At 39.8% G+C, this 106,580-nt stretch overlaps 2 long non-coding RNA genes across 3 annotated transcripts; both read right to left on the bottom strand.

The window, feature by feature from the left end:
• Positions 1–6,980: 6,980 nt before the first annotated feature.
• LOC136150803 (uncharacterized) lies at positions 6,981–49,091 on the bottom strand. 2 transcript variants are annotated; one of them, XR_010659936.1, is made up of 3 exons: positions 48,977–49,091; positions 43,660–43,761; positions 6,981–7,957 (listed from the first exon to the last, which is right to left on the bottom strand). It is a non-coding gene; the product is annotated as an uncharacterized lncRNA (long non-coding RNA). The 2 variants fall into 2 exon arrangements; XR_010659937.1 differs by lacking the exon at positions 6,981–7,957 and adding an exon at positions 29,810–30,275.
• A 4,041-nt stretch (positions 49,092–53,132) lies between these two features.
• LOC136150858 (uncharacterized) lies at positions 53,133–89,403 on the bottom strand. Its single transcript, XR_010659947.1, has 3 exons — positions 89,297–89,403; positions 81,492–81,597; positions 53,133–53,265 (listed from the first exon to the last, which is right to left on the bottom strand). It is a non-coding gene; the product is annotated as an uncharacterized lncRNA (long non-coding RNA).
• Between the last annotated feature and the right edge of the window lie 17,177 nt (positions 89,404–106,580).

A 106,580-nucleotide genomic window follows, 5' to 3' on the forward strand; every position in this document is an offset into this window, starting at 1 on the left:
GGACGTCACTGACATGGACACTACTCCCCCGGCTCATGCTGTAACCTTTCAGTCTCCCCCAGGTATTGGGGTGGAGCAGACACGCACTGCAGGGAGACCAGACACCACCAGCGCCATTTGTGCCGACGGTCTCCTGCCCTGCTTCAATCTTTAACTATGCCTTTCACTCCCAAACCAAACCTCACCCTACATTTGCAGCCACTGATGGGCAGCAGAGAGCCTCTGTTTTTCCCAAGCCCCCATCTGGGGCTCCGGCTGCTGTCTTCCCCGGGCCCCCACCTGGGGGTCAGGCTGTCGTCTTCCGCGGGCCCCCACCCGGAGGTCAGGCTGCCGCCATTCCCGAGCCCTCATCTGGGGCTCCGGCTGCCGCCTTCCCTGGGCCCCCACATGGTTATCAGGCTGCCGCCTTTCCCGGGCCCCCATCTGGGGCTCCGGCTGCCGTCTTCCCCGGGCCCCCACCTGGGGGTCAGGCTGTCGTCTTCCGCGGGCCCCCACCCGGAGGTCAGGCTGCCGCCATTCCCGAGCCCTCATCTGGGGCTCCGGCTGCCGCCTTCCCTGGGCCCCCACATGGTTATCAGGCTGCCGCCTTTCCCAGGCCCTCATCTGGGGCTCCGGCTGCCGTCTTCCCCGGGCCATCACCTGGATATCAGGCTGCCGCCTTTCCCGGGCCCTCATCTGGGTCTCCGACTGCCATCTTCCCCGGGCCCCCACCTGGGGGTCAGGCTGTCATCTTCCGCGGGCCCACACCCGCAGGTCAGGCTGCCGCCTTTCCCGGGCCCCCACCTGGGGCTAAGGCTGCCGCCTTTCCCGGGCCCCCATCTGGGGCTCCGGCTGCCGCCTTCCCCGGGCCCCCACCTGGGTATCAGGCTACTGCCTTTCCCAGGCCCTCATCTGGGGCTCCGGCTGCCGCCTTCCCCGGGCCCCCACCTGGGGTCAGGCTGTCGTCTTCCTCGGGCCCCCACTCGGAGTCAGGCTGCCGCCTTTCCCGGGCCCCCACCTGGGGCTCCGGCTGCCGCTTCCCCGGGCCCCCACCTGGGTATCAGGCTGCTGCCTTTCCCAGGCCCTCATCTGGGGTTCCGGCTGCCGCCTTCCCCGGGCCCCCACCTGGGGGTCAGGCTGCTGCCTTTCCCGGGCCCTCATCTGGGGCTCCGGCTGGCGCCTTCCCCGGGCCCCCACTCGGAGTCAGGCTGCCGCCTTTCCCGGGCCCCCACCTGGGGCTCCGGCTGCCGCCTTCCCCGGGCCACCACCTGGGTATCAGGCTGCTGCCTTTCCCGGGCCCCCACCTGGGGATCAGGCTCTCGTCTTCCCCGGGCCCCCACCTGGGGGTCAGGCTGCTACCTTTCCCGGGCCCTCATCTGGGGCTCCGGCTGGCGCCTTCCCCGGGCCCCCACCTGGGACTCTGGTTAATGTCTCCCTTGGAACCCCATCTACGGCCTTGGGTCCTGTCTTCCCCGGCCCCACTGTGTAGGACTCCAGCCAGTGTCTTCCCCATCCCTCCATCTAGGGTTCTGCCCACTCTCTCCCCTAGCCCCCCATCTACAGCTTTTGGTCCTGTCTTCCCTGGCCCCCTCTCTAGGGCTTTGGCTCTTTCCCTCAGTCCCCAAATTATGGCTTTAGGTCCTGCCTCCCCCAGCCCCCCATCTATTGCTTCAGCTCCTGTTTTCCCCAAACCCCCATCTATGGCTTCGGCTCCTGCCTCCCCCAGACCCCCACCTATGGCTTCGGCAGTTATCTATGCTTCAGCAGTCAGCATCTCTACAGATGTCAAACCAGTCTTTGACATCAAAGCTATGGATGCACCTCCTCCTCAGACTTTACTTTCTAGTCTACCTCTGACTCCAAGGACAACCACTACTCATACCACATGGCTCTTCCTGGTTCTGAGAACACAGCACCCAGTGGCAGCGATGCCTGGACCCGAGCCTCGACTTATTTACCTGTGGACGTGGTCAACAGAGGTACCCATGTTTCAAGTGAAGCTTGAAACCCAGAACTCACCATTGAACCCACATCTGGGGCCAACAATAGGAAGAAGCCTAACAAGTCTATTCCACTGGGAAACCCATTAGCCCTAGCACAAGATGAAAAGCTAACCTCTTCTGCAGTCCAGCCACCCAGAGGAAGGATAATGGATTCGGGTTTACCAGATCCCCTGTCTTCCACCACCACCATCAACATGCAGCCGCCCTCTGTCTACAGCTCAGGTATTTTCCCCAGGGATGTATCTGCTACTTCTGGATTTGGAATGGATACCACAGTGCCCAGTCCTGGAGACAGTAGCTTGTTGTCTTGCTAGTACCACATGAGGCCCACTGTTGATGGGGCTGCAGCCTCTATGGCTGGTGGGAGTTTTGGGTTGGTGTGAATGCCCTAGGCCTCACTTATTCAGAAGCATCTGGCCCACCTCACTTTTGCACAGAACTGTGTGGGACACCCAGCACCACCTGTGTTCCTACTGTGGCCAGATCACCTTGGGCTCATCTCATTGCAGCTGGCTGCTGCAGTAGGAACAGCAAGCCCCCATCCCAGCATCCGGGCACATATCTGGTTCCAACTTGAATCCAAACGCCTGGGGTCTCCTTCAGCCAAGTCCAGGTGGTAGAGTCACGGCAGGGGAAACCACCATCCTTATGGTTAGAGGTCGGGGTGTTACCACTTCCCATCACTGCACCCAGGACCCACATGAGTGTAGACAATCTACAGTTACAAATCCCATCACCATGAAGAAGAAATTTGTGTCAAGGGACAAGTCAATTTCAACTTTTCACTAGAACAACACTGCATCCATTGGATTTGTAACTGTGAGACCCACCCCTGGCTTGAAACCCACTAGAAGTTCCACCTGACTTCCAAACACAAGGGGTCCACCTGTCCAAGATCCAAGTGGTGGTGGTATAGGAGGGAACGTCATCATTCCCAGGAATGGAGGACCTGGTAGCCACACTTCCCATCAGTACAACTGGGACCCACCTGGCCAATACACCATGGGTGAACACATGGAAGGAGCCACATCTCATCTCGGATGGGAGGCCCCAGTGTCAGCACCTGCCACTGGGCTCGGAACTCATATATGCAAAGCACAGAGCGGGTGACGGGGGCCAGCACCTCACCCGCTGTGACTGGGTACACTTCTGCTGTCCCATTCACACAAAGCACCCAGGCCTCCCCAGCCCAAACCCACGTAGTACGATGGGGGATAGCACCATATATATTTAGAGAGGAATGTCTGCACTCAGAACTCCTGGGACCCCAACTCAGGGCACCCCTCTGACTTTGGAGGAGCACGATGTTGCCTTTAGCAGCAATGAGCCAAAGGACCACACGCACAGCGATATGCACGAGTAGGTGTGTGTTGTATGTGCATGGGTGAGGAAGGTGGGTGTGTGTGTCGTGCAGGCTGAGAAGTATCTGAGCCCAGTTCAGAACTACATACCAGAATTGAGAAGTTCCATGTGGAGGATGGAAAGTAATCTGCATGTATCATCCACTATGCCATCCCTGGTTTGACTGTAAACTTGGCCGACCCAAACTTCTGGATATTTTCCCTACACTTGGAACTGGCAAGTTCTACAGCTGTCTTTAGCTGCTTCCTCTCCCCCTACCCATTTGCCTCAATGGACACTTATCTTTCCCAGCTTTATGGACAAATATGTATATAGGTAATTTATATATAAGTAAAAACTTATTCCTGTTAATCTACTACTGTTTGTGTGTCTTTACCCATTGATATATATGAGTCATGATGTGTTGAGGCAGACTTAAGGTTGCAAAATTTTCTGGGTCCCAGTGGCTGGGTTGTGGAGCTAGGCATACATTATGACCATGTGTGCTGACTTCTGAAATCTGCTTTGAGTGTAAGGAGTGACAGTCCAGGAAGAACTAAGGTCCAGAGGAGGGAGAGACAGGGCAGCTCATCCTTACTTCTCTATGTCTCTCTCTCTCCCCCTGCACCACTCGAACCACACCAGAGGCCAGACAATCCCTGATGTGTGAAGAGGAAACACACTTGATGGTTTTCGTTTTTGAAAACGTTTAAATGTCTCTTTTGTGCATCTTTTGATCCAATTGAAACTTAGGCCAGTCATCTCTGTATGTTCCCACTTCACCCAGAGAGGATGGACTTTGTATCCAGGTTCATGTGTCTGGAGAAACAAAGGAAGAGTCCATGCCTGCTCTGTAATTGTTGAAAATTTAAGTTTACTTCAAGTTGATCATACTGCTTAAAGTATCAGAAAAGATTCTCTTCAATAACTGGCTTGGCTCTGAGATAGGCTGCTAAAATACCAAACATAAGAGGTATAACTGTGTCCAGTTCTAGCAGACCCTAGAGTTTTGCTGGGCCTCCAGGAGGTTCAATAAAGGCAAAACTCCTGACTCTCTGTAGCCTATCCTGTAGTCAGAGGGGAGAACAGAAATCAGTGTAAATTATCTGACAAGCTGGTGGTGTGGTTTAGTTGCTAAGTTGTGTCAGACTCTTTGCAACCCCACGGACTGTAGCCCACCTGTAGGCTCCTCTGTCCACAGGATTTTCCAGGCAAGGATACTGGAGTGGGTTGCCATTTCCTTCTCCAGGGGGTCTTCCTGACCCAGAGATCGGGCCAGGTCTCCTGCATTACAGGTGGATTCTTTACTGACTGAGCCTCCAGGGAAGCCTAGTAACAAACGCAACAGAGATTGAGCAGTGTATGGGCAGAGAAACAAGGTGTTCCAGTTAAACAGTAGAACAGGATAAGTCTTACTGGGAAGGTGGAGTTTGAACAGTGTAGCGGGAGGGAACTGAGTCAGATACCTGAGGAAAAAGCATTCCAGATAATGGGAATAACCTCTGCAAGGCCCAGAAGAAGGACATCAATGTCCTAAGGGAAAAGCTAGTAAATGATGCGGCTGGAAGAAAGTCAGAAAGTGGGAAGGGAGAAGAGAAGAGGAAAGGAGGGTGGAGAAGATGTGGATTGAATTGTGGCATCATCATTTATTGATTGTGTGATCACAAAGTTAATCCAACCTTCAAACGTTTCAGTGAAATCAGTGATTTTCCTATGGCCAATTTACCTCACACGAGTTTTGGAAGGATAAAATAACACAGGGAAATGAATTATAAGCCACTGTTATTATTCTACACATAAAGACAGATAGACAGACAGATATAGAGAGTTAAGACAATTTTTTTGTCCCCCTCCACAGATTCATATATTGAAGCCCTATCCCCTTATGTGTGATGGAATTAGGAGATGGAGTTTTTAGGAGGTAACTAGGTTTAGAAGAGGCCATGAGGGTAGAGCTGTCATGATAGGATTAGCTCTTATAAGAAACAGAAAAAACACGAAAGCTTTCTCTCTCCACCATGTGAGGAGGACACAGCAAGGAGATGGCCATCTACAAGCCAAAAATGGAGGACTCACCTGGAAGTGTTTCTGCCTTGCTCTTAAGACTTCCCAGAAGTGTGAAATGTCTCTTGTTTAAGCCACTTAGTCTATGCTATTCTGTTATAGCAGCCTGAGCAGACTAATACAGGCAGGTGAGTAGGGAAAGGATAACTGATAGCTACATAGATGGAGATAGAGCATGCATATGTATGCTTAATGAATTACTTCAAATGTCCTCACCAGGCAATTCAAATAGGAGATTCCCATTTTAAAGGGAGCATAAAAGTGCTTGCTTTCATGAAGTATACAGATGGAAAAATACTGCAGCCTAAAAATGCACAGCACTGAGCCTAATGCAACATTTCTGAGATTAGTCCTGCAAAACAAAGAACACCATCACAGAGAGGCCGACAGCCTCCTCCCGGCACCCTGCCGCCTGATTCATTTACTCCAAGTTGTTCCTTCCGACTCCAGAGGATCAAAGCTCCTGTTGCCTGACTTCAGACACTCTCCTTCCCTACCAGAAGCAGGGCTGAAATACAGTTTGCTTCTAATAGTTCCACACCTTCTCTCGGCCATGCAGGACAACATCACCAGGGACAATTTTTAACTTTTAAAATTTATAATGCTTTTCATTAAAAAACAAAAATCCTTCAAAGCTGAAAACAACAATTCTGATAAGGCAAGCACTTAGCAAATGTATGAGATATAAAGATGATTTTGAATTTCATGTTTTAATGCATTTACACAGTTGAAGCTACATCTAAATAAATGGAAATATTGTTATGAAAATACTATGTGGACATGATAGCATCTCAAATACAGAAATTCAACTTTTCTAACCCCAGTTCCCCTCTCCAGAGACAGTTTTTGGCCACAGGAATGTTGCCCCCATAATTCTAGACATTATGTTTATCTGCTGTATCCATTGTAGATCCATTTTAGCACCCTAGCATGAGGCAGGAAGATAAACTCCTACCCCCACTACTTCTCATCCCTCTTCCCTCCAATACATCATATTCATTTCATCACTTCTGCTGCCTCTCTTCTGTAATGCCATGCAATTTTTGCTGGCTTTTATTGAAGGGAGAAGTAGTAGTCTAGTGGCTAAAAGCCTTGGTTCTGGAGATGGACCACTTGGCTTGGAAGCTTTGTTCTTCAGTATATTATTAGCTCTGCAATCCTGAGCAATTTACTCAACCTTCCTGGGCCTCTGTTTCCTCACCTGTATGATGAGGAACTGGATGATAACCACCACTGCGTGGAGTTGCTCGTGATGATGCAAATAATAACACATCTGCAGCCTTCAATGTCCAACACACGGAAGCTCTCAAGAAATATTAGCTATAGGACATAGCTACAGTACTCACTTTCACTCTAATCTCATCATTTTCTTTATGCCTGAGACTGCTTGTGCCCCCAGGTCTGTCTTTCCCCTTGTACAGCTCACCTTTGGGCAATAGCATGTTTGCTTTACCTGTGATGATAATATTTATAATTTGTTATGCAAACACAACAAAGTGTCCTGTGTTTTATTTACAGGTTGATGCTATGGGTTGAAAACTAGTAAGTTAAATTAACTAAGTTCTGCTCGGTCCTGGGGACAACAGAATGGTAGAACTGTATTTCCCTCTCTGTAGGCATGATGCTCCTACTTCTGTCTCTATCATCAACTGTTTAAACTCATGCTGTATTTCAGTTTGCTTTTTCCTTCAACTGCTATTTTCTCACAAAATGTCATCACTTCTCCTAAAATCTGACCCACCTTCTTTTGTTCTCTTGAACCATTTCCCCAGAATAAACTATTTTTAAAATGTTCAAAGGCAACACTGTTTCCTTGCCTGGATCCCCTCCTCTTTCAGAACCCTTGCCCCTCCCCCTCCTCAGTTTGAAGCTCTAAGACCAAAGGAAGCATAAGACCCTGAAAGAAAAGAGACCAAATTGCTTTCAGGTTAGACTGGAAATAACCACTAGTTACTGATCATGAAAACGGCATAATTCTGGCCCCATCACTCCTAATTTCCTTGCCTTGTGGGAGAGTTAACAATCTGGATTTCAACCAGTACTTCAGGTCATTATGAGCCAGGTAGTCCTTATTCCATACTGTGCCCAATACTGGTCTAGGCCACGAGTGAGATCTCACCTAGGGCCTCTTACATTTCTTAAGATTAGAAATTTTGTGTGGAACTTCAGGCTAAAACTCTCGTTATTATCAAGCAGGGCATTTTCCCCACATATACCTCTCAAGAATTAGCAGGCGGCTTGTGGAAGATTTGAGAATCCCAGACTCATGAATGCATGTCTTTCTTGTCGCCGATATTTTCTTCTCAGAGATCCAGAAACACCCTTGCCTATGCTGAGCCCACCCAGGCCCTCCCTGGACCGGGCGCTGCCGTCACCCAGGGTGACGAGAGGCGAGGGGCTGCCTGAGCAGCAGCTGACGCCTCACGTGAGACGGAGCCGGGCGCGGTCCCTCAGCAGCCCCGGGACAGGGGTGCCGCCCTCAGACGCTCCTCTCAGGCCTGGAGAACGCCGCGGGTGCTAAGTGTTGGAGCCACAATGTGGACCTCCCGTATTTGCCCAAGGTGGAAAGGCTAGGAGAGACAGAAAAACAGAACAACCTTGAGAAACAGAACCAGGCTTGAAAAGTTCTCTCTCTGAGACAAGTGGCACTTTTGTCTTAAATTCACGCTAAGTTGGAGATCACACACCTTTGGTTTTTAAACTGGCAGATACTTGTTTTACAATGTTGTGTTGGTTTATGCCATACAACAAAGCAAATCAGTCATAATTATATATACATATATAATATATACATTATATATAATATAAACATATAATTATCTATATCTGTATCTCCCCTTCCTCTTGAGCCTACCTCAGCCCTCCCCTCACTCCCCTCCAGGCCATCACAGAGTACCAGGCTGGGCTCTCCGGGTTATCCGGCAGCTTCCCACTAGTAGCTATTTCACACGTGATAGTGTCTATATGCCAATGCTACTTTGTGGCGACATGGATGAACCGAGACACTTTCTTAGAAGTAGGTTTTCAGAACATGGAGGAAAAATGAAAGCTTATGTCCAAAGAGATGGGGATGTGTGTGGGGGAGGCGGGGGGACAGTGAGATAAAGGGTGCAAAACATAAGCTCTGTCCATTTTTAATTTGCTGCTGGACTAGCCCAGGCTGTTGTACAGAAATCTGAAAACACTAAATGTGGTGAAATAGCCACATGGACAATTGCTCAAAAATACTTTTCTGTTCCCCTTGAAACAGAATGATTTTACTGATTTCATCAAATACATACCTCAAAGTGATGACAGAAAGTTGAGTAAGTTATGTGCTGGGAATTGCACTTATGATTATTAGCAAGCACAATTACAGTGCTTACACTACAACAAGTACTATTTTAAGTGCTTAGCAAGTGCTTAAGCCCATTTAATCCTCACAATTGCAATCTTAGGTAGGTATTATTTATAATACTGACTTATTTTTTTGAAACTGAGGCCCAGAGAGGTTAAAGAGCCTGTCCAATGTCGCACAGTAAGTAGATGGCAAAAACCCAGGATTAAAACAAACCATCTATACTTTCATCACTTTGCTATGTCACCTTATTACAAGTTATGTTTAGGGAAGGGACAAAAATGACAAGACTCAACTAAAAGGAAAAGGGAGAAATGAGAAAATGACTGATCCTAGAAGCTAGGCAGGGTTTAGGCTCAGGAATTTCTGGTGATGAGGTCTAGAAATAAGAATAAGAACTTTTGGGGAATATTAATTTGGGGTAGTATCTGAATCCATTGAGAAATGACTTTGTTTTCTTTAAAATTTATAAAGACCAGTTGGATGAAGAGTCATAAAGGAGAGGAAAAGAAGATGGTGGCTTAAGTAACGTCTTACTTAAGTAACCTCTTCCCTCTCGTTAGGACTTCCTGGGTAGCTCAGTTGGGAAACAGTCTGCCTGCAATGCAGGAGACCCCAGTTCGATTCCCGGGTCAGGAAGATCCCCTGAAGAAGGGAAACTGCCCACTCCAGTACTCTTGGGCTTCCCTCGTGGCTCAGTTGGCAAATAATCCGCCTGCAATGCAGGAGACCTGGGTTCGATCCCTTGGTTGGGAAGATCCCCTGGAGCAAGGTATGGCAACCCACTCCAGTATTCTTGCCTGGAGCCTCCCCATGGACAGAGGAGCCTGGGGGGCTATGGGGTCTCCAAAGAGTTGGACATGACCGAGCAACTTTTACTTTCCTTCTAATTAATAGAGGTGAGAGGACCTGTGGAGAAGGACAGAGCTCTCTCTACTAGCTGTCCAGACATGTTACCAGGATGAACAAGGAGAAAAACGGCAACCACTGTACTGGATCTGATGATCCCGCAAAGCCAAGGATTCAGGTTTTTAAGAATGGCTTATGATGGCAAACCTGCTGCATGCCGCTATTCCACTAAGTGTGCTTCCAGGCACACATCTTAACTGGGGTAATAGTTCCTAAGAGGTGCACATTTGTTCGGTACGGTTGCTGTAATATTACTACAAACTTGGTGGCTTAAAACGAAACACATTTTCTTACGGTTCTGGAAGACAGAGGTCCAAAACCAGTTTCACTGGACTGAAATCAGGAGTTGGTAGGACCATTCATGCCCCCTCTAGAGGCTCTAAGACAGAATCTGTTTTCTTGTCAGCATTCCTTGGTTTCTGGCTGCATCAATCCAAACCTAGCTTCATCATCACTTTCTCTTTGGAGTCAAATCTCCCTCTACCTCTCTCTCGTGAGGACACCAGTGATGACTGAGTGCCCATCCAGGTAACCCAGGAGAATCTTCCTATCAATAACCTTAATTTAATCCCATTGGCAAAATCCCTTCTGTCATTTAATGTGACATTCACAGGTTCTGGGCATTAGAATATGGATATTTAGGGACAAGGGTGTTATTCAGTACACAACAAGGAAGATACAGTTATGTTTCTCGGTTGCAGGAAATGAAGTTTAGGAGAGCAATTTTTCCCAGGTTTTACAATCTCCAGAGTTGAGGTTTAAATCCTGGCAGTCAGAGTTTAGGACACACTCTAAACAATTTCAATCTGTGTCCTTAACTACTGCATACTACTTGGTTAAGAGTCACACACAGGTATCAAGACCCAATTGAATAAAACATGATGTACTGTCTCATCTTTCACTTGTGTATTTCTGAATCTGGCCCAGCGCAGAAGAGTCCAGAAAATTGTTAAGCAGGGTTACTAAGAGAAAGCATTTCCTGTTTGATTTGCACTGAGTAATGAAAGGTTGCTATTTTTTTTTAATTGAATATGCCACCAAGTAGTGTTATCACCATTTTATATACTCAAACAACCAAACAACAACAAAAAGCTATGGATGCAAAGGTGTCAGGGTCATGTCTAAAGGCATCCTGCTGGAAAAAGAGCTGGGTACCAGATGCCGAGACCCGGATTCAGCCCATCCGTCCTGACTAAGCACCTATTCAGAGATTGTGACTCACCACCCAGCACCTGAGTCTTTATATCCCAGCTTCAAGATGGAAATTAGTTGAGGGATCACAGACACTTGTACTAATCACCAATTCATAATCTGCTAACCCCTTCCTTTGTGGGAGAGAACCTGACATTTCTAAAATCCTTTTCTGCCTGAGAGCGAGCAGAGCTGCCCTTGCTCCTCTGGCCATGACCTACTGTGCTTTGAAAAGCAGATTTGGCAAGTGCAGCTGCAAACACATCTCCAATATCACACATCTATGGAAAATTCCAACCAGGTTTTAGGCCCAGTCACATTACATTTTTCTGAGGATCAGTAATGATTTGCTGCCGGGGTCCAGCCTCGGCAGGATCCAGGGGATACCCTCAGGATGAACGGCGTCGGCGAGAGAGAGAGAGAGAGAGAGAGAGACGAGAGACTAGCATTGATAGGGCCAAGTCTGCGAGAGAGAGAGAGAGAGAGAGAGAGAGAGAGAGAGAGAGAGAGAGAGAGAATGACCAGACGCGGGTGCAGAGAGTCTGGAAGAGTCTGGCAATGCTTTATTTTTTACCATAGCTTTTATACCCTAAGTTTGTACATTTCTAAGGGGAAGATAGTTTAACATTACGTCAGCTTGTCCTTCACGAAACCAGGGTGTTTTCTGCATACTTCTTTGTTTATGAGGGTCTTGTACATTATCTTCTGGCCTTGGGGCCTATTGACATTTTATGACCTAGGTGAATGCAAAGCTGTTTTCCGTAATCTATTCTTTAATGAACACAAAGGTCAATCCTTTTGCAGAAGTTATCAGTTAAATTTATCTAAAAGGTTTACCACACAAAGACTCTGCAGCTCCTGTGAGGCAGCCCCTGTTTAGCATTCCTGGTTAAAATTAACAAATTTAAACTCTTATTTTTCTAAATCTTTAACTATAACCACTTTTAGAATAATATTTTTATGTTCTCTCATAGGGCTTCCTCACCCCCGAAGGGCTCTGTGCCTACTAAAGACTTTAGGTGATCAGGTTCTTTATGCTGTTTTATGATTAGGATATTATAAGCAATCATGCATATTAGTACCAAGGACCTAAACGCATTTGCCAAACAAACTAAAATACCAGCAAAGGAGTTTAAATTAAAACACTCCTTTCACCCTAAATAATCTCATAAAATACCACCACCTGGGAAACTTATTGATTAAAATTCTAAATTGATTCTTATTTGGGAAGAGATCGGGGAAGGCCTTCCTGCCTGTGTCAGAGAAATTAGGGAGTAGTCCATTGAGGCAGGCATCAGAAAGACAGATATCATCTTTAAGGTGAGAGCCGGGGGCAGCTTTCCAAAACCCCTGAAAACCTGATTCGCCTTGCCCGTCAGGTTTTCTCCCCTATGGCCTCTTTAGGGGTAGGGTCTCGTGTGTTGGCTCCCGGCAATTTGCTGAGGATCAGTAATGCTCTCCGTATGCTAGCTGACAAGGGCATGATCTCTGTGCTTATTATATTCCATTTGTCAGTTCCTCTCTGACACAGTTGTCCGCAGGATTCCTTAGGAATATTTGAGTTATTTAGGCACTATTTCAGGAGTTGCTCCTGCCTGTATCCTCTCATTTCTTAATCAACAATTCCCAATAAGTAATTCAGCTGAGGTAGGTTATGAGAGGCATTCTTCCCTACTCCATGTGAATCTACACCCTGGACATCTGAATCTTCATGCCCTGTAAGTTTCAGATATGTGACATCTCATCCTCCCCATCATCACTATTTTCAGGAGTCAGGACCACAACGGTGACTGGCAAGTTCATCAACCTTTCCATTTCTTTCCCTCTTGATTGTTTCAGAGTGATTGGCGAGAGACTGTGCGTTTCGATTTTTTGAAAAGCTCAGTGGTCCAGAGACAATACTAGAATTCGGCCCTGGAGAAACACACATTCTGCTCATTGTTCTCTCTCTCTTATAGAACAGAAAAGAGACTCACCCATCACACAGTTACGCAAGGTTTACCTGCGTGCACTGCTAAGGATTTGGATAAGACTGCTAATACTCCGTGTTTCCTACAGGAAGATACTTTGCATTCCATAAAATTAAATCCACACCATATGAGAAATTTAGTCTAACCTCTTATCTATTGATTCATGAGGTTTGGCTCACTGAGATTTCCCCCTCATTCTACGGTGAAAAAAGGGAATTGCTGGCCAAAGACATCATCAAATGTTTATGTTTCCAAGTTTGCCAGTTATCTTTAACTCTATTTGGGTTGCCTTTTGCTATGCAGAATTCTTTCATTTTTCTGAAGTCAAAGCAACTCTCTTTTTCCTTTATATCTCAATTTCACACTCCGCTTAGAGAAAGACTTCCTCATAACAAGATACAAATTCTCATCCTACAGGCCTCTAGGTATTTGTTTCTTACCATGGGACATTACTCAACATATGCTATACAGGCAGTTCTCACTCTGAACAGTTTGCTCATGCATGAATTTCAGTTCAGTTCAGTTCAGTTCAGTCGCTCAGTCATGTCCGATTCTTTGCAATCCCATGGACTGCAGCACGCCAGGCCTCCCTGTCCATCACCAACTCCCAGAGTCCACCCCAACCCATGTCCATCGAGTTGGTGATGCCATCCAACCATCTCATCCTCTGTCGTCCCCTTCTCCTCCTGCCCTCAGTCTTTCCCAGCATCAGGGTCTTTTCAAATGAGTCAGCTCTTCGCATGAGGTGGCCAAAGTATTGGCGTTTCAGCTTCAACATCAGTCCTTCCAAAGGACACCCAGGACTGATCTCCTTTAGGATGGACTGGTTGGATCTCCTTGCAGTCCAAGGGACTCTCAAGAGTCTTCTCCAACACCACAGTTCAAAAGCATCAGTTCTTCTGCACTCAACTTTCTTTACAGTCCAACTCTCACATCCATACATTACAGTTATTTAATTAAATAATGCCTATCCCACAACAGAACAAACAAATTTCAGATACCGGCATGTATTAACTGTGAGGAAGTGCCAAACTTCACAGCTGTTATCAAGTTCACAAACCACCACGGTGATGATAGATGTATATCACAATTAGAGAACAGTCAGGCCCCATCTTTCAAAGTCTCTGGGCTAATTTGGCCTTGGAGTACAGAATGAAACAGGGCAAAGGCTAACAGAGCTTTGCCAAGAGAACACACTGGTCAGAGCAAACACCCTCTTCAAACAACACAAGAGAAGCCTCTACCCATGGACTTCACCAGATGGTCAATACCAAAATCAGACTGATTATATTCTTCACAGCCAAAGATGGAGAAGCTCTATACAGTCAGCAAAAACAAGACCAGCAGCTGACTCTGGCACAGATCATGAACTCCTTATTGCCAAGTTCAGACTGAAATTGGACAAAGTAGGAAAAACCACTAGACCATCCAGGTGTGACCTAAATAAAATCCCTTAGAATTATATAGTGGAAGTGACAAATAGATTCAAGGGATTCGATCTGATAGTGGCTGTAGAACTATGGATAGAGGTCTGTGACATTGCAGGGAAGGCAGTGATCAAGAACATCAACAAGAAAAAAACGCAAAAGGCAAAATGGCTGTCTAGGAAGGCCTTACAAACAGCTATGAAAAGAAGTGAAAGACAAAGGAGAAAAGGAAAGATATCCCCATTTGAATACAGAATTCCAAAGAATAGCAAGGAGAGATAAGAAAACCTTCCTCAGTGATCAATGCAAATAAATAGAGGAAAACAATAGAATGGGAAAGACTAGAGATCTCTTCAAGAAAATTAGAGATATCAAGGGAACTTTTCATGCAAAGATGTTATAAACAGTGACACATCCCAGAAAAGTCAAGTCAGAAGCACTTCTAGAATAGTGATGTGAGGAACTCTGTGGATCCTCTTCCCAATAAAAAACAAATGATCAAAGTATGGAAAACAATTTAAATATGTCTGGAAGCCATCCTAAGGTCATATAACAAATGGAGAAATACTTATTCAAGAAAACCTGCTAACTTTTAGAAGAACAGAGTCAGTGCCATCTGAACCATGCCTTGCCCCCTTCCTTTCCCAGGTATAGTGACAGGAGGTCTAATCTAGGCTTGGGAAGTTAAGAAGATGGAGTAAGTCTTTCATGACAGTCCAAGCCTAGGGTTATGGTATCTGCCAAGAGGAGCAGACCACCTATTTCTCATCCCTTCCTCTCCCAGCTTCATGTGGCTAAAGCTCTATTTCAGGCAAAAATGACTGAGAAGGTAGAGGCTCTCTTCCTCTACCTGGGCCTTGTTGTAGGACAAAAGTTCCACAGCAGCCATGACAGGCTGAGAATACTAGACCTTAAGCATCCTCGTCTTAGTACACGAGTATAGCTGAGGTTCCATGTTAGGAGGAGAAAGCCAAGACGACCATACAGTATCTTTGCCTAGAACTCTGCTCATAGAACATGGGTGTCTCTGCAAGAGAAACAGGGTGCTGTCCTCACCTTAAACTCTGAAGCAGTAGCAGGTACATTCTGCCCGGGAAGAAGAGGAAGCCTAAAAGCACAGAGCACTCCATACTTCTCCTTAAGAGGACTCATCTTATATTGAATGGAGTGTGGAGAAGTTCAAGCCTAAGGACACTGGAATCACCAGTGGTGATTTTGGTGATAAGTAAATTAGTTGGGGCTTATAGCTCTGTAACAGCAATACGAGAAAAGGCAGAACAGCTAGAAGGTTAGTAGAAATAACTGAGGAAAGAAGTAGCAGGGTCCTCCTGGGGGTGGCGGAAGCCTTAAAATGTGACCTCAAAGACAACTCCTACAGAAGTTGTAGAAGCACTGGAATCAGATTGTTTCTGTTCAAGCAGAATCAGATCAGACTTCAGAGTAATTTATTTACCAGGGTGTTGTCAAAACAATAGAGCAATCAGCTAGAAATTAGCATAGGCTAACTGTGGCATCTGATACCAATGCAGATATGCCATCTGCAACTAAAGCAGTATCCTCAAAGGGAGTTCACTGAAAGAGATAATCAAAGAGGACAGAGATAAAACCATTTTAACCCAGTGGGGTAGGAGGAGTCATACTCAAGCCTGCACTCTCTAAGCTCAACATTAAGGGTTGCACATTTGGGGAAAAACTAATTTCACTCAGCTAAAACAAGCAACTAACTAGAAAATAAATGCCAACAAACAAGTAGACTAGTTAACAATGATAGCCCTAGAAATAGGGAGTTAGTATCAGAACTGCTACAATGTATTATCAAATATCCAGTTTGGAACTAAAAAAGTACCAACTATGAGAAAGGCAAATAAACAAGAAAGCATAGTTTCAGGATTTAAAAGAACAGGCAAAGGAAACTGCATTTTAGAGAGCCCAAATGTACTTTGAGGAGAGAAACTCTAAAGTAGCTATTACAAATACCTTCAAAGAACTAAAGAAAGTCACACTTACAGAATTAAAGGAAGATATGATGATAATGTCTCATCTATTAGAAAAGATCAATGAAAAATAGAAATGATAAGTTGAACCAAAAGGAAATTCTGGAGTTCAAAAAGCCCAATAACCAAACAAAAATTCTGCTTCAGGGGTCAACAGGAAATGGGAGTTAGGAGAAGAATAAACCAGTAAACACGAAGACAGGCTGATAGAGATCACAGAATCTGAGAGCAGAAAAAAAATAAGAATGAGGAACAATGAAGAGAGCCTTGGAGAAATGTAGGACACTATTGAGCATACTAACGTACGGATCCATTCTTCATGGATTCTGCATTTGCAAATTTGACGACTTGCAAAATGTGTTTGTAACCCCCCAAACGGACACTCAGCGCAAGTTCACAGTCATTTACAAACTTATATAAAAAGTAATGAATCATCTGAGTCACCCAAAACATGTTCTAACTGAGGTCAAATCAGGCAACACACTGCCCTGTCATTTCAGCTCTCACACGGAACAAGTTTCTTTTCTGACGTATACTTAGTGTCAAGTTTTTCATGTTCTCGTGCTTTTTTTTGTGATTTTGCTATTTTAAATGGCCTCAAGTGTAGTGAAGTGCTGTCTACAAGCACAAGACGGCTGTGATGTGCTTCTTAGGAAAAAATGTGTGTTAGATAAGCTTCATTCAAGCATGACTTATAGTGCTGCTCACTATGAGTTCAATGTAACAAATCAACAATACTTTACGTTCAGGAAAAAGAAGAGGGGATTTGTTTTGTATGTGACACTGCTCCATAAAGTGCTAAGGTAATATCCATAGTATGTGATGAAGCTACGGAAAGGTAGAGTTTTACAGATAAACTTTTCAGATAACTTGTAGATTTGTGAGTTGATGAACAATTTTTTAAAAATGCAGTGTACAGATTGCTTTGAGGCTGAATTCCAAAGAATTTTATGGTCAAACAGTTAATGAAAACACGACCAATTCCTTACACAGTCTTCTAAAAAACAGAAGAGGACAGAATACTTCTCAACTCATTCTATTATTTCAATTTACCCTGATGCCAAAACTGGACAAACACAAGAAATACCCATACATAATTTGAGATAATGTGGGTGTGGGATTTGATCTATTCTCAAGAATGAGGACTATTTCTGGCTTAGAAGTGAACCACAGTTCTGATGATAATAATTCATATTAGTATGTGTCTGTGTTGTAGTGCTCAATTGTTTAATCTTCAGTCTTAAATATTGTTTCATGGCTGCAATTCCATCAAACAATATGTATATAATAAATTACCTGCCCCCCAATAGAGAAGAAAATCTTAAACAGCTGCAGTGATTATTATCAGAAACTTTATATGCAGCCATAACATCAAACAGTGCTGCTGGTGTTTAGTCGTTCAATCATGTCCTACTCTTTGTGCCCTGAAGGACCGCAGAATGCTTCCCTGCTCTTCACTATCGCCCAGAGTCTGCTCAGACTCCTTGAACTGGTGACGCCGTTCAACTGTCTCATCCTCTCTGGTCTCCTACTCCTCCGGTACTCAGTCCTTCTCAGCATCAGGGTCTTTCCCAAAGAGCTGGATAGCTCAAACAGTGATACATATATAATTTATCATGTGATCAGATGATAATAGTCTTCTTCAGCCAAAGCTGATAAATCACAAAAACGAAGGACTGAAACCTGATGCCAAAATAATTTTCTCTTCCTGTGTTAAACAATACAGAGACTGAGCAAACTTCCTCTGACTATGTTAAACAATACTGAGAATAAGCAAAGTAAAATTAGGTTTTTGCTCCAGGGAATACTCCCTCCTAGAAGAGAAGGCTGAGCAAATAAGAGCAGTTGACTTGTGGAGACGAGACTTACTTGTCACACCGCACTTCAAAACCCTCACTTCCCTGTACGTGCCAACCCAAAGCAGTTACAGCATAAACTCTGCCCGGTCCCAGCTGGTTCCCTCTCTTGCAAGATTCACCTGAAAATTACTCTCTAAAATTCTAAAACCATGCAACTATTCCCCACCTCCCCGGTTTTCCCCTTCAGAGATGTTACCAAGAGTGTGACAGCTATAGTGTATTTTCCCTTATTGCAATATGTCAAATAAATTTAGCTTTACTGGATTCAGGATTTTCTGTTGATCTTTAGGGGCTGTTGGCACACCCCTTAAGATTTTTATATTCTATTGGACAGTGAGTTTTTAAAGACAGGCTCTTATACTCTACTCTCCAAGTATATGTCAGAAAGTACCTCCCAAAAGAATGACTGCATTCACCAGGCAGTTAAGAGAAACCTATGAAACTGAAACACTGCCTTTTATTTTAAAAATAACTATAGTGGAAGAACAAATGCACTACAGTCTCATGCTTTAGAGACTAAAAATAATAGTATGTTTTTCATTGCTTTCTAATTAGTGTAGAAATTATCTAAAATGGAAAAATGAAACTCAGAGGATCATATCAGCCTAGAGAAGCAGTAAAATTTGCCACATTTTATAAAGACAGCATTTTAAAGAGAAAAACAGAGGAACATGTAGAAGGGCTTTGAACTAAATCATTCATAATATGATAAGTAATCTACTCCTAAAAGAGGTTTAAAGGTATTTGACAGTATGGGAATGTACTTATTTATTCAATAAATATGTTTAAAAAAAATTTTTTTTTAATAAATATGTTTTAATAACTACTATAGGTTGAGTCAAGTTTTTGGAACTGGTGCATAATGGTTAACAAAGCGAATGTTCTCTAAATACATGGGACTTGTATTCTAGTTGTAAGAAGGCAAATCTTTCAGAAGTTAATGCATACATAAATATAGAATTAACCACTTGCGGGAGGAAATACAAAAGTGAAATTTCAAGTATCTTACATAATGGAAATAATAGATGACAGGAATGAGATATGTTTCATCGATCTTAAATAAAACAACACACTCGATCTGAGGAGGAAGGACTGAGACCATGTGAAACTCAGCGCTCCACGGGGCCACAGAGAGCTGGACAAAACTGAGCCCACGACGCACAGGAGACACAGCTCAGCGCCCGAAGCTCTTGTTTCCACACGGCGTCTCCAGAAGCGTCAGACAGAGTGACTCTGAGAGAAGCTGCAGCTGGGACTGGTTATGGAACCCTAACAGAGACCAGCTACTGCAGGAGACAGCATTCTAACTCACTGACTGCACTGGGCATTTTCAGTAAACACACATCACAATGCTTACCTAGAATGTACAGGACATAACCTGGTCTGCATTAATACATTTAGGTATCTAAACTCCAAAAGAACACACAAGTGGGATAAAAATCACTTAAGCATGAAACATACACACTTACCCAATCATAATTCAGTACTAAATAAAGAGTTTGAGTTGTCTCAAGGCCCTCTGTGCTGAACTAATTCTTAGAAAAGCACATTTTCCCAAGTCTGAGTCAGGAAGAAATACAAAATAGGAACAGGCCAATTGCCAGTAATGAAACAGAACAGATAATTTAAAAACTGCACCCAAAACAAAATGCCAAGACTAGATAGCTTTTACAGGTGAATTCTACCAAACAGAGAAAAGTTGTCATCTATACTTTTCAAGTAGACTCAAACACTGTTAGCCCACAGGCCATACTTTGAGCAACAAGTGTGTAGGGACTATAGCGATAGCTATGTGTAAGCCAGTGTCAGTCTCCAAGGAATTTCAATAGCAATCAGCAGGAAATGATTGAGCAGGTCTGCAAATCATTTTCGACTCTTCCTGCAGAGGTCTTAATCTTCACTGGGAACATGCAGGTACCCAGAGTCTCTGTCCTGGTCTAAGTAAGGCAGACCAGAGGAAACAGGCTTTACGTAGCGCAAGCTCAACCACCATAAACGCTGCGGATGAGGTCGGCAAGAGTCGGCTTTTTCTGTTTGTTTTCGTTTTATTCATCTATATATGCACAGTCTCTGAAACAGAACCTTCCTTTAATAAGAGTTCAATAAGTGTTTGTTGAATTAGATTGGAAGTAAATGAAATCTTTCTGGTCTTATTTTCTAGTTCACCTTAAATATTAAGACGTCTAGTGACATATGGGCTGATTCTCAAAGAGTGTATTTGCTGGAATTATGCTTTCAGATTCTTGCTGTTCATACAGATAAGAAATGGCTCAATATCTTTACTAACTTGAATTCAGCAGCTTACTCTTACTGGGTTTCTGACATCAGAAATACCTAACTTGACTACTTTTCAAAATCATAACATGGATAAATCTAAAGAGCTTTTCTATTTAGTATATCATGATCATAAAATTCTTGTTGGAAAGATTATTTATTAACAATCCAGCAGCACTCGGTAACCACATTAACACTTCTTAATAAAAAGTATAATTAAATAAGATTTTAATGATGCTAGTATCTCCTTAGAATTTTTAATGTGATAGAAAACTCAGTGCCCTGAGTTTATCATGGAAGCCTAGATTAAAAGCCTAGCTGTCTCATTCTTCAGCAGTGTAGACCCTCTGTAAAATAAGAAACAAACATTATATATATGCATATATATTGGTCAGGGCCCCAGTGTCTGACACAGATCTCTTGGACTTGTAGAGAGAGATACTATCATTACTCTTTGACCCAAGTTCCTGACACAAAGCTCTTGAGACTTTCGTTAATTTACTGAGTGATGGGACCATCTGACACAGAGCTCCTAAGTCCTCTGTGATTTCCTAGGTGATAGGAATATCTTTCTGTTCTCTTGGATGGAGGATGGTCACCAGAAAGAGCAAGCTGGGAGCAGAACTTTGGGACTTTTGGTCCCATCTCCTATTCTCCAGGAGGGGAAAAGGTTGGAAGTGCAGTTTGTGATCATGCTAACATTAGGAATCCTCCATAAAAACCCTAAAAGTACTGGGTTCAGAGTATTTCCCCGTTAGTGAACACACCTACGTGCGTGGAGGACAGCGCATTTCAATTATAAAAGGTAGACTCTTGCACTCAAGACCTTTCCAGACCTCATCCTACGTATGTCTTCATCCAGCTTTTCATTTGTAACCTTTATAAAATATAAAATCAGTGAACTGTTTTCCTGAGCTCTATGAGCTGCTCGATCAAATTACTGAATCCAGGGAGGGTACTGTGGGAACCTCCAATTTGCAGCCAAGTTGGTCAGAAATTTTAGGCAACCCGAGGATCTACTACTAGTGATTAGTATCTGAAGTTAGGGGTTGGGGGAGGGGCAGTCTCACAACCCTTAACCAGCAGCCTCTATGCTACCGCTGGTTAGTGTCAGAACTGAATAAAGGATATCAAGCTGGTGTTGGAGATTCAGCGTGGGAAAAATCCCAGACATCTGGTGTCAGAAATCTTATGAACGAGTTGGCCTCTGCTGCTGTTGTTGCTATTTAGTCGCTAAGTCATGTTGAACTGTTTAGAGATACCACCAGGTTCCTCTGCCCATGGGATTTTTCAGGCAAGTACACTGGATTGTGCTGTCATTTCCTTCTCCAGGAGATCTTCCCGACCCAGGGACTGAACCTTCAGCTCCTGCCGTGTCTCCTGCATTATCAGTGGGTTCTTCACTGCTGGGCCACCAAGGAAGCGCTCAACACCCACATATCAAGTGGAAATCACAGCTCACTTGAGACTCTCATGTCAAGCAAAAATAATCACAAAAGTCATTCTAAAAGTCAACAGATGTAAAGAGTATACCAAACTCAGGGGGGTGGCACAGGAGTCAAAGCTTTTTTTTTTTTTTTTTTTTAGCTTGCAAAGCACTTTAACATTCGTTATCCTGTTTGAATTACCCTAAGAGCATTTTCTAGTGGCAGTGTAAGGGAAGGAACAATATGAACAACCCTCTTTATTTGTAAATATACACATACAAGCATACCTCATTTGACTGTGCTTAGTTTATCAAGCTTCACATACATTGTGGTTTTCACATATTGAAGGTTTGTGGCAAGACTGCGTTGTCAAATGATGGTTAGCATTTTTTAGCAATAAAGTATTTTCAACTGAGGTATGTACTTTTTTAGACATAATACTGTTGCACACTAGACTACAGTATAGTGTAAGCATAACTTTTTTGTGCACTCAAGAGACCAAAAAAATTCATGTGACTCACTTTATCATATTTGCTTTACTGCAGTGGTCTGGAACTGAACCTACAGAATCTCTGAGGTATGCCTATATATAAATACACTGAAGCCCTAAAATCCTAAGGCTAAGGGCAGAGGACTTCTCTTTGAGAATTATAGCATTTTGGTGTTTTGAAACATGTGAGCAATGCCTTGTAATTAATTTTCCCACCATCATTATTTTATGTTTAAAAGCTTTAATGTGTGCCCAGATTTCTAAGGTCAATAAACAAATAATATATTCTAAAAAGAAATGGCCCTGAGACAAAAACTGCTTGCCAGTTTGTTTTCTATCATTGATATCTATTGACAAATATGCCAATGGTTGTGCTAATCAATGTCATTTCAAATTTGTATCCTTCCATTCTCAAACACAGACTTGAGTAGACGTTTTATTCATATAAATGGAATCTTTTCAAGTACTTTTAAACTTGAAATCATAGGACTTATAATAGTGAGAAATCTACAGTTTAAGTAATTACAACACAATTCATTGAAAACTTTTTTTGAGAAACTCAATTTTTTGAAATGTTAGTGTGAGAATCATATAAATCAAGCTCCCCTCTCCTGTAGAATTTTGGCCTGGAGTTTTTAATAATTATTTCAGGAAATATGATAAGTGAGAGAAAGTATAAACACATTTCACAGAACTTCTTATATATATGACATTATAGTATATCAAACTAAGAAAACGATTCTGCAACAATAAGCAATAGTCTTATGACTTGAGATATGCTTACAGATCATTTCCGATCAAGTATGTAATATTTAGTATTTTGATAACAAGAATGGTATAAGACCATCTCTGTTCCTCTCTTAAAATGGAAAATAAAATATTATACATGTCTCCTTCTTATTTCTGTATAATGCTTCCCCCGCATGCATTGCGGAGCCAAAACCTGACATGAAAGTTTATGACAGAGTGAGATTGTAAAAATGTATTTTTTATCTGAGACGATTTTGCAATAAAAGCACATTTCAGTCCTTTAAAATAACAGTCGACAAGATTTACTGTATCAAATGTAAGTGTCACACCTCAGTCAGTGGTTAAGATTTCAAACAAACCCCAGCCGCTAAGCTGAAATTGGCTTTTAAAATCTTTAAGTTAGTTTGTTCCCAGATGAACATTTTTTTTTAAACATGAAAAACCACACTTATCATACAGCTTGCAAATTCTCTGGTTTCCATTTACCCATTTTATTATCTTTTTATTACTGACAGAGACAGGAGCCAAGTCAGAGCTACATTAATCCAGAAACCAAAAGTAAGTAGACGACAATATTGTGAATATTAATGCAAGGTGGCAGCTCTTATTTTTCACCATCCCATCGTATTTTTCCTTGGAACCAATTTGTACAAAATGTATTTAAAAATCAGAAAGTTAAAGACAACCAATTTTCAACTCATTGACCTACAAATTTGTCTGATTGCAGGGGACTTCTGTTGTAGCAGGGAGATTAGGAGTGGGTGCTTGAAACTTCAGGTCCCTTGGGGAGGGTGTAATCACTGCTGACAATGCACCCGAGCTGTTTTATGTCTGGGGTAGAAATTGGAGGACATCTAGCCAGTTTATGAGTCCCAAGAGAGGGGGCAACGGATATCCATAACCGTAACACCTCACTCTGTGGGGAGCCTGTCTAGTTTGTGGCAAGAATTTTAAGCTTCATTTTTCCTGGATAGCGTTCCCTTCTCTCTTTTTCTTTCACTCTCTTGTCTAAGTAAATAAAAGTAGACCTAAAAGTACATTCATACACACACACACACACACACACACACACACACACACACACAGAAAAGAAAATTAAATGAAGAAAATCTCAACAAATTCGACCTTAGATTTGTTTCAGCTATTATGAACACTCAGACTTAGCACCCACTTTCTTTGCAAGTTTATCCCTAATAATGACCAATATTTGTGTACTCCCCTTAGGATTACCAAAGGCATTCACAAATGTAACATCTGCACAATTAAAAGTTTCTGCAGCAGGAATATAGCTCCATCACGCAGATTGCAAATTTTAGTCTTGAAGATGGTTTTTTTGAAACAAAGTCCCTGAGATAGAAATTAAATCTACTTTTCCAGAATTCAAAGTCCAATGATCTTTTCTGTATACTAAATTGATATTTTCAACTTTGAAATGTTTATTAATTGTTTTAATATTGTATATAAAGAATAAATTAAAATTAGACTTCCTACATTCAGCATACTCAAAAAGGTAAACCTATACAGAGTATCCAAGGAGTAAAAATACCAAAACACACAGTGTAAAATCAGATAGAAGGTGGATGCCAAGGGTCCTCTGGTTCCCTTTCCTTTAAGAGTCCGACCAGCGAAACGTGAAGGGCTGGGACGCAGGGGAGGCGGCAAGCAGGAGACACTGCGCCCTCTGGTCCTGTCACTTGTGTGCTCCCTTGGGAAAATGTGGGACTCACTGAGTATGATTATTTCCAATAAACCCAAAGTGAAGACTACCCAAGTGCCCGTGAGTAGAAGGATGGATTAACAGATTGTGATTTACACAAACAAGAAGAAAACACAAGCAATGAAAAAGAATCATCTTCACTTCACCCAACAGTGAGGCTTTCTTAAATACGCTAATCAGCCAAAAAAAAAAACAAAACAAAAAAACAAGAGCCAGACACCAAAGAATACACACTATATTACCAAATTTATATAAAATGCAATGCAGTCAAACTAGTCTCTAGGTTAAAGGAGGCGAGGAGCTGCTGAAAGGAACTAGTGCAGGGGGTATGGAGGGCTCCGCCTTCATCTGCATGATGGGTGCACAGTTGTGCTTTATTTGTCACAGTCTTTGAAATGAAACATTCATGATATTTGTACTTTCCTCTACATAGAATACACCTCAATAAAACTTGCAAAGGAAGGACATAGTTGGACCTTAAGACTGCATCTGTACCACCATGGATCTCTTGGATTAACTAACTTGTAGGCTTTTTCAGGCTGAAGAACTTTGGAAAAGTGTGGGCTTTGGATCCATTTGCCTGAGTTACAAATCTCCACTGCACTGTGACACTCACTGGCAATGTGTTCTAAGGAAGTCCCCTAAACCCTCGGTTTCTCCAGTAAAGTTTTTATGGATTTGTGCCCCTCAACTCCCCAGTAGGGACAAACAGCATAAACAGGACAAAAACATAAACGTAAACCATATAAACTGAGAGACTGCAAACAAACTGATGGTATCATTCTTCCTCAGCCCTTAAATATCTTTGAGTTAGTGCTATCACTAGAAAAAAAAAAAAGAAAAGAAAAGAAAAAAAATCAAATTCTGTATTAGGAAGGTCTGGTAATAATTCAGTACGGCCAGCAACTCTCCACAGTTTAGTGCCTTCACACAACAGATGTTATTTCTGACACTTGAATGGCCAGGTGGGGTTTCCTCATTTAACGGCCTTCAGAAATCCTGTCCTCGGCTCAGTCTTTGGGATCCTCTCACTGTGTATTTGGAGAAAAGAGACCTTAGGAAAGGTGCATCTGTCCTTAACTGCTTTGGCCCTGAAGATGTGTGTGTTGCTCTCATTTACATTCATTTTAGGGGGAAGCAGCCACAGGGCCCCATCTCTCTGCAAACAAGCTCAGGAAAGTATGACTTTTCATTATCAGTCCATTAGCCACATCTGCCACATTGTCCTTATGTTCTCCTACACAAACTACAGGTAATTTCTGAGGCTCTATCAGTTAGGCATTTCACAACAAAGTCACAGAAATCCCAGGATCATTTGATCTACAAACGCATGTAACTTTGTGAAATATATATTCCAACTGGTTGACTTTAAACTCAATCTAAATACCAACGGATCTACTCACATTTCTGAGAGACAGCTTACATTCATTAACAAATGTTAGTTAGCCTGAGTCTCAACACCAAGGTGTCAGATCAGATCAATCTGAATTGAACACACTTTACTTTTTTGATCTTCAAGGTGAGAGATATCTTGGTGTTGTAGAAAGTACCCAGCACTGGTAACTGGGGTCATGATCCACCTTCTAAATTTATAATCAAATGTCAATATAATCAAATCTAGAGGGAATTCTTATATAGGACTTTTAAAAAATCTTCATAAACTTAAACCCACTGTAAATATTGTTCTCTAAAACTTTGGAAATGGAAGTTTTACTTTTACAATAGAAGGCTTATATAAGATACAGGACTTATTCCAAATCACAAACTTGGAACCAAAACTTGAGGCTCTATATTACCAGTCTAATATATATTTTCTTTCTTAGCAAAGCAGGAAAATGTCAAAAGGAAAAATGTAATAATGGTTGCATGTAGGAGACACTAATGATCAAGTTTAAGAAAAAATTTGATAAATCTGATAAGACTGTTTTACTGCCGAAATTCTCCCTGCTCCTTGATAGTTGACCCAAGTAGTACCAGGAACTGCAATTATATCAATAATCATCATAAACTGTATCTATTTCTCACTCTTCAATCTTTTTTTTGTACTTGCAGGCTTAGGATTGCAAAACATAAGGCAAAAGGTATCACTTTGAAGAGTTTTCATCATTATAACCTTTTGGTCCCAGGAAGTGGTTATTTCATTTTAATAGTCCTCTTTCTATATATATAGGTGTCTTATGCCTGAAATGAATTTTCAAGACTGTCTTTATGTGAAGTATTTGGCAATCCAAAAACTACTGTTTCTGAAAATATGTATAGACCAGGAATGAAGTGTTCCATTTTTACAATGAGATGCAGATTTCCCATTAAAAAGTAAAGCTTTCATCTCCAATGCTATCAAGGACAGTATTTGAGTTTTGGTGAATTAATTTAAGAGGCTATAGAAGTCCTATAAAAGAATTTTTGCTAGTCTATTTATTACTTACTGTTGATTATAAATTTGAGCATTACTATTAGTGTCCAGCTTGTGACTTTGAATAGTAGCAGATAAATATTGCTAACTGGTATTTAATCATTTTCAGTAACACTCTTTTCAATTAAACTTAATCTCATACACGTTTATACAATTTTACAATTTAATTATACAATTATCTCATACTATTTGTACAATTTGAGGGATCAATTATCAAAATGCATTGATACTATTTTTTTACTTGTCTCTATCTCAATCACCCTGTTTACTGTTTTAAGTGCCCTTTCTTCCTTAAAGCAAAACAGGACAAAAAAAAAGAAAGAAAGAAAGATAGATACAGGAGAAAATGTGGAGGTTATTTCAGGGCTGAAGTAAGATATGAAGAATTGTTCTAATCTTTCCTCCAGCTTTTAACAGTGTTTCAAACTCTATCAAGTAAGAATAGATGACTGTTATGCGATGTAGGGCATTGTGGGCCTGGGGTCTTCAATATTTCTCTAAGTTTGTAGATTTCATGGTCACAAGTAAGCACAAGTAGTTAATAAGTTCTATGCACCATCTTCGCTAACCCTACATACCTATGAACCGGCACAATGCCTAGTACATAATACTTGATTAAAAATTAATGAAGTATGGTTGGCAGCAGTTCCTCTATCTCTTGGCCAATCCTGACTTGTACATTCTTCTCTCAATATTATAGGTAAGCCAAATAAACAATCACCCTGAAAGCTCTTCAAATGGCTAAGAAAACTTCTGTCCCAAACTATACTGTCATCTGAAATTCCACTTTTGAGTTTCATTCATTTAGCTAAAAATGTCGGTCTTGTTAAAATGCAAAACAAATGCAGCAACACAGAGTCAATCACACTTGAATCCCTTTTAAATTATTTAAACTCATGACAGATGAATATCAGATTTGTTTTTCCCTAGTGCAGTCTGGCCAGAGGAGGGAGTCATTCTGTGGTCATAGAAGTAGGATGAGAAAAACCCAAGTCAGTAAGATGAGTTTAGATGAGTCAGAACAAAGAAACTTATCTCACACTGTTGCCTATAGATGAAATAATACTAAGAGCATACATATTATCTGATTATTACCAGTACTCATACATAATGAAAGTGAGATCCACTGCTGTGAACTAGTTAAAAGCTAATCATTGTCAGAGTCAAGGTTAGTTTCTAAGAGACTTGACTTTTAGTTTTGTGCTCCTTCTTTCAACTTTGATTACTTCTTTATAAATGCGAATCCTACTTCAAAGTAACCTAAACCTTATAAAATATTTTGGAAATTCAAAAGAACCTTAAAAGGAGTATCAACAAATTTCCTGCCTCTGTAATTTTCTATAGTATACATAAATAACTACTTAGGCTCCTTAAGAGTGATTTAATTTTCCAAACATGTAAACTATGATTAATTAAGTGTGAAGGTTTATGATTATGTAATTGGAATTTGGTTTAAAAATATTCTCCATCATTTTCATCAATACTAAATCAGCTAATTGAAATAATCATTGGGATCTACATCTATAGCAAAAAAAGAAAAATCTGTATTGCTGCAAAAAAGAAAATATCTTTCCTCCTACTTCAAAAATGTATTCAATAAGGTAATTACTGCTAAATAAAAATTATACCATGTTCCATAATAGAGTGCTGAGGTCAACAGAGTCAAAATTAAGAATATCAGGCAATGCATTAGAGTTCTCGAGAGAAATGGGACCAATAGGGCATAAATATGTATATATGTGTGTTTATAACAATATATGTATATATTTATACACAAACACATTCATTACAGGGAATTAGCTCCCATGATTAGAGAGATGCAGAAGTCTCAGTATTTGCAGGGTGGTAAGTCAGAGCTGAAGACTCAAGCCTAAGTCCACAATTCTGAGAATCAGGAAAGCCAATGATGATGTTCCATTCTAAAAACTAGCAGGCTTGAGATCAGGAAGAGCTAATGTTTTAGTTTGAGTCTAAAGGCAGGAGCAAAGTCACTGTCCCAGTTCAAAGGACACAAGTTGGCAGAATTCCCTCTTCACAGGGGAAGGTCAGCTTTTCTGTTCTATTTAGGCATTCAGATGATTAAATGAGGCCCACTCACATTAGGGGGGGCAATCTGGTTTACTCGATATGCCGATTTAAATTTTAATCTCATCCAAAAACACTCTTAGCAAATACTTGGTGTCTTAATCCACTTGGGCTGCTGTAACAAAACACTATAAATTGGACAATTTATAAATAACAGAACTTTCTCAGAGTTCTGAAAGTTGTACATCAAAAGATCGGAGTGATAACATGGTTGGCTGCTGACTTTTTCTGGGTTGTAGACTTCTTATTGCATCCTCACATAGCAGGAAAAACAAGGGATCTCTGTGGGGCCTCTTTTATAAGAAAACTCATCTCATTCATAAGGGTTCACCTCTTGACTCTTAAGTCACTTCCTTACACCCTTAACTCTTGATACTATCATTCTTGTGGGTTGCCATTTCCTCCTTAGGGGAGCTTCCTGACCCAGGGATCAAACCTGTCCATCTTATGTCTCCTGCTCTGACAGGCGGGTTCTTTACCACTAGTGCCAGCTGGGGAGCCCCCTACGGTGCCTGGCATCTACATTAGTCAGGGAGCACTCTAAGGGAGCCCTCTGTGACATCCTAGTAGGGTGACTGAGTCAAAATTTTACGTAGTGAAATAGTCTACTGATAAATCCATTTTCATTTTGTGTTTTACTGCTCTGTACTCACAAAAGCATATAAAAATGAGCTTCCCTACAGTCTCCAACCCTAACTCCCTTCTCTCCAGAAGCACAGTCAGCCCCACAGTTCTAGTTCTTAACTCTCCATGTGACAAGGTGCATAGTAGACAGGATCCTCTTCACACCTCTTTAAAGAAATCAGACCCAGGACCATGGACCATGACGCTGTCAGTTCTTACAACGGCTCTTTCTGTGTGGAGACTGGGGACACTCCAGGTCTTCCCTGGTAGCTCAGAGGGTAAAGCATCTGCCTGCAGTGCAAGAGACTGAGCTCCATCCCTGGGTCCGGAAGACCCCCTGGAGAAGGGAACGGCAACCCACTCCAGTGTTACTGCCTGGAGAATTCCATGGCGGGAGGAGCCTGGCAGGCTCCAAGAGAGTCTAAGGAGAGAAAGACAAATGGTAGTGTACTACAGAGAGCTCATATTCTCTTGCTTATCTTTTTCAGGAATTTTGTGTTGTCAAATACAGTCATCATTAAAATTTAAATGATATAAACTTACTGTGAAACTAATTTTATTAACAACAATACTAACGGATATTCAAAACTCATCACTTCCTAATTATTATACTGCATTTTATTATAATCTGTGCTCTTTCTTGAGGTTATTTACATGTCTTAAATTTGTATGGTGGAAATAATAAAAAAAATCTGTTCCCAACTCTGCCTTCACTGACATCATGTTGGTAACATGAAACTGACCACCATGGGAGCAGTCCCACTACAGAAATTGGCAAACACTACACTGTGGCTTCAGTTTCACAGTGAGTCCATTACGAAGCTGGCATATCACTTGGCTGACAGAGTGAGTGCCAAGGTCTAACAAGGATGATCTGACCCTAGCTATTGTGAGGTCACTGAGGATGAAGCAGAGGACAGTGGTTACAAATTGAACATGGCACCCATGTATGGAAGGATTTCTAAACGTGCTGTGTCTATGGAGTGGATTCTAAATCATGATATTCTGGAATCCCCTCCACCTTCAAAGGGATCATTCCTGGTCTGATCAAAAAGTATTGGCAGGCATGACCTTTGCAAATGAGGACCAAGTCTCTCTTCACTTTTTCTGGTATAGAAGAAGCCTCCGATCTCGTCTACAAAATAATGGAAGGGTTTCCCACTATTAGATGACACTGTACATTTGCCCAACTAGGTGGTTTGTGTCTGGATCCAAAATAAATGGTATTTATATGAAAAATCTGACATTACTTGTACCCCTACGATTGTGTAATGATTCATGTTTGTTATTGCATGGGGAAATGCCTTGTTAGTAAAAATTAAATGTGGCAGTAGGCATATCTCATAGGGACACTGATTATAAATTGCATTTATTACTAAGTTTCATATAGGCCAAATATTTGAAATATTCATATTGTCTTAGAAAAAACAGGTGTGATTAATGTTTTAAATGTTTGCATCTGATTCCAGAAACTATGTTGCAGAGTTATAATTCCCCCTCTATCCCTCAGATTTTGTGAGACTAAGAAATGATTATACATGTGACATTGGAAGGAGAATTGATGAAGTTGGTAGAAAGGTCCTACAACCTTTCTCAAGACCCCCCAAATCATGCTACCTTAAAGATACTCTAAGGATGGCTCAGATATTACAGTTAGTCAAATGCAGCTAATGAGTTAGTAAAATTAGGATATTAATGTTACTGGGAATTGGTTGATCCTCACTGATTAGTGAGTTAGTCATGAGAAAAACTGCCCTATCCATTGTATCCCAGGGGCTAGCCAAGGAAAGAAAACCATTTTACAAGCAAGATTAAAGGGAATTAAGTACAGAGAATTGGTTATACCAGTCATGGAAGAGCCATGAGACCAAATAAGGGATGTGTGCAATCCACAGATTATCACCAACAGAAGACTACTATTCTCTTAGGCTGGAGGTCAAAGGAAACAGGTGATATCACCAAGAGTCAAGACAGCATCTATGGTCACCTGGCTGACAGGCTTTTTAGGACCTGGAGTCAAAGAGTTGAAGACATTCCTGCCAGAGATGCCAGCAAGATCAAGATAGAGAAAAAGACTCTGGTTTCTCCCTTCCTCCTGCTCCTCAACTACATATCAAGGATTCTCATTAAATCTAATCATGTGAACAGTATGTGGCTTCTAGGGGTCAGCAGAGCAAGAAAGGGAGAGGGAATACATCTGAGGGGAAACAGGTACAGGAATAATAAATCTAGCAAATCCAAAATATGTATCTATATCTAGATGGATAGACAGATAAACACAGACTCCCCCCAACATCCATTAATGCTATGACAAGGTAAAGAAAAATAGGGTTTTTTTCCCCTTACCCAGGTATATTATCTAAAGGAGCACTTAATTAGTTACTGAATTAGAAGTTGGTACATTCTACTGCTATTTAGCGTCCTAAATGAGCACAAGATTGGCCAACTATCATGAGAGTCTATTACTGATCCAAGAGACTCTTTTTTTCCCATTATTCCGAAGCTCTCTATCTGTTCTCAAACTGGGAGAGGTACTATAAAACAGAAAATGAGACTGATCTGACAGTTAACCCACTCTTTTCACCTTGCCTTCTTTTAAATATGCTGAGAAAAGTAAAATGGTCAAAAGGAAAGGAGGAGGAGAGGCACAAGTATGCTCACAAACTAGGTGATGGATGGCTGAGAGCTGACTCTTTCTCAAGTGCTTTTATTGTCCCACGTGCTTACCCCTGCATCCCAGGAGACAGCTTGATGTAACACGCCAGTATTAGTGTCACTTCCTTGCCATATCCTCTTTTCACCATCACAAAGATAAGAGTCCATCAGAAAATACATGTTTCCTAGGGTTACTTCTGTTTTACGCAGATCCTCTTTATGAAGCTATTCTTAGAGTCCTCTTCAGTATCATAAGCTTCAACTAAGAAAACTACCTTTCCTTCCTTTCTGAACATTGTTTCATGAGGAATGAGTCCTGTTACTTACAAAGATAGGCAGAGGTCTCTCAAAGCAGAAAAGTCATCTCTTTTGCTTGCTTTCCACGTGCCATCTAGGTACTACAGTTAAGAACTTCAAGCACACAAATTTGTTCTAGAGAACTGGCAACTCAAAAATACAAATAATCTTTATAGTATTCAAGTAACCCTTAAACTTTTTGAAAAATAACCTTGCTTTAAAAGTCAGAGTGCAAAAAAACTCAAAAGAGTTGGCACGTCCCTCCAAAAGATTCTCTAACGTTTAGCAAAACTGAATTCACACTAAATCTGTTTATGAGTAAAAGACAAGTCAACTTTAAAACCAATCATAGATGACAATGTTTCTTTTCAATGTGTCTGCTTTGGAGCCATATTTCTGCTAAACACTCAAAAATTTCTTCTTGAGTATTTAGTGATATATTAGAACCAGAAATAAGGGATGTTAGTGCTAGAAGGCAGTCAACGGTCTGTAATTTAATTCACATATTCCTTCTGCACCAGACTCTGTAAGATCACTGAGTCAGCTTAAGAACTTTGAAGCTGTAGAGTCCAGGGCAGGCCATTACAGTATGCCGATATCACTGTCCTCCTGCTCTGACGTTCTCCACTGAGTGACAGGGGAAGGAGAAGGAAGCGCAGTCACCATCAACTGAGAGTGATGAGACTGGAATATTAAAATTCAGGCTTATCTGAGCTGACTGAATTGGCTGGCAGAATGTTCTCCAGTTAAAGGTGGGGAAAGGTTAATTCTGCACATGACACCGCTACTGCATTTATACAAGTCTCCTAGGACAACTGTTTGCCTTGAATTGTTTTCTTCCTTTATTTCAGTCAGACAGTTGTGTTGACTGATTTTTCTTTTTGATGTATGAAATGACTGTTTGACTGAATTTACCGTTTGATTTCTACTAACGCACTGTAAAAACAATAGTCAACTTAGACTGGCAGGTATGAAAAATTCTACCGCAGAACCAGACAGAAATATTGCGTTCTATAGGTACATATGTCATATGCCCTGGGTTTTGGAAAATTGTTCCAATTTCAACTATTTTGCCCCATGTTTCAAAAGAGTGGGGCCACTGATTTAATAGTAAAAATAAGATTTGTGAAGTTCATATAAAAATAATTTTGTGTGAACCTGAGAATCACATAATGGGATCAGAAAAGAACTATTATGAGAAATTTTACTGTTTCTTACTTATCAAGAGGTGTTTCTATGTCAAACTTTTCAGTCTTCTTCTAGAAGATGTTTAGGAACAAAAGGTTTGAATATATTCATAGCAAATCCTTATTTATAGTTTTGTTTTCCCAATAATTATAGTTACTAAGATAGGACATGGAAAATGGCCTATCTCATGATTCTAAGCTCCTATTGAACATGTGGGAATTGGTAACATGAGTAGAAAAGTGAAGCAACTTTTGAGATTGTTACTGAGTAATGCTGATTTTATAATGAGTGCTTCCTTACATATCTGACTAATTTATCACGGTGCAGATGGCTGATTCCCATGCTTAGAAATGACAAAGGTCTTAAGAAATTCTCCATATTCCATTCATCAATCTGTGTTCTTCTTCAAAGCAAAATTAATCCCTTGACTATTAACATATTAGCTTAATTATAATTTTTAATTTTAAAATTAACTGTGAGAATCGGAATTTCTGGTAGGAAAAAGTGATGGAAGATGGGACAAAATAAAATAAATCAAAGAATTCATAGAAAGCTAAAACAGAATTTTTCAATAGTAGGTAAGGACTTCTGCTTCCAACTATATCAGTTTACCTTAGGAAACCATACTAGAAAGGTCAGATAAATCATAAGCAACATTTGACTGTGAGCATTATAAAGCTAATGAGGTAGCCATGACATAGAAAAATAAAATAGAAAAGAAACTCATAGAAGTAAGAACAGTATTCTGCACATGCTTTATCTAATCCAGTCATTTAGAAACTATTGATGAAAATCAAAAGCATGAGAAGCCAAATATGGCTCCTAAGAGGCAGAAAAGCCAGTAGATCTTAGGACAATATTGGAGGACTGAGGAGAGAGCAGGGTTGGACTTTAGAAATAACAAGGCAGCTAGAATTTTAAGGATCAAAATCCCAGAGATGGGAAAGATTCAGAGACTCGAGCTCAATTCAGCAACAGTGGTCCCTTGACGTTATCACATTTTCCACGTAGGTAGACAAGGCAAGATGTTAAGAAGTCAAACAAAAGCTAACTGAAGTCAAAACAAAGACTCAGGAGTCTTGTAATGCTGAGGAGATAAAACTGAGGTTCAGAACCCACCAAAGAATAGTGGCCCGGTGGAAAGCTAATGATATGAATTAGGACACTGGAGGTTTCTATATGTATCTGTGTCCACGTGAATGTGTGTTAGGAAGGTTGATGAAACAGCTACCTTGATGGAAACATCTATAAAGAAGGAAAATGAGTATGAAGCTTGTGCAATGACTGAAGATCAATAAGCTGATCTTTCCTTCTGCTCCTTACCTGGGAATAGGAAATTCTCTCTTGAAAAAAGGACAGTTGACCGTTCAACAATACAAGACTTAGAGACACCGACTCCCTATGCAGTCAAAAATTCACATATCACTTGATAGGCGGCCCTTCCTATCTATGGTTCTGCATCTGAGGATTCAACCAACCACGGATCATGCAGTGCTGCAGTTGTTGGGAAAAAATCCATATATAAGTGGATCTGTGCAATCTAAATCCAGGTTGTTCAAAGGTCAACTGGAATGTCATTATGATTCTCTACAACTTGTCATATCCCAAGTCTGGTGTTCATCAAAGAACCACCAAGACTCCCAAGAAAAGGAGAATTAGAATAAAAAACAGAATCAGAATCATGGATGACCTAGATATTAAAGTTCAAATATATTTTGATAAATATTACCAAGTTCAGGAAAATAGATGACAAGGTAGAGAATTTAACTAGACAACTAGAAACTGATTAAAGTTGAACTGACAGAATTCAAAATTAAACTCAGTAGTGGGCCGAACACAGGTGAAGAAAGATAAATGAACTGGAAGACAGAGTAGCAGTAAAAATAGGAAGACTAAACGTGGAAAACAAAAAGGATAAAAAAGTACAGAAAAGAGCATTTGAAACATATGGGCCACAGTAAACATTTTCATCATATGTTTACATTGGAGTCCAAAGGGAAAAGAAGAGAGAGATTCGGGCGAGAACAATATTTAGAAATAATAGCTGAGAGTTCTCAAAAACTAAAAAGAATATATCAAGCCATAAATTCAACAAGCACTAAAAAACGCAACAAGAGTAAATATAAAGAAACCATATCTAACACCACCAGAGTACAATTTACAAATAGCAAAGAAAAACAGAACACCTTAGAAGTAACCAGAGGAAAAACAACAGTTGACCTTTCAACAACGCATGAGATTAAGATTACTGCTTACTTCTCAACAAAAATGATTAATACTAGAAAATAATGGAAAGTGCTAAAGAAAATAACTGCTCACTGAGAATTCTAGAGGCAGAGAAAATGTTGTTTGGAAGATGAAATAAGGAAATCTGCAAACAAACAAAATTTAGAGAATATGTTCTCATCAGAACCAACTGAAAGGGAGACCCGCAGGCAGAAGGAAAATTATCATAGAGGAAAATAAGGACTTGACAAAGGAATTAAATAGAACAGAAAGGAAGCGTAAGTGAATAAATCTGAATAAAATCTAACTGCACATAAGAGTAATAATGAAATATATAAAAATTAGAATGCATTAAAACAAGAGGAAGAGGAAAAAGTAATAAAATAAATTTAAGGTCTCAGCACTGCTTGAGAAGCAGTAAAGGAGCTAATAAGTCACGGTGCATGTGTAACTGCTACCTATATAAGCATTGTGAGCTAATAAAGGGAAAATGGAGTTTGATGAATTTAAAAGGAAGAGCCAGAGGAACATAAAAAGGAAGGACAAGCAGAAAACAAGGAGTAAAAGGTCTATAATAAGATACGTTAACTGTAAATAGTCACATTAAAGGGCAGAGATTTTTTGAAACAAACAAAAATCTTAATTCTATGCCCCTTACAAGACACCATAGTCAGACTGCAAGTTAAAGGATGCAAAACTTATGTCATAAAAACAATAAGCAAAACTGAAAAAAAAATAATGGGAGATTTGAAAGCAAAAAGTATCACTGGAGATAAGACAGGATAATAAAACCAACCATTACTTTACAAGGAACATGTCATAAAACTAAACTTCGAGGCAATATATGAAGGGAAATTCTGAAAACTAACTAGAAATAAAATCTAAATTACCTAGATCAATAATTCAGAACAACAACAAATCAGTAAACTACAGAAGATCTGAATACCATTGTTAAAGTCTTTGGCCTATACACCCCGAGGAAACCAGAATTGAAAGAGACATATGTACCCCAACATTCACTGCAGCACTATTTACAAAGCTAGACAAGGAAGCAACCTAGATGTCCACCAGCAGATGAATGGATAGGAAAGTTGTGCTATATGCACACAATGAAATATTACTCAGCTATAAAAAGGAATGCATCTGAGTCAGTTCTAATGAGGTGGATGAACCTGGAGCCTATTATACAGAGTGAAGTAAGCCAGAAATAGAAAGACAAATACTCTATATTAATGCATATAGAGAGAACTTAGAAAGATGGTACCAACAATCCTACATGCATGGCAGCAAAGATGACACAGATGTAAAGAACAGACTTTTGGACTCAGGGGGAAAAGATGAGAGTGGGATGATTTGAGAGAAGAGCATTGAAACATGTACATTACCATATGTAAAATAGATGACCTGTGCAAATTTGATGCATGAACCAGGGCACCTAAAGTCGGTGCTCTGAGAAAACCCAGAGGAATACAGTGGGGTGGGAAATGGGAGAGGAGGTTCAGAATTGGGGGGGACACATGTATACCTGTGGCCATTTCATGTTGACCTATGGCAAAAACCATCACAATATCCTTAATGTAACTATATCCAATTAAAATAAATTAATTGAAAAACTCTTTGGCCTACATTTGCATAAAACACTGCATTAACAAGAATGAAATGCACATTTACATACAAATTTTGAGGTGTACATGGCACATTTTTAAGTTGACTGAATGCTGGGTATAAAACAAGACTCAGAATAATCAAGAAATTTAAAAATGTATAACCAATATTTTATCAAATATTTGGACATTAAAAACACACTTCTGGATTTCCATGGTGGTCCAGTGACTAAGACTCCATACTCCCAATGCAGGGAGCCTGAATTCCATCTCGAGTCAGGGAACTGGTTCCCACAAACAAACAGTTTTCATGCCACAACTAAACGACCTTGCATGCTACAATGAAGACTGAAGATCCTGAAAGCCACAACTAAGACCAGGTGCAGCTGAATAAACAAATTAAATTAAAAAAAAAAAAACCAAAACATACTTCTGATAAATATGGATGTCAAAGATAAAGTCATAATAGGAATTAGAATTTCATTAATTGAATGATAATGAAACACTGACCTAGAGCCAGACATCCTGGAATATGAAATCAGGTGGGCCTTAGTAAGCATCACTACGAACAAGGCTAGTGGAGGTGATGGAATTCAAGTTGAGCTATTTCAAATCCTGAAAGATGATGCTGTAAAAGTGCTGCACTCAATATGTCAGCAAATTTGGAAAACTCAGCAGTGGCCACAGGACTGGAAAAGGTCAGTTTTCATTCCAATCCCAAAGAATGCTCAAACTACCGCACAATTGCACTCATCTCACACACTAGTAAAGTAATGCTCAAAGTTCTCCAAACCAGGCTTCAGCAATACCTGATCCGTGAACTTCCAGATGCTCAAGCTGGTTTGAGAAAAGGCAGAGGAGCCAGAGATCAAATTGCCAACATCCGCTGGATCATCGAAAAAGCAAGAGAGGTCCAGAAAAGCATCTATTTCTGCTTTATTGACTATGCCAAAGCCTTTGACTGTGTGGATCACAATAAACTGTGGAAAATTCTGAAGGAGATAGGAATACCAGACTACCTGACCTGCCTCTTGAGAAACCTGTATGCAGGTCAGGAAGCAACAGTTAGAATTGAACATGGAACAACAGACTGGTTCCAGAATTAGGAAAAGGAGTACGTCAAGGTTGTCTATTGTCACCCTGCTCATTTAACTTACATGCAGTGTACATCATGAGAAACGCTGGGCTGGAGAAAGCACAAGCTGGAATCAAGACGGCCTGGAGAAATATCAATAACCTCAGATATGCAGATGACACCACCCTTATGGCAGAAAGTGAAGAAGAACTAAAGAGCCTCTGGATAAAAGTGAAAGAGGAGAGTGAAAAAGTTGGCTTAAAGCTCAACATTCAGAAAACGAAGATCATGGCATCTGGTCCCATCACTTCATGGCAAATAGATGGGGAAACAGTGGAAACAGTGGCTGACTTTACTTTTCTGGGCTCCAAAATCACTGCAGGTGGTGACTGCAGCCATGAAATTAAAAGACACTTACTCCTTGGAAGGAAAGTTATGGCCAACCCAGGCAGCGTATTAAAAAGTAGAGACATTACTTTGGCCACAAAGGTCCGTCTAGTCAAGGTTATGGTTTTTCCAGTGGTCATGTATGGAAGTGAGAGTTGGACTATAAAGTTGAGCACCAAAGAATTGATGCTTTTGAACTGTGGTGTTGGAGAGGACTCTTGAGAGTCCCTTGGACTGCAAGGAGCTCCAACCAGTCCATCCTAAACGACACCAGTCCTGGGTGTTCATTGGAAGGACTGATGTTGAAGCTGAAACTCCAATACTTTGGCCACCTGATGTGAAGAACTGACTCATTTGAAAAGACCCTGATGCTGGGAAAGATTGAGGGCAGGAGGAGAAGGGGACGATGGAGGATGAGACAGTTGGATGGCATCACCAACACAACAGATATGGGTTGGGGTGGACTCTGGGACTTGGTGATGGACAGGGAGGCCTTGCATGCTGCAGTTCATGGGGTCGCAAAGAGTCAGATATGACTGAGCATCTGAACTGAACTGAATGAAAATATACTGTAGCAAAACCTGTGGGCTGCAGATAAAGCTGTGGTCACATAGACGCTTAAGTATTAGAATTATATAATATATGTAATCATATATGTGTGTGTGTGTTGTGTAAATGGAAAAAGAATAAAGCTTCCAAAAGATACCCTATTACCTTGAGGTAGACAACTACTGAACTATACCTAATAGTGGAGGCAGGGCAGACTTCAGAACTTCAGGAGACCAGCAGAAGGCAGCATTTGGAAACAGGAGTAGCTTCCAAATTAGGCAGTTTGAGAGCACAGTGAACGCCAATGTCAGAAGCAGTCTCCAGGAAAAAGCATTTAATGTATAAAGTGGTGGAGAAACTAAAATATATTTAAGATTTGACACTCTAATTCCTTTTAAGGATGATTTATGTTTCTAGGGAAAAAATAAGAAGTACTTGATGTAGAAGGTGAATAACTTTATAATTTCCAGGAGAATCTTGGTACCAGGATGACACAATGAAGAACTTGGGAGTCCCCTGACTAATCTAGCAGCGAGAAAATGAAAACAGAGATGAGAGAGAGAAATAGAAAGACATATTTGTGCAATTGGGCACTGCTGCACTTTAAAGTCTAGGTATGCACTCCAAATCATAAACAAATGCCACCATGTTCAGAGCTAACCCTGAGACAGTGATTAGTGTCTAAGAGATTAATTAGGGACAACTCTTGGCATCAACAACGTATGGAAGAAAAGGACATCAGATTGGGCAAAGGTAGAAGTAAAGTTGTGTTGCAGCCTCAGGAAACCTCAGGTGACCCTTTGGGGGAGAGTTCTTAAAATGAGATGACCCCTTCAGGGGGATGTCCCAATTCAGGAGGATGTCTTAACTTTTATATTCTTACACCTGTCATTGGATGAAGGGCATTGTACGAAGGGGTGATGTGACCCTGGGCTAAGTGGCTCCCTTTAGCTGAGATTGGCTGTCTGCAGCATTTCCAGGGCTGGGGCAAAAGCTCTAGAATCTGAAAATTGTTCAACTTTCCTTGTCTGGGTTGCCAAAGTAAAAAATACAGGCAGGGTATATTACAAATAGTTCTTTAGCCTGGAGAAGAGGTCTTGAAGCTGTGAGCCACTCACTGGGAAGCAGCAGGACATGAAGGATTCTTGAACAGATCGGAAGCTACTGGAAGGCCTTTCAGGAGTTCAATCCCATAATAAATACTGTACCTTCAGTGTAACTTTGCCCTCTCTGCCAGTCTTCCTCAGTTCCCATGTGGGCCCTTTTGGACTTGAACTTGGTGTTCCCAGAACTTGAGCTGGAGACTTCCATGAAGTCTGCTTTCCATCTACTGGCTCAGCTTTCTTGCTCTCTCTGCTCCAGGCTAGTCTCTTCAAACTGCCTTTTCCATTTCTGGCAATAATACCCCTCTCTAGACCTAACTAATGCTTTTCTGGGGCAAAAGGAAGAGAATTAATAAGGGTAACTTTTATTTCTAGGAGGGAAGTTACCATATTCCTTCAGAGTATTCATCTCCTTGATTATTTAACTTTTACTCTAGATTACTCATGGGTATTTCTGCTCCCCTACCTTCAACCCAAGGAGGTTTTAGAACATTGTCCTCTCTCAGCATCAAGTCTCTCTCCATCCTCCCTCTCTCTCTCTAAGACCCACCTTTATCCACACACTCACAGGCTTTCTGGACCTCCGAGGAAGATAAGCACTTCACAGAATCTCTGCTACAGGACCAAACATACTGAAATGACTTTTTATGAAGATATTGAAGCAACAGAAAAAGAATACATGAGGATTGTTTCTCCTGAGGGTTCAATTATTTAGAGGGCCTTTATCACACTTCGATTGATAAATCTAACCTTTCCTTTCTTGACTACAGTTGATCACACTGTGATGAAAACAAGGTAGAAAATGGAAAAATAATACTTGGATTTTAATGAAATAATAAAAATGCAGGGCCTATCTTTGACTTTTGCCAAGAGAGAAAAGAGTTCACATTTCGACTATGTGGTGGCAGGAGTCCCTTTTAAAACAGGGCCAGTCTGCATGATGCATTGAAAAATCAACCTTTTCAAATATAGCCATAACCCCTCAAGATTGTTTCATTTCTTGGGGCCAGGCAAACCAAACTTCGGGTTTGGTTTGAGTGGTGCCCTGTATACTAAAGTGATAAACATAATCTGGAAGCACAGCACAGGCTAAAAATATGGAGCTGGCAGCCTTTGATTGAAATTGAAATATTTTTCTGCTTTTAATTCACTGCATAAAATTTTAACTGTCCAAATTCAATCAGGTAGGTCGTCCTAATGATCATGAGCTTCAACCCTGCTAACAACTAAGCCTGCACTGTTAAACTCTACTTTATCTGTTCCAGAAACCTCCTGGGTTTCTTTAATGCCTCTGTTATTACTTGCTTTGCATCATTCTGCGTTTCTTTAAAAACACAGCTCTGGAAGTTTTATTACTTCCTTGAGACTTGGTTGCCTCCTCTATGAATATCTGGGTATATATTTAGTATTGCTCAATAGAATTTTTTATGATAATGAAAATGTTTTGTATCTGTACTAGCCAATGCAGTATTCACTAGCCACATGTAGCTAATAAACATCTTTAAAATATGGCAAATCCAACTGAGAAACTGCAGTTTTAATTTTAAAATTTGTTTAAATACAAATAACCTCATGTAGGTAGCATCTACTGACAGTATAAATCTATGTAATATTTTAAGGATATTCTCCACTCTAAAACTCTACCATTCATTAGCTCAACCTAAATATTTCTGCCCTTTGACAAGCAGAAAATAATTTATGCCGCCCTTGAAATTATTTTTCAAGACCTTTGTCAGTTTGGGGACATCATATTCTTAAAAGTGACTTTGCTTTGTGAAACTTTAATAACGTTGACGTTTCCTGCCCTTGGAAGCACCTCTGTTATTATGGGAAATGTTGTGGACGAACAAGGACCATTTCAAGAGATGTGGGAAAACTCCTTCTGGACTTAATTTCATGATGAGGATGCTCAGAATGTCAAAATGCTAAATTGCTTATAGTAAGAACCATACCTCTTTCACACTATTTTCTGCATGTAGCTGGAAAATGTTTAAAATATTTTAAAATAACTGCACATCTATTTCTGAAGCTGATTTGGCTGTTCAAGGCTTACTAGAACTTTATCCATCTCACTATTTCACTCAGTAAACAAATGCAGTTGTTACATATGTGTCTGTGTTCCCTTCTAGATTATGTGTTTATGAAGTTAGAAACTAGATTTATGTCACAGCCCTTATGTATAGCACAATATTCATTGCTAATTCAGATCGTATTTTAAGATGAGACAAAAGTTAACATTTTTAATGTAGTCACAAATATCTAGCAAACCAATCAGAAAAAAAAAAACAATTTTTTTAATTGGTCAAGAACAAAAAGAGAAATACTTCATGCAAAATCATATCTCTAATAACTACCACTGGAATTAGAACACACACATGCTAAAATTATTTTAAAATATCTTATCAAAGACTTTAAGGCTGTACCTAAAAAGATTATATCAGAAGTGAACATAATCACGTTGTGTGACCAGCGTGAATCACGCAAGGCATATTATATATAAAATAAACAATAAGAACCCACTGTATCGCACAGAGAACTTACTCAATACCTTGTAATAAACGGTAATGGAAAAGAATACACACACACACACACACACACACACACACACACACACACACAACTGAATTACTTACCTGTACAGCTGACATACAACACTGTAAATCAACGACACTTCAATTTTTTTAAATAAGTGTAAAAGGTCGTATAGCTTCATAAACTCACCTCTGGTACCCAAGGGACTACCTGAAACAACAGCAGCTACAACTTTCCTGGAGACAGGACATGGCCAGCAAACTGGGCTGTTACACTCGGTAATAGTCATACCTGTAAAAAATATACAGGCTCATTAACACATAGGAATTCCTCATTTTTCTGGCAGTATTAGGCAATGAGGTATGCATATGAGAATTTTTTAAATGACAAATTTAAGAAGAGTATTTTAACCTTCACTCATTAATTTTTTCTAAAATTAAGAAATGTATTCATCAGTGTATTTAATGTTTCCTTGATGACTTGGGGTCATCAGTTCAATCAACGTTTGCATGAATAATACAAATGGAAGCAAGACAAGCACTCACACTGAAACTGAAGATGACATAATGTTCTATCAACTGGAATAACTGATGAAGGAGTAAGAAAAAAAAGACAAAAATGAAAACAAACCATGATCAAGAAACAGTCACGTTCTGACTTCTTCTATTTAGTTTCAAAAAGTGAATTGAAAGTGCTCCGTTGTGTCCGACTCTTTGTGACCCCATGGACTGTAGCCCACCAGGCTCCTCTGTCCATGGAATTCTCCAGGCCAGAATATTGGAGTGGGTAGTCGTTCCCTTCTCCAGGGGATCTTTCCAACCCAGGGATCGAACCCAGGACTTCTGCATTGCAGGTGGATTCTTTCCTGTCTCAACCACCAGGGAAGCCATTTCAAAAAGAGACCACAAATCCCAGTGGTATCTCCAACATTATTAGCTGTCTTTATCCCTTGTTTCCATTTTCCTTTCCTTTTTCTTCTACCCTAGAGGGGTTCCAGGAAATGTTTATAGCTGCTCTCAAGACAAATTCTAATACCTGCTTCTTCTCAAAATTTCACAATGTGTCCAGGAGATAAACAGTGTGGAGGTCAAATACAATTCACCACAGGGAGATCTGTGGTGAAAATAACATCAGAAACTAGCTCCTAAACATGCAAAGAGCAGAGTATGGTGTCAGGCACTAATTTCCTTCCAAATACCTCTCCATTTCTAAACGATGTCTTTATTTATTTACCAAGATCCCTTTTTATTGGTTCCCTCTTCCAGACTGCTTCACTTCACCTGTCCTCACATTAAATACATTCACACTCTTTTTGATTCCAGTTATTTGCTCATTAAGTAATCATAGAACACACACATGCTAAAATTATTTTAAAATATCTTATCAAAGACTTTAAGGCTGTACCTAAAAAGATTATATCAGAAGTGAACATAATCATGTAGTCTGACCAGCGTGAATCACGCAAGGCATATTATATATAAAATAAACAATAAGAACCCACTGTATCGCACAGAGAACTTTGGAATTAAATACTGAGTAAAATTAAAATACTGGAATCACTTGGAGGGTTTAAGCACTTCCACCAATGAATACTGGGTGTGGAATTCAAGAGGCTGCACTTGACTTGGCCTTGTCCAAGTTCTTTCTTAAGAAGTATGTAAGATAAACCTAAACTCAGAGTTATTCAGATTGGACTGCTTTCTCAGGTGGACTAGAATTCACTGCTCATTCCACCCACTCTGAGGTCAGTGGCACTTTTCGGAGATGGGGTGGCCTCCTCTGCCCACTGCGGAGGCTCAGTTCCCCCTGGGCCCACTCTCTGTCTCAAATCCCACACTGAGGCCAGATGCCAGCCTTCCCAGAACATTAGTGGTCTCCTTTCAGTGTTTGAACTGCTCAGACTGAGTCCCCGTGGACTCTTTCTCAGCTTGAAACCTGATCTTCAACCCCTTTACCTGACCTGGATGGTCACCTTCCTACTCTAGGCTTCAGCTGCTTTAGCTGTAAAATGATATATCTCTTCTTAGTTCCATGGAGTCGCAAAGAGACCGACACAACTTAGCAACTGAACAATGACGACATGATATTCTTTATGATACCCTGTATCGCAGGACCTGTTTCTACGGCTCCTGATGCCAGCTTCTTTCACAATCATATCTTGTTCATCTCTGAAAGTGGAATCCAAATCAATCATTTCCAGGCAGCTTTCAAATCTAGAATCATTCCCTGAACTTTCAAAGCAGGTTCTCTTAATCCCTTTCTCCTAGGATGGCAGGCACTTCATACTCTGTCTTCTCTCCTGAGGATTCACAACTCCTCCAAGATCAAGATGCTGCTCAACCAATTCTCAGGTCACACTCTGCACAGCGCTTGGTGTATGGCAAACAGCCAATAAAGATTTGAAAACGAATTAAATCGAAATGAATGACTGACATTCATAAAGTTGCTGACAACTTTAATTGTTCTCCCTTCCTGGGGAGAACAGTTGGAAGAATCCCCAGTCTCTCTTGTGGCCACAGAAATGGACTGTGGCCAAAACAGCAGCAGAGAAACTGACCTGGATCCTTCCAGAGCTGGCTCATCAGAAACTTCCATATGCATTTCTCCATATTCTTGACCCCTTCTGCTGATGGATGCAGATGGGGATGAGGTCTAAGGGAAGGGAGACGGTATAGGATGGGAGGAGTCTGGGTTCCTGAATGACCATCTGAAGGAGTGCAGTCTCCCCAAAGTGAATACCCACCCAGGGCTGTGATGTGGGAACCATAGTGCTGTGCTGCTGAAATTTGGGGAGTTGTGTGGTAATTTAGCATAAACCATTATACGCACAATTATGCTAATTATACGATCCACTTAAATGGCCCTCAATCTAGTACATTTAAAATGACAGACATCAATTTGTGTTATTGACACTTTTACCCTCCAATTTAACCCTGCTCTTCTGAATCAGTCATTTGACCTCAGAGAATATCAATTCCTCAACAGATTTTACTCTGAGATTCATACACACTGCAATCAGAATTACAATATTTGAAAAATAATGTTGAGAAAGTACTTTCCAGAGAAAACTTCAGTAACTTTTAATTCCTTGATCCTGCTTTGAAAACACAGCATAGTAAACTACTTGCAGTTTATCCATATTTATTGCTAATTAACAAAGTATTTTAGTTGGGATTAATTTTTAACAAATAAATAGCAGGTTTCTTGTCCACATCACAGCTGAATGACTAAATTCTCTCTCTGGAAGATTTCTTGACTGACCTTTATTTGTACTCAGTCAACTGATCTGGGTCAAATACCAGATATTAAAAATCTTCAGCATGTTCTTTTTCTTTCATTACTTTTCATCCAATAAGCATTTGACCACGTGGATTTTTCTCTGGTCTGGAGTATTTTTACTAACAAGCTACATGATGTTGCAAAAGACCTTAAGGCCCAAATGCTGGTATCTAATGAGTCTGTTCCTTTGAAGAGACTGATTTACTTTTGCTCCAACTTTTGGAAAACTTGCCCCAAAAAGCTCCACCACCCTCCTATTCTGCCCACTTCATCCATTAGAGAAGACGATTTTCTCAGTGTTACTTCCAAGGTACAGGCAGATGAACGCTTATACAACGGATTCAGTTACCTGCCTGGGAACTGAAAGGACCTTTCCCATTCAAATATCCTGGTTAGGAACCACGTTTTTTAATTTCTCTGGGAATTAAGAAACAGCAAGGAACGAGGGTACGTGGTTGATAAATGAACGTCAGTTCTTCTGAAAATCACTCTGTCTCCTCCCATTCCTCTTGGTGTTCAAGGTAGGGAAAGAACCCTGGTCATCACCATGTGGTTATCGCTCTCCTTCTCTTCGAAGAGACAAGCCGTTTCATTGAGGACACTAATTCACCAAACTCAAGGCTCGAATTCCTTTTATGTACCCGATGCCTATCTTTATAGTATATGCCATTATCTTCAACAGTGAAATGATATGCTTTATTCCTCATTACAGAGACCAAAGTGCTATAGCAAAAGTCACTCCTGAGAGTTTTACGTGGAAATTTACTGACTCAAGAACAAATTTCTGTAGAAAAAGACAACCCATCTCTGTGTTACAAAGCATTGTTCCTTGCATCAACCACCAGTGTTAACTACAATCTATTATGATTTGAAGCATGCTAAATAAGCAGATTGTACTAAAAAAGAAAAGCACATAAAAAACCCACAGAACAAAACCCAAACTATTCTCAATAAAAATATCCATTTGCTGGAGCCAATCTGAGATTTAACCAGGATTAGATACTTTAAACTGCAACACTGCATACCAGAACACCATGAAATAAACATTTCTCCTGATTTGGATACCATCTCCTCCTGATGCAAACTCTACCCCGACCCAAAGAAATCCAAAAATCCCCAAACCAGCCAACCAACAACAAAAAATAACCAAAGACCCAAAACCAAACAAAAAACCAAAGAAACCACGCCCATTACTATAACTAAAATTCTCAAATATTTGAGCGTCTATGGTAACTGCTCAAAGAAGTATTTTTTAAATGCTCATTTAACTTAGGAGCTTCCCTAGTAGCTCAGTTGCTAAAGAATCTGCCTACAATGCCAGAGACTCGGCTTCGATTCCTGGGTTGGGAAGATCTCCTGGAGAAGCAAATGGCAACGCACTCAAGTATTCCTGCCTGGAGAATTCCACGGACAGAGGAGCCTGAAGGGCTACAGTCAGTCCACGGTGTCCCAAGAGTTGGGACATGACTTAGCGACAATACTGTCACCATTTAAGAGCAGTGCAGCTCCGCCAAAAGTCGCCAAAAGTCGTTAGGCTTGAAAAGCCTAACGGAATCAAGAAAAACTCTTCACCATACCCCAAAACATACAAAGGCGGGAATAGTTTTATTTCAAACTTTGCTTAGATGTTAGTATGTCACAAACTGCCCTCCAAGACGCGCTCTTAGAGTCAGTGACCGTCAATAAAGCCTGAAAACGCTGAAAGTGAACGTTAATAACCTTTTGTAGCCTATCCTCCAGAAGGCTTTAGCAAAGAGCACGGAGTCCCACCTGAACACCCGCTGTTGGCGGCCAGCGAACAGGATCCCGAGCTGGGCGCCCCCATCACCGGCGCGCATCCGGGAGCAGAGACCTCTTCACACCCGCGGACCCAACGCGCCCGACGCGCACCCCGCGGCCCCGACTTCGGGCTCCTCGGAGGCACCTCCCCTTCCCGAACCCGCGAGCCCGCGGCGACCGGGTCCAGGCGGCGCCCACAGACCCAGAGGCCGCCCCCCGCAGTCGAGGGGCGCCGAGTTAGGGAGGGCTGCGAGCGCGCGGGGCGCCCACAGTTCCACGACCGTCTTGGGCCCCGGCCCGGGGTCCTCACCCTGCGGCCGGTGGCGGCGACCCCGGACCCGAGGACCCAGCGAGGCTCGCGCTCCCCGAGGCTGGAGGAGTCGGGGGCCGCTGGCCGTTGGGCAGGCGGGGGCGCGCGGTGAGGGGCTGCGGATAGAGCTGCACTTACTCGTGTCTGCGCTGCTCCCCGGTCCGGGGCCTTTCGCAGTGGGGACCGACCCAGTCTCCACCTTCCCTCCCCTCAGGAGCGGTCCGGGAGCTCTGGCGTCCCTGTGCCTCCGCCCACTCGCCTGTGGCCGCTCGCGCCTGCGCACTCGCACCTGCAGCCTCTCGCGCCTGCGCACTCGCTCCAGGCCCAGTGGGGGCGGGGAGGGGCGTTTGTCAGCCCCAGGACTCCTGGCTGGAAAATCCTGACTTTACATTTCCTTAGAGTGTTGGACTTGATATCAGTTGTTTAAAAAAATAAATGTCAAGTTTTCTTATCCTAATCATCATTTCATGACTATAGATTCTGTCTTTGTAAGATTTAAGAATAATAATTTCTACTTGGTCAACTGAGTCAGATAATAGGTACCAAACTTATCTATTGCTTCTATAAATTTTCAGTCAATACGTTTTAGCCTGTGAAGTTTTATTTAGTGTGTGTGTGTGTGTGTGTGTGTGTGTGTGTGTGTGTGTGTTACTACTAATCAGCCTCGGCAGGGGCAGAGTCTTGAGATGAAGGGAGAGTTAGGATCTCCTAGGCTAGCGCTGTCTCCCTGCCACGTAGTTTGCTGTGGGAACTAGAGGTCCTGAGACCCCAGGATATTTTGGCAATGTGGAGCAGATTCTCTGCGTGTGCACACAAGTACACACTGACATACGTCAGAGGAAGGGAGCATAGGCAGTGGGGTCAGGGGAGGGGTGGACCTTGGGGTGGCAACGGTGACAGAAACATGCGTCATTTCTCCTGGACTGAGGCAAAGACCACCTTGTTGGACCTCGTATGGAATCAAGGTCAGGACATCTGCACTGGCTGTGGTGAGGAGTCCTGAGAAGCGAATGAGACACCCCCCGGCTGAAGTGGACAAGAGGAGGCTGAGGGTCCTCTTCAAGGTCCCTCTCAAAGCCCCTGCTTCCTGTGGATCCTCTCACATTCCCTCCTGGGGCCCACGGAATGCTGGTGTCCTGAAGTCTCTCAGAGGTAGGGTCTGTGCTGTGCTTTCCCTGCTGGGTGTGCAGTATGAGAGGTTCCCATCAAAGGGGTCATGTGTCCAGTGCGGGGGCGAGGAGAGTGGCCCTTGCACTCCTACACATTCCCCTGCCCCTGACCTGGCCTATACCTCCTCCTACTAGCATCCGAGCTTCTCAGTGGAGGAATGGAGCCTCTGATCTATTCACTTACCAGCTGTGCCCTGAGCATTCAGTGGGGGCTGTGATGAAAAGAAGCACCAGGGTCACAGGCTGGAGGGGGAAGTGGAGAAACACAGGCCCTCGTCTATCAGATCTAGTCCGTTAAATCTATTTCTCACTTCCACTGTATAATCATTAGGGATTTGATTTAGGTCATACTTGAATGGTCTAGTCGTTTTCTGTACTTTATTCAATTTCAGCCTGAATTTGGCAATAAGGAGTTCATCATCTGAGCCACAGTCAGCTCCCGGTCTTGTTCTTGCTGACTGTATAGAGCTTCTCTATCTTTGGCTGCAAAGAATATAATCAGTCTGATTTCAATGTTGACCACCTGGTGATGTCCATTTGTAAAGTCTTCTCTTATGTTTTTGGAAGAGGGTGTTTTCTATGACCAGTGCATTCTCTTGGCAGAACTCTATTAGCCTTTGCCCTGCTTCATTCTGTACTCCAAGGCCAAGTTTGTCTGTTATTCCAGGTGTTTCTTGACTTGCTGCTTTTGCATTCCAGTCCCCTATAATGAAAAGGACATCCTTCTGGGTGTTAGTCCTGGAAGGTCTTGTAGGTCTTCATAGAAGCGTTCAAGTTTCTTCTGTTCTTCTGCTGAAGAAACTCTTCAAGTTCAGTTTCTTCAGCATTACGGTTTGGGGCATAGACTTGGATTACCGTGATAGTGAATGGTTTGCCTTGGAAACAAACAGAGGCCATTCTGTTGTTTTATGAGATTGCATCCAAGTACTGCATTTCAGACTCTTTTGTTGACTATGATGGCTACTACATTTCTTCTAAGGGATCCTTGCTCACAGTAGCAGTTATAATGATCATCTGAGTGACATTCACCCATTCCAGTCCATTTTAATTTGCTGATTCCTCAAATGTCGACGTTCACTCTTGCCATCTCCTGCTTGGCCACTTCCAATTTTTCTTGATTCGTGGACCTAACATTCCAGGTTCCTATGCAATATTGCTCTTACAGCACCAGACCTTTCTTTCATCACCAGTCACATCCACAACTGGCTATTGTTTTTGCTTTGGCTCTGTCTCTTCATTCTTTCTGGAGTTATTTCTCCACTGATCTCCAGTAGCATATCGGACACCTACCGAATGGGGAGTTCGTCTTTCAGCGCCATATTTTTTGCCTTTTCATTCTGTTCATGGGGTTCTCAAGACAAGAATACTGATGTGGTTTGCCATTCTCTTCTCCAGTGGACCACATTCTGTCAGACCTCTTCACCATGACTCGTCCATCTTGGGTGATCCTACTTGGCACAGTCTATAGTTTCATTAAGTTAGACAAGAGTGTGGTCCACGTGGTTAGAGGAACCATGTGATTAGACCTGGTTCATGTGGTTAGATGCACCAGTCTTACTGGGGTAAGCTTATAATCCATGTTTATAATTCTAAATTAGGTGAAGGATACTGGTTGTTGTTTTTTTTCCCTCACAACATTGATTATACCTATCATATAATTGTTACTATTCCTAGGTGAAGGAGGCCATAATTTTTCCTCATGATGTTGATCATATCTATCATTTTTCCTCATGACATTGATTATACCTATCATTCCTCATGACATTGATTATACCTGTTATAGACTTCTTATATCTATGCCTACCTAAATTAAGTGTTACCATTTGTTTAATACCTGTTTCTCTTACTTGTTAAAGATATGGTCATGTCCATTTCATCTTTACATTTTCTAAAACATTTCCAGACATTATATTAATGTCTATCAATGGGGAAATCAATACATATTTCTTGACTATTACATTGATATATCTTGTTTGTCAAACATTTTAGGCAAAATTCATAGTACCAAGAGTAAATTTTTCTTCCTTAAAATTATTTTACAAAGATCATTTACTTATGTAGATCAAATTCACATTTCTCAACCGTGTACCCTGCCTACATAATCTTAACATGCTATTAAAATGTGTACTATCCACGAGATTTTTCTAGTGTTCCTTGGTCCTTTTAAGATGGTGCTCTTGATGTGCAGGGGAAAGTATGTAAGTGACTCATTTGAAATGGAGCCCTTTTCAAAGAGCCAGGATTCATTGGATATATCTTATAAAAGCTCCACCCTTACCGGGGTCTAACAGCTTTTGTAAGCCTGTTTCTGATGCTCCTGCTTAAACATTTTCAGCATTCAAAATGCTTTAAACTGTCATCATTTTTTTTACACATTGACACTTATTTTACTGTGCGACTTTTAACTTCTTGGCTTTTACCTCCCTTCTATCAACTTTGTTTGAACTGTCCACTGACATGGCATAGAGGGACTCCTCATAGAATTTAACTTAACCCTGACCTAACCTCACTCCAAAAGTTGTTTCAAGTGACATCATCCACCTTTAATTAAGTCCCTTCATTCTTCTCCCATGAATTGGCTCCTGTGACACTGCAGGCAGGCATGGTTAGCATCCCTCCATTCTGCCTGGGCATTGGATTGGCCGCATGCGATGTTAGCTTTAGTTCAGACGCCTTTTAAACTTCATTTTGCAACATGGGGAGTCGCTTTAATTTTTTTACACCCCTTAATGTATGTTCCCAGTGTAGTTCAGTGAGAATGATTTCTTGATTTCTCCCCCTTTTTCAAAAAGAGAGTGCAATTCCACCTTAAATTTAAAACATGTTAAAGTATAATAAGTATAATAAATATAAAAATGTTCACAAGTGGGGCTTGATCAAGACAGGGAATTTTTCTTTTCCTGTGGTTTTTCCACAATTATAAGAACAATGTTGTTTTATGAGCTCAAATTCTTGAGAGCATAAAGACCGAGGATGAAGTAGTAATTGCCAACTAGGAAGTGCCAGATTAAAAGGATCTGAGAGGTTCCAAAGTGCCTCAGTGTATAAAATAACAATGAACTCTGGGATTAGAGGAAAAGAGGAAGCTGCTGAAATTATGTTCCTTTAATTCTGCCTTCGAAACAGCTATCATGTTGAATCAGTAATATTATGTTTCTTTTTCAGTCTTTAGAGGAATATGACATTTTTTTCCCTAATACCCTTCAGATGGTATACCAGAGAGGTTCATCCAACAGAAATGATCGATGAGCTTTTAATCTGAAAAAAAAAAAAAAAAAAAAAAACCAACAAAAAAAGTCATGATCCTTGGTGGTGAAGAAATTCATCAAAAGCTCCACAGTTCTGTAAAAGTACAAGTCTTTCTACAAAGAGTGAAGCCAGAAGGGAGCCCCGCAGAGGGTGGGAAAATCATATTGATAAGTGTGTTCATGTTTATTTCTTCCTTACTGAACTTCTAGACCAATTTTGGAAGGTCCTAGATCTACTTTAGCTAAGGAATTCCTTTTGAATGTCAGGGCAAGCCTAAAGTTGGGCTTCTGGCAATTCTGCCAACAGTGACCACTAGTTCTTTGTACTAAAGTTTATATCAGAGCTATAATTTAAAATAACTGCTATTTCACCCATAGCCTATTCTTATGACAATCAATAATGTCTCCAAGATTATCAGATGTCCTTTGGGGAACAAAATTGCCTAATGAAAATGTGTAATGTCAACCTTTTTTCTTGTCGATATCCTTATGTCTGTTTACCCATTGTCCATCTGTCACAGACACCCTGAGACACACCAATCCTGAACACTCAACATTTTATCTTCTTTATTCCCATTGCTGGGTTTCTGAGTGATGCTTAAAAAAACAATCACACAATGGTTTCAACATTTATCGCTGCCTAGCCAAGTGTCCTTGTTTCTTTACTCTTCACTCTTCAATTCTCTATAGCATCTGTTGAAATAGTTACCCACTCTTATTATGATTCCATTTCGTCCCTCATCACCCACCTTCTAATTCACGGAGAAAAGCAAAGCATCAGAAGATAAGTCTCTCAAATTTCTGTCCTGGAACCTAAGAACATATCTGCCTGACATTTCCTCTTTTTATATTATTAAAGAAGGACTCTTCTGCCTGTCCATTGATAGCTTCTGTCTATGCCATCTCCAGCCCTTCTCAGGACCCTTACTCTATGAATTATATAGTTAACAACATTTATGAAGTTTCAAACATGTCAACATAACACAGTTTCTTTTTCCAGTTATTTATTTACTCTTTCCTGTCTCTTAATAGCTTATATACTTTCAAAAATTAAATTTGTATCACCCCTTCAGTGCCATCCAATCATTGCTCACAGAGTCTGAACACATTTTGTGTTCCTACGAACATCTTTAGCCAATATCTTCTTATTTATTATACTTCGTAACAATATTTTTCCTCTGTTAAATTGCTTAAAATAATATTTGACATTCCTGCTCATCTTAAAGTTTTCTCCTTTTTGTAACACTACAGATTCCTTTGATTAGATTCTAGTCCTATGGATATTCTCTCTTGGGATCCTTGCAATGGTCTTCCTCTCGTACAAGTTCATGTTCCTCAGGACTGTCTTCACAGTGCCTCAGCTCATTACTTTCATCTTTTGTATTATTTTAGCTGCCTTCTCATTTTTAATCCCACAGGTCTACCTTGATTCACGCAGTTTTGAATGAGTTCTGTAGGTTGTCTAGCTCAGACTAACATTTTTGTTAGTTCCTAGAATTTGATTACTTGTTGTAACCCTCCCCCACCCTTTTTATTGTATTCTGCCATCTTTTTACCTCAGCTTTTTCTTTCTCTTTCTTTGCCAACAAGTAAATATTTTCATCTTTCTGCAAGGTTAGGGCCCTCTACGCAAGGAATAAATGGAACAAAAGTTAATAAACAAGCCATGGAAGTTAAAGATGTGTGAAAATACATAGTTTTGATTACCACCTCCTATATAGTCTTATAAACCTGTCCATAGTTCTTTCAGGCATTCTAGTGAGAAATCTAGAAAGCTTTTGTTGTTCATCAATGAGTTGTGTCCGATGCTTTGTGACCTCTCAGACAGTAACAAGCCAGCCTTCCCTGTCCTTCACCATCTCCCAGAACTTGCTCAAACTCATGTCCATTGAGTCAGTGATGTCATCCAACCGTCTCATCCTCTGTTGTCACCTGCTCCTCCTGCCTTCAGCTTTCCCAGCATCAGGGTCTTTTCCAGTGAGTCAGCTCTTCACATCAGGTGGTCAAAGTACTGTAGCTTCAGCTTCAGTATCAGATCTTCCAATGAATATTCAGGACTGATTTCCTTTAGGACTGATTGGTTGGATATCCTTGCTGTCCAAATGACTCTCAAGAGTCTTCTCGAACACCAAAGTTCAAAAGCATCACATCTTTGACACTCAGCCTTCTTTATTGTCCAACTCTCACATCCAAACATGACTACTGGAAAAATCACAGCTTTGACGAGACAGACTTTCGTCCGCAAAGTAATGTTTCTGCATTTTAATAGACCATCTAGGTTGGTCATGGCTTTTCTTCCAAGGAGCAAGCGTCTTTTAATTTCATGGCTGCAGTACCATCTGCAGTGATTTGGGGGCCCAAGAAAAGAAAGTCTGTCACTGTTTCCATTGTTTCCCCATCTACTTGCCATGAAGTGATAGGACTGGATGCTATGATCTTCATTTTTTTGAATGTTGAGGTTTTTTTTTTTTTAATCCATTTATTTTAAATGTTGAGTTTTAAGCCAGTTTTTTCACTTTCCTCTTTCACCTTCGTCAAGAGGCTCTTTAGCTCCTCTTTGCTTTCTGCCATAATGGTAGTGTCATCAGCATATCTGAGGTTATTGATATTTCTCCTGGCAATCTTGATTCCAGCTTGTACTTCATCCAGCCGCCTGACATTTCACATGATGTACTGTGCATATAAGTTAAATAAGCAGGGTGACATTATACAGTCTTGATGTACTCCTTTCTAAATTTGGAACCAGTCCATTGTTCCATGTCTGGTTGTATCTTGCTTCTTGACCTGCATACAGATTTCTCAGGAGGCAGGTAAGGTGGTTTGGTATTCATATCTCTTAAAACATTTTCCAGTTTGTTGTGATCCACAACTGAAAGGATTTGCATAGTCACTGAAGCAGAAGTAGATGGTTATCTGGAATTCTCTTGCTTTGTCTAAGATTAAGTGGATGTTGGCATTTTGATGTCTGTTTCCTCTGCCTTTTCTAAATACAGCTAAAATATCTGGAAGTTTTGGATTCATGTATTGTTGAAGCCTAGCTTGGAGAATTTTGAACATTATCTTGCTGGCATGTGAAATAAGTGCAATTGTGTGGTAGTTTGAACACCTTGGGGATTGCTTTTCTTTGGGATGGAATGAAAATTGACATTTTCCAGTCCTGTGGCCACTGCTGAGTTTTCCAAATTTGCTGGCATATTGAGTTGAGCACTTGAACAGCCTCATCTTTTAGGATTTGAAATAGATCAGCTGGAATTCCATCACCTCCAGTAGCCTGGTTTGTAGTGATTCTTCCTCAGGCCCACTTGACTTCACACTCCAGGATGTCTGGCTCTAGGTGAGTGATCACACAATTGTGATTATCTGGGTCATTAAGATCTCTTTTGTGTAGTTCTTCTGTATATTCTTGCCATCTACTCTTAATATCTTCTGCTTCTGTTACATCCATACCATTTCTATCCTTTTTTGTTCTCCTCTTTGCATGAAATATTCCCTTGGTATCTCTAATTTTCATGAAGAGATCCATAGTCTTTCCCATTCAATGGTTTTCCTCTATTTCTTTGCACTGAACACTGAGGAAGGCTTTCTTATTTCTCCTTGCTACTCTGTGGAAATCTGCATTCACCTGGGGATATCTTTCCTTTTCTCCTTTGCCTTTCACTTCTCTTCTTTTCTCAGCTATTTGTAAGGCCACCCCAGACAACCATTTTGTCTTTTTGCATTTCTTTTCTTGGGTATGGTTCCATCTCCTATATAGTCTTACAAACTTCTGTTCATAGTTCTTCAGGCACTCTCTCTCTCTCAGATCTAATCCCTTAAATTTATTTGTCGCTTCTACTGTATAATCGTAAGGGATTTGACTGAGGTCATACCTGAATGCTCTAGTGGTTTTCCTACTTTCTTCAATTTCAGTCTGAATTTGGCAATAAGGAGTTCATGGTCTGAGCCACAGTCAGCTCCTGGTCTTATTTTTGCTGACTGTATAGAGCTTCTCCATCTTTGGATGGAAAGAATATAATCAATTGGATTTCGGTATTGACCATCTGGTGACCTCCACATATAGATTCATCTCTTGTGTGGTTGGAAGAGGGTGTTTGTTATGACCAGTACATTCTCTTGACAAAACTTTGTTAGCCTGGTTCATTTTGTACTCTAAGCCAAACTTGCCTGTTACTCCAGGTATCTCTTGACTTCCTACTTTTGTATTTCAGTTCCCTGTGATGAAAAGGATATCTTTTTTTTTTTTTTTTTTTGGTGTTAGTTCTAGAAAGTCTTGTAGGTCTTCATAGAACTGTTCAACTTCAGCTTCTTTGGCATTAGTGGTTGGGGCACAGACTTGGATTACTGTGATATTGAATGGTTTGCATTGGAAACAAAGAGGGGTCATTCTGTCATTTTTTAGATCACCTCCAAGACCTGCATATTGGACTCTTTTGTTGACTGTGAGGGCTACTCCGTTTCTACTAAGGGAGTCTTGCCCACAGTACTAGATACAATGGTCATCTGAGTTAATTTCACCCATTCCAGGCCATTTTCGTTTACTGAATCCTAAAATTTCACTGTTCTCTCTTGCCATCTCCTGTTTGACCACTTCCAATTTACCTGGATGTGTGGACCTAACATTCCAGGTTTCTGTTGCAATATTGTTCTTTACAGCATCAGAATTTACTTTCACCACCAGACACATCCACACCTGGCTGTTTCCACTTTGGCTCATCCTCTTTATTCCTTCTGGGGCTATTACTCCGCTCTTCTCCAGTAGCATATTGGGCGCCGAGCAAAATGGGGAGTTCATCTTTCAGTGTCATAGTTTTGGCTTTTCATGTTGTTCATGCGGTTCTCAACGCAACAATCTTCAGTGGCTTTCCGTTCCTTCAGTGGACCACGTTTTGTCAGAACTCTTCACCATGACCCGTCCATCTTGGGTGCCCTACACTGCATGGCTAATAGTTTCATTGATTTAGACAAGGCTGTGATTCATGTAATCAGTTTGGTTAGTTTTCTGTGATTGTGCTTTCCATAAAGAGAACTTTACCTCCCCAAACTATATATTTACATTCCAAAAGGGAAGGAAACCTGGAACCTTGGGTGTATACCAGGATATATAAACCTGGAGACACTTGACTTACAGTTCATCTAGAGACCACTACTTACTTCCCACAAGGGAATTTCCCTTTCTCTACCCTAGGAGAATTTGTTTGCATAAGGGAGAATCATTTCTCTTCTCAGGAAGGAAGGATGTTAACTGGACAGCATGTGTATTGAATCCCTGATTCTTAATTTCATGGCTTCTCTCCTGTTATGTGACACCCAAACACACCAGCTTGTCCATATAGCATCACCCCAGAAGAAGGTAGAAACTGTTGTGTAGTGAACTGATACAAGTATTACTGTCAGTAATAACAATCTGTCTTGATCCAGAAACCTCATGTTTGAATTGATGGTAACATAAACAAATATAGACATTAAAAACTTAATTGTCTTTTCCTTCTTTTTCATGAAAATCATGCCATTTTATTTACTACAGGGATAGTGAATAATTTTATTATCATTTCTTTTGTTTTTTTCTGGTATCGTTCTTCAAACACATAGAAAAGGGACATTTGAATCAGGGCAAACTTGAGTGCTCATGGGTTCCAGCTATATGACAGGTTCCCCCTGGTTACTCTGAGAGCTGAAAAGAATACATTTCTGCCACTTGTAGTCTGCGTGCCACATCTAGATGAGTGCCAGCACACTGGCTGTAATCTTGGCTATAGAAACTCATCTCGAATCGTATTTATTTTCCCTTGTCTTATGGAAATTTCATAGCTCACGTCTTTGTTGTTATTGTCATTTTTCTTTGTGACACCAGATTCTTGAAGCAATCCATCCAGACCAAATGCTTTCCCATGGACAGAGTTATGTGTGTTCTCAGTCTGCTGTCTCCTGCCACAACTACAGTGCAGCCCTTGTTGATACATCCCTCAAAATGTATTGTACCAGTAGTGGCCACCGCTTTCCCCTTGAGTTTCTTCCTTTCTCCCTTCAGTCATTTCTACTTTGTTTCTTGTGTGTGTGTCCATGTCCATCTGTCTCTCTTTCTTGGGCAGAAAGTCAGAGCATCAAAGATCAGAGGAGAAGCATTAAACTTTAAGACAGGCATAGACAGCATTCTTCCCCCCTCAAGAAACTGACCATCACATGAAAGGATGACTTTCCTGTATTTTAGGAGAAATAGACTGAATGGTTCTAAACGAGGAAGAGAAAGTGAAGAGGAACATGGTAACTTTCCTGCTTTGATTAGTTTTTAAACATTAGTAGACAAAAAACACAGAGAAGGGATGGGTATGTAACTCTTCAAACATTCTTTTATCCCAGTAAAATTATTCAATGAGTAGTTCCCTTATTTATTCTCTTCAAAACTACTTGACTGGAAGAATTCACATGGACCACCGTCCCACCAATGTGGACCTCCAGGTTCTTAACATCTCAGTGTTTCAAATAATCTAAATGTGGGATATATTTTGGCATGTTGTCTTTCCAACTACTTTGAAGCATAAATATTTCTAGTTGACATTCTACTATGCCTAAAATTAAATGTTAACTGATTTTATGCTCTGTAGGAAGGGTCTTGGAGGGTCTTAAAGAATTTTAATTTGTCACAATTTGTTTTGAATGAATCCAAAATTGCACTTGAGTTATATCCTAATATTCCATGTATTGAATGAAGTGTTTTAAAATCAAAATGCAGTCTTATTATTTTTAAATGTCATCATCAAATTAATAATAGAGAATTTAATGATTCTGCTTAGTGTTGATGGGGAATACGTGTAACTCTATGGCTGATTCATATCAATGTATGACAAAACCCACTGAAATGTTGTGAAGTAATTAGCCTCCAACTAATACAAAAAAACATTTAATTTTTTTGAATGTCTCAAATATTAGAATTGGGGAGGACAATCTGTTAACAAAGAAAAAGAAGTTGTAATTATTATATAGTGAGCATTTTTTCAGGTATATTTATTAAATTACTACTCTGAGAAAGGCAGTATGCTAGCTCTTCTGGTATATCAAAATGAATATCTAAGTCAAAAGAGAAATATGGGCTTCTCAGATGACTCAGTGGTAAAAAATCTGCCTGCCAATGCAGGAGATTCAGGAGATGCAGGTTCGATGCTTGGGTCAGGAATATCCCCTGGAGAAGGGAATGACTATTCCCTTGAGTATTCTTATCTGGAAAATTCCGTAGACAGTGGAGACTGGTGAGATACAGTCCACGGGGTCACAAAGAGTCGGACTACACTGAGCACACATGTATGCAAAAGAGAAATATAATCTCAAAATGTTTATTGAAAAAATACTTTGTGTGTGTGTTACTTAATCTTAAGTTTATTTGAAGAAACTAAATATACACAAACAATTCATATCCATTTAAAGTCACATAGGGGATTCCATGGCAGGATTTTGGCTGCTTTAAAATCAGGTCATGGTGGAGAATTCTGACAAAACGTGGTCCACTGGAGAAGAGAATAGCAAACCACTTCAGTATTCTTGCCTTGAGAACCCCATGAACAGTATGAAAAGGCAAAAAGATAGGACACTGAAAGATGAACTCCCCAAGTTGGTAGACGCCCAGTATGCTACTGGAGATCAGTGGAGAAGTAACTCCAGAAGAATGAAGAGATGGAGCCACAGCAAAAACAACACCCAGTTGCGAATGTGACTCATGATGGAAGTCAAGTCCGATGCTGTGAAGGGTAATAGTGCATAGGAACCTGGAATGTTAGGTCCACGAATCAAGGCAAATTGGAAGTGGTCAAACAGGAGATGGCAAGAGTGAACACTGACATTTTAGGAATCAGTGAACTAAAACAGACTGGAATGGGGTAATTTAACTCAGATGACAATTCTACCTACTACTGTGGGCAAGAATCCCTTAGAAGAAACGGAGTAGCCATCAAAGTCAACAAGAAAGTCCAAAATGCAGGACTTGGATGTAATCTCAAAAACAACAAAATGATTTTGTTCCTTTCCAAGGCAAACCATTCAGTATCATGGTAATCCAAGTCTACGCCCTGACCAGTAATGCTGAAGAAGCTGAAGTTAAACAATTCTATGAAAACCTACAAGACTTTCAGGAACTAATACCCAAAAAAGATGTCCTTTTAATTATAGGGGACTGGAGTGCAAAAGTAGGAAGTCAAGAGATATCTAGAGTAACAGACAAGTTCGGCTTGGGTGTACAAAATGAAGCAGGCTAGTGGAGTTTTGTCAAGCGAACACACTGGTCATAACAAACACCCTCTTCCAACAAGACAAGAGGAGAGTCTACACATGGACATCACCAGGTGGTCAAAACTGAAATCAGATTGATTACATTCTTTGCAGCCAGAGATGGAGAAGCTCTTGTTAGCAAAAACAAGACCCGGAGCTTACTGTGGCTCAGATCATGAACTACTTATTTCCAAATTCAGACTTAAATTAAAGAAAGTAGGGAAAACCTCTAGAACATTCAGGTATGACCTAAATCAAATCCCTTAAAATTATACATTGGAAGTGAGAAATAGATGCAAGGAATTAGATCTGATAGACAAGAGTACCTGAAGAACTATGGATGGAGGTTCTTGACATTGTACAGGAGGCAGGGATCAAGTACTTCCCCAAGGAAAAGAAATGCAAAAAGCAAAATGGTTGTCTGAGGAGGCCTTACAAATAGCTGTGAAAAGAAGAGATGCAAAAGGCAAAGGAGAAAAGGAAAGATATCCCCATTTGAATGCAGAGTTCCAAAGAATAGCAAGGAGAGATAAGAAAGCCTTCTTCAGTGATCAGTGCAAAGAAATAGAGGAAAACAATTGAATGGGAAAGACTATAGGTCTCTTCAAGAAAATGAGAGCTACCAAGGGAGTGTTTTGTGCAAAGATGGACAAAATAAAGGACAAAAATTCCATGGACCTGCAGACACAGAAGATATTAATAAGAGGTGTCAACAATAGCCAGAAGGGCTATACAAAAACAGCTCCATGACCCAGATAATCAGAATGGTGTGATCACTCACCTAGGGCCAGACATCCTGGGGTGTGATGTGAAGTGGGCCTTAGGAAGCGTCATTATGAACAAAGCTAGTGGAGGTGATGGAATTCCAGTTGAGCTATTTCAAATCCTAAAAGATGATGCTGTGAAAGTGCTGCACTCAGTATGCCAACAAATTTGGAAAACTCAGCAGTGGCCACAGGACTGGAAAAGGTTAGTTTTCATTCCAATCCCACAAAATGCTGACAACCACACAACTGCACTCAGCTCCTATGCTAGCAAAGAAATGTTCAAAATTCTCCAAGCCAGGCTTTAACAGTACATGAACCTTGAACTTCCAGATGTTCCATCTGGATTTATAAAAGGAACAGGAACCAGGGATCAAATTGCCAATATCTGCTGAATCATTGAAAAAACAAGAGTTCCAGAAAAACATCTATTTCTGCTTTACTGACTGCACCAAAGCCTTTGACTATTTGGATCACAACAAACTGTGGAAAACTCTTAAAGAGATGGGAATACCAGACCACCTGACCTGCCTCCTGAGATGTCTCTATGCAGCTCAGGGAGCAACAGTTAGACCTGGACATGGAACAAAAGACTGGCTCCAAATTGGGAAAGGAGTACATCGAGGCTGTATATAGTCACTCTATTTATTGAACTTATATGCAGAGTACATCATGAGAAACACTGAGCTGGATGAAGCACAAGCTGGAATCAAGATTGCTGGGAGAAATATCAATAACCTCAGATATGCAGACGACACCACACTTATTGCAGAAATTGAAGAAGAACTAAAGAGCCTCTTGATGAAAGTGTAAGAGGAGAGTGAAAATGTTGGTGTAAAACTCAACATTCAGAAAACTAAGATCATGGCATCTGGTCCCATCACTTCATGGCAAATAGTTGGGGAAACAATGGATACAGTGAGAGACTTTATTTTGGGGGGCTCCAAATTCACTGCAGATGGTGACTGCAGCCATGAAATTAAAAGATGCTTACTCCTTGGAAGAAAAGCTATGACCAACCTAATAAGCATATTAAAAAGCAGAGACATTACTTTGCCAACAAAGGTTCGTCTAGTCAAATGTATGGTTTTTCCCAACAGTTCAGTTCAGTTTAATCACTCGGTTATGTCTGACCGACTCTGTGACCCCACGAACCGCAGCACGCCAGGCCTCCCTGTCCATCACCAACTCCCAAGGTCCACCCAAACTCAAGTCCATTGAGTCGATGATGCCATTCAGCCAGCTCATACTCTGTCGTGCCCTTCACCTCCTGCCCTCCATCTTTCCCAACTTCGGGGTCTTCAAATGAGTCAGCTCTTCACATCAGGTGGCCAAAGTACTGGAGTTTCAGCTTCAACATCAGTCCTTCCAATGAAGACTCAGGACTGATTTCCTTTAGGATGGACCTATTGGATCACCTTGCAGTCCAAGGGACTCTCAAGAGCTTTATCTAACACCACAGCTCAAAAGCAGCAATTCTTCTGCTCTCAGCTTTCTTTATAGTCCAACTCTCACATCCATACATGACTACTGGAAAAACCATAGCCTTGACGAGACAGACCTTTGTTGGCAATGTAATGTCTCTGCTTTTTAAATGCTTTCTAGTTTGGTCATAACTTTCTTTCCAAGGAGTAAGCGTCTTTTAATTTCATGGCTGCAGTCACTATCTGCAGTGATTTTGAAGCCCCAAAAATAAAGTCTGACACTGTTTCCACTGTTTCCCCATCTATTTCCCATGAAGTGATGAAACCAGATGCCATGATCTTCATTTTCTGAATGTTGAGCTTTAAGCCAACTTTTTCACTCTCCTCTTTCACTTTCATCAAGAGGCTCTTTAGTTCTTCTTCACTTTCTGCCATAAGGGTGGTGTTATCTGCATATCTGACGTTATTGATATTTCTCCCGGCAATCTTGATTCCAGCTTGTGCATCATCCAGCCTAGAGTTTCTCATGATGTACTCTGCATATAAGCTGAATGAGCAGAGTGACAATATACAGCCTTGACGTACTCTTTTTCCTATTTGGAACCAGTCTGTTGTTCCATGTCCAGTTCTAGCTGTTGCTTCTTGACCTGCATACAGGTTTCTCAAGAGGCAGGTCAGGTGGTCTGGTATGCCCAACTCCTTCAGAATTTTCCAGTTTATTGTGATCTACACAGTCAAATGTTTGGCATAGTCAATAAATCAGAAATAGGTGTTTTTCTGGAACTCTCTTGCCAGTGGATATTGGCAATTTGATCTCTGGTTCCTCTGCCTTTTCTAAAACCAGCTTGAATATCTGGAAGTTCACAGTTCATGTATTGCTGAAGCCTGGCTTGGAGAATTTTAAACATTACTTTACTAGCATTTGAGATGAGTGCAATTGTGTGGTAGTCTGAGCATTCTTTGGGATTGCCTTTTTTAGGGATTGGAATGAAAACTGACATTTCCAGTCCTGTGGCCACTGCTGAGTTTTCCAAATCTGCTGGCATATCGAGTGCAGCACTTTCACAGCATCATCTTTCAGGATTTGAAATAGCTCAACTGGAATTCCATCACATCCACTAGCTTTTTTCTTAGAGATGCTTCCTAAGGCCCACTTGACTTCTCATTCCAGGATGTCTGGCTCTAGGTGAGTGATCACACCATCATGATTATCTCCATCATGAAGATCTTTTTCGTATAGTTTTTCTGTGTATTCTTGCAACCTCTTCTTAATATCTTCTGCTTCTGTTAGACATATACCATTTCTGTCCTTTACTGTACCCATCTTTGCATGAAAATTTCCCTTGGTATCTCTAATTTTCTTGAAGAGATCTCTAGTCTTTCCCATTCTCTTGTTTTCCTCTATTTCTTTGCACTGATCACTGAAGAACGCTTTCTTATCTCTCCTTGCTTTTCTTGGAACTCTGCATTCACATGGGGATATCTTTCCTTTTCTCCTTCGCTTTTCACTTCTCTTCTTTTCACAGCTATTTGCAAGGCTTCCTCAGACACCCATTTTGCTTTTTTGCATTTCTTTTTCTTGGTGATGGTCTTGATCTCTGTCTCCTGTATAATGTCATGAACCTCTGTCCATAGTTCATCAGGCACTCTGTCTATCAGATCTAGCCCCTTAAATATATTTCTCACTTCCACTGTATAATTGTAAGGGATTTGATTTAGGTCCTACCTGAATGGTCTAGTGGTTTTCCCTACTTTCTTCAATTTAAGTCTGAATTGGGCAATAAGGAGTTCTTCAGTCCTGTCCAACTCTTTGTGACCCCATGGACTGTAACTCCCCAGGCTCCTCTGTCCATGGAATTCTCAAGGCAAAATACTGGAGTGGGTTGCCATTTCCTTCTCAAGGAGATCTTTCTGACCCAGGGATTGAACCCTGGTCTCGCGCATTGCAGGCAGATTCTTTACCATCTGAGCCACCAAGGAAGACCCCTCGAGAAAGAGTGGAGAAAAGGGAGCCCTCCTATACTGTTGATGGGAATGTACATTGGTGCAGACACTGTAGAAAGTAGTAAAAATAAAAATAGTAGTAAAAATAAAATTACCATATGATCCAGCAATCCCACTTCTGGGCATTTACCCAGACAAAACAGTAATTTGAAAAGATCCATGTTCCCCTATGTCCATAGCGGCACTGTTTACAATAGTCAAATCATGGAAAGAACCTAAATGTCTATCAACAGATGAATGGATAAAGAAAGTATGGCAAATACATACAATGGAGTATTTACTTAGCCATCCAAAATGAAATAATGCCATTTGTAGCAACATGGATGAGCCCAGAGATCATCACACTAAGTAAAATAAGTCAGAAAGAGAAAGACAAATACATATGACAACACTTAGATGTGGAATCTGAACTACGACACAAATGAACTTACCTACAAAACGGAAAAGACACACAGATATAGAGAACAAACTGTTGGCCAAGGGAGGGTCAAACTCCCAAAGACTGAGAGTTAATTGGAATTAGTGGGTGCAAGCTAGTATATATAGGATGGATAAACAGTGTCCTACTATATAGCACATGGAACTATATCCAATACCCTGTAATAAGCTATAATGGAAAAAATATGAAAAAGAATATATTGGATAATTGAGCCACTTTCCTATATAGAAGAGAAATTAACATAACATAATAAATCAACTATTCAATATTTTTTAAAAAATCATAACTTTCTAAATTTAAGTTGGCTTCAAAACTTGGCTTGCATGAATATCTTTTTTTTTTTTAATTAAAGCTAATAATTTTTAGAGTTCTTCATTTTTTCTCTCTTGGAACAATCTGAAAGTTCTGTAATTCACTTTAAACTACAGATGATTTTACCTGCTTGTAGCATGTAAACCAATAGTAATAATTCTAATATTCTCTGGTTCATGTGCATAGTTTTCTATTGCTGCTATAACAAATCCCTACAAACTTAGTGGCCTAATGCAAAATTAATATCTTATAATTCTTAAGGTCAGGAGTCAAAAGTCCCTTATGAGATTAAACAGAAGTGTCCAAAAGACTACATTTTTTTTCTGGACTCTATAGAGGGTAATCCATTCCCTTGCCTTTTCCAGATTTTAGAGACTGCCCACATTCCTTGGCACATGGCCCCTTTCTACATCTTTAAATGAGCAAAAGAAAATTGAGCCCTTCTTAAACCACATCATTATGCTCAAAATTCTCCAAGCCAGGCTTCAGCAGTACATGAACCGTGAACTTCCAGATGTTCAAGCTGATTTTAGAAAAGGCAGAGGAACCAGAGATCAAATTGCCAACATCTGCTGGATCACTGAAAAAGCAAGAGAGTTCCAGAAAAACATCTATTTCTGCTTTATTGACTATGCCAAAGCCTTTGACTGTGTGGATCACAATAAACTGTGGAAAATTCTGAAAGAGATGGAAATACCAGACCACCTGACCTGCCTCTTGAGAAACCTATATGCATGTCAGGAAGCAACAGTTAGAACTGGACATGGAACAACAGACTGGTTCCAAATAGGAAAAGGAGTATCTCAAGGCTGTATATTGTCACCCTGCTTATTTAACTTATATGCAGAGTACATCACGAGAAACGCTGGGCTGGAAGAAGCACAAGCTGGAATCAACGTTGCCGGGAGAAATACCAATAACGTCAGATATGCAGATAACACCACCCTTATGGCAGAAAGTGAAGAACTAAAGAGCCTCTTGATGAAAGTGAAAGAGGAGAGTGAAAAAGTTGGCTTAAAGCTCAACATTCAGAAAACTGAGATCATGGCATCTGGTCGCAGCACTTCGTGGGAAATAGATGGGGAAACAGTGGAAACAGTGACAGACTTTATTTTTGGGGGCTCCAAATTCACTGCAGATGGTGATTGCAGCCATGAAATTGAAAGACACTTACTCCTTGGAAGGAAAGTTATGACCAACCTAGACAGCATATTAAAAAGCAGAGATATTACTTTGCCAACAAAGGTCCGTCTAGTCAAGGCTATGTTTTTTCCAGTAGTCATGTATGGAGGTGAGAGTTGGACTATAAGAAAGCTGAGAGCAGAAGAATTGCTGCTTTTGAGCTGTGGTGTTGGAGAAGACTCTTGAGAGTCCCTTGGACTGCAAGGAAATCCAACCAGTCCATCCTAAAGGAGAGCAGTCCTGGGTGCTCATTGGAAGGATTGATGCTGAAGCTGAAAGTCCAATACTTTGGCCACCTCATGCGAAGAGTTGACTCACTGGCAAAGACCCTGATGCTGGGAGGGATTGGGGGCAGGGGGAGAAGGGGACGACAGAAGATGAAATGGCTGGATGGAGTCATCGACTCGATGGACATGAGTTTGTGTAAACTCCAGGAGTTGATGATGGACAGGGAGGCTCGGTGTGCTGCGATTCATGCGGTCGCAGATTCGGACACGACTGAGCGACTGAACTGATTGACTGACTACACCACATCACTTCAAGCTTTCCTCCACAGTCATCCTTCCCTCTGACTCTCTTCTGATTCCTTCCATTTGTAAGGACACTTGTGAGTATACTGACTCTCCCTGGATAATCTATGATAATCTCCTCATCTAAATGTCCTTGACCTAACTGAATCTGCAAAATCCCGTTTCCATGCATGTAAACATAATCAGAGGTTCCAGGGATTATAATCTGGGCTCCACTCATTGGAGATATTTCTTGGGAGATGCTCATCAAATTCAACATCTGATGGGTGCACATCATACAGACAGGACACTTGAACATTTCATTATATTCTTAACATCTTTAAAGCTACCTTTGAAACCAACAATAAAGTTAACAAGATAATTAATTTTCAGAAATTTCCAATTTTTTACATGAAGTTATCTTTCATTTCAGTCTCTCAGTTGTGTCTGACTCTGTGTGACCCCATGAACCACAGCACACCAGGCCGCCCTGTCCATCACCATCTCCCGGAGATTACCCAAACTCATGTCCATTGAGTCAGTGATGCCATCCAACCATCTCATCCTCTGTCGTCCCCTTCTCCTCCTGCCCTCAATCTTTCCCAGGACCAGGGTCTTTTCCAATGAGTCAGTTCTTCGCATCAGGTGGCCAAAGTATTGGAGTTTCAGCTTCAACATCAGTCCTTGCAATGAACACCCAGAACTGATCTCCTTCAGGATGGACTGGTTGGATCTCCTTGCAGTCCAAGGGACTCTCAAGAGTCTTCTCCAACACCATAGTTCAAAAACATCAATTCTTCTGTACTCAGCTTTCTTTGTAGTCCAACTCTCACATCCATATATGACTACTGGGAAAACCATAGCCTTGACTAGACGGACCTTTGTTGACAAAGTAATGTCTCTGCTTTTTAATATGCTGTCTAGGTTGGTTATAACTTTCCTTCCAAGGAGTAAATATATAACCACTTAACTCACTGCTACCAAACTACTTTATTATCTCTGCTGATATGAAGCAGAAGACAAAATTTAAAAATTATCTAGGGTATTTATCATTTTCAAAATGTATTTTTATTCTCTTCATTCACAAGATGCCTCTTCTAGACCCTATAAAAATATAAATAAGCAGTATTTATTAAATGGTTGAATCATATATTAATCACATATTAATAAGCACAGGGACTCCTGGAGTAAGCAGATTTTCAATAACTGGTGAAGATTTAAATAAATGTATCCATGTAAATTATTTAATATAATAAAATTTTATAATAATATAATCAAATTTTAGGATTCCCCCCCGAAAACGAAAATTAAAGCATGGTTATCTCCTTTATTCAAAATCCGATCATCCTGCTACTTAATGAGACGACACCATAAGATAATAATTAACAGGAAATAAGAGTCAGTTGTCAATAACATGTGCCCAATATAGCTAACACCCACTACCACTAAGTCTCATCCCATCCAACGATGTGAGGATCTCTGCACAGCACACAACACACATTTCCTTCTCTAACTTCCAAGTCAGTGCTGAGGGATGCAGAGGAAGAGAAATAAGACCCCTGGTAACAGAGATTCAAGGGACTCGGTTTCTGTTCAAAGTCAGAAGAGGACACTGCCCTGGCAGGAATGCTTCAGCAAAGGAAAAACACACAGGCTGTTTTGTTTCTTTGTTTGTTTGTTTTAGAATTATGTTTTATTTGAAGGAATTTCTGAGGATGTAAACCCAGAAGACAGCCTCTCAGCTCTGAGGGACTGCTTGTAAGAGGTAAGGGAGGGTCCAGGGTAAATAGGAATTTTGCAAAAAATATTCGCAACAAAAACCAGGTCCCTAGACTATTTGCCTTAAGTATTCCCCCTTGCAGTTAGGTATAATGGCTACTGACAAGTACATTTTCTGATGCCTGGGAGGTATTTAGCAGATAGGATGTAGCTTAGGCTTTTTGTTTGCTTGTTTTTCCCCAAAATCTACTCTCAGAGCCAAAATATGTGTCCTCAGAAAACTTGATTCTCTGCTCAGCCACCAGTATAACGCAGAATCAATTAAGTTCTCTAATAGAGCAACAAGGAGGTTTTGACCAAGTACTCTGTGGTATCCATGCTCAGCAATAACCAACGGATAGACAAGCACCAGGAGTACAGAGAGAGCAAGCTGGTTTGCAGACACTGGACATCTTCTTTTACAGAAATATAAATCAAATATTTTAAATATGCAAGGCCTCCTTGCTTCCAGGCATTTCTAGTAACAGATTCAACACGAAAAGCTATTGTATCATCTCAAAGAGATTTTCTACACTTAGTTAAATTTACCTTGAATATCAAATTGTTTCCTATGCCTGATTTAAGTCAGCAACTCAGAATTACTTTTTTAATATTATCAGCTAACTAATATAACCTACCAAAATTAATAACATGGTGAAATTAAAAAAAAAAAATGACAGTCTGGGTGTGGTAGGCATAATCATGGCCCCCTAAAGAAGTATATGGACTAAGTCCTGGCCCTGAGACTATGATACCTTCATGGCAGGAGAAACTTTGCAGATGTCACTGAGATGGGAAGATTATCCAGGTGGCCTCTGGTGTAATTCCAAAGGTCCTTATAAGTGAAACAGGCATAAGGGGAAGAGAACAGGAGGAGAAGAAAATATGACAACCAAAGCCAAGGTCAGAATGATGAGATTGCTGACTTTGAAATTAGAAAGAGACCTTGAGCCGAGGAAGCCTCTGAAAACTGGAAAAGGCAAGGAACTAAACACTTCCCTAGAGTCTTCAGAAAGGCCTGTAGAGACTTTGGTTTTAACCACACAAGACTATTTCAGATGTCTGAACTTTAGAACTGTAAGGTAATACAGTGGTTGTTTTAAGACACTAAGATTGTAGTAATTTGTTCCAGCAACAATAGAGCTAATACAATGGGCAAACTATCCTTTTAGTAAATTATATTTTAACACAGCTCTAAGATTTCCCCACTGATTATATGCCACAAGATCTATCTTTCTATTTCTCAGTGTTAAGTACTGTCTCATCTTTTCTAGTAGGACATCAGTTTGGCTGCTCACTGGGACCATGGGTGTGATCCATTTGGAAATCCTTAGGATCAGGTATTGCACTGGATCTTTTTTTTTTTAATCTATTTTTTTTATTAGTTGGAGGGTAATTACTTCACAACATTTCAGTGGGTTTTGTCATACGTTGACACGAATCAGCCATAGAGTTACACGTATTCCCCATCCCGATACCCCCTCCCACCTCCCTCTCCACCCGACTCCTCTGGGTCCTCCCAGTGCACCAGGCCCGAGCACTTGACTCATGCATCCCACCTGGGCTGGTGATCTGTTTCACCATAGATAATATACATGCTGTTCTTTCGAAACATCCCACCCTCACCTTCTCCCACAGAGTTCAAAAGTCTGTTTTGTACTTCTGTGTCTCTTTTTCTGTTTTGCATATAGGGCCATCGTTACCATCTTTCTAAATTCCGTATATATGTGTTAGTATACTGTAATGTTCTTTATCTTCCTGGCTTACTTCACTCTGTATAATGGGCTCCAGTTTCATCCATCTCATTAGAACTGATTCAAATGAATTCTTTTTAATGGCTGAGTAATATTCCATGGTGTATATGTACCACAGCTTCCTTATCCATTCATCTGCTGATGGGCATCTAGGCTGCTTCCATGTCCTGGCTATTATAAACAGTGCTGCGATGAACATTGGGGTGCACGTGTCTCTTTCAGATCTGGTTTCTTCAGTGTGTAAGCCCAGAAGTGGGATTGCTGGGTCATATGACAGTTCTATTTCCAGTTTTTTAAGAAATCCCCACACTGTTTTCCATAGTGGCTGTACTAGTTTGCATTCCCACCAACAGTGTAAGAGGGTTCCCTTTTCTCCACACCCTCTCCAGCATTTATTGCTTGTAGACTTTTGGATAGCAGCCATCCTGACTGGCGTGTAATGGTACCTCATTGTGGTTTTGATTTGCATTTCTCTGATAATGAGTGATGTTGAGCATCTTTTCATGTGTTTGTTAGCCATCTGTATGTCTTCTTTGGAAAAATGTCTGTTTAGTTCTTTGGCCCATTTTATGATTGGGTCATTTATTTTTCTGGAATTGAGCTTCAGGAGTTGCTTGTATATTTTTGAGATTAATCCTTTATCTGTTTCTTCATTTGCTATTATTTTCTCCCAATCTGAGGGCTGTCTTTTCACCTTACTTATAGTTTCCTTTGTAGTGCAGAAGGTTTTAAGTTTCATTAGGTGCCATTTGTTTAGTTTTGCTTTTATTTCCAATATTCGGGGAGGTGGGTCATAGAGGATCTTGCTGAGATTTATGTTGGAGAGGGTTTTGCCTATGTTCTCCTCTAGGAGTTTTATAGTTTCTGGTCTTATATTTAGATCTTTAATCCATTTTGAGTTTATTTTTGTGTATGGTGTTAGAAAGTGTTTTAGTTTCATTCTTTTACAAGTGGTTGACCAGTTTTCCCAGCACCACTTGTTAAAGAGGTTGTCTTTTTTCCATTGTATATCCTTGCCTTCTTTGTCAAAGATAAGGTGTCCATAGGATCGTGGATTTATCTCTGGGCTTTCTATTCTGTTCCATTGATCTATATTTCTGTCTTTGTGCCAGTACCATACTGTCTTGATGACTGTAGCTTTGTAGTAGAGTCTGAAGTCAGGCAGGTTGATTCCTCCAGTTCCATTCTTCTTTCTCAAGATTACTTTGGCTATTCGAGGTTTTTTGTATTTCCATACAAATGCACTAGATGTTAATGCTCCTCATTCAGCTTAGCAACCTGTCTGCTAAATTTCACTGGAAATGTAGCAAGCTCACTGAGTTCCATTGCAAAAACCAGTAGTATGCATGCTTGGTAAGCTGCTTCAGTCATGTCTGACTCTTTGTGATCCCCCATACTGTAGCCCACCAGGCTCCTCTGTCCATGGGATTCTCTAGGCAAGAATACTGGAGTGGATTGCCATTCCCTTCTTCAGGGGATCTACCTGACACACGGATCGAACCTGTGTCTCTTAAACATCTGCATTGGCAGGCAGTTTCTTTACTACTAGCAAGTGGGTAGCCATTCCTTTCTTTGGGATCTTTCTGACCCAGAGATCCAATCTGGATCTCCCACACTGCAGGTAGATTCTTTACTTTCTGAACCACCAGGGAAGCCCAAAAGATAGCAGTAGATGATATAAGCTCTCATGCAATTGCAACTGCATTATTCTCACCAAATACAGCCTGATGGATATGACAGTGTTACATGAAACACATTAATTACTGAAATTATATTTGTCAGAGCAATAAATATCTACCTTTGATGCTAGAGAATATATGATTTGAAGCAAAAACTTTAATACACCTTATGTTAATTATTTACAAGGATTCACAAACACTGTGCTCTAAATGAACATATAAATATATACATGTAGTCGCATGGAGACATATATGCAGTGAGAGAGGTCTGTAGATTATAATGATTTGGGAGGATGCTTCTACACAACTAATACGCCTTAAAATTTCATCTTCCATATGCGGTTCATTTTGGAAAGCTATCACTTCCATTGAAATGACTTTTCTTTTGTCTATCCCTCCTGCAATATTATAAAATGCTCAAAGACAAAGGTCACATTTTATTTGTCTTATTTGTCATGGCACTATATATCATAATGGCTATTAGATGGGTCAATAAACTAGTGGATGAAGTTAGAGAACTTCCATAATATAAATGCCTAGGCAGTAAATCAAGAAGATGCTAAGGACAGAGAATTATTTAATCTGCTAGTGGTTTTAAAAAAGGTCTCAATCCCATAGTTCACTTGTCAACAAGTGAGCATCAAGAGAGACAGGTTGTCCACAGTTTCAGATCTAATTTTTGCCTTTTGTTCCCAGTTAAGGCAGTCTTTCTGTTGCTTACTTAAACTGATTTCTCATAAATAAAAATGACTCAAGGACTAACTATTATGTGTGATTCTGTAGGCACACACATAATATACATAATCTTTGTGTGTATACAGGTGTATACACACACACACACACACACACACACATATATACACCTATAATGTGTGTGTGTGTGTTTGTGTGTGTGTGTATAATTATATACATCCTGGGAATCCCTAATGTCTTCATTGCATCACACCCTGCAGTTTAGTTTCCAGCATCCAACCATTTGACTGGTTTTTCACAACGTTCCTCTCAAAGTTTATATTTATTAGCTTGTCTTATTTCTTGACCTATATACCTATTTCTTTTAGTAGTCAAAATATTTCTAATCTGTTTTAAGAATTCTTTCAAGTCATCATAGCCTCTAACAAAAACATAAGATCACAGTGCCCATTTTATTCTGCAAGTAGAATTCCATAATACATTCTCAGGATGTGGTATCAGTAATTCTTCTCTCTTTCTAGAATCCTTTCAGAGTCAAAATTCATTACTTGTGCAGGTTTAGGTTATACATCTCACGGCCACAGAAGCACTGTTCATATCACAGTCCTCAGAGACTGGCATACTATTTATTGTCACAATTAGTGAATGGTGACTAAGCATCTTAAAGAATGGACAACTAATCCCACGATGCACAAAGGTGGCATGCTGGCTAGTGGGTGCTGCTTATAATCTGATTATCACTGACTCAGAAAGGGCAAACTTCAGCCTTCAAGCCTGATGTAAAAACAGAAACCAAAGTTGCTTTAGTGAGGTAAAAACTTAGCTGAACAAGATATAGGCATCGATTGTTTTCAGTCATTGTACAATGGACAGAAGAAACAGGGAACCTTGAGAGAAAGGAAACAAGATTAGCACATGAGGACCCATGTTCTGCTTGGCTGCGTTATTGAATCATGGGCACTGGAAGAGGGAGTCCAAGCAAATCCTCCAGGTCTTGCTGAGTTGAGGATACAGAAACCATGGAGGAGCATGCTGAGATTGCACAGCAAAGTTGCAGACAAAGAAGTACAAGGGGAAAAAGCTTCAGAAACGTGCTCGGGGTACTCTTGCATTTTTGCTGAGAACTAATCAGTCTATGTATAGAGTTCAAGTTCGTGAGGCTGAACAAAGGATAGTCCGTAACTTGTAAGCTGAACAATCCCAGAGATCAGAGAAAGTAGAAAGACATTTGATCAGGCCACTGAGGGTCCCTGGTGATAATCCACTGGGTCATGCATTACTACTAGAGCTAAACTCTATCTGGAGTGAAGCCTACTCTAGGCCAACCATAACAAAGCTTAACAAGAGGCCTTAAAGAGATCAAGCAGATCTGCTAGTAGCTTAAACTGCTGCCAGATGAAAGGACAGACTCTTTCAAGGAAAACAACAGTGCAGACATGACTCCAACATAAAAGTACTGAGCATGGCAAGAAGCAAGACAACATGAGCCACAATCAGGAGTAAATCAGACAACTGAAACAAATTCAGAAACGAGAAGGGTTTTCTCTGGGAACTCAGGAAAAAGGATGTTATTGGAGCTCTTATACCAATATTTAACTATTTTGATATTGAACATAATAAACTAGCAAGCAATAAAAAACAAAGTGCAAAAGACTCTCCTTAGTATACAATAAGAAAAAATAGGATTTAAGAAATATGTATGCATGATCTTCTGTGCAAAAGATATTAATACGCAGGAAATGTAATTTTGAAACCTTTGAGACAGTTCACCCTCAGAGCCCAGCTGGAAATGAAACATGACAGAAGAGGAAGAAATGACACTTTGTTGAGTATATTTTGAGCTATGACTCTTAGAATGGTGATAATGTTTCCCATAGTCTCAAGCGATTAAAACCTGTCAGAATACGGTATATACAAAATAAAATTCAAAAGGTAACAAACTTGACTCTATTACAAAATGATAAATATAATCACATTGATTAGACTGGGGCAGAAAAAACCAGCCAAAGAAGTCTTAAACACACACACAAATTGACTGTATCTGTAAGGCTAAAGACAAAAAAGAACTGTGTGAACAATATTAGACTCCAGTTTGTAAATGTGCTTTTCACAAGGTTATGAGTTTGTAGATATGAAATTACTTTGTGTGTGTGCTAGGATTGAGCAAAAAGTAAATATATGGTGGATAATGAAAGCCTGGGCGTCTACTCTCAGAAAATAGTTATTGATACAAATGAGGGAAAAGGGAAGGCCAGAATGAATGCTGTAGTGTTAGACTAGGGGGAAAAGCATATGGTATGTTTTTAGTACTCAGACAAGTAGATAAATGTAGAAACATAGATGTATATGAGTGTATGAGTTGATATATATATATATTTCCTACCTCCTCCAGCAAAAGGGCCTAGAAGCAATACCACTGAAGTAACAATGAGAATATTATTCCTAATTAGAGGAGTCAAGATCCTTGGAGAAACATTTGGCATCAGGATCGGGCAAGGAAAATGTAAGATGAGTCGGGGATATTTTGATGCCAGAAAGTAAGAAAGTGCTCCCAGAATGATGATGGAGATTTTTGAAGAAGACACAAAACCCAACCCGAAGGAGCTCTCATAGCCAAATCTGGGAAATTTTGAGCTGTAAAATAATAAAGATAGTTAGATTTATAACCTCGAGAAGAAGATAAGATATCCACGAGTCCATACTAATATAAATAATTGAATATGTCAACAAAAAAGGGGAAGAATCACAAGGGCCAGCTCTTTCTTACAGTAAAACTTTCATCACTGAATATAGAAGGAGTAAAGAAAATAGAAAATCATTCATTTTCAGTAATAATCATCACAAGGCAGAACCTTTGAGAAATATTAAAATCAGTGTGACACAGGCACATTGAGAAGCTGTCTGCACAGTGTGAAGCATCTCCCACAATACGCGTCATTATGAAATGGCACACTTACAGTGGAGGTGCCGCCTTAGCCACGTGATCACATTGAATGCTACTCGTCACAAGATACATCAAAGACATGGAGTTTCTTATATGATGCGCTGAGCAGGTCATAACATCCATTCTGTGGTGTTTTTTTACCAAAAAAATATTTAATTTTAATGTAATTGTGAGAAAACGCCAGAAGAACTAAAGTTGAGAGATATTCTACAAAAATAAATGACCTGCCCAATTTTGGTACTCTTTTTTTTTTTTTTTTCATTTTTCAAATGTCTGAATAAGACTAAGGAACTGTCAGAAGACATGGTGACATGACAACTAAATGAAATGAGAGAACCTAATTTATATTATGGACCAGAAAAAGGACATTAGTAGGATATATAGAAGAATACTCTATCATTTGGCAGGATGCAAAGTGTTGCAGAATAACCCATGAGTCAAAGGAAAAAGAAAAGCACAAGGGAAATTGGAAAATAGTTTTAGAAAATGAAAATATAATAAAAATTGTGTGGTGCAGCTAAAATATTTCTTACGGGAAAATGTATAGATTTAATATTCTTATATTGAACATATAGAATCTATTATCTTAAGATAATAGATTAAGGTTCTACCTTAAGAAGCTAAAAAATGAAGCATAAAGTAAACCCAAATTAAGTATAAGGAAGAACATTTTAAAAGATAAGAGCATCCTTGGTGGCTCAGATCATAGAGAAAATTAACAGAAACATAAATCGGTAATTTGAAGGAAAAAAATGAATCTGAAAAATGTCTGGCTAGATTTATCAAGAAGAAAATGGAAAAGTCACAGATTTTAGCTATCAGGAATGAAACAGAAAGAATATAACTACAGAACCTACAGACATTAATCTGATAATAGGGATGTTATGAAATCTTTAGGCAAGTACATTTGGCAGACTAGATGACATGCCAAATTCTTTGTAAAACCCTAGTTTTTAACTACTAAGAATATTTGAATTTTACTTTAAAAGTTCCGTACAAATAAAATTCTAGACTACATAATTTCTCTGATGAGTTCTGCTCAACTTTAAGGAAGTAGAGCAATAATCCCAAACAAAATGTTTTGGAAAATAGAAGTGAAAGAAACACTTCCTAACTGATGTTACAGGGCCAGTATTACTCTGTTAAACCAAGACAAAGACATTTATAAGCAATCAAACTGCAGACTAATATTCTTTATAAACATAGATCAAAACTCCCTTAAAACATAATAACAAATTGAGCTTGAGAATATGTAAAATGAGCAACTGGAGTTTCTAATAGAATTGCAAGGTTGAATAATAGCTCATAAAAATCAATTTTGAAAAAAAAAAATCAATTTTGTTCACCTTATTCATTATTTGAACAGAAAAATTATATGATCAGTTCAACAGATGTAAGAAAAAATTAAAACACTTAAACACTCAATATGTTAAAATTATCTAGCTAAAAATAGAAAGTAAGTTCCTCAGCCTAATAAAGAGCATGTCTAAAAACCCTGTGCCAAGCATTTAGTGCTGAAAGAATTAATGATTTCCCCCTGAAATTGGAGATAAGGCAAGGATGTTCTTATCACTTATTTGACTAAAGGCCTTGAGCAGTAAGACTAGACAAAAAATAGAAAATGTATCGACTATACAGGAAAGAGCGGTAAAACTATATCTACTACAATATAGAGGAATAAACTAGTGATATGTCCAACAGTATGAATGAATCTCAAAAACTTTCTAACTACAAAACGCTAAGCACAAAACAGTCCAGTCTATTTATATGAAAGTTCCTAAGAGACGAATCTAATTCAGAGTAACAGAATGGTGTTGGAGATAGGAAAGATAACTGGGAAGGGGTATAAGGGAAAGTTTTGGAGTGAAGGAAATAACATCTTGTTTGTTCCAGGAGCTACCTGGATAATTACATCTGTCAAAATTCACCAAGCTATACACTTAAAAGAGTAATATTTATTTTATGTAAATTACATTTCAATAGAGTTGATTTTTTTTTTTTAAAGTGTTTCCCAGGGTGACCAAAATAGGGAGAAAAAGAAGAAAAGTGTTTTGAGATAGCTACTAGGAGCTTGCTTTTTGCAGCAACTCTGCTTTCCAGCAGGCTGTGGTCTTTAAGGATACTGTCTGCCCCGAGTGTGCTGCCAGCGCTTCAGCACCAAAGGCTTCTGCCTCCTTAGAGGCAGGAGTGGGTAGAGTATCCTGGGGAGGGTAGAGGTATATTAGGGCTCCAAATGTACATTCTCTTTCCAAAGTATGTTTATTAAGCCAACAAAAACAAACCAGAAAGCTAAGTAAGTCCAAAGCATCTTCTCATACAATTTTGTAACGAATTAAGTGAAAATTTCAACCAGTGAAATTTGGCTTATATAGTTCTTCCCCTAACAGGATTAACTTTTGGATTGCGGGCCAAACCTCGTATCACTTGTTTCCTCTTTTCTCTCCTTCCTGCTGTCTTTCCTTCTTCCCTTCCCTGTCTTCCTTTCTCATCTTCTTCCTTCTTTGCTTCCTTCCTCTCCTACTCTTTCTTCCTTACTCTTTTTCTTCATGGTTTTGTTTGCCATACATTAGGAAAAATAGAACTGGGCTGTAAAGTTTTAAGAAGGGGTTCCCGGCAGGCTCATTCTTGCCCCCATGTGATCCCTGTAGTTGGCACTATTTCCTCACTGGCACTTTCGTACTTGAGTAATTAATGTTTGAAGGAAAAGCCTGATCTGTTTTTGTCATGGACTATGTTCCAAGGTATTTTACTGGAAACACAGCAGGACTGCTATAGTGTGTAAAACATTAGGAATCTAAAACTATTCCTTTCCCAATTTTGCCCTAGTAGCAACTATGCACCCTGATTAAATTATGACTCTTATTTGAAATACTAATGTGCATAACTAAGAAATAGGATGCCTAATGATTGTCATTCTGATCTCAAAAAGTTACTGAATATGAGAGAAGTGATCAAGGGAAGCTTTGTGAAATGCTCAGAAGCATACAATGAAACCAGATTCATCATCCTGCCATTTAGAATTTTAATGTTTCAACTGTTTTTAATACTGTTTAATATAAAAATTAACCTATTTAGAATCTATGGAATATGATTAATTGCTTTGTTTAAGAAGAAATTATAAGTCATCTGTGAAGTGTTCAGTTACACTGTATGTGTATCCCCTAAATTTATACATTAAAGTCCTAAATCCCATGGTGATGATATCTGAATGTATGGACATAGGCAGGGAATTAGGTTAGGATGAGATCATGGGGGATGGGGTAAGACCCTCATGGTGGAATTAGTGTCCTTATAAGAAGAGCTCTCTCTTTCCTCCATGTGAAGACACAGTGAGAAAGTAGCCATCTGCAGTCCAGAGAGACTTCTCACCAGACACCTACCCTTCCAGTACCCTCAGCTCAGACTTCCAGCCTCCAGAACTGTGAGAAATATATTTCTGTTGTTTAATCCACCCAGTCTATGGTGTTTTAACAGTTTGAGTGGACGAATATAAGTGATGATAGAGACCATCATTTCCTTTTGACCTTAAATATGAATATATAAAACTAAATTTTTATATAATTTTATATAATTACATGAATATGTATGTAATGACATTATACATATCTTTTGACAAGATCGTGCTTATATTATAAACAATTTTGCCTCTGATTTTAACAACCAACACAATATAGATGTTTTCTCGTGTTAATAAATATTGCCTGATATTCTCTTTCACTGTTTGCATGACATGTCATCATAAAGATTGTCAGGTTCTTTTAAGCCATGCTTTTGGCTATCTAGATTATATCTGACTTTCCATTACTATATGGTATTATGTTATGAATCAACTTAGTAGTTAAGTTTTTGTCTAAACATGTGATTGTTTCCTCACACTAGAATATCAGAGTTGATTCACTTTTAAAATTATCACAGCACATACCAAATACATATCAAAAATATTATACTTATTTGTACTTCAAACAATTAGTTCATAAACGTGACTATCTCACTGAATTTTACAATGTCTAGTTCCCTGCAGCTGAATGTCAAAGGAGAGAGTGCATAAATGTCCCATCGGCCCTGAGCACCATCCGCACTTACTTTTCCTGTCTCATTCCACCCTCAACAGTACCCAACACTATTCCTCAATTTTCATTACTAAGAGGATGAGTGAAAACTGTGTGCTCTTTTATTGTACTATTATTACAAATGAAGGCACAGATAAGAGTGAAAAGTCATTCCTATCTTTATGTTTAGATTTCTTCCTCTATAATTTTTTATAAATTTTAATCAATTTTCATTTCTTAAGAGTTTTAAAATTGCCACTTGAAAGGTTAAAAGTCTTTTGCAGAGAAATGATTAATGTTATTATTAAAACTAGGCAAAACATTCACAAATTTATAGCAGATGAATAATAAATATTATTAATCTACAGAGTTTTGTGAATAGCTTTTCCCAATTTGTCACTTTGACTTTTAGCTTTTTCTTGTACACAAGTTACAACCAGGTGTTTTTGTAAGGTGGAGTTCAACTTACCTGTGACTGTGACTTCTTTTCTGCCCAGAAGAGAGAGCAGAAACCATACCTCAATTCTAGGGTACCACTGTCATTTTTGTTTCCTCTACATCTTTCTGCCATCACACTGTGAACAAGTGAAGTAAACATTGAGGCTCCAAACTCACTTAAAACTATATAGATCATTTTAAACAATTAAACAAGGAGATTCGTTAAGGAGGGTAAATGATCAGAAAGTAAGTGTTTGCCAGAGGAGACAAATGGGAAAGGAAGCACAAAAAAGAACAACTAAAACACTGTCATCATTTTGGGGGCACAATTAAATCTGAAAATTAGCAAGACAGCTAGAACTTAACTTACATTTTGGAAGTTTATAATGATAAGTAAAAAACTGATCGACAGTCTGTGGTGTGACATAGTTTCTTCTCTGGTGTCTTCAATGCCTATTTGAGTGATAAAAGGTTGGAAATTATAGTGCTACTACTGGTATTTGTTAATGAACCTTTAAATTGGCCATCACTGTTATAGCCTGTTTATGTTGGCTTGGCTGTGGTGGCTCTTTTATTGAAATAGATAACACAATTAATTTACTTCAATCTTCTAAAATATTTGGATTTTATCCAAAGAAAATGACTGTCAGAAATAATGCCAGATTTGGGACCAGCAACAGGAAAACTCTACACATATCACCAACCAAAAGTGCCAGTTGTAAAAGGAGGGGGAAATTGTTGTAAGGGAGAAAGTGAAAGTCGCTCAGCCCTGTTCGATTCTCTGTGGCCCACCATGGACTGCTGGAGTGGGTAGCCTTTCCCTTCCCCAGGGGATCTTATCTTCCCAACCCAGGGATTGAACCCAGGTCTCCTGCATTGCAGGCAGATTCTTTGCCAACTGAGCTATCAGGTGAGGGAGGGGGCACATGCATATCACTCACATGGCTAAGAGAAAAAGAAATCAAATTTTCAAAAACTACTGTCAGTTTTAGCCGTTGACTTTTTTGCCATTAACTTCTAAGTAAGAAGGTGAAGCAAAGGTGGTGTTGACTTAGTTTAGAACAGGGCTTAATAAAATGTCATATATTTGCCATTGTTTGCCCTAATAGCTGAATGTTTGTTTTCAAGGTTAATCAAAATAGAAAATAACTTTTTACAAAGACATCAGAATAAAAGAAAGTAAACCTAGTTCTCATTGTTTTATATAAAAGACATTGTTTTATCTTCTGATATGAAGCATAAAATGTAGAGAGCCAAAACTTTTTAAGGATTAAATTTTTATTTTCGCTTTTATATACATATCTCCATGTATATATATTGAATTATTTGATACTTTATCTTCTTTGAAGGTGAATTGATTTTGATTGCTTAAAGTCTAGTTTCTCTATCAATTTCTTAAAGAGGAGAAAGTCTCTATCAAAATCTTTATTTTTCCAATTATCTGTTTCTTTAATCCTGTTCATTTTTGCTTCATATTTTTAAACTTTATTCTTAAGCACATAGTTATGATAATTTTGTCTTCCTAATGAAATGAGTTATCATTGTGAAATCTCTATTTTTAGGAATACAATTTGTGTTAAGGTCAGTTTTATCTATTATTAACACTGCCACTACAGCCTTCTTTTCTTACTCTTGGCATGCTAAATATATTTCTCCTCATTAGCCATTTGCTAAGTAAATCTCTTATTAACAGGGCTGTGCTTATCTTAGAATTGCAGCACTTTTCTATGTATTATTACTTAAACTGTATCTGTTATATGACTTATTGTTGGGTCTTTTATCCATTTGGACAGTTTTTAATTTGGGTGTTTAGTTTCTTAGTGTTTAATATAATTATTGATATGATTCAATTTAGATCTGCCATGCAGTTTTTTCATTTATCCCCCTTTTTTTGTTACTCTGTTCCCCCTTTTCTCATTTGTTTCTGATTTTTGAATACGTAAAAAATTTTATTTTACCTACTATCTTAATAACTATAGTTTTTTCCCTTTCTTTTTTTCTTAACTTGATGGATTACAGTGCACATATTTAGTTTTTTCCTAACCAACATAGAGTTAAAATTGGACCACTTCATGTAAATTGTAGACACAGTACAACTACATATATAAATGAGCCTAAACAGATGATAAATTCAATGAACTCCATTTTTTACTGTAAAAGTATATAAAGAGAAATACAGTTTTCCATTTACCCTTATTTTTACCATTTCTTTCTGAGGATCCAATTTGAATTTGGTATCATTTCTTCAGCCTGAATGAATCATTTTAGCTTGATTTAGCATTTCTTAAGATGTCAGTCTGCTGTTATTTTTTATTCACATATTTCAAACTTCTCTTACTGAATTTAGAATTATTATAGCTTCTTGATAAATTGGCCTCTTTATTAATATATAACGTCTCTCTTGGTCCTGGCATTTTTCCTTGTTCTGAGGTCAACTTGGTTTGATACAATATGAGCACTCCAGCTTTCATCTAAGTAGTGTTTTCATATTATAACTTTTTCCATTCTTTAGCATTTATATTTTAATAGTTAAAGTGGGTTTCCTGTAGACAACATGTATATATAGGTTTTGGTTTTCATCCAATCTGACAATATTGACTTTTAATTGGGGTATTTGGGCCAGTGCTATCCAATGAAAATAAAATGTGAGCCACAAATATTAGTCACATTTATGTAATTTTTAAAAAATTTAGTAGACACACCAAAAAGGGTTAAAATACTCTTTCAATACTTTGCTTTATTTATTCAAATATATCCAAAAATATTCTCATTTAAACAATCAATGTAAAAATATATTACTGACTATTTTACATTAGATGAACTCATACTAAGTTTTTGATAGCCAATGCATGTTTTATACTCATACCACATTTCAATTTGGCCTAAACATATATGTCCCTAATACCTAAATGTGACTTTGGCATTGGATGACACAATATATTCAGTGTGGCTATCAATAAGACTGAAGTTAAAGCTATTTTCTATTTGTTCCATCTCATCTTTCTCTTATCAAATATTTCTGCATTTTTATATTAATGATGTTATAAGATTAATTATATGATTCTATTGTATCTTTACTCTTAGTTAGCTCACCTTGTTCCTTTTTCTTATTAGTAATCGCTTTAGAGTTTACCATATTCATCTTTAACTTATCACAGTCTAAATTAAGATTATGTTATTATCACTTCAAATACAGTATAAAAATCTTATAAGAGTGTAACTCCATATTCACTTTTCCTCTTTGGTTGTATTGTTGTCATATGTTTTATTTCTGCTAATTCTATAAACGAAACCATGCATTATTACTTCTTAATAATAAATGTCAAGTATATTTGTTAATAATGACAAGGAAATGATCTGCTACAGAAATTTTTTAAAGTGAGAACATATATCTTCTTTAAATATTTGAATGTTTATTTAAATATTTTGGAGAAGGAAATGGTAACCCTCTCCAGTATTCTTGCCTGGAGAATCTCCATCGACAGAGGAGCCTGCCAGGCTGCAGACCATGGGGTTGCAGAGTCAGACATGACTTAGCAACTGAACAGCATTCAAATATTTACCATTTCCAGCACTCTCACTCTTTTTGCAGATTCAAATATACGTTTGGTACCAATTAACTTCTGTTTGAATATTTTCCTTAAGTATTACTTTTAGTATGAATCTTCTTAATTCTCACAAGTTTTTTTTTGGTCTGAAACATATTTTTGCCTGTAAGTTTGAAGAATATTGTGATACATGCAATAATTCTAGGTCAAGAAATATTTTTCATTTAGCATCTTAAAGATCTTATGCCACTGTCTTCTGGTTTTATAGTTTCTGAAGTCTGCTTTCATTTTGATGTATATTTTTCTCTTTGTCATGTGTCTTTTTTCTCTACCTTCTTTTAAGATTTTCTTAGTGTCTCTGGTTTTCAGTGATTTTATTATAAACCTTAGTGTTGGTTTCATTACCACCATTGTGCTTTTGTTATTATTTAAATTATTGAATTTATGTGTCTGTCAGTCATCAAATTTATAAACTTTTCATGACTATTTCATCACATTTCTTTCCTGCCTCATTATTTTTTCTTCTTCTAGGACTCCAGTTACTAATGTGTTATAATACTTGATAATATCCCTCTAATAGTGAAATTTATTTTCATCTTTTTCTATGACTTTTTAACATACTTTTCATTAGCATGCCTTTAAATGTAATGAGGTTGCCTGTGACTTATATACTTATAATAACATTCAGTGTATTTTTTTAAGTATATGTTGTACTTTTAATCTCTAGAAAATCTATCTGAATTTTGTTTACAACTTCATTATGATTATTGTGTCTAAGATCTCATCATGTTCAGGTTTTCTTTTATATCCTTTATAGAGAAGTTCTAATGTTTATCTCAGCTACCTTTTAAATTAGCACACTATATAGAGTCAGTAAGTTTCTAGAAAAAAGTGAGCAGAAAGTACAAAAATTCCAATGTATCCTCAATTTCCCCTAAACTAGACAGTTTTCCCCATGTTTAGTATCTCAGAGTAGTGTGGCAAATTTTTTGCAATTGATAAGCCTATACATACACATTATCATTAGCTAAAGTGTACAGATTACAGTAGCCTTCATTCAGTAGCCTTCATTCTTTGTGTGTATATTTCTATGGGTTTTGACAAGTGCATAATGTCAGGTCTCCACCATTACAGTGTAACATACAGATAGCTTCCCAGGCCTTTGTGCCACCTGCTCATCCCTCACTCCCAGCACCCTAATCCCTGGCAACCACTGGTCACTATTTTTCTTAGTTAATTTGACTAGAGGTTCATCAACTTCGTTGATACTTTCCAAGAGCTAGCTTTTGGTTTTGCCACCTTTATTGATTTCTGTTTTAAATTTCACTGATTTCTACCCTAATTTTTTATTATTCGTTTGTTCTTACTTTGGATTTAATTTGCTATTTTTCTAGTTTTCTCACCTGGGGTGACACAGAAATGAAGAGGTGTTTCTGAAGTTGGTTATTTCCCTTTCCCCACATCAAAGGTAAAATGGGGCTGGAGTTTGATATTTCCCTTCTCCTAAGTCAGATAGGCTTTATTAAAATACAAGTCAGTCAGATTTTGGTAAAATAGTAACTTTAGAGGGTATTCTTTGTTAAGGATAATAGGATGCTTTTGGAATATTTCAGAATGCTGCATTCTTCTCACACTGTGGGAATCATGAGGACATCTCTCTCTAATGTTCATCCTCAAAAGCTAGTGGGACTATTGGGGGTAAAACTCTCATAAGCATGAGACAACTTGTATGACTGGCCTGCCTGGAGTCTCTTAACATTCAAGCTTATCCAAACAGAACTTCCAACAATTCAGCAGTTGCTGTTTAAGTATTTCTAACAGACTTCTGCTCTTAGACTTTTGCTCCTAGTGAAGAAAACACTTTGACTTGCAGTATATGAATCTGTCTCCAGTTGGGGCAGTAGTTTGCCCTGTGACCTTCAATTCTCTGATGTATATCATATATCTAAAAATGATTGCTGATTTTTACTTTGTTCATCTTTTTCTTTTTCTGAAAATGAAGTGAAATTTCTAAGATTTCTATACTGTAGACCATAAACTGGAAGTTGTCCCAGCTTTCCAAACTCTTCATTTGTTAATTCCTTTATGTGCTATTTCTGCATTTATTTCTATCAAATTATATTTCTCCTGATTAAAATCTGTATTTTTCTGTTCCTTTGATTGCCTAGTAATTTTTGACTAGATGCTGGACACTGTGTATTTCATATTGTACAATAAAGGACTTTTTTTTTTTTATATATACCTTTAAAGAGCACTGTATTTTCACCAGGCAGACAGTTAGGTTACATGTGGGTCATATTAATTTTTCAAAACTTTCTTTTTAACTTTTTAAACATGTTAAAAAAGGTTAAAAAGGCTTCCCTGGTAGCTCAGGCAGTAAAGAACTGCTTGCAATGGGGGAGACCTAAGATTGATCCCTGGGTTGGGAAGATCATCCCCTGGAGGAGGGCATGGCAACCCACTCCAGTATTCTTGTCTGCAGAATCCCATGGACTGGTAGGCTACAGTCCATAGGGTTGCAAAGAGTTGGACACGACTGAAGCGATGAAGCAGGCACACACAGAGAATTTTAAGGCTAACTTACTTTCACTTGCTTTCACTGCTAAGACCTGATGTATCATGAGGTCTTTCCACTTTGACTTCAAGAACAGAAATTACTTCCATCTTATGTGAACTCAAAAAACTTGTCACTCCTGGCCTTTCCCAGGTTCTTTCTCTAATTTCAGAGTTTCCCCTAATGTTTGTGTAGATCAGTACTTAACCAAAGACTCAAGGTGACCCTTCTGCAATTTTCCAGAACTTTCTCATTATGCAGCCCCCTCCACTCTCATATTCTGCCCCACATTCACTGTTCATTCCACTTCAGCCTTCCAGAGCTTTTATCTCTGCTTCCTTTACCCTGATTACCTGGCTCCACTTGGGATCCCCATCCCTGTGCTGTCCTTCCAATCATTAAGCTGTAATGTTGGTACAACCACATCATGTGCCTCTACTCTTAGAGATTATCACTCTTCTAAGGGATTCTGGCCCACAGGAGTAGATTTAATGGTCACCTGAGTTAAATTCACCCATTCCAGTCCATTTTAGCTCACTGATTCCTGAAGTATTGATGTTCACTCTTGCCATCTCCTGTTTCACCACTTCCAACTTGCCTTGATTCATGGACCTAACATTCCAGGTTCCTATACAATATTGCTCTTACAGCCTCAGACCTTTCTTTCATCACCAGTCCCATCCACAACTGGGTGTTGTTTTTGCTTTGGCTGCATCCCTTCATTCTTTTTGGAGATATAGCTCCACCGATCAGCAGTAGCATACTGGGCACCTACCAACCTGGGGAGTTCATCTTTCAGTGTCCTGTCTTTCTCCCTTTTCAGTTATCATATACAAAACAGGGCTTCCTCGTGGCTCAGTGGTAAAGAATCCACCTGCCAATGCAGGCGATGGAGATTTGATCCCTGGGTCAGGAAGGTTCCATGGAGAAGGAAATGGCAACCCACTCCAGTATTCTTGTCTGGGAAATCTCATGTAGAGAGGAGCCTGGTGGGCTAACGTCCATTGGGTCGCTAAGAGTTGGACACAACTGAGAGATTAAATGACAACAACAACAATATACAAGACAACTGAGGAGAAGTGTCATTAAATCAACACTTCCCCCTAATGCGTAGTAAACTATCTAAAAGTGGATACATATTGTCTTTAATAATTTTAGTTCAGTGATGAGAACTATTTTTTAATGATCGATACATAGGTCTATATTGTTAGAATGGAGATAGGCGAATTTGCATCATGAACCCACAGACCTTCTTGGGTTGAAAAATGAAAGTGTTAGTTGCTCAGTCATGTCCCACTCTTTGCGTTCCCATGGACTGTAGCCTGGCAGGCTCCTGTGTCCATAGAATTCTGCAGGCAAAAACATTGGAGTGGGTTGTGACATAACCAAACCCAGTTTGCCCTGGATGCTTTATAGTGTACTCAAATATCCATGCTCAAATTTCAGCATCATGGAAAAACAACAAAGCCAGTGAAAGAAAATTTACTAAAGGTAGAAGGAAACCATGAGTTTCTAATACAGTTGGGAAGATATCCAATGATGTATCATGATGCAGTGCATCACAGGATACAACAAAGATGCGACAGTGATCTTAAACTTTAGATATAGGAAACTGAAATTTACTCCAGTTTATAATTCCTCAGAGTAGAATCCCAACCTGGAGAAAAGCTTTGTGAGAAATCTCAAAGAGCTGTATCACTATAGGCAGAATTAAGGACAAGTTTAATAACTTACTTTTAGTTGTGTTGTCAATGGGTTTTGATACAGGGAAGACTGGGAGGACAAATAACTCTCCTGTTCAAGGATTCACTGCACATCTGCATAAGGCAGCATTCTGTAATTAAAAAAAAAAGTTGATAAGCAATTTCAGACTCAGATTCAGCTAAGACTTGAAATGGACAGTCTTCCATATTTGATTCAGAGCAGCCTTCTTTCTTAAGCTCATCTTTTTTTCATTTATAAATCTATAGAAAATAAAATAAATGAAATAAAAACATTCACTACTTAACTAACATTGTCTATTTGGTTGAGTGGGGTTATCATCTCACATATTTCTATTTCCCTAGGCTTTGTGTCCTTATCTTGAGCAATATCTTTGTCACACATTTCTAGCGTATCAAGCATGAGATCTGCAAACCAAGATTTCTAGAGAAATATAAGCAATTTACCAGAATTCACAGTCAGTTACCAAACTCTGTATGCCTGGTTTGTGTAGTATTGATGAATTTACACTCTCTTTGGCTTATATAAAACTGAGAATGAGGATGAACGATATTGTATATATTAATAACCAAACATTAAAACAAAATAGACTTATTGCAGATCAAGACTGCCTCCTCCCCTCAGCCTACGATAGCAGATGCACTTTCTATATAGAGAACATAGTTTTAAAATCTTATCTCAAATGTCCAAGTCTAACTCTTGAGAAAGATAGGTTTGGCACTAAGAGTAATAGCATTTTTTTAACATCCAATATCTTGTCTCATCAATTATTTTAGTAAAGTTTGCTCTGCAACTGTATTCTCTTCATTCCCAAAATGTCACTGGCAGACTGTAATACAGTTCCTGAACCTTGATTCAAAGCTGGGCAGAAATCACATGAAAGCTATTTTTTTCCCCCTATAATGTGTAACATGTGGGTTTCTTGGCTTACAAAGAGACTTCAAGAAGGCATGATTCTTTAATAATATACCATAGAGAAAATGTTACTTAAAGTAAGCTTTAAGATAAAAATAATCTAATTATGTAATTATGGATAGAGAAAGAGCTCTCTGTGGTTAGCCTGGATCCAACTATGATAATATGATTTTCATGAAATTGGCACAGTTGACAACTGAGACTGCAAATGTTAGATTGCTCATCATTGGTGGGCTTTCTGTAAGATTTTAATCATGAACAGGCAATGACTACATCAAATACCACTTAAGTTTGAAATCAAACAGACTGTTTCCTATATTAAGTACAATTTAAGGAGACATCACCTTTGATTCATATGTAAATATCTGGCAAAAATCCTTAAGCTACTTGTTGACCCATTTTTCATCTTTGGTAGATGGGAGCATAGTTTGCCAATATAAGAAGCTACTGAATCGCATTGACTTAGGGATCCAATCCAAATCCAGAAGATACTTTAGTTTTTGATATTGTTTACATTTAGCAAAGCACAATTTCCAGTTTCTACCAGGAAAAAAAAAAGGACTTACAGCCCTCTCTATAACAAAGAAACATAAACTACTCAAAAGATTTAGGGAGCCAAAAAAGAGGGGAAAAAAAGCCTTCGAATTTCTTTTTGGTGCATGAAGTATACATAACTTTAAAACTTAAGGATTTAACTTTCCTAAATATATGCCTGGATTTAAAGATCACAGGGGGAAATGTGGTCAAAAAATAAGTTTGAGGTTTTATTTCAACTATATTATTTATAAAATAATTCATGAAGACTGATGATTTCAAAACAGAGCCGTGTCATCATTTTCTAATTCATGTAAAACAAATGGCAACATTTTGAACATGTGTCTGTCTTTCATAACATTATGCATTTTTCCCATCCCCGTAAAACCTCACTACATATATAACAGTATCTTTAACTAATGAAATTGCAGTCATCCAAACAAATTGAGACAACTACAAACTTACTAAAAACTAACTGAATGGGTAATTTTTTCATTGGACATTATTTAAAAATTAAGGTTAGAAAAATATGAATTGGGGCTATTTTCCCTAGAGTCACACTATTCTAACCTGTATTTGTAAGGAATGAGAAATGTACGAAGAAATTCTTTCTTGCTCAAAGATTTACAATGAGGCAGTAACTAAGAAAGAATCAGTCATCTGTGGCCATTTTGAAGTGTCGCAACCTTTTAGTGAAAATGTTTATCTCATTGGAATGTTTATCTTGTTGGAATAAAAATGTGTGTATCTGGACACAAGAAAATTAACTGTGGATATAGAACAACTGTAGATTTACTTTTTGAAACAAAACGTTTTTAGTGAAGAAATACATATGCGAATAAATAGATGGTGGTCAAAAATATGTGGCCTACAGTTTAAAAAAATAGGGAAAAATTACTGTTCTTGTTTCATATTCGAGAATGGCAACCACAGATAAAGACAATTTGAAGCCTTTTTTCCCCCAGTTCTGTCAAATATTTGGTTTGTTAATTTTACGACACTTCAAACAGAAGCCTCCATTGTATAACATTTCATAAAATAAAATTTCCAAAACTGATCTCAATTTATTTGTCCAGCAAACTCTGACTCTTTTATAAGTTGTAATTACTAACACTTTCGAGGACGGTTAAGTTTAAAAGAAAGAATTTCCACATATATGACCTGAATTTGAAGTTTTTTCCTAAATTAATTTCCATGGAAAATATATCACACATTGGAATATAAATTGATAGATTTTTATAGTTAACATCTATTCTTTTCAAAAATACTTCCTAGACTAGAACCAGTCAGTGATTTTCAGTTTTACCTCTTAGTGCCAGATAATAACCCTTCTTTTTTTTAAATTTTGGGAACACCTTACTATTGATTTACATATGGCTGTGCTGGGTCTTCGCTGCTGGACGGGCTTTTCTCTCATTGCGGTGTTCAGGGTTCTCATTGTGGTAGCTCCTCTTGTTGCAGAACATGGGCCCTGGACACTCAGGATGCAGCAGTTGCAGCATCAGGGCTCTCGGGCACAGGCTCAGTGGTTGTGGCTCATGGACTTAACTGATCTCTGGCAGGTGGGATCTTCCCAGACCAGACCCTGAACCTGTGTTTCCTGAATTGGCATGTGGATTCTTTACCACTGACCCACCAGAGAAGTACGACCCTCCATTCTTATCTTTTGACTTTGTCCAAGTCCATCCACATAACTATGCTTCAGTGAAATTTCACTTTCTTTTATATATTGTTCAATACAATTTATTTCCAGAGAGATACATAGCTATTTTTCCATGGATTAGAAAGAATGACTATAACATTTTTCCCAGTTTTTTTTTTCCACTTGATTTGTAAGATTTGTTTTGTGACTCAATATATTAAGTAGTTGTGACATTGGCCTATTAAAATCTAAATACTTTAAGGTCAAGCAATATTTAAAATAAGTAATTTCATTAATTCCTTAGCTTTTAGAGGAAAACAAGGTAAAGAAATAGCATTTAGAGTTTATATCAAACTGCCAAGGAAAGGCACCAGGCCTTCTCAAAGCCAACCGCTCTCCTCCATGATTAAAGTAAGATAGCTGACCTGTTAGTTCGGTTCCATTTTCACTTTTAGCAATGTCTTAATCGGGAAATTGCAAAACAATGTTGTCATGCAAGACTTCCAGGAGTACATCTGTTTCTAATGTACAGTGCATAATTTAATGACGAGACACTTCAGTGGTCTACCCACTGCGAATCTCAGTTGTTAAATATGTCTGGAGCAAGACATCTTTAAACAGTAGGCACTATTTTGGTACATTAATTTTCTCACACTCAGAAGCGGAAAATATAATTCTAACTGTCACTTTGTATGAAGCTCTGTTTACTTTAAAATGCTATTTAGAGCTTAAATGTCTTGTTCAAACTGATTAACTATAGTGGAATTTAAAACTTTTATAAAACCTATTTATTATGGTTAATGTTTTTAGAAATTTTTTCTCCCCTTTAGACTATAGTTTAAGAAACCTATCTAATTGGCAATGAAACACAGACTCTCAAGGCAAACCTTGAAAAAGATAAACCAACCGATTTCCAGAAGACACTAAAATCTAAAATGCAAGCCACAACTTGGTGTAGAACTAGAAGTGTAAACAGAGAAGGTAAACACTTCTCCAGGAGATTAGGAATGGAGAGCCAAAGCCTAAATAACCGTCCCCAGACCACAGTGGCCCGGCGGTTACCAAACAGCATCTTCAGTGATTCAGCTTGGCTGACCACACGCTTGCTAAGTGGCTTGGTATCCAACAAATCTCTTACAGTGTATAAGATCTAATGATATGTGGTTAAATGTGGGTATCCTGTTTAGAACTTGTCTGACCAGTATCCCAAAGAGATAACAAATGTATGGTAAGGGGAAAATATCCCACTAAAGAATTTACAAGTATTAGAACTTTTATTAAAATTGTTTCAGTATTAGTATCAGCCTCCATTTTCAATTATAGATAGTACCTTGAAACAATCAACTCCACTCTTCATTTAGACTATCAAATAACTCCTGTATTCAGATTTAGTCCTAACCTATTTAAGATTGAAAAAATGTTTCCCAGTGAGATCTTATTATTATTTTATTTTTTTGCAGTAGTTGACTATGGGATAAATAAGACTCTCTAGCAAAATGTAATGTAAAGACTTTGAAGAGAGCTTTAAAATTAAATGAATGATTATGTCACTTATAACTGTGACATAACATTACAAGAAAAGTATTTGAACTTCTAACCCTTGAGTCATTGAAAACTATTGCAATCAGAAGTTTCTCCAGAGGAATTGAGAGATGACAGATGAAATGACTTTAGAGATTCATTTTGTCCTTGTTTCTCTAATTCAGGCTCTAACACTCCTATTTTTAAGGGCACCGTAAGGCTCTCCTACATAGACTGTTGCTTGTCAAATACCTAAGACATATAATTTTTCTGTAATCATGTCTTCCCCAATAATTTAAATTTTTTCTGATCTCCCTTCTCTGACTTCCAGCCACTAGGTACACAGAAAATACACCCAAATCTTTAATGAATGACTAAATTCTTACCTGAGAAACTTAATTTTGCTGGGAAAAGACATAATAAAATTTTCAATGAAATGTAGATTTATTTTTTAAATCATTTTCTTATTTGGGTGACTATTAAAGACATAAATTTGGATACTGTCAGCATGTAGGTGATATTTAAGCCAGTATTTGGATGAGATCTTAAAGGGAGTGAATGTAAGTAAAGAATCAGAATATCAAATTTTGAACTCAGGACCACAGCAATGAGAATCAAAGAGATAAGGAGAAGCCAGCAAAGGAGACGGGGAAAAGAATAATGAGTGAGGTGGCAGGAGAAAGCAAACTGTGTGGTGACTTATAAGCTAAATGAGACCATCTAATCATGGAAGATGGTGTGATCAACACTGTCAAGTCATACAGTGAGACTAAATGGCATGAGAACCCCAAACCAGCCACTCATCTAGCTGTAATGAAGGTTATGTGTAAGCTCCATAATATCATTTTTTTTTGGTGGAGTAGTGGAGACTGGTAAAATATTAATAGAAGTTGGAGAAACCCATACAGTCATCTCTTTTTAAGAGTCTTAGTATAAAGGGGAGCAAAGAAATGTGATGGCAGCTGGCAGGGGAAGTGTGGTTAAGAGAAGTTCTTGTTTATGCACAGTAGTCTGTTATCTGTTATTCTCAAACTCCTGGTTGATCACTCCCCCATCCCTTTCCCCTTTGATAAACATAAAACAAACCATAAATTTGTTTTCTACGTCTGTGAATCTGTTTCTGTTTCATACACGGATTCATTTTCATTATCTTTTTAGATTCCACATAAAAGTGCTATCATATAATATTTGTCTTTGTCCTGACTTACTTTGCTTAGTAGGGGATACTATATTCAGTATCTTGTAATGACCTGTAATGCAAAATAATCTGAAGGATATACAGAATTGAATCACTTTGCTATACCTAAAACTAGCACAATATTGTAAATTAACTATATTTCGATTTAAAAAATATAAAAAAGAGAAGTTCTTGTTTAAGATGAGAGAAATAATAGCACAAGAGTAATCAAGAAGAGAGGGAAGATGATAATATAAGAAAGAAAGGAGAAAACTGATGGGAAAATGTCTCTGAGTAGACATAAGGGGTTTGATTATCTAGGCTACAAGTTGAGGAACTGTATTTAGAAACATGGAAGGAAGAGTAGGTGGGGAATATGGGGACAGATGCCAATGAAAATCTGTTCTGATTGCTCTAAATGTTATAACCTGAGAGTAAGCATGGGAAAGGAGGAAAGAGGATAAGGTATAAAAAATTTTGGAAGAAAGTAGAATTAACGAACTAGACATATATTTTATGGCTGCCTAACAAATTGGTTTGAACATTATTTAAAAAGTTGCCTCTAGTTAAAGAAAATCCTTTCTCAAGATGAGAGAATTTTAAGAAGCCTAACTGTACTATAGCATTAGAGTCTGCATTCCTTTTATTTCTGTTTGATTATAGAATATTTAAACACATACACATAGAAAAGTGTTTCAATAATTATCAACCTAAAGGTCAGTCATTATTCTCTAGTTGCATATAAACTATAAAGTATATATTTAAAGTTCTACATGCTGTTAATATATACTATCTGGCCTTTTACAGAAAAGTTTGTTGCTCCATGATCTAGGCAGCTAACCTCATAGATCATGCTCTTATTTTAGCATTTGACAACTATTGTGATGTAAATGCCTACATCATGCAAACTACAAGACACCAATGTGATCATCACTGAAGTCAGAGCAGGAAAGACCTGCAAATCCACACATTGCTGTTTCTATTTTTACTATATAGTTATAAATCCTATAAGTAACTTCGCAGCACAGATAATAGCAAATTGTAGTTAAATCAGGAATTGATGAGTTTTAAGAATGCATTTCTTTTGCTTTTAAGATTATTTAACTGTAAGTTTATACAATTTTAGTAATGGCTTTGTGCAACAACTTGCTCACGAGAGTACTGAGAATTTAACAATCTGCTTTCAAAGACTGATATAAGGTAGCTCCAGTTCATCACTTCTCTCATCCCCCAACCATCTTTTTTCTTTTTTTATGATGTATGAGGAGTATCTTTTTTTTTTTTTTTTTTATTAGTTGGAGGCTAATTACTTCACAACATTGCAGTGGGTTTTGTCATACATTGACATGAATCAGCCATGGAGTTACATGTATTCCCCATCCCGATCCCCCCTCCCACCTCCCTCTCCACCCTAACCATATTTTTAGCTGAAGTCTTTGAGCTTTGATTTTGAGCCCCTAGTGGAGACACACCACTGCCCTATTGATAGTATATTTTATTGTCTGGAAATCTAGCTATGAATTAATAGCCTCAAACATTAAACCTTACACAGAAAAATTAAAAAACCCAAATACTTCAGTCTGATTACAGTTTAAGAATATACGTAGTCGACCTTTCCCAGGACTCCCAGAAGGGAGAATGACCCTCCTCACCTCGCTTTCCCAACCCACCCTGGCTCGCCTTTCAGCCCCTTTCTGCACCTCCTTTTCCCTTCAAGTGAGAAAAGTCTAGTTCCCAAGCTGCCGGAGTTGGTTCCCTCGCCCCTCCCGCTTCCACGCGGGTCTCCCCCCACTCCCCCAACCATCGTTACTGCCACCACCTCGGTCCCACTCAATCGATTTTTGCTGCAGGTCAACATTTATTACCGCAGTCCCCCCTGCAGGCAGTCCTGGGCAGGAAGCTTTATCTTCGTTCCTTTGGGGAGATGAGACCTGGAGTCATTTGTGCTGTCCCTGAAAAGTCGGTGGAACAGCATATGGAACGTGACTTGGAACCACGACTAATGGTAACCTGGTTTGGGGGCCCTTTCTCCGTTCTGGTTAGTATCAACAACCCAGCCCACTCAACCCTGCTTCTCTGGGCGGATATCTGGGTGGGGTTACTGCACCCAGATGCAACTTGATGGCGTCTTTCTCGGTCCTCCCGGATGAACTGGCACAGCCTTCTCCAATGTCACTTCACGCGGCCGCCCGTGTTGGATGGACCGTGAGTCTGACTGATACACCCCTGCATGTGGGCATGGCAGAGGTGGAGACCCTGCCGGCTGTCCCCAGCGCCACAGAAAGGGATTTGCCAACTGCCAGAGCCCAGGGCGACAGAGGACAGGTCACTTTGTTAGGAAATAAGATAATATCCAACAAAAGAAAGTAAAATAAAACCCTTCTTAGGCGGGCGCTGGGCCTCCGGGGGATGTTCATTCACAGGGCTCTCCTAACCTCAATGCCTCCACCCCAGCCTAAAACCCGTGAAATCACAGGAGCCACTCTTATCTGATGAGGCAGGATCTTGGTTGTCAGATTCTCCGACAGGGGCGAAAAACTCCAGTCTGCAAATTCAGGGCTGCAGCTCCCGGCGCGAAGCTCCCCTCCCCAGCCCGGAGCCTGCTTGCCTCAAGCGCCCCGCGCCCGGAGTGCCAGCCTGGACAGCTGGCCCGGGCCTTCTGGACCCCTGGATTCTGCAGGGCCACGCGGCCCAGCCCTGCGGGGGACCCGCGGAGCCGCCGCTCCACCCGAACGCGCGCCCGGGGGGCGGCATCACCCTGGGCCTCCCTGCCGCCCGAACTGTGGCTCCGGCACCACTTGCTATTGACCACAACAGCTGCTTTATCTTGATGTTCCACTTTTTTGGCCGGCGACGTGGGAGAAGGGCGGTGGCCAGACGTGCCGCCTCGCACGACCCTGACGGTATTTTCAGAGGCACCCGGAGAAGCGGCGGCCCAGAGGGCAACCTACGCACCTCCGGGGACTCTTCTCGGCTCCCTCCCGACAACAAAACCGGAATCTAATCCGCAGCTGCCGCCGCCCCCCACCCCCACCCCGCCTCCCGCGGCGTGCCTAGCCTGCCTGCCGCCCCGGGCGAGCGTCGGACCCAGGCGGCCCGGGAGCCGCAGCTTTGCCCTCAGAGTCCCGCTGGGCCGAAGCGCCCGCCGCCCCTGCACGCGCCGCTCAGGGCCTGGGCGGCGGCGTCGTGGGCGGTCGGGCCGGCCAGGGCGCGGCCTCCCGGCTGCGCTTCCAGGGACGCGCGCTGGGCTCTGACCGCGGATCCGCCTGCTTGTCTGCCCTCTGGGAGGCGGCTTAGCGAGGCCCTGGCCGGAGGAGAGCCCCCCGACCCCGCCACACCGCATCCCCCTCACCCTCTCTGGGGCTTCTTCGCCTTCCTCCCAAGCGGCCAATTCCTTGAATGGGTCTTCCCTGGCTGCCTCCCTCCAAGCTGCCCCTCGAAGCCCCGGGGTTGAACATTAACCAGTCGGAGCTATAGAGTGGGGTAAAACATTACGTATAAAAATGAATCATCTATCAGATCCTGGGAAAGAGCACCTATAGCGAGCTCGGCGTCCAGTGCTGCCTCGGCCATGTTACCGGTCCGACGCACCGACCCTCCTGGCGGCCACTTCCCCAAGGACGGCTGCCGGCGGCCGGGGTCTAGTGGGGGCTGCAGGGCTCAGAGTTCCCGGATCAGTCTCTCTCCTTGAGGAGCCCAATGTCTACACCTTCTAACACAAGCTCACGTCCTTTCCTCCCACACTTGAGGTACACAGAAAGGTCTGGAACAGTTTTTTCTCTCTTCCAAAGGTTAGTGGGAGCAGCTACGGTTCCAGGAGGAGCCGCAGCCCAGGGGATCTGGACCGCCCAGGCTGAGCGGTTGATTCCGGAGATCAAGCCCCAGCTCCGGCGCCTCCAGGTGGACCCCGGAGGCAGGGCTGGGTGTGCAGGGAGCTGAGCGGGAGCTGGGCCCGAGTGGAGGCGTGCAGTGGGCGGCGCAAGGGGCGGGTGTCCGGTCCCGAGTCTTGAAACCGCGCAAGCCCTGGCCAGAGGTTTCGGGCTGAAATCCCAAGTTCAGGTCCCACCGCAAGCCGCACTCGCCCGGTCCTGCCGTTTTCCTACTCAGACCTCTTGTTTCTTTAAACATACATGATAGAAAGTTACAAGGGTACTGACTTGCGTGTTAGATCCACGTGCCCAGTCCAATGTACAGAACTTGCAAGAAGATAACAAGAGCTGGAGAAGCGGTGCACCTCCTGAGTTCTTGTGCCCTCACCTGAAAACGTTAGCAAATCCCTGAATGCAAAGGTGATTCCCTTTCTGTATGTCTGTCTCTGCCTCTCTGACTCCTTTCTCTCTCCCCGATTCAAGGAAAGAGATAAAGTGGGTACAAGCAGGAGAAAGATGTGATGTTACAAAAGCTTTCAGGAATCGCCAACCAACGTGCACAACAGTTCTTGAACCTCTTAAGAAGATTGGTTTATTTCTATGTAAAATAGCTGCTTTACTCAAAATAGAGTGCCTGACCCATAATAACCTCTCAGAAAATATTTTTTGAACAGGTAAACTTCCCTCCCCTCCCCACCTCCACCGTATGAGCTCATAATTTTTACTGAGAGCATTCACCCAAATCTTTGTGTCTGGGTGTGTGATAAAGTGGCTGTGGTGGTTTGGGTGTCTGGGGTGAACCCTGCATCATTCCATTACTCTCACGGTCGTGTCCTAGCTTCGTGAAAGGCCACTGCTTCTCCTTCAGTGTGTTCATAGTGATCCCGAGAGTTTCCAGGGGTGGGGGAGGGTGGCAGCTGAGACACGGGTGAACAAGGTTTTTCAGAGAGTCAGCAGGCATCAAGCATGTGGGAGTATTATTATGTGTATGTATTAGTTGGGTACTAATCAGTTCCAGAAGAAATGGTTTTGAATTTAAGATGTGGTTGCAGGATGTCCATTGCTTCATGCAGTGTCACAGCTCTAACTTCAGCGCACACGACATTCTTTGTGATGCCCATCGAGCAATACAGCCCACTTTATCATCACCCAGCTTTGTGTTACTCCTCTTCCCCCAAGACAAAGAGAATTGACTCAAATGTTCTAGCCATTAGCTTCCCAGAGAGAATGAACAGATCAAAGGAAATGAATTTTTTAAAAGATAGGAATCACACTCAATTGCCCTCTGGTGACTTGGAGATACAGAGAAACATAGATGGATAAAGGACATTTATTGATACTTTAAAGGATGCATATGGTGGGGGAAAGGGGCATTACTGTGCTCCAACTGTCTCCTCCCTCACCAAATTACCATGTTATCTGACACCGTCAATCTATTTGTGTCCTGGGTAACAGACAGTTTGACCAAGAGGTCATAGACTCACAGGGCTTGGGTGATTGGATACAAGTTTGACAAGAAAGGAATCTGGGTGAGGGCCACAGTGATGGCAGAGAAAAGATGAGGCCACAGTGGCTGGAGCAACCTGGCAGCACCAAATCTCTGCTGGGCCTTGCATCACATGCAGGGCTTTGTCAGAGAACAGGGAAGTAGGAAGAGCTAACAGTACAGCCTCATCCATGGAATTTCAGTACCTCTCCACATCCCTTTCTTTGCCTTCCTATTATTTCCTGCCTTCTTCATGTATTCCTGTTTTGCTCTGGAGCCTCTCCCCAGAATTCTAGCTGCTACTGGAGCAAGTAACCTCTGCTTGTCCCCATTTGAATTAAGGCTTCAGATTGTTTGTAGTATTTACTCTTCCAGATAGGAAATGTTTTATTTAATTGAGAGTCTTCTTGTAAACCATTTGTATTTATAAATATGGAGTGCTTGGGAAAACAGTAAATGTGTCAGAGCCAATAGGTAAAGCACGTGGTGTGAGTCTGTCTTTTCCTAGCATCAGAGGCACTGTGCACATTCTTGTAAAAAGCCGCGTTGCATCCTGGGTATCCTGGAAGGTTCACTGAGCACACTCCTTTCATCCCAGGCAGCATTAACCTCAGCATTATGACTACCAAAGTAGTAAATCTCAGTTCAGTTTACTATTCTCACTTTGGAAGCAGCTTCTCTGCCTTAAACTATCACTTGTGGGTTTGTACACATTGTAAAAATTATACGTTGCAGGAGAAAACATAATAGCCCTGTGTAGAGTTTATATGCTACTGTGAGTTCTCTGAATTTTTCCACTTAAAAAGGCATTTAATTTTCTTGTGTTATATCCTCTTGTTATTATCTTGGCAGTATTTGTGCTGCAAAAGATGCTTAGCAGTATTTTAAATAGTAGTGTGTATATGTTAATCCCAAACTCCTAAGTTATCCCCCGACTTTCTCCTGTGGTAACCAAAAGTTTGTTGTCTATGCCTGTGGTTCTACTTCCGTTTTGTAAGTTAGTTCATTTGTATCACTTCTTTTTAGACCCCACATATAAGCAATATCACATGACTTTTTGTCTTTGTCTGTCTGGCTTACCTCACTTCGTGTGACAAATTCTAGTCCGTCCATGTTGCTGAAAATGGCATTATTTCATTATTTTTATGGCTGAGTAATATTCCATTGTAGAAAACTTTTCCCCCCATATTATGCCTTTGTCAATTACTTTGTGGGATGTTTTAATGTGAGTTAAGATTTCAGGGGTCATTTCTTTTAAGCTTTTTGTGGGAGCCTGGTATAGTACTTGCTATATAGTAGATGTTCAATAAATGCAAATTGATCAAACAGTATAATTAAAACTTTGTTCACAAAATTAAAGTTCAAAGATATTAAAATGTTAAATTGTCATAAATTAAATCTCAGAGTAATTCTAATTGATCTCTAATCTTTTCTCAACAGATCAAATATGTAAAGGAATTCTATAGAAGAAATTTCATCTTAATCTTTTTTATCATCACTACTGTCATATTTATGTCAGCATTTTTAGGATGATGATGAATCATGTTTCTTACCAGAGTTCATAAGATACTTTAATGTAATGTTTAATGTAGATATTTTAATGTTTAATATATCTTTATTAAAAAAAAAAAAAAAGAATATACGTAGTCATAAAAGTGCCTCTTGCAGAAAAAGAACAATTTGGCTACCTCTGAAGGGTCTTTGAGATTTGAGAAGACTTGGTTGAGGGGAGGTATTGACGAATTTAAGAAAAAAAATATGTATTGAGACTTTGAAATTCTCTTTTTGCCAGCTGGTTACCATATGCACTTCACCACAGGTCTATCACAAGCAGTTTCCTAGGGTCCGAGTGAAGGCTGTGGGGTATGAGCTATAGTTCCACCTTCTACTAAATAACAAACACCATTGGTTTACCAATGAACTTGCACTTTCAGAGGCTGGTCATAGCCTGTCCGCCTCAACGTGGATCCTCAAGCACATCACTAGTACTTAATTGTAACTGAATATGAGATTAAGCCTTGGGACCATCTCTGGGTATAATATCACATAGGCATTTACATATAGACTTTTTTTCTGTTTTCAATATGCTGTAGACTTTTTAAGGATTTTGTATCGTTCCAGAATAACTTTTGAAAAGTCTTAAGCTTTTCTTGATAGAAATAAAATAATGCTCAGAGTTCCTGAATTTCAACATTGGGCAGGTATATATGAGAGCAAGCAGCCAGTGCACCTAATATTATGGGAATGCAGAGCACAGTTGGAACCTGCAAGTGGAAATATCACTCAGATTTATCACAGGCTTGATTTATGGTAGGCATCGTTTAATTTACCCACATATCCTTCCACTTGTTAAATGTAGTAGACCAAATATCTGGGCTGAGAGAAAGAGTTAGTAAGTTCTTACCTTGGCTATATTTTCAGTAATTCATCAGACAAAAATGTGAGAAACCTTTCTACATTATAGCTTATGATCCAGGAAAGTCAAGGGACAGTACCTTCATTCTGAAGACCTGACAAAGTGGTTTACTTTGATCAAAAAATGAATGAGACACTAAAATATGGTCATGGAAGAACTTAAGACAGGGAGGTGCTCAAATCCTCCCCGAGTCTGCTATTCATTCCAGCACCTGGAAAGAAATTATTCAAATACAAAGGAATGACCTGTGAATGGCGTTTCCGCACAAGTTCTGCATATGCTGCCTTGCGTTTTTATCAAGACGACAAATATACACCAGCGTGAGAAAGCAGATGCCTTTTTCCCCCATATCTTTTGAACATCAGTATTTCCCAACAGTTAACTGCATGTGATAATGGCCAGCACACAGAAACGTTTTGATTTAGATCCAAACTCTTCACCCAGAAGCAGCTTTTTGTTGTATATTTTAAGCTTGGAGCTTTTGATGCAGATTTTATTATATGGCAGATCATTTAAATAAGAAGGCAAGGAGGCTGATTGAGGGGGAACTTCATAAGATGTTGGAGTCTCAAAGAATATTTCAGCTCAGAGGGATTTCTTTTTCGAAGCCAAATTCAGATCCCACCTACTGAGTTAAAGTAATTAATTATTAACCAGAGACATATTAAAATTACAAGATATCAGGTTGACAGCACATTGCAAGGAGCCTTAGGATTGCGATTTCCCAACCTAATGATGATGACAAGATAGGACTGAATGGCAAATTGCTATTGCTTTCAGTTGAAAATTTGAAAGTGCTATGCCCTGATCACTTGTTACAGAGAACTGCTATTCATTCAGCCACACTCCTAAAAGAAATCAACCCGGGGTCTTGTGTGGTGGCAGCTGAGATGTTAATTCACAAGACAGCAAGCAGAGAGAAGCTGCTAAGTGGCTCAGTGGGTTAATGACATGCTACAGTGCTTCACCATGGGAGACGTATGGGTTGAATTCTGGCATTGTTCACAAGTGAAAATTGGTCTGCCAATCTTAGCTTGGTCCCTGGTGGACGGTTGTCCTTGTTCTAGACCTCCTCAGATGCTGTCTTAATTTTCTGCACAGGAGAGGCTCAAGCCTGGAAGAGCAGGACGGTTACTTATAAGAGTGCAGTTGGTTTGGCAGAGTCAGAGGAGGAAATGGGCCCAATATCCTCCTCCTTTTAATCTGGCCCCTGCCAGTATCTCATTTTCACAAGCATGAAAATCCACTCGGGGCAGCAAAAGAAAGAAAGCAATAAACAAGGTCAATTTCCTTTCTGAACAAAACTACATTCCCAAAGAGCAAAGAGGGCTTAGCATTAATTTATTAAAAAGGGGATATTTGTTTGCAACAAGTCTTGCCCCCAGTTGAGGATCATGGAACCAAATGCTTAAGATATGGGTAGAACAGTCTAATGAAAACTATATACATCTGCTAGAATAATAGTATAATATATGACTGTGTATAATTTTTCTCACTATAATACTCATGCTCTTAGTATCAAGAGAATGTATACAGTATTAATAATTTTCTAATGTATTTGTGTATTTTAGATTATAAAGAGCCTTCCCTTTAAGAGAAAGACTTTCACTTAATTTACTGTCTCAGAAAAAATAACCAGGAATAGACATTTAAAAATTGCAAACAAAAGAAAATGATGAGAGAAAAAGAAACTTAATTAAAAACTTCATACACAAGGAAGTCAAAGGGGAAACAGGAGGAAATTACAGAAGTGGCTAATACTAAATATTTCCAATTTAGAAAATTTAGAAAAGGTATGGAGTAGAAACTAAAGCATTGAGGAGAAAATGGAATGAAATATAAAAAAGGATTAGGAAGGAATATCTAGAACAAAAAAAAGGTTTAATGTTTAACGAAAATTAGAGGTAAATACCTATAGAAGACTTTTTAAACTGGCACACAGTAAAAAATGAAATGTTGAAATCATCTTTGTGGATTTCAAGCTGTCCAGATATTCCAACCTCTGTAATCACTACTTTCTGGGATTATTTAATATACTCTTTCATTAATTCTGCCTTTAGCCAATTATTCCTTTTCAAATCTTTCAACTGGTATTAGGAGTGGCTCATGGAATCAATATTAAACGAATACACGAAAGAGGGAGCTGCTACAGAAAGAATTAAATGAAGGTGGGATTTATTAGCATCATATTAAAGTAGAAAATAGAAGAAAAGCTGAAATGCAAAATTGCTTGAATAAAAATTTACTTTTAATTAATTATTTCCAGCAGCCATGATCCCTAAAAGATAGATGCATCAAGCCCACATTTTTCTTTCTTTGGAATTTTGGCTCATCCTTTCTAAAAACAGTCAACATCAGGAAGCAAACTCTATCCATTAGTCACTCCAGCAAGACTCTTTCATTCATTCATGGTCAATCTGTCCCCCATTTCCCACTTTCATTCCTCTACTCACAGCAAGTTTCCAAATGAGCTTTTAAAATTCTGTTCTCACATCAGTCTCAGCCCTCTTTGGATTGTCTCCGCCCTTTCAGCCTATTCAAGTCTAATTAATTTTATTTCCTCCATACAAAGGCTTCACTGGCGCCTGTGGTCCCTGTGGTCTCCTACTCCCATAACAATTACCTCATTAGGAATTGTCAGTTCAGTTCAGTGCAGTCGCTCAGTCATGTCTGACTCTTGGCGAACCAACCGACTGCAGCAACCAGGCCTCCCTGTCCACCACCAACCACCGGAGTTCCCTCAAACTCATGTCCATTGAATCAGTGATGGCATCCAGCCATCTCACCTTGTCATCCTCTTCTCCTCCCGCCTTCAATCTTTCCCAGCATCAGGGTCTTTTCCAATGAGTCAGTTCTTCGCATCAGGTGGCCAAAGTATTGGAGTTTCAGCTACAGCATCAGTCTTTCCAATGACTATTCAGGGCTGATTACCTTCAGGATGGACTGGTTGGATCTCCTTGCAGTCCAAGGGACTCTCAAGAGTCTTATCCAACACCATAGTTCAAAAGCAGCAATTCTTCAGTGCTCGGCTTTCTTTATAGTCCAACTTTCACATCCATACATGTCTGCGAAGAGCTGATTCATTGGAAAAGACCCTGATGCTGGGAAAGATTGAGGGCAGGAGAAGGGAACGACAGAGGATGAGATGGTTGGATGACATCACTGACTCGATGGACATGGGTTTGAGTGGACTCCGGGAGTTGGTGATGGACAGGGAGGCCTGGCGCGCTGAAGTTCATGGGGTCACAAAGAGTAGGTCAGACATAACCGACTGATTAAACTAAACTGAACTGATGGGAAAAAAGCATAGCTTTGGCTAGACGAACCTTTGTTGGCAAAGTAATGTCTCTGCTTTTTAATATGCTTGTTAGGTTGGTCATAGCTTTTCTTCCAAGGAGTAAGCATCTTTTAATTTCATGGCTGCAATCACCATCTGCAGTGAATTTGGAGCCCCCCAAAATAAAGTCTCTCACTGTTTCCATTGTTTCCCCAACTATTTGCCATGAAGTGATGGAACCAGATGCCATGATCTTAGTTTTCTGAATGTTGAGTTTTACACCAACATTTTCACTCTACTCTACACTTTCATCAAGAGGCTCTTTAGTTCTTCTTCACTTTCTGCAATAAGTGTGGTGTCGTCTGCATATCTGAGGTTATTGATATTTCTCCCGGCGATCTTGATTCCAGCTTGTGCTTCATCCAGCCCAGTGTTTCTCATGATGTACTCTGCATATAA

The sequence above is a fragment of the Muntiacus reevesi genome, chromosome 19, assembly GCF_963930625.1.
Source record: "Muntiacus reevesi chromosome 19, mMunRee1.1, whole genome shotgun sequence".
Taxonomy (NCBI): Eukaryota; Metazoa; Chordata; class Mammalia; order Artiodactyla; family Cervidae; genus Muntiacus; species Muntiacus reevesi.